Source organism: Salvia splendens, chromosome 19 (genome assembly GCF_004379255.2).
Source record: "Salvia splendens isolate huo1 chromosome 19, SspV2, whole genome shotgun sequence".
Classification (NCBI taxonomy): Eukaryota; Viridiplantae; Streptophyta; class Magnoliopsida; order Lamiales; family Lamiaceae; genus Salvia; species Salvia splendens.
In genome coordinates, this window is record NC_056050.1 from 28,045,816 (window position 1) to 28,181,194 (window position 135,379).

Genomic DNA, 135,379 nt, shown 5'->3' on the forward strand with positions numbered 1-135,379 from the left:
TTCATGTCGAACTTTTTAATTCCGTACATTGTTTAATTCCGGAAAGTGTTTAATTTGTTAATTTGTTAATTTTGTTTGTTGTGGGAATTCCGTCGGGAATTCCGCAGGGAATTCCACCACTGTGCAGCGAGAATTCCGTATGACGTGGCAGAGCAGTGAGGAGTCCTTATAACGTAGCATGAGGTGTTTTTAGGAATTATGCGAGAAATTATGCCGGGACATCCGCACCACTGCGGATGCCCTTACTAAACATATAACATGCCAACCCCTCGACGCAAGACAGTTTTTTTCCCCCAAAAATGAATCCTTGATGATTTTGAATACACAACGCATTCCTTCCACCGGAAATTCACTTCTCAACCGAAGCAGGAATTTGCAAAGATGATCAGAGCAACCACTGAATCAGTGAAGAAATCTTTAAAATACAGTTTTAGTTGTGCCTAGTTTCGAAAGGAACTCATCACACAGTACACACGCAGTGTGAAGAGAAGATGGGAGTGAAGAATCTGTGGGATATCTTGGAAACTTGCAAGAAAACTCTCCCCCTTCATCATCTCCAGTAAGTTTCAATTTTCAACTCCAAGATTAAAAAAAAATCCTACTTTATTTATGCTGATGAACTGGATTTGTTGTTGGGTAGGAACAAGAGGGTGTGTGTGGATTTGTCGTGTTGGATGGTTCAGCTTCAAAATGTGAACAGATCCCACTGTCCATTGAAAGACAAGCTCTATTTGAAGAGTCTCTTCCACCGCCTCAGAGCCCTCCTTGCTTTGAATTGCAGCCTTATCTTCGTCACTGGTACTATGTCTCTACTTCTCCTTTCCAATTAGACCACTCTTCAATCAAGTGTACAATTAGTCCAATGCTGGGTTTCATTTCTAATGTGAAAATGTGTCTTGGGGAAGGGATGGAGAAGGATAAGGATTTGTAGAAGAAGAGCTCAACTTGTCATAGACTTCTAATGTATGATATGTATCCATTTTGTTTCAATCTGAAATAAGGAGGAGAAAGCAGGGACTTGTATGCTTATGGGATTTGGGCATGTGGATTTTTTGGGTTTTTTCTATTTTTGTTCTAAAATAGAACTTAGATTCCTCGTTTGTTCTAGCGTTTTTTTTTTTCCGGATTTGGGAGAGACGCATGACCCTCATGCGTCTCTTTTTAATGAGACGCATGATCGTCATGCGTCTTTCATAGAGACGCATGAGGGTCATGCGTCTCTATTTTTTTTTCGTTTTTTTTTAACGACGCATGAAGGTCATGCGTCTTAGGTATAGACGCATCTCTCTCATGCGTCTGTTGTTTTTTAAAATATAATAGACGACGCATGAGCGTCATGCGTCTTAGGTAGAGACGTCATGCGTCTGTTGTCTTCCTCTCTTTCTCTCGCGTATTCTGCCTATGCTGCCGTGGGAACTGATTTAAGCAAGTTAGAGACGCATGAGCCTCATGCGTCTCTACCTAAGACGCATGACGCTCATGCGTCGTCTATTATATTTTAAAAAACAACAGACGCATGAGAGAGATGCGTCTATACCTAAGACGCATGACCTTCATGCGTCGTTAAAAAAAATGAAAAAAAATAGAGACGCATGACCCTCATGCGTCTCTATGAAAGACGCATGACGATCATGCGTCTCATTAAAAAGAGACGCATGAGGGTCATGCGTCTCTCCCAAATCCGGAACAAAAAAAAACGCTAGAACAAACGAGGAATCTAAGTTCTATTTTAGAACAAAAATAGAAAAAACCCGGATTTTTTTAAAAAGTATGTTCACACTGTTCATTGACTAACACAGGCATTGTGCTTGTTGTCTAGACGGCTCAATTCCCTGTATCAAATTATCTACATATAGGCGCCGCTTGAATACTGGAAATGAGGCAAGACTTCAACATGGCTAAACTCAATGTACCTTTGTGGAGCATCACAGTTTCATTCTTTTACCTCCGTACTAAACTTGTTTCTCTATGGTGCAGGCAATGCCAATTGCACATGCTAAGCATACTAGTCAAAATGTATCATCTTTGAAAAGAAATATGGGATCTGAATTTTCTTGCATGATCAAAGAAGCCAAGTTGCTGGGCATTGCCCTTGGGATTCAATGCCTAGATGGGTAAACTGTGTGGCCATATTAAAATGTTATTCTAAATCTGATGCTTTGCAGATTTTAATTGACATTACCTAACCTGTTTAACCCATTTTGCTTAAAACATACACAGGATTGAGGAGGCTGAAGCTCAATGCGCTTTGCTGAACGCAGAATCATTATGTGTATGTGAATACCCCTATTCACTCCTGATAATTTAACTCGGAAATTTCGCACACTAACCTTTCTTGTTCCACGTACAGTTTTATGTACTGCAATTAATTTGTTATCACCATTTAATGTCTGCTAGAACTCTCATTTCTGTTGGTTGAATTATGAATTCAGGATGGATGTTTTACATCAGATTCTGATGCTTTTCTGTTTGGTGCAAGAACAGTTTATAGAGACATTTGTTTGGGTGAGTTATAGTACAAATTTTTTGCTTTCCAGTAATCATTTACTGATAGTACAAATTATTTTCTCCCCTCTGAAATTTAGGAGAAGGTGGTTATGTTACTTGCTATGAAATGGACGATATCGAGAGAGAACTTGGGTTTGGAAGGGATTCCTTGGTAAGTATCTCTCTGACGTTTATATAATCGACATCATTTACGAGTTAGTCACTAGCCATTCTGTTTTTATCATATGGTTTCACAGTGGACAGAAAATTACGCAGATGACCATACATTCTTGCTCTGTACATAACTACATATTGCTTTCATGTTTTGTGAGTAGTTTGGACATAAATAATTTGGTGTGTGAATTGGCAGTATGGATCAAATCTTGTTTACATATTTTTTATCTTCAGATTACTCTTGCTATTCTTCTGGGGAGCGATTACACCCAAGGAATTCGTGGGGTTGGGCCAGTAAGATGAATATTTTCTTCGTTTCACTTGTGTTATCTGGTTAAAAATATTTTCTGATCTGCATACAAACAGGATGTAATTTTTTTTTAAAACTTGAATGTAGGAGCATGCTTGTCAGCTTGTGAGAGCTGCTGGTGATTCGTCTGTTCTTCAGCGGCTTGCATCAGAGGGCTTGTCATTTGCAAAGAAGCCAAAAAACTCGAAAAAGAAGGGCAAAATTACTGAGGGAGAAAATAAAGAGAATTATGATGATAACAAGAGGGATTTTAATGGTGAGCTTGCAATGGCTTCTCTATTATCATTTCCTTCCATTAAAAGATCCTTTCTTTCGTATCAACCTTTTTTTCTATCTTGATGCTGCAATTTATACAGGTTTTGGTCACACAATTTGGAGATGATATATGATCATAACCGAAAGTAGATTGGTGGTTGCTTTGCAGCCTGCTAAGGAAGGATATGTGCAACTTTCTGTTTTAACTTAAGTTTGCTCGTTTATAGGGAACGAATCTGATTTTCCAATGGACAATCAGTTTTTGCAAGTGATAAATGCATACATGAAGCCCAAGTGTCATTCAGCAGACTCAGATGCAGTGAACAGGTATAGGGGTTCCTCCCCAGAATTTGTTATATTCCACCGTTTTTTCTTAACAGTCGAAAACTTCTACATTTCTTTTGTTTAATAGGGTTCTTGCTCTCTATCAAGTCAACAACAACCAGCTGCATCAGATTTGTGCTCAATATTTCGACTGGACGCTTGAAAAGACAGGTTATATTTTGTCAACCCTATGTCCCATCACGATATCCCTCTTAGTGTGTGTATATCCACGATGTCACGCGCACAAGGGATTTAAGACGTCGGCAACCTTTATTAGAAGCTCAAAGATACATGCTGCTGGTTAAGAATGTGCACTGATGCATCCACTGGTTATGCTTTGATGCTTCCTTAACCTCTTGGTGGCGAAATGCATCTAAAAAAATGTATATTGGTGTCAAATATTGGACTAAAAAATAAAAATAATGAAATGTGAGAAAAAGATCATCGGAAACTCTACTTTGTGTTTCTGAAGTTTGTATTTTTCTTGGGTTAGATGAGTACATCCTTCCGAAGATTGCTGAAAGAAACTTGAGGCGATTTGCTAACCTTCGAGTCACTTCTTCCAAATTAGACCTCCATCCGCCAATCAACGAGGTAAGTAGCACCAGTCTCTTCTTTCGACTTCACAAGGCTGTATATTCAATGAGTGTTTCTTGTGAGTGCAGATGCCAGTGAAATGTCCTATATCTAGGATTATCAAGCAAAGAAAAATCCAGGGAAGGGACTATTTTGAGGTTTCGTGGGAAGACATGGATGGAGTCGAAGCATCAGTTGTACCTGCTGATCTTGTGCAGAGGTATGACATTTCAAGAACCTGATGTTATCAAGTTATAACATGCATATATCCTCGAGTAGCTCGATGACACGGCTCGTGTTCTTGCAGTGCTTGCCCTGAAAAGATCATGGAGTTCCGGGAGCTAAAAGCTCAGAAACAGAAGCCCAGTCGTAAACCAAGACAGAAACAGAAACGAGACACAAAGGAACTCGACAGAAAGCTCCAACAACTGGTGGACGAGATTGAGAAGGAGAGCACCACCTCGAACGCCATTGGAGAGACGAAAATAGATGCTCCCACATCAAGACAGAAGACGGTCGACATCGAGGAAATCGATGGAAAGCTTCAGGAACTGACCATCGACACAGAAAAGGAGAGCAGTGGTAGCGGCTCGACTAATCCAAGAGGAGGAATGCTTCAGCAACAGAGGATGATGCACTTTGGTACCAGCATTGGTGGTTGCTCTGTTGCTGCAGAAGTTATTGATCTTATAAGTCCGCTGCCGCCACGACAATGTCCAGTGTCGAAGCCCCGAGAGTGTGTTGAGGTGATTGAGTTGAGTGATACGGAGAATGATGCCACACCTCAACATGCAAGAAAAATGGTTAGAGATCAAGTCTCTACAGCATATGATGACTACCTTTATAAAAAATCTGATAACTGTGCTTCCAAAAGTAGCGTGATTTGCTTTGATTAATGAAATGGTTGGATGCAAATTTTATAGCATTAAGCCCTCTAGAGGCTCTCCATGAAACTCCTCTTTTGGATGTTCATCTTCCTCTCTTTTGCATTTTCCCAGAGATCAAAATGAAAAGAAAAAAATAGAACACAACAAAATGAAGAAGATGGAGTGCAAAAAAGAAAAAAGAAACAATGTGTAATTCTTTATTTTTACGATTTATTTTGCTACTAAATTTAGTTCCAAAAAGATTTAATATTACAAAATAAAGAGCAATTTTATGTATACAATTCGAAAATCAATATAAAAAGGGTTAAATTTTTAATTTATTTCTTCAAATTTCATGCAATACATTATTGTACTGTATGATGCTGATATTCATAGCACAAAATGATCACAATGAAATGCTAAATACTACTATCATTACTATATACCTAAAATGTGATTTTCTGTATCGGCAATCTTAAAAAATTAACTAAATTAAGTACTTATGTTAAGCGTGAAAGGGATTATAATTTATCACTAATACCAAACTCATGCACTTCTAAATTGGTTATCAAAATGAAAGTCGCCTTACTCAACTACAAAAAATAAATTAATAAAACGTAAAATAATTAGTTTTGGGACAAATAATCTAATTAAATACACCCACGAGGATTATGTATCAAACACACCGACTCATTAGGTATGTTAAAATCGCACTTACAGTCTGTCTGTCAAATCAAAATGTATAGATTGTATTTAGGGCCACGATTTCAAAACCATATATTGTCCCAATTAAAGTTTAGAATTGATGTAATAACATAGATTATCTTAATTCTACCTAACCTAGAAGAAATATCAACACCTAATATGAACACGAGAAAAATGTAAAATTTTATTGCTATTCGTGAACTAGTTTGAGAATTTTGAGTTGATTAATCAATTCCACATTAGATTAATGTTGTCAACCATAATGTGAAAAAATTACATAGGATCTGCCAAAGTCTTAAGTAACAGAAAAAAACAAATAGAAGTTCAACAATGTGCATGCAAATATTGTTACTTTAATGCTTCTTCTTTAACTTTACAACCCATACTCTCCAAATCCATTAAAATTTTAAAATCCTTTGCCTTTAAATACAAGACAACAAACATCTCTTCTTCATCAAATTTAACGGCACATATACCTATAGCTTGTTCGAAAAATGGGCTGTAAGAAGCCGACACAGAAGCACAAGAAGGGGCTTTGGTCACCAGATGAAGACCTCAAGCTCAAAAAACACATAATGAAACATGGCCATGCCTGCTGGAGCTCCATTCCTATCAATGCAGGTATGTATGTTCACACATTATTTAAACAAATACTGTATATATCAACATGCAAAATAGAAGTATACAAATTTCATATGCAACACCATCCAACATTGGAGCATGTGTTTTGGGCAGGTCTAGAAAGCAATGGAAAGAGCTGCAGATTGAGGTGGATTAACTATCTAAGGCCGGGATTGAAGCGAGGGGCGTTTAGCTTCCAAGAGGAGGAGAAGATCCTGGCCCTTCATCAAGTTTTAGGAAACAAGTAACTTCTTATAACATGCTCTTTATATATATGTATGTATAAATAAATAAAAAAACTAAGGTTTTCAACTGTTTGTACTTAGAAAATGCTACTCTATTTGGATAAAATGATACTGGTTGATTTTTCTGTGTTTATATCTTTATAAACAATCTCACAAAACATATAATTAACAAAATTTAACATGTATACTGTCACTGACAGATATGTACTGAATTTGACATTAGATTATTGTATGTATCAGATGGTCTCAGATAGCATATTACCTACCTGGAAGAACTGATAATGAGATAAAAAACTACTGGCATTCTTACCTTAAGAAAAGAGTGTCAAAACTGGAATCAACCTCTTCTTCTATTTCGAAGTCGGGTCCAAATGATTGTAGCTTCCGGTCTCTAGAAAACATGGAAGGATCATCAACGGACCACCAACAAGGAGCCTAGAAATGTATCTTACCAAAAGTCCTTTTTGCTGAATGGCTGTCTCTTGACCAGTTCAATGGCTCTTCTTCCAGCATTGCACAGGTCGACTGTGGAAGCTCGAATTCTGAAGATTCTTTGGCTCGCGGCCAGCAGCTCAGCGGAGAGATGCTTGGTGAGTTCCACAGTAATCCAAACTTTGTTTGTGTTGATGATATGCTCCAATCACCATTTGGCTTCGAGGATCAGATCTCGGAGAGTGGTCTGGTGGATTATTTCCAGGGAGTTTTTTACTTTTGTTGTGATGAATTGTATATGTGATGTACTATGTTAATAACTTGTAGACACAAGATACATCTAGCTAGTGGTCATAATTAATGGTTATTGTGTAGTTTGTTTGATCACACTCTCTCCACTTCAACATTGTAGAGGGAAATCTATCTTCAGTTCTTGTTTTAGTTCAAACTTTCTCAATCCAACAAAAGGGGATTTCAATGTACATATAATCACCTGTATAATAAATACAATGGTGGCATGGCTATGAGATAGAGCTTTCATCAAATTCACCATGTTGTTTGAATCCATAGATCAACAAAGAACACATCACAACGACGAAACCATCTGTTTGAAGTTTATAAAACCAGTAGTATCTTCAATGCAATCACTACTCCTATTGGGATCCATTTGAATCTGCAATAAATCATAGTTCTAGTTCCAAACATAAGCAGACCCTCCCATTTGTTATGCAAAATACCTCTCTTTTTTTTTCATGTAAAGCTTCCATATCTGTTTCTATTACATGTGCTGTAAAAGCTCTCCGAAATCACATCTGTGTTTTGGGAAGCATCTTTGATAAGTTGGCTTGTGAGTATCAACATATTTCCTTCTAACATTTGCAATCACACCATCTGCATTTCAAACTAGACATACTCAATCCATCATCTTGAAAATTTTCCCATCTAAATTAAGCTTCCAGAGCATTATTTCCAATTTACTAAAAATCCATTGCAGATTACATAATTTAACAAGGTCTCATTACACTGGTAATCAAGCCCAAATCCTCAAACTTCACAAACTCCCTATGCAAATCTTGTACTCAACAATGTAACTGAAAAAACAGAAAATGGATAAATAACATGGTAAATTAACCACAACATCCCATAATCAAAAAATTAATACTTGAGGCAATAATGATCCAAGAAAATGGTGATCTTGGAAGGTGGGAATGCTCTTCTAGAAGCTTCCTGGAGCAAGAACTCAGCTTGTTGCTTTTAAGCAGAGATGACATGTCATCATCATAATTCTCTTCATTCACAAATCTTGGACATTGGGCTAAAGGCAGGCCCATCACTTACCCTTCCAAACATACAAAAAAAAGAACAAATTTCACTACTTTTACTATGAAAATGAAAAGGGGTTTAGCTAATTTCTATTTTCTGGCTGTGCTGTTCTGTTGGATACATGGAAAGGGAAAGAATTGGGAATGTGAAATTTGTAATAAAATGGAAATGTTGTTTAGGACAAAGAAGGGAACCAAAAAGCAAAAGGATTTGTGGGGTCCAACGTCAAATTTTCTTTTCTTTAACCTGTAATTATATATGTATGGTTTCCACGTTTGGAAATTCATTAAGGTTGGTGTTTTCAAAATGGAATTAGTCACTAATTTGTTGTGGTTATGTTGTTTTTATAGTGAGTTTAGTGTTTTCATGCTATATAGCCCCAAGCTTATGGAATCACGTGATTCATGTCATGTCATGTCATGCGTTTCATGACCAAAAATACAAAATCATATAAACTTCTTTGATCTGTCATTCTGTATTATACAAATGATGGTTAATAATTATACATATAATCCGTAAATCACAGACTAAAGAAAATGATATATGACCTAATGTTGGGAAGATTTTTTTTATATACGGCAATTTTCTTTGCCTCTTTTTTTTTAAAAAAATATTCACTGTATTACAACTATATTGCATCTTAGTATAATTTATTAATATCAGTATAAAAAGCTACACATAAGTCTTTGTATAATAAATTAAGAAAGACAGTAAAAAAAATTTCGATAGGAAAGATGAGAAAACAGATTCGTACGGTGCTCCGACAGTAGTATGCTGTATGTAGTACTAATAAAATTGATAATATTTTTATTTAATATTGAAAAACGAAGGAGGTTAGTATCTTACAAAATTCACAATCTTTTGTCATTATATATTGGGAAATAACATGAGAAGAGAAGATGGCATGAAATCAGCTAAAACAAGGCATAAAAAAGAACACTTCGCCCATCAGTTACACGCTTTCTCCACTGCTTCCTTTCTCCCTCTTGATTTCTGGTAAGCACCATCTCTCTCTCTCTCTCATGCAACTCATATTTCATTGTTTTTTTGCCGTGGAATTAATTGGGTGCAAATTCTTGAAGTTTTGTTTGGTGCTAGTCAAAAAAAAGATGGCACCTTTATGACTCTAAAATGAAGTTATGTCAGAGAGAAGTGAATAGCTCAGCTGGGAGAGTACAAACATTTAATAAATGGGGATGATGCAGAGATGAGAACAAATGAAAAAAATGGGGAAAGTGATGCTTTGATTTTATGCTTCTTTTCACTTGTCAATGTAATCCCCATGCATTTAATGGCCTCAGATTCTCTTGCTTGTTGCTCCCTTCTTCTTATCTCCTCTCTCTCTCTCTCTCTCTCTCTCTCTCTCTTGAATTTTGAAGGGTGCCATTTTTATGTTTTTTGAGAGCAGTGAAAATTGGTTGAAAATGGGGATGAAGAGAGAGAAAGAGGAGGTGAAGAAGAAGAGGAAGAAGGGAAGAAGGCCATGTTGTGAGAGAGAGGGAGTGACCAAAGGAGCTTGGAGTCCTGAGGAGGACAAGATTCTTGTTGAGTTTATCTCACAGAATGGACATGGCACTTGGAGAAATCTCCCTCAGCTTGCAGGTTTCTTCTTCTTCTTCTTTTTTTACCAATTTTGCCATTTTAGGTTTTCTGATGCAATAGTTTACTGTATGGTAGTAGCTGAGTTTGTGTTGAAGAGATGGAAAATAATTGTTCTGTCTGTTTCTAGAAGATTTTCACTTTGTTAAGAAAAGGCCCAAGAATTGATTTTGTTTTGTGTGTGTGAATGTTCCTAGTTTGTGATTGAGGGTTTTAGGAGTTGGAGATGGAAGATGAACCATTTTCTGCAAATGTTGCCTATGATTCTTTCTGATCCTTGATAATGATGAACCATTTTAGTGTGTTTGATGCAGTAGATTTACTGAGGCACTCACTATGATGGTCTTTTGCTTGTGTGGTAACTTTTTTAAGGTCTCCTTCGCTGTGGAAAGAGCTGTCGTCTTCGCTGGACCAACTATCTTCGACCTGACATCAAACGTGGTCCCTTCAGCCCGGAGGAAGAGACTATGATTATTCAACTCCATGGAGCGCTTGGTAACAAGTAATTCCATCACCTCTGTCACTTGTCCACCTCTAAATAGATATTGTAGTGATGAATTCATTGTACTCCTGTCTTTGTCTTCCATTTTTGCTAATTACCTGGCAATTCGTGGTTAAAAAACATTGGTAGGGCCCCTGCTGTTTCTTAAAATTTGATGTTTCTGTTTGGGTAGATGGGCTGCTATAGCCTCTCATCTCGCAGGAAGAACAGACAACGATGTCAAGAACTTCTGGAACTCACATTTGAGGAAGCGCTTCGACAGCATGGCCCTCGACCGGCCATCTTCATCTTCAAAGTATGTTGACACAAAATCTGGTTCCCCTCACATGGTTAAGTGGGAAGGTGTGAGGATAAATGCCGACTCCCGCCTCTCTATCCCGTTCAACAACAGCAAAGGTGACTACTTCCTACACCTCTGGAACACTGAAGTCGGAGAGTCATTCAGAAACGTGCACGAGACTGGAGATGGGTGTGGTGGAGCTGCTGCATCTCGCAGTTCAACATCACAGTCATCATCATCCTTGACCAAAGTTGAGTTGACCAGTGTTTTAGAACTCTGTAAGACCCCCAGCCCGGTGGAGATGAAAGTCGAGCTTAGGGATATCAAGAAGGAAACGGAGGAGGACATTGCTGTGTTTTCAGACACATCTAAGCCATATGAGCTTGAAGATCCATCTGATTCAATGCTGAAGCTGCTGCTGGATTTTCCTATTGGAGGTAACGACATGGCATTTCTCGACTCTGATGTCTCTACATAAACCCAGGATTAGCCCTAGGCTGCTCTCATCAACATATATATATATCTCACAAAGTGAACCAACTTCATTTTCAGCTTAGAGCTGCTTAGTGTATTGTAGGTTGGGTTCTGAGAGCCTTTTGATAATGAAACGTAGCTTCTTCGTCTTGATTTTATAATTTATACTACATCGGAACTGCTTTTTTCCATGATCGTCTACTGTCGAATCTCTAGCTTTTTATACATGAAAGAATGCATGTGTTTTGGTTTCTACAGCAGTTTCTAGGAAAAAATTCATGTGAAATTTTCTTATAAACTTCATTTCTAGTTTATATAAACAAATAAATCACTATTCAAGCATAAGATAATCAACAAGAGACAATCATATTCTACATCAGAATACCACACAATGAACCTGGCAACCAATAAATAGAAATCCCATAACAAAACAATGTACAAATCAACTTGAGCTTCAAACCCCTTTTCACCTTCAGAAACATCCAAGTAATTTCTTTGGACCAGTGCCCGTGGCGCGATATTTTGCTGACGTCTCCTCTGCTTTGAGAAGTTCCTCTCCACGCTTCGCCTCAATCATCGCTCGTTTCTCCTCTGCTTGCTTGTGGAGTACAGCAATCTTGTTCTTCATTTTCTCAATATACCCGGCCTTCTCTTTCTCCAGTTGCTCCTATTAGCCACAAATGTATTAACATGAGCAGCTCACATGCAGCAGCAAAGCCTAATTCAGAAAGGAAATGAATTTGGGCATAAAAGCTTCATCTGTTTTATGCATCTATTGAGTTCAGATAGGGACCATTTCAAAACCAACGCATCAAGTAAGACCGAAGCTGTAAATTTCGACTGAATTATTGGGCAACGACATAAATATGACGTTCAAGTCAGCCAACTTCCCATGTGTATGTGTCTACACACAGAGCAGAAGTGAAGACAAAAAGAATCTTTACCTCTATCTTCTTCAGCTCAGCTTCGAGAGTTGCTTTCTTGCTATTCTCCCAAGCCACGACAGACGACATTTTCTTCTGTGCCCTGTAAAATAGGCAACCAAGCAAGAGTTACATCACTTTTCCCCTCTTAAAATCAAGTGAAAAATCATCTCAAATTCTATCATATAGTATTGAGGAGCATGCTTACTTGTTCTCAGCTTTTGATTTCTCACTTTCCTCCCATGCTTTGATCAACGACAATCTCTTCTCCGTAGCTACTCGGGCTAGCTCAGCATCTACATAGACACCAGAGGAGTTGAGTAAAAAAATTCTCATTCTTTATCTTATAGGCCATAGATGATCTTATTTCCAGTCAGATAATTATAGCTCAAGAGCACAGTCATCTTGATACCTCTGTTTATGGAGCCCTTCTCGGATTTTTTTTCTTCGGCAGCAGCTTCGGGTTCTTTTGAAATATACATATAAAGTTCCACATGTTAGGTGGGGGAAAAATTACTCAAAAAACAAGGAAGCCATGGAACTGCAGAAAGTCTTGGAGAAACAACTGACTAGCAGTTTGATTTTAGGTGAATTTTTGCTTTTCTATAAAAACTAAAATCCCACCTTTTTTTGAAGTTTGAAACAAAGAAAAGGAAATAAATAAACAAGCTTTGGACAGAAAACTGGTAATAGTTTAAAGAATTATTCAGCGAGAGAAGGCAAAAGGCTCCTGCTTTTTTCTCCTTTATTGAATACAACTAAGAAACAGAATCAGTTCTCTAATCCAATCTCAAAACAGCAAACAAAATGATTCCAAATACAAACTTTTGCAGAAACAATCCAATAAGAATATAAGATATTCATCACCTAACAATTCCAAGAAACTAAAAAATTGAGAAATCTCATTTTTGTTTTGGAAAAAAGGTAAAATAAAACAAGGATAACAAATTTGCTTCACGTGAATAGATATCTAAATTCAGAAACCAAACATCAGCTACACATAAATGAACAAACACACACAAAGAGATGCTAATATATGATGAAAGTGAAAGCAATCAAGAAAGTGAATTACTTTCAACTATGACTAGAGCTTTGGAGTCGTCTGGTTTGTCCTGCGCCGGAGGTAGTGGCGGCGGCACCACAGCTTTCTCCTCAGCCACGTCTTTTGGCGGCTCGGCCGCCGGAGGCGGGGACTCGGCACAAGGCTTGGACTCGACTGCTTTTACTTCCTCCACCGCCATCACTCGAGAGAATTCAGATATGTTCTTGCTTTTCAAGGAAAGTTAAGTGAAAACGAATATTACAAGGTTATATAGAGCTAAATAACATCAAAACACACAAGGAAGGAGAGAGAGAAGTTGATTGGAAGGTAATATTAAACAAGAAAGGAGGGAAGTGGCCTTCTATGAGTTGGCACCATACAGATCATTCCCACATATTATGATTGGTAATAACAGAGAGCTAAGGTTTTAGATATTTTCCATGCCATCAAAGTTGTATATATATATTAGTGTGTATACTCTGTAATCTCATCAATAAATTGTGTTTTTATTTATTTGATAGTAGTATGCTTTTAATCACATCAGGATTTTCTTGTATTACTTCTTTGTTGGACTTTGGATCATACAAGTTACATGTTAATTAAAGAATGATTTTTTCTTCTCCACTTTATCTTCAAAGAGATGAACAATTATTTTTATACACCCTAAACAACAATAATATTAATACAAAAAATATTAAAATGTTGATGCAGATTCCCAAATTCTCAGTCTTTCTATAGATAGATCAAAACCTCAAGCTTCTTTGTGTAATCAACATTACTTCAACTTATAGTGATAATCGTTCCAAATACATAGTCATCCAGTCCACTAGCCTGTATGGCTAGTCAAATTAAGGTGACATTTGAACACTTGACACAAATAGCAAAAACATACAACCACTTCAAATAGCTGAGTAACTGTACTCATCTTCTGTAGGTGACTGGCAGAGGGTGGTTAAGATGACGAAGGTGCCATACAACACAGTGACTATGGCTGTGAAGTTCACAAGGAACGCCTCTGACCCGTATTTGTCAAGCCCAGAATTCTCAAGGAATGTCAGCTTCTCAAGGTACCCCAAGGCTGCTGTGGCAATAGCTAAGATGTACACAAAGATACCAAAGAGCACGTGCCATGGAAGCGACTCACTTCTGATAGTTGGTGTTCCTCCAGGGAAGAAGAAGACAACGAAGCCATAAACCCACTGCACATTGTGGAAAATAGCATCACAGCATATCATGAACCATAACAAGTTCCCCAAGTGTTCACTTTCAAAGAAAGCAGCTTGAAATTAAAGAAAGTGTTTGAAGCAATAGAAAGAAAAGCATATGGATTCAAATGAGTAATTACCTGAATACCATAGAGAACGATAACACCAATCCCGAGCCAAGAGTGTAAACTATATAAATTGGCAATATTGCTTTCATTGTGAAACTTGAAGGCTGTGTATATCCCAATGATGCCGAGTATGAGAGCAATAGCATGCAATACGAGATGTATGAGTTTCTTCTCAGGCTTCTTTAGTGGGAGGCTTTTGTAACTTACAATGGCTGCACTTAGGAAGAGATGGCGAATGTCAAAGGAAGTGATGTTTCAGTTCAATCAAGCAAGTTATAGCTAGCAAAAATCGGTTACCTTCTCCTCCAATTATTATGAACCCAATGAACATAAGAACAGGATGAAGCTGGAGCCACAACAGAAAACAAAATATGAGAATCACAAAAGATCATAGATATATGTGTTTGGCTTCATCAAAAAGATTATTCCTCATTCATGCTAGTTCATTACATCCAATAAACCTCGATGACGGTTGTTATTGTCACTAGACAGAGGATTAACCATAAATTGAAATGGAAAAACCAAGGCTACACTAGACAGATATACTTGCATATCAGAAAATCACAGAGAGACAACTCAGGCAAGAAAGTAAGCTCAAGGTAAAAGTTAGTCAAAGGCTATTAAATTAGGAACTTGGCTTATAATGGAGGCATTTGCCACTTCTTCCTTAGTACTTAACCCTTCCAAACAATAACAAACAATAGCAATATATATCACTGCAAGAAGCATTTCAACTTCCATATCAGTATATCACCCCAAAATCTAGTGGATTATGCATCATCAGGCCCAATGAATTAATCCATCATCCACAACAACTAAGCATTGAGATAAACAAGAATCCAACTACCTCCACTCCAGTATTATCACATCACATAAATTACAAATACCAACAATAAATCAGTAGCACTACACAAAATCTTAGAAGAACACTAAAAATCAACTTTTACCCGCACCCCACTGGAGAAAATGACTGCCAAATTGATAATAATACTATCTAGCATATGTGGGCATACAGCTAATAGACAAGTCAAACACAAACCACAAACAAGTTTTCCTAAAGATAGTAGAAAAGGGAGGAAGTGAATGAGGGGATTTACATTAAAAATAAGGTTCTTGTTGGAAGAGTCCCATGCCAAACCTCCCCTGAAGCTAATACACCAAATCAACACCAAAATCGCGCCAACCACAGCCAAAAAATGCACAGCAAAAGAAGTGTGCAAAGCCTTCAATGCTAACGCCATCTCTCACTCACTATTTCAGTAAAGTCTCAACGAAATTAGCAAAAAGTCTCGATCTTTATGGTAATACTAATCCCTTAGCTGGCGAGTTCTTGATTTATGTCATCTCATCATGATCGTTCAGAGCCGTCGGATGAAGATGTAGACACGCGTAAAAGGCGGTGATAGGTCTATATCTGTACACGTGTTTCAGGCGCCATTGGTTTTCGTGTTCAAACGTGCGCCCCTCTCTCTTTGGTAGCTGAAGAATGTGGATTCAATTTTGGTTGGTGACAAATTCTTAATTATGGACTATTAATTTATGTCGCGTGGATTATATAAAAAGTATACTAGTAGTAATAGTTTGTGGAATTAATTATATTCGGATAATTTAGTTCTGACTTTCCGCCTGTATAGCAAAGGGGCACCAACTTTTTTATATATTAAGTTCAACAATTACATAAAATTAAGTCTAATGTGCTGTTTTTATTTACCTTTCAAAGTTAATTGAAAATCGAAATGAATGCATACCCCCCTTATTCATATAATAGTATAGGATTCTTATGATCTACTTACTTTACCTTTTTTCTCTCCCGATGCTACATAGCCCCAGAATAAATAAAAGTATATGGAAAAATTAAATATTGACAACAACACCTTTATTATATGAGTGGTTCCCTCTTTATGTATAATTAGTACATAGTATATTCAAAATGATAGGTAATTGATAATTTATGAGTTGCTCCGTATGGAGTTATGGACACGAAACAATATTTTAAGTCATTTCTTGATGTTCTGTCATTTGTGCTATAGCACTAGCATATTTTTCTTTCAAGTATGATTTGATAGTTTAATACTCACAAATTCGTTACATTAAGGTTTGTAGCCTACAAATAAAGATAGAGGTAGTATTTTTATTCATCTTTTAAAGTCAAGAGAAAAGCGAAATGTGTACATAACAAAATGGAGTAATATACTAGGATTCTTATGAGTTGCTTTCCCTTTTTCCTTCCAATGCTACATACCCAAAATAAATACTACTACTATATGGTAAAATTAAATATTGAAAGCAACAACTTTATTATATATGTGGTTCCCAAAAACTTTAGATCTTTGTGTATTAATATTAATAATATATATTCTGAATGATAGGTAATTGATAATTTATATGTAAAGACGAATTGTATTGATATTTGAGTTACTCCATACGGACACGAAACAATTTTTAAGTCATTTTGTTAAAATATCGAAGAAAATTCGTAGTATTAAATAGCTTATCCATGACGTCACCTCTTATATATCGGCCCCATTTATCGGGCCGTCATGGGCCCAACTTATCCATCCACAGCCCGATTTCGAAGCTTGTGCCCATCAAGCCATTAATTTGTTATTTAATTTTAGGGAGAATTACAGATAGTGGCAAAAGGATAAAATGAAGACCATTAATAGTTAACGAACAAGTTAAGTTGTTATTTACTTTTTTCTTTCATTTTATTAAAAATAGAGTAAGGAACAATTAAAAAAATAATGCGAAAGAGTAGAGTGTGGCAGCACATGTATTCACTCGGAAGGGATTACCTCATACATTTGCATACTACATTTTATAAGTACACTATTAAATAGTTGACAAGTGAATCCTATTTAATGCTTAAAAAAATTGTTTTTAAAAATTATTTCCTTCACTTTCTTGCTAACATATTTAATCAAAATAATTTTATTAACTCTTGTTATTAAAATAATATTATAGGTCAAATTTTATTTTTTAAAATAATTTATATAAAAGAGTATACGTTTACGTATTCTAAAAAATATAAAAATGTCAAAATTTCCCTTTTTATTTTTTATTTTATTTTATTATAATGATTTACTTTTTAAAAAGATTTATATAAAAAGAACGTCTCTCTTATATAAAATAAATTAAAGCTCGACCAAATTTTATGTTTTATATAGCTATTATCTTAATATAAATAATACAAATATATATTCTATAAAAATAATTGTAAAATTTTATTAAGTTAAAAAAGTTGACATAATTAGTTGACTATATTTTTAAAAATCCAGTCCCATTATACTAGAATTAATCAATTATGTCAAACTTTTTTTAATTAATTAAAATTTTACAATTATTTTTATGAAGTACTATATTTTGTATATTATTTAGTATTTCGACAATAGCTATATAAAATAGTATAAAATTTGGTCAAATTCTAGTTAATTATATTTTTATATAAAATGGACATCTTTTACAGATATTAAAAATTATATAATCTCAATAAAATTAGAAAATAAATAATAATAAATAATTTTTTATATTTTTTGAAATACATAAAAATTTAATCTTTTTATATAAATATTGTGAAGTAAATACAGTTTGACTTATTAAATATTTTTAACAACAGTTAAGTAACTTCTTTGATTAAATATAATAAGCAAAAGTGCATGAAATAATAAAGATTAAATATGATAGTAAGAAAGTGAAGGAAATAAATTTTAGTAATAACTTTTTTACCATAAAATGGGATACACTTGTCAAATATTTAGTAGTGTATTATAAAATGTAGTATGCAAATGTATGAGGTGATCCCTTCTAGTATTCACGTGTGAGTCCAATGTCACACCCCAACTCCTTTAACATAAACTTTTACAATTATAAAATACTACTGAAAAATATTAGTGGTTTATACAGTCACAATTCAGTGTACATGAGCCTTACCTTTAATTTTGCATCACAGATATCAAACGTATTCTTTAACCAATACATGTAACTAGGAGTAATAAATATCAAACATATTCATATCCATATGCATATGTCCAGTTTATTATCCTATGACAAAGCCTGGTATCTGTCCAAGATTTCCAATATGCTAATATGATTTGACCCGAATGTCCCACTGTGATTGACCCGAAGGTCCCAATATCATTTGACTCGTAGGTCCCAGTATCATTCACCCGAAGATCTCAATATGTCCATTGTGATTTTAGATCCAAGGTAAGATCGTCACAGATCCTCTTTAATCCAATGATTCGAATGATTCCAATACTATACATCAAACATATTCATTGCACCAATTACATATCCATATATTCCATCAATTAACTCCAATACTATGATAAACATATCCATTGCATAAATCACATATCCACATCATATTACACCATCAATATTAACACGTAACCATTTAAAGCAATTTGTGCGTCCTATGGTAGAGGGAGCTTGTAAGCCATGGTCCTGATTGTGTTCAAGATCTGATAAGGACCAAAATCTTACAAGGGCTCGGGCTGTAAATTAGAACAAAACAAGTGTTCAACTCCATCAATGACTGAATATACGGAACTTATCTTAATGTCATCTTGGCCAACCTTCTCCTGCAACATGCCGATTTTCGCCAACTGTTCTGGACATCCATCAATACAGAAGCACCTATCAATTGAAATTACTCCAAATAAGAGATTTTCACCTCCACGACCATTGCAGTTCTTGTCAACTATGATCCATGTATCAGCAAACTTTGTAGCTGAATATGCAATCCCCTTCCATGCAGTTCCAGGAGCTTGCCAAGGTCTTGAAGCAAAGGTGTCTACAGATGTATCAATAATTGATAAAACCTTGGTGAAGGAAGGATTCTGCAATGGATTCCTCTAGAGCTTCATTCAGCCACTTACCATGCTCAATATCTGGTTCTGCTTCTACCATAGACACTTTTGTGTTATCTCCATGGAAGAATCTAAATCTTCATCCACTGTCTCTCTAGGCCGCACATCACTCTCATAAAATCCAGGTAATACACCGGTCAATGTGAACTCTTGGAGCTTTGAAGGGGCGTATGCATTGGCTAGGGTAGTTGGTTTAAACATCCGGACCGGTGTCCGCAAATCATCTACTAAGCCAGACAAGAACAAACGTTGTGCTTGATCTTCTTCTGTTCCAGCCCTAGGATATAACTCGGCAAAAGCGTTAATATAAGTTCTGTTAGAAATGGGCCACTCACCCCCTTAAAAGGCATTATAAGGAGAGAGGGTTACCACTCATTTATAGAAGAGTCTGGACACCATTTTGTCGACACGAAGGGGTTTTAAAAAGTTTGAAGAGTTGATACCTGTTTGAGATTCATTAGATTGGCAAGTGAATACTCTTCTTCTACTTCTGTGATCCACAGCTGGATTCCACGTCCACCGTTCCGCAGTTTTCCCCTGATTCAGCAAGCTAATACGTTGAAGTAACTGAACCATTTTTTTCAAATCGAGCCTCCGATTGTTGTCGCTTGCCCCGTACTTCTGGTCTAGATCGTGGAATTCAATTCCTGCCTCCCCTCCCATTCAAATGGTTGTATCTTCTCCGCCGTCACCAAGGATTAGAGACTCTTGATCCAATTTATAGAGATTGAAAATCTCAAAGAAAACTCACGCTAAAAACAAAGAATACTCATTCTATGAACACAAAACTCAAACATGACTCAAGGATAAACTAAGCTCTCACCGGACAGGTTTCATTCAAATTCAGCTCAGATAGCATACAAAGAGTGACGACATTGATATTTATTCTAACTAATTTGTGGATAACTGTCTTCACAGCTCATCTAATTCGTAGTCAGTTATAACTTCCCTTAACTAATTCCTTATTTTATTTATCTTCTTAGGCTCTGATTTGTTGCTTTATTCTTCCTTCTTTCTTCCTTAGAGGGCACTGGTAGCCAGCTGTTGATATGCTAACAGAATTTAGTTCATTCTTTAAATTCTTTTGATACTACATTTACAGAACATCTGTCGTACTTATACTCCTGCTCTCATAATGAAAGAAAATATTGTGATCCCAATTCCTAACACTGATAGCAAGTATACTCAAGTCATCATCTAGCTGCAACATCACCAGAATCAACATTACAGTCAACAAACCCTTTAGTTTTTTATAAAATCTACAGAGACCATACTTGATGCTATGGGTTTCTTTGCGTTGGTTGGTAATCATTATCCCTCCAAATGAGCTTACTTTGCCCAGCACTTCCATATGTCGAGAAAGATAGTGTCTGCAGTTAATCAAACTAATTAAGATGCAAAAGAAAATAATCCAAACTAGTACAAAGGATTTCATTAGTATACCCGTCTTGCTTTCTTATCAGCTGGAGTTGACGAAGGACCTGAAGCAGAAGCCTTCTTAGTCTTCAATGAGTTTACTCCTTGTGAAAATCTCTTCAGTCTCTTCTCTTGAACTATTTTGTGTTGGGTACCACCCCCTTCATACTTGTAGAATTCAAGAATTGAGGGACTTCTTCTTTTAGTAACTTTGGATATGTTCCCAGAGGAACCCAGATATGGAGAGGGTAAGTCATATGAAACAGATTGCTTATGCATTCTACTCTTTTCCCTTACTCTGTTAAGGAATTCAATAGTCCAGGGCGATCCTTGAGGCTGAGTGGAGTGAAGAGCATTTGAGAATGGTGTGCTATCAAAACTTCCCTTTTCTTGAAAATACTTGTAGGGATTTTGTGAATTTCTTTCTATCATATCCTTTTCCAGCTCTTTTTGTTTCATAGAAGTATTGTTTCTGTTAATGATATTATTTGGTCTGATTTCATCCCTCAAGGTATGTCTCCTATTATTTTTGGAAAGCCAAGCACCAGAGCCAGACTGCAACTCAGTAGGATTAGTAAATTTGGGAAGATTGATTGCGCTGGAAGGCCGTTTTTTCATTCCAGAGTTTCTTGCAGAATATTCATTCTCATTGTCATGCAGAGTAGGTGAAAAGCTACTGGTGGTTGCAATAAAGAAATCTTTTCCAAATGCTGCACTATCCTCTAAATTGATAACTTCACCAGTAGAATCACCCTGCCGAATCCCATTTAGCTTCACACTTCGTCTGCTCAAGTCATTGTTTATTGTGGTGGTTGATCTCCAACTTGGAGAGCAATCTATTTCAATTGGAGGCACCCAGGCATTCTCACTCTCATCGGATATTTTAAGACCTTTTGGCAACGGAAAGTCATAAAGGCTTGACTTATCAACAGACTCCATCATGCCAGCAGCAGAAGACCTCATCACATCAAGATCAATATCCTGACTATGAAACAGTGATTCATCATTGTAAGATAAACTGAACTCCTCCGCTTTAGATATCTCAGCCCTTCTTGACAGCCAGGAATCACCCGATACTGATACTTTAGGGAGATCAAGTTCAAAATCAGGAAGTGATTTTCCTAGATCCACAGCAAACATGTCATTTAAAGGCTGTTCAGCATTTAGGTTGTGTGTGTATTTAGGTTTCTTCCTCTCAGATGCACTTTTAACTCGAGCATTTCCTGAGTCTGGATGTGATAGTGAGGAGGAACAATCAGTCATTCCTGATTTAGAATCTTCCCGCTCTCCGTATTTGCTTGCTACACTGAGCAAAGCTATGCTTTCATCAGGAATATGATATTTCTGAAGAGCGCCCATTTTGGACCCATTTGACAGTTCGAAAAGGTTCCCAAGTCGAATATCTGAGGACAATATCGCATGAGCTGAGAGAGGATTAATAGAAGGAAAAGCAGTAAGAAAAGATTCTGCCAGGCTTTCTGAGTCGGGCATTTTCGGATAGAGACCCATTCTCAACTTTGCCGCAGCATTGATGCAGGACAATAAAATTTCTTCAGTCATCTTATGTGAATACGAGCAAAAGAGCTGTATATCAATTCCTAAGCTTGCAGCTGCTGCATAGAGTTCGTCTGATGATTCCATAATGCTTCCAAGAAAACTGCTTTCTCCTTCAAATATCTGCAATGATTTAAATGAAGCACCCAGTCATGGACATACTAAAGCACTGAGAGTCTTGGTGAAGGTTTGGCCAGACCTAATCAGGAAACAGTGCAGTAAGGCAAATGCTGATTCCAGAACGCTGCATTTTTACCTTCTGTTCCAACAATCATATAATATTTCATCCTAAAACATTTTAAGTCCAAAATCATAGCAATGATGGATTTAAGACGGTAATGACAAATGCTTTTTTGGGGTTTGTCAAACAGAGTAAGCAAACTTCAAATGATTATAATAAGATGAATGAGCAACATTCTTTACTGATGATGAATGTAGAATAATGAAGTTGATCTGTTGATGTTTATAATTTTTCGCATGTGTATTTTATCAATATGACTGAGTTTGAACTCCATAAAGCATGCTATAAGAAAGTGATTCCCGCCTAATACATGATATTCACCTTTTACACCACATACTCACCGCCAAAGGAGGTATATAAATGACTGAAGAATCAGAATAAAAAAAAGAAAAGGCACCAACAAATATCTTTAATAATCTTAAAACTTTCAGTTGTAATTACCAGGATGCAGCAACCGAAAGCAAAACTCAAGGATGTCAAAATACTCGCTGCAACACTTTCAATGCATAAGGGTAAGCTTGAAAAGGCCTCGTCTGGCGCTGAAGCTTTCTTTCCAATATTTTTGCAGTCATACCACGTGAGACAAACTCCAGAACTTACAATTACGTCAACTGGAAGACCTATATCGCGTTCTACAACTTGTGCTCCTTCTTGTTCAATTTCAAGAATCCTCTGGTATGTGGTTCTCCTGGAAATTACCATTTCTTCATTGAAATTTCTGGTGTTCACTATTATAACTGCGTTGGGGCCAAAAGGCATGCAAGAAAGACTTTGGTTTGATTCTGAACCCACTGACATGGATCGAACAGGTATCATATTGCTGACTTCAGCATCATTTACAGCTTCCATGGGTTCATTTCCATAGGTTTTCTTGACAGGTACAGCATTTAATAGCTCTTCCAACTTCAGTTTGCACCCCTCCGGAGCTGATGCCAAACCCAAGCCTCTTTCCTGGTATGGTGTTCCAAAAAAAACAACAGTAAAACAACAAAAAGAACAAAGTCTTTATAGTGAGTGAATTATTTAACGATCAAATGATGACCACTGAAATCATGATAGTAATGCCAAACACCCACTAAAATAATGTTATTTGAAACAAAACATCAGTAGAAAATCTCATTCATTCAAATCATTGCAAATTTGTAACATGAGTTGTACTTCAGCTATTTGAATAGTTCAAACTTACAGATGCACAAAATGAAAACCTTGAAAAGGCTGTGCAATTAGGACAAAACCAACTATATGACATAATATAATTAAATTTCATAAAAAAATTTAAAACTCAACAAGATGATGGATTTTATCACTAGATTTTAAGAATTCACCAAGTGAGTCAGTAAATAAGTTCCTGGGATTTTTTCCAATCCCAAATAATCAATTATAGTCATATATTATTAGACAAACTTACCTCATGTTCCTCTACATTCAAGCTCTGATGTACAAAAGTGGTAGAACTAGCAGCGGCAGACTCACCACTAAACATACACCCTTGACTCAAAGTTTTGGTAACTGGCTTATCTGCAGGTATATTTTCTTTTCCTAGAACATAGTTACGGGGGTTGAGGAAAAATTCAAGATCACTTGTCATTGATTCACCAAACAATTGAACCTTCTCAACACCAATTTTCAAAAAGATATTATCTTTTTTTCTTTTTCCATCGCCTCGATTCTTCAAGCTACTTAACTCTACTTTACCAGAGGAATGAGGTATAGAGACATCAGAACAAGATAAGTCTAAAACTTTTGTGTCCTTTTCTGGGTTTGGTTTACTAGAATGGCCTTCTGATAGAATAAAATTCAAGATCACTATTCCACTATCATTTGAGCACATATCAATGTCAATACTGTAAGTGTCTATCTCCCACAACAATTTCCAACATGAAGAATATTTCTCTGATTCACAACCGCTTTCTCCAAGAAAATCCCAATCTAGATATAGATCATCAGATGCCGATGAACACTGCCAATCAGACTGGGCCAATAAATTCTCAATCAGTGTTCGTAGTGAACTAGAATTTTCATGATCTGAAATAATAGGCACCGGCAGAGATTTAAAAGTGCCATCCAGAAGAGTAAGCTCATGGCAAACAACCAATTGGCTAAAACTTGTAAAGTTCATGGCTTCTCCAAACATGTGTTCACATGTTTCACATTCAATCTCCTTTGCTGAATCTGAAAGCACCTCACAGAAACTATACAGATCCAAATCAATAAACATAAACTCATCAAATGGAGTTGGCTCCACTGACCAAATTGAAAAGCCACAGAGCATTGGGTACTGCTGGTTATGTGACAGTTCAATAATTCTTATGCAGTCCACTTCTGATGACAAATTTGTTCCTTCAAGGCAATTTAGTTTTTCAGAATGATGGAACATATAGTTTATCAAGTCAGACTCCATAGAACCCAAAAGCTCTTTGTTATTATCTTCTTGCATCGCCTGCCTCTTTTCAATATTTTCAAAACCCAAAACTTCTTCTATCATAAGTATTCTTCCAATAACACCCAGGCTTTCCATATCCACTTCAAATTCAGGAAATTTAATGTTATAAGAATGATGTTTTCCATGAACAGAATCAGCATCTTCCAGCATATCAGCCTTTTGCTCTGTTAAGTTTTCTATACTTATGTCATCAACTATATAAAGTAACTGTTGAATCTCAGCCAGGTCATGCAGTACAAACTCAGAATTTAGCAGGTCCTGCAAATTTCAGTTTAGAGCTTAACAAATATATTCTTCATAGAAAACATAAATTGGAACATACTAGGAACCGGCTATTTAAAACATAACAGGAAATGATTTTATCTTCTACCGATGCATGTTAAACAGTCAGAAGATTGATCTAGACTGCATAGCACTATCTAACAATACAAATTGTATGAACAAAGAAAATCAAACTAGAAGGATAACAGTGATACTTCAAAGACCATGACAATCATTGAAGACTAGATGAATCTATGCATGTCACTATCTTTATTATCTATGGTATCATTTCAGTAGGCCCTTCCAAGACAAACATAATGATTTGAGAAGATAATCTTTAATTACCGCCAAGAGCTTGTCAAGTAGCATAACATGTTTAATCAAGTTGAGCAAAGTCTGGAAGCTAAAAAAGAAAGACGCATTCATTCTTAATTCTTAAAAACTTATGTGGGTAATATTATAAAGATGGCAAGATAAGCTAAGGCACTAACCTCTGTATATTCAGCATCTGGAACCTCAGAGAAAATATCCATGTGCTCGATTTGGGAATGGGCAGAACTTTCCTGCCAATACAGGAAGAATAATAGAGAGATCTCACTGAGGTTTAATATCAATGATGCACAGAACGGATACAGCAGACACAGAACTAACAGGTTTAAACCCTGACAAGCAATACACACGCACACATACTCATGCATGCAAGCATCCACTTAATAAAACATTTCTGGAGATATAGGAAACAATTGCAATCGGAAAGGCATTTTTCAGGTTGTCAATACGCCTGTTGATTTGATTTTCGAACGTTCATTCTGCTGATAAAGCTTGTATATATTCACAAAGAAAAACAAGAAGACATGCTCAAGAAATGAAATTTTTTGAACTATCAGGTTTAAACCCTGACAAGCAATACACACGCACACATACTCATGCATGCAAGCATCCACTTAATAAAATATTTCTGGAGATATAGGAAACAATTGCAATCGGAAAGGCATTTTTCAGGTTGTCAATACGCCTGTTGATTTGATTTTCGAATGTTCATTCTGCTGATAAAGCTTGTATATATTCACAAAGAAAAACGAGAAGACATGCGCAAGAAATGAAATTTTTTGGGCATAGATGTTTGCGCCAACACATCATGGTTCAGAACATTTTTTATATATTCCACATGTTTAAGGACAGTAAAGCTTGACCATAGGTAACATCATCAAACATGTGTTGCAGCCATGGCACTGCTATGTCCTGTGTCGATATATAATATGGGACCAACGGTACAAAGTGATTCAGAATCAAATGCATTGCTCATAAATGAATAACAGAAAGTTAATGAATATCTTCAGATACAGAAAGAAGCCTTACAGATGGAAGCAAGGCCATATCCATCTCTGGAATTTCAAATCGCACAATAGGTTCCTCTCTGCCTTTATTACCAAGAATTGATCCATCATTGTCCTGAATTACAACGAGGTAAAACCAAATTAGTATCACAATATACAACCTGTCTAGTTATTTCTCACCATGATTAATATTTATTCTCCTCTGGAGTTAGTTAGAACAAGTTTTGACAGTAATTTTTTTTTTCGGATTTACACTTTTATAGAGATGATTACTCAAAGGAGAAAGGAAAAATATGTTTATATATATGTATATATATATATATGAACTGAATCACAGTCAAATTCTTAAGGGACAGAATATAGCAATGTCCACATCTAAGTATGGGCCATACGAATGAAGATGACCAACTCATCTAAGGGGAATATCTGATAACATTGCAGAGAAATATAAATGTGGTGAGTCTCAGGCTGAACAGAAGAAGAGAATCACACAAATGATAGAAACTAAGGGTGAAGGCAAACAATTTTAAGAGAGTCAAACTGGTGTTGCAGCCAGAGATTGGACAGATACACTTGGAATGAAATTTAATAATCAAAAGAGCCAATTGTCTAGAGAACATGACTCCAGGTCGTAACAATCACTACCGACAAATGATAGAAACGAACAGAAGAAGAGAATCACACAAATGATAGAAACGAACAGAAGAAGAGAATCACACAAATGATAGAAACGAAGGGTGAAGGCAAGCAATTTTAAGAGAGTCAAACTGGTGTTGCAGCCAGTGATTGGACAGATACACTTGGAACGAAATTTAATAATCAAAAAAGCCAATTTTCTAGTGAACATGACTCCAGGTCGTAACAATCACTACCGACAATAAAACGGGAAAAATGTTTTCATAATTCATTTCCCTTGTTCGATGGTGATTATATGATAAACAGTTCAGTCAATATAAGTTTCACATCAAATTACTGTAAAAAAATTGTTGAAGAAGTGTATAATTTCACCAGAACTAAAGCTGGACTCGCAACAACATAAGATTTAAAACAAATAGCTCGCGTAAATCTACAGAGAGAGGTAAACTTCGTCAATCACTTCTAGCTTGGCATTGCACCTCAAATCACCATCGTTTTCACATATAGCTAAGCATAAGCATAAACGATCACACAAAAAACTAAATACAGGAAGAGCAAAACTAACGTCAGCTATCAAAAGATATAATTAACCTCATATCTTTCAGTGTTGCTATCAATTTGAGGTTGCTGAATATCTGCATCGCAGATGAAGTGAGGGACAACGTCAGCCAAGAATATTAAGAGAGCGTCGTCGATCGGCAGCTTATCGATTTCGCGAGATACTCCAAAAAAGGGGATTTCATCGAAAGAGTGTGCAGAATTTGCAGAAAACGAGGAACATTTTGGAGGAGTAAGATGCGGAAGAGGCAGGTGGTAGAAGTCTGGGGTTTCGACCGGATCAGTGACGGCCATCACAGCTGCGGCGAGGAAGCGAGTGCGCATCGTGTGAGTAATGAATAAGGGAGCTGAAATATTCGACAGTTTTAACGCTAGAATTAAGTGTTTTGGCGGTAATATGGGAAATGAAATGTTATTCGCGGATTCTGTCCAGTCAGCATACCCTACGGTTATGTACAGTGCAACTTTTGGGAATAAAATCGTTTTATATTTCTGTATCGGATTCCTAAGTCAATGAGTGCAACTTTGGGCTAAGAATATGTATTTATGGATTTTGCTCGGATTGCTTTAATTTAGTGACACGATATAATACAATCAGATGACGATCAATTTGTTAGACAAAATAATACTTACCAGCAAACGAACAAAAAATAAGAATAAACACGTATTTATAAGCAATAGTGGAAACCGGACGTGTTCTTAAAACAATGAGAAAAAAGAAATTGTGATCCACTATTGGTGAACGGACGGAGTACAATACATATTTTTCTTTGAAACATTCAATGGATACAATTTTCATATGTTCAAATAGTTTAGTGAGTTTGGAAATCAACCTCATTCACAACTTGCTTCAGTTTCTGCTGCTAGATTTGACACATGTGAAAATAGCATAAAGAGATGAAATGATTGATCAAGAAAACAATCAGATACAGATATAAAGTGAATAGCATACAACATAAATGGATACTAGAATGACAAGTTCAAAACACAAGCATAAATATTACAGTACAGACAATAATTATAAGTTCCTCATGAACTGAATAGAATAGAATCATAAACAGTACTATCAAACAATACATATCACAGAACCTCTCCTGCCAATCGAGCAGAAGAGAGACGTTATCAAACCGACAGCTCTGTTTTAGAGACCAAAATACCATCAGTGTCCACATACATCCACTCTCCATCACAGATTCTGGTCCCAGCAATGTTTACAGGAACGTGCTTTTCTCCGACCCCTTTCTTATTAGCTTTCATAGGGTGTGAGGCCAGAGCTCTCACCCCGATGTCACAACCATTAATTTCATCTACATCCCTTATGCAACCATTGACTATTATACCAGCCCATCCATTATTCTGAGCTTGTACAACTGGGTTACCACCCAGTATCGCGCATCTCAAACTACCACCTCCATCAACAACAAGAACCCTTCCATTGCCCTTCTCCTCAAGAAACTCTCGTACCAAAACATTATCTTCAAACACTTTGAGGGTAACAACTGGGCCGGAGAAGACTTGCCTCCTACCATAAATCTGGAAAACTGGATGGAGTGCCCGGAGCTCACCACTCACTATAAGCTGTGGGTTTGTATCACACACTTCAGCTGTTGTGACCAAGGCCATCCTAGATTAGTAACCTTCAGAAAAGGACACACCACTGTAAATGATTATACAATTGTCTACCAACATTGATTCGAAGCGAAGAGCACAAGTAATCCATTCAGTAAAGCCAAAATAAGTAGTTGAGATACTCATTAAAACAGCAAATTAAATCATTCCATATCATGAATAGATCTTCAAAAAATGTAGAAAACAAAGTATATTGTTTCGTGTTAGTTCATACTGTAATGTTAGCAAATACGCGACTCAATCTTGCTATCACAACAAGATCGATTCCGGAACAAGAAGAACAAACACTCGATATGAAAATGAATAAAGCTAAGATCAACTCTCGGAGAATTAATGGAAATCTTGTATTCAATTTCTTGTGGAAGATTACAAACTGATGGATGAAAAATCTTTCTCTCACACTCGCTTGCACAGCTCGGTTATTCACTCTATATAACACTAATCTAACAACCAAAACAAATCCAACGGCTGTCATTTAAGCTAACTAACTAATCGCATCCGACGGCTCACGTTTGTCTATGCATCAGTTAATAACAACGGCCAACACCGAACTCGACTAAGTTCGGCTAATACCGAACTCGACTAAGTTCGGCCAAAACCGAGCACCAGCAAGCTCGGCTAATCACCGAGCACGATTAAGCTCGGCTGATCACCGAGCACGATTAAGCTCGGCTAACACCGAGCTGCAATCAATCACCTAACAGTATGTCAGTCCCTGCCGCGCACGATTAAGCTCGGCTAACACCGAGCTTGACTGATTGTGCAGTTTTGCCCCAATCCTCATAACAAATCTCCACCTTGGGACACAACTGGACAATCCACAGGGCATATCCATCTTCCACAATCACTCCAGCTGAATCAGATTCACCAAATCCATGCAATACTTCAACTTAAGTCCGGGTAACACCTTTGTCAGCATATCAGCAGCATTGTGCTCAGTAGCTACTTTCTCAATCTTTACTGAGCCCTTTTCAACTTCATCCCTCACAAAATGAAGCTTAACATCCACATGCTTGCTCCTCTCATGGAATGTCTGATGTTTTGATAGACATATGGCACTATTTGAATCACATAATACAGTCACAGCTTCTTGATCGACTCCAAAATCCGAGCAGATTCCTTTCAGCCACATGCTCTCCTTTACAGCCTCAGCCATGGAAATATATTCTGCCTCAGTTGTTGAGAGTGCCACCACAGATTGCAAACTCGATTTCCAACTTACAGCAGCTCCATACATGCAGAAAACATAGCCGGATTGGGACTTCCTTGTGTCAATGCTAGTTGCAAAATCAGAATCACAATATCCCAATAGAGGCTGTGTATCAAAATTCTTACTTCCATCAAACAGTATGCCATAATCCCGAGTGCCACTGAGATACCTTAATATCCATTTTAAAGCTTGCCAATGCTGTATACCCGGATCAGCCATGTACCTGCTCACAACACTTATTGCCTGGCTGATATCTGGCCTTGTACACACCATGGTGTACATGATACTCCCCACTATGTTTGCATATGGGACCTTATCCATTTCTCTTCTCTGTTCATCATCTTTAGGGCTTTGATTGCTGCTGAGCTTGAACTGTGAACTCAGGGGCATGCTCACTGGTTTGCTATGATCCATCTGGAATTTCTTGATCACACTACTGATATAATCCCTTTGAGTCAGCCATATCTGCTTGTGATCTCTATCTCTGATAATTTCCATCCCAAGAATCTTCTTGGCATCACCAAGATCTTTCATATCGAATTCAGATTTCAGATCAGCCTTCACTAACTCCACCTCTTCCTTATGCTCTGCAGAGATCAGCATATCATCTACATATAACAGTAGATATGCTACAGCAACTCCACCTCTTCTCTTGATGAACACACAGTGATCATACAAAGATTTTTCAAACCCAATCTTCTGCATGAACACATTGAACCTCAGGTACCACTGCCTTGAGCTTTGTTTTAGACCATAGAGACTTCTCTTTAGCAAACACACTTTCTTTTCATCTCCTGGCTTCACAAAACCAGGTGGTTGCTCCATGTATATTTTTTCTTCAAGTTCACCATGGAGAAAAGCAGTTTTAACATCAAGTTGTTGCAATTCCCAATCTCTTTGAGCAACTATAGCAAGTAATAGCCTGATGGAGCTGTGTTTGACAACAGGTGAGAAAATTTCATTGTAATCCACACCCTCCCTCTGTGTGAACCCCTTAGCCACCAACCTTGCTTTGAACCTGATATGGTTGTTGTTGAAGGCCTCAACCTTCTTTTTGTAAATCCATTTGCACCCTACTGTTTTCTGATCAGTAGGCCTCAGTACCAAGATCCATGTGTGGTTTTTATACAAGCTATCAATCTCCTCTTGCATAGCTAATAACCACTGATCCTTTTCAGGGCTTCTGATTGCTTCTTTATAAGATGAAGGTTCATGGTAATCCATCTGTTCAGCCACTGCCAGTGCATAGTGCATCATGTCATAATCATTAAATCTAGAAGGGAGCTTAATATTCCTCTTTGCTCTGTTTCTAGCAATCACTCTCTCTGGTGTTCTGATTTCAGCTTGCATTTCAGAAGCTCCACCACCACTGTCATCAGATGTAGCATTTAGATCAGTCTGAGTTACATCTGTAGTTACTCTCTGGTTCTCCACCTCAAAATGAACTTTCTGATTATCCTTGTTGAGGAAAGGCATTTCAGATTCTTTGAAGATCACATCTCTGCTAACCACCACTTTCTTGTTTCCTTCCTCACAGCACCACAGCCTGTACCCACTGACTCCCATCTGATACCCAATCATTACACACCTGAGAGCTCTAGGTTCCAATTTACCTTGCTTTATGTGAGCATAAGCTCTACACCCAAATGGCCTCAGTTTTGAATAATCCCCATAAGATCCATACCATTTGCTGTCTGGGGTCTGATTTTCAATGGCAGCTGAAGGACATTTATTGATCAAAACAACAGCAGTAGAGGCTGCTTCACCCCAAAATGGTTTAGACATTCCAGACGCTATTAACATGCACCTCACCCTTTCAAGAATGGTTCTATTGATCCTCTCAGCAACCCCATTTTGTTGTGGGTTGTGAGGGACTGTTCTGTGCCTCTTTATCCCCTTATCTTTACAGAATCGATCAAATTCATGGGACAGGAACTCAAGCCCGTTGTCAGTCCTAAGACACCTCAATGGCTTTCCTTTCTCCAACTCAACACCTACACACCATTCTTGAAACCTCTGGAATGTTTCTGACTTGTCTTTCATTATTACTATCCAAACCTTCCTTGAAAAATCATCAACAAAGGATAAGAAATACCTGCCTCCTCCAAGGCTATTCACTGGTGCAGGTCCCCATATGTCACTGTGAACATATTGGAGAGGCTCTTTCGATGTGTGCTTGCCCACTCCATATGGCAGTTTTTTGCTCTTACCAAGTATGCACTCCTCACAAGATTCAATGTGTCTTTGTACATCAGACTCAGACATCTGAATTATGCCTTGTTTCACCAATTGCATCATCCCAGCAATTCCTACATGCCCGAGCCTTGTATGCCAATTGATGGTTTGTTGAGTTGAATTTGCAGAACCATCAATAGGCTCAGCTTGTAGATAATAGAGTACATTACTTCTGATAGCTCTCATAATCGTCTGGCCATCCTTTGTAACAAGCATTTCTCCACCATAAAGGGTCAATCTATAACCTATCTTCTCAAGAAGTCCCAATGAGATCAAATTTCTCTTGATGGATGAGATGTACCTTACATCAGTAAGCTTTCGCAGTGATCCATCTTCCATCCTCAAGCATATGTTCTCAACACCCCTTACATCACACACATGATCATCTCCTAGCAACACCGAGCCTTCAGATTCCTTTAAATCTTGGAACCAGTCAAGGTTGGAGGACATATGGAAACTGCAACCTGAATCCATGATCCACAGCCTTGATAATGGACTATCCTCCACCACATTGAGAGCTCTTGCCTCTTCAATTTCCTCAGTGATAGCTGCTGTACCATCTGCTTTGTGATTTTCAGCTTGTCTTTTCTTCCAAGCAAAGCAATTTTGCTTGATGTGTCCTGGTTTCTTACACCAAAAACAACTTCTTGACTCCTTCTGATCACCTTCCTTCGCACCCCGTGGTCTCCATTTATCAGATGAGGGTTTCTTGAATTTGAATTGTTTCTTTGATGCAGTCTTCACATTAAGGCTTTCAGCAGCTTGATCGATTTGCTTGCTGACAAATTTCTGCATTCCCTTCAGCTTTAATGCAGAATATACCTCCTCTAAAGTCACCTTCGAATCCCTTCCAAGAAGTATTGAGTCTTTGAATTGCTCAAAACTCTGAGGCAGAGCATTCAATAACATCAAAGCTTTATCCTCATCTTTCATGGCATCATCCACACTCTCAAGATCGTCTATGCACTTGCGAAAATCTTCTAATTGATCTGCTAAGTTCTTGGAGTCAGAAAACTTGAAATTGAATAACCTTTGTTTGAGATGCAATCTATTTGAGATCGACTTCTCCATATAGATTTTCTCTAACTTCTCCCAAACTCCTGCGGCATCATCTTCCTTTTGAACCTCCCTCAAGACTCTATCGCTGAGGCACAAGACAATCGAGCTATACGCCTTGTATTCCAGTTCTTGAGATTTCGCCGCATCCATTCCTTGAATCTCCTTCTCATCCGCCTTGGATTTGACATAATCCCAGACTCCTTGCTGCATAAGAACAGCTTTCATTTTCAATCTCCACAGGCCGAAATCATTTTCGCCGGTGAACCGCTCAACGTCGAACTTCGTGGTAGACATTGTTGAATGCGTCGTCCTTCTTCGTTTTCCCACAGACGGCGCCAATTTGTAATGTTAGCAAATACGCGACTCAATCTTGCTATCACAACAAGATCGATTCCGGAACAAGAAGAACAAACACTCGATATGAAAATGAATAAAGCTAAGATCAACTCTCGGAGAATTAATGGAAATCTTGTATTCAATTTCTTGTGGAAGATTACAAACTGATGGATGAAAAATCTTTCTCTCACACTCGCTTGCACAGCTCGGTTATTCACTCTATATAACACTAATCTAACAACCAAAACAAATCCAACGGCTGTCATTTAAGCTAACTAACTAATCGCATCCGACGGCTCACGTTTGTCTATGCATCAGTTAATAACAACGGCCAACACCGAACTCGACTAAGTTCGGCTAATACCGAACTCGACTAAGTTCGGCCAAAACCGAGCACCAGCAAGCTCGGCTAATCACCGAGCACGATTAAGCTCGGCTGATCACCGAGCACGATTAAGCTCGGCTAACACCGAGCTGCAATCAATCACCTAACAGTATGTCAGTCCCTGCCGCGCACGATTAAGCTCGGCTAACACCGAGCTTGACTGATTGTGCAGTTTTGCCCCAATCCTCATAACACATACATACGACTGGACTACTTTTTGCACTAATATAGAGCAACCTGCAATTCTGAAAAATAAGTAACCTATTTTCCCGGCTTGAAGTATCAATATGTAGTGATATTATGTTACGATCCTCATATATCTTAGGATTCCCCAAATATTTAGTTATCTTTTTATTCCCCATATCTTTTGATTTATAGTATATTTTCATATCTTGTTTTCTTGTTCCCTAAGCTAGTATTCTAGTATTATAAATAGGGCTAGGTTGTTATCTTTTTATTGATTGAATGAAGAAATAATATTCCCACATTACTTGTGCAATACTCCTTATCAAACCTTGAAGACTGCCGACGGAGGAAGTTCTCCGCGCTAGCCACGAATTAAGCCGCCGACCCCAACGTTCGGGGCGCCGGATTGGTGTGTTGCGAGTGTAATCGCAGGATTTCTTTGTTAAGAGAATTGTGCTCTTAACAACTGGTGCTTTCATTGAGAGCTCAACCATGGCCGATCAGCCCCGACGCTTCACGGCGAGTGGCTACCTCGGTGACGGATGGCAGCGGATACGACGAGACGACCCGGAGTCAAGCAGCGCGCTGCGCAATGGATCGGGGGCGCTCGTACCTACTTTGTCAGCGCTCGACAAAATTATGGCAAGATTTGATCAATTGGAATTTAAATTGGATGCGAGGGATAGAAGGGTTGATAGGTTGAAGGCCACACGCCTTCCCAAACCGGATCAACCCTATTTTTCGGACGACGGGGACGTCGATGGGTATCGTTCCCAGGGAAATGTCTGGCCGACCGACGAGGACGGCCCCCCAGTTTTCAATCACGGCAGGCGTGTCCGTTGTGGGGATGTCCGCCGGCGTAGGGGCACGGGTCGTGATTTAAACAGGCGAGAGGCAGGGCTCGCACAGCCTGGCTCTGGCACGATTCCATATCGCGCGCACACTGCTTCGTGGCCTCGCACGAGCTGGGATAGACCAGCAGCTCGCGTCACAACGGAGTTTGATAGGGGTTTTCGGGGGTACCGACAGCCTACATCGTGGGACCCCCCCATCAACCGCCCCTCCGGTTGGGATCCTCCCGGTAACCGACCAATACCGAGCTTCCAGCCCTACGACCCACCACGGTCATGGCAGCCCTCTTGTGGGGAACCACCGCCTCACCGTGCATCGCAAGGATACTCGGATTATGATCAGCCACCACAGTGTCTGCCTAGTCGTTGGGATACACCCAGGCGACAAACCGATCACTTCCGGCAGCAGCGCAGCCCACGCCCGAGCACACAACCTTGGCGCCCTGAAATCATGGGGTTTGAAGAAAAGATGGTGGATGAAGAATTTTGCTATGAAATCGAATTGATTCCCGGCTGCCATTCTTCAAGCCTGGATCAAGAATCAGTTGCTCATCAGGAAAAAAATGATTCCTCGAACTGGATGGGTAGTTTTCTTGAAGAGGCTGATGATTCAAAATCATCTCTAGTAGATGATAATAATCATGATAAGGCTACTTTTGATGATGATGAGTTCACAAAGATGGAATGCCATTCTGTGAAGATGAGTGATGATTCGGACTTGCTTTGGGATGTGGTGGGAGTGACTGATTCATCTTCATCATGTGTTGATAATTGTTCACAGCATAAGTGTTTGGACTCTGATGATGATTATGAAGATGATAGAGTAGATGGTGATGAGAGGCGTTCCTACAACCTCACTGCTGCAGAGTTCCAGCTGGTAAGAGTCCTTGTGCAGCGATTCATGGAGGACAAGCAGTTTGGGGGGCGTAGGAATGATGCCGGCGTCAGGAGCCGGTGCATGATCCGGAGCCTCCTCCAAGTCCCAGCCATCGAGGATGATTTTGTGAAGACGAAGGCGAGAGAGGAAAGGGACGGCGTAGAAATGTTGGTGGGAGTCATAAGTGAAATGATGGTGATCATGTTCCTAATCGCATTTGATCCAGGAGGTGACGTTTCAATGCTTTTGCTATCGTCGACTGTGCCCGTGGTTCCATGGTTCCCACCTTGAGGACAAGGTGGATTTTAACCGTGGGGGAGTTGTTACGATCCTCATATATCTTAGGATTCCCCAAATATTTAGTTATCTTTTTATTCCCCATATCTTTTGATTCATAGTATATTTTCATATCTTGTTTTCTTGTTCCCTAAGCTAGTATTCTAGTATTATAAATATGGCTAGGTTGTTATCTTTTTATTGATTGAATGAAGAAATAATATTCCCACATTACTTGTGCAATACTCCTTATCAAACCTTGAAGACTGCCGACGGAGGAAGTTCTCCGCGCCAGCCACGAATTGAGCCGCCGACCCCAACGTTCGGGGCGCCGGATTGGTGTGTTGCGAGTGTAATCGCAGGATTTCTTTGTTAAGAGAATTGTGCTCTTAACATATTATCATGTGGAAAACCAAATTCAAAGGTACAATCAATCAAGCCGAACATATGATTTATGTCAAGAGTGTCAAAGGTGCATTCTCAGACTACATACAGACCCAGTATATAATGAATAACTAGGGAAAAGCAAACAAAATACATCTAGATATGACACTATAAGCATGAAATGTTTTCAATTAACTTGATGGAATTGAAATCCATAAAACACATCCTCGTGTCTATCTCACCAAACTCTAGAGCCCAAAATTGTCTTCTGCATGGATCTGAATTTGCTTGTATATATCTAGCAAATAGATGAATTATAGTAACTAACAAATGAATCAATTAGATAACAGACATGGATCTACTATCACATTTCAGCTATCATTTCTGCCTTTAGATTAAGACAAAATTTTTTTATATTAACACATATATAGACAGAAAATCATCGACGAAATGAAGCTAATCGAGCTCGCACATCGTCAGTTGCATAACGGAATCCTCAATCAACAACCATATCTATTTAGATCACAAGTCAAATTACAGAAACTATGAGATAACTAAACAAACAGATATACGCAATAACAGTGAAGCAGATAAATTGTTGAAATCAAATAGTCAGTTCAAGCAAAGCATTCAGAGCAATATTTTAGATCGGAGAGTATTACGATGAAGTCAGTTGGAGCTAATGAGCAACTGCTTGAAGTCAAACAATGAATCGAGCTAACTCTTTTGTGAAATTCAAACTTCTCTGTCGAACTTGATTGGTTCTGTAGCTCTAGCTTGTTGTGATTGGATCAAATAGACGGAGTGGTTTGGCAGAAGGGATTGGACTTGGATATTTCTTGGGTCATAAAAGTAAAGGTCCGATAAAGTGACAACCCATGTTATCAAATGCTAAAAATTGTACTTATATATGTTTGGAAATTCAGTTTATTTACCTTTCACTCCCTCTATCCCAGCCTAGCCTAGCCTAATTGAGACGAATCTAGTTTAGCACAAAAATTTAGATAGTGATATTTATTTGATTAAATTATTAATAGTAAAATAAGAATGCAAATAAAGTAGAAAGATAATAAAATAGAAAAGAGAAAGAAAAAATAAAGTATGAGAGAAAATAACTTAAGAGATAAGAGGATAAAGTAAGAGAGATAAGTGAGTTAATTATTAACAAATGAAAAAAAAAGTCTCATTTAGATCATGATGTACCAAAAGGAAAATGTTTCATTAAGTTGGACTATTTTGTAAAGTAATTTAGGCCGTGTTTGTTTGACGGGAAAGTAAAGTTGTTAAGGAAAATGATTTCCTGGATTATGACATTTTTGTTTATTGCACTTTTATCCTGTGAAATGTCAATAAAAGCATATAATAGCAAGAGTTGATCTGGTTTTTTGGAACATCATCACATTATTGACTAGAAGAACTTATCTTGATTGTTGGAGTTGGGCAAATTATTTGAGTCCGAAATAAATAAAAGAAGTCGATTAACTCATGTACGCTGAACTGTCCTAATTCCTAAATGAGTCGAATAGTATTCCAAAATTGAGCCCTAAACTAAACGGATTGACAGTTGACACGACTTGCCTTCCTAGTTGCAATTTTTCAGATGAAATTCTCCTAGAAGAAAAGCGTGTTCAAACAACAAAAAGCGTGAGATAAATCCTTCTCCATAAATTTAATTAATAGCGTAGCCATGTATGTTATAGGACTGTCTTAGAGTCACGTGAAGCAGGATGTGTTTGTTTTTGTTATACGTCAATATTGTCAAGTTTCGAAGCGACTTTCTAATTTGATTTAGGGGATGTAAGTACGGTTCTTATCCATGATGGCTATTAACTAATTGTATTTTAAAGTGTAAGGTATAGATGTTTGCATAAATTATGAAATACATGTAGCCATAACCTTTTGAGTTTTTCCCATAGGAACCTTCTTGATCACGATGTGTTCTACTGCTTCCTAAGTTTGTAAATGTGGATCCCATTGCATAACTTGAATTAATGCCCACAGATTCTGAAACTCGTTGAGTATTTTGCTCAAGGTGTTTGGGATATATCATGAGCTGAGCTGTCTGTTTTGGTGATGCAGGAGGAACGAAATATGCCAATTGTTTTATATGTAACGAAACCGGGCACTTGATCAAAGACTGCCCAAAGAAAACACATGGAATTTATCCCAAGGTAAAACCATTATGACAAAATAGAATTTGTGTTCATGCAAGTCTCATACAAATATACAGTGATGCATTGTGTTGGAACTGCATTTATTGATTGATTGGTCTTCAATGGAAACTAGTTTATTTGTTTTCCACTTTACATTAACACAATCAGATTTCATATATTAAGTACATAGTTGATCAATGTTTTGTCAATCAACCTGGTTATATGGCTAAATACCTAATCGAAAGTACATTTGTGTAGTAAACTTCTTCTTCTTGTAGATAAACACAACAATCAAGTTCTGCAGTTGCGATGATCTTTTCAGCTTGATTCTTTCCTTCGCATTTTATTCGTTGTTTTTTTATATTGTCTACTCTAAACACATGGACAACTGTAAGTTATGAAAGTGGAAGTGGATGAGTTCTTTAAATATCATGATACACACCTCCCTCTGTGCTTAGGGAAGTTCGTTCGCATCTATGTCGAGGGTTATTGTAGATATAAAACACTAATACATACTATATAGTACGCACATGCTTGGTTGCTCAGTTGATGCCAGACAAAACCATCGTATAATATATTGCGTGAAACTTGTAGGGTGGGAGCTGTAAAATTTGCGGAGGATCTGGCAAGAGATTGTCCTAGTAAACGCATCAGTAGTATCCACGATGCAGCTGGTACGCCTGGTCAATCATGTAAGTGGTGTCCACGTCTTTATTATGACCTCCTTCTTTACTAATAATACATATATTTGAAATTCAAAAGAATCACTTCTGAATATAATACCATCAATTCTGTGCAAGAATATTATCAACTGTTAATTCTTTTTTTTGATAATGTTGAGATCAGATCTCTGTTTTATCTTGAACTGCCAATTTAAGTACCTTGCTTATGCATACACAAAATGAAGCTTATGTGTTTGACTTCTTTCCTAACAAAGTTATTGTACCCTTTGTATGGATACACAAATGAAGCTTATGTAAGGCCTAACCGGGTAACCAAGTTCTCGGGCGATGACCTTGAGGATGACTTCGTTTCTATGGTTCCGCTAGCTGGGAAAGACGAAGATGTGAAGACGACGAAAATGCAGGGAACCAAAGTTGTTAATTTTGTTGGTTGATAAATTTGGATACAAGTATGGACGAATTGTTTGTAAGTTCTCTGAAATCTGAACTATGTAACCAACCCCCTTTTCATAATTTACAACAGATGATTATATCACACATTTTTTTTATTTAAAGAGATGCAATATCGTTCATTCATTTTCAAAATCGCAGCTCTATCCCTATATTCAAGGTCCAAGTTACTAAAGAATAACTAAATATGCTATTTACATCATGATTCTGTGTGTGAGATTATATTATAATCCATTTACCGTATTAGGTAGCTAGCATCACAATATAAACTTTAACCTGTTCTTTTTATAAATACAAAGTTAGCACCTATAAAAAAAAGAACATATGATTATTAATTATCACTATTGTAAATATAAAAATAACGTGAAATTTAGTTGGTTCATACATAAAAATAGGAGTGTTTTGATACAGACAATGGTTGGCCATTCATTTTGTCTTCTTCACCGGTTTTATCTCTCTTATAAAACACCTAACTTCCCATTTTCCTCTCCATTTCCTTTTCACTTTTTGTTTGTGTTTTTCATCGATTTTGCAGACAAAATGGTACCTTTTTCTTTTTCGTACTAGCTATGTTTCTTCGTTGTGCATGCCTTATTTTCTATTAGTTTTTCTTCATGTATCTATTAATTCAATGAGAATGTACCAAACTTGGCTTTTAATTTGAAATGGCATGGGGTAGGTGTATGGATGCAGGCAAAGAGCTAGGGTGGGCTTAAGCCCCTCTGCCATTTTTCCCTGTATAAAAATATATGGGAATTATAAAAATTATCTTGAGCCGGAATTGATACTTAGAAAATTATAAAAGCCCCATTAACATTTTATCGGCTTCCACCATGGATGGATGCAGGCGAATTCGGCATCTGGGATGGCAATCGATGACGAGTGCAAGCTCAAGTTCTTGGAGCTAAAGGCAAAAAGGAACTATCGATTCATCACATTCAAGATCGAGGATTATCAAGTGATGGTCGACAAACTGGGCGGCCCTGATGAATCCTACGACGTCTTCATGTCCTCCCTCCCCCCCGACCAGTGCCGTTATGCTGTTTTCGATTTCGACTTCACGACCGATGAGAACTGCCAGAAGAGCAAGATCTTCTTCATTGCATGGTACACATGTTATAAAATATAGGGAGTAACTTGTTTTATAAAATCTAAAATGAGTAAAAGAGAATCACTAATGGAGTAATGGTTCATTGTTTACTTATTTCATTTAATTTAATTTACGTTTAGGTCGCCCGACACTAAAACAGTGAGAATGCACCCATTATAAAAGGGTCTTGTTTTTATAAATTTTGATATGCCCATTATATTTAATCTAAATTTGCTAAAAGAGAATTCCCCGTTTACGTACCTATTCATTTCATTTTACTAAGCATGCAAAATTACTGTGTCATGTTTTAGGTCTCTGGACATACCTATTATGAAAGAGTTGTTTTAATCTAAAACGCTTAATGAGGATAGATAATGATTCATTATTTACCCATTTGATTTTATTTAACTTGACATGCAATTTACTTGTGATAATTTAGGTCGCCCGACGTTGCGACGGTGAGAATGAAGATGGTGTATGCAAGCTCAAAGGATCGGTTCAAGAGAGAGTTGGACGGGATTCAGTATGAGCTCCAAGCAACGGACGCTAGCGAGATGAGTTTCGATATAATAAAGGCGCGTGCCAACTAAAACGCCATTTTCACTGATCCTTCACATGCATGCAGTGTGTCTTGTTATTTCATTTACTTGTGTAATTCTTTAGCTAATTTTAGCTGTAATAATGTGCATGATTTTTGTATTGAATCATAGACGTAACATAAATAAGGGTCACGTTGTTACCCCTTGTTATAGCAACTATAGTATTAGGGTAAAATAAATTGTTGATGGAATTGTTATCGTATGGTATACGCCATCAGTTTTTTGTATCTATTTGTAAAGAAAATTGGTTTGAATTTTCATGAAATCGTTATTTCTAATCTAATGAAAATAGTTACTATTTCAAATGGATATCATTCTAAGCAAATGAATGGAATGAAGTTATGGTACCAATCATATTTGTTTTGTAGTTGGAATGTGACAGAATGAGATAGAAGGTTTGAGAGATTGGTTGGTGACTTGGTGCTTTGGATGCTTGATAATTAAGGCAAGAAATTGGGGTCCTTTGCTTCTACCAAATCATCATCATCTTAGAGTGCAAACCAAGTATTATAAAATGCTACCTTATAAATGCTTCACCTCACCTTTAACTTGCCAATTATTTTTATATTTAGTGGTTCCCTTTTCACTTTTTATAGTACAATTTGGAGGTAACAACATAAATTAAGATGATTGTATCTAGGATATAGACAAAGTTTATAATTGTCATAAAGGCCAATAATAGTTAATAGGGTTAGTTATATGAGATATCATAAGATCTTTTTGATAAGCTTATTAGCAATAATCACATACTCAGTAGTAAATTGCGTTGATGCTAAGTTTGATGAATTAGACTAGATTGAATCTCATTAATGTTGTTCGGTTGGATACATATGTTCTTATACTAATTTTTTCTCTTTTGAATGTTGTTCGATTAAATAAATATCGCACAACACTTGAATATAAAATTAAAATAATGTGAATTAGTCTTGACTTATGAGTGCTGGTCTTTCATATATTACAATTATTCTCAATTAGCTCTAAACAAATAAAGTTCGAGCAATCATATTAATCTTGATCATCCCAACACCAATGATATGGAGTAGTATTAAATCTATAGATATAGCAATCGAACAAATAAACTCAACACCAATAAGGAAAATAAAATGAAAAACTTTTTTCAAAAATTCAAGTCCGAGTGCAATGTCCCTCTCCTCCGCTGTATAAAATCTCCATTACTTCACTCTCACTCACGCGAAAACCCTAAAAATCCTCTCCCCACACACACAGACACACACAGATTTCACTCTCTGCATCCCAACGCACAACGCCACAATGCGTGAGATCCTCCACATTCAGGGCGGGCAATGTGGAAACCAGATCGGGGCAAAATTCTGGGAGGTTGTGTGCGCGGAGCACGGCATTGATTCCACCGGAAGGTACAGCGGTGACAACGATCTGCAGCTCGAGCGCGTCAATGTCTACTACAACGAAGCCAGCTGCGGTCGCTTCGTTCCGCGCGCCGTGCTAATGGATTTGGAACCCGGCACTATGGACAGCGTCAGATCTGGACCGTACGGCCAGATTTTCCGTCCGGATAATTTTGTTTTCGGCCAGTCCGGGGCGGGGAACAACTGGGCGAAAGGTCACTACACTGAGGGAGCTGAGCTCATTGATTCGGTGCTCGATGTTGTGAGGAAGGAGGCGGAGAACTGTGACTGTTTGCAAGGTATTTCTATTTTATTACTCCTATTATTTTTTAGTAAATTTTTGTGAGTTTTGGAATCGTGTTGCTGCAATATTTATCTGAAAATCAAATAGATCTAGATAATATAGCACGATTAATGATGGTTTGTGGTGTTAGATTGAGTTTACTGAGCTTCAACTAATATTTGTGGTTATTTTCAGCATATTATTAGTAGATCTGAGGATAGTGCTTATATTGCGGCTGCTTCTCATTTCAATATATATATTATATTCATGTCATGATACGTATGTTTTCTCCCTAATGATTTGCGCAGAATGAGATAATTGGGCTTTCTAAGTTTCATTTTGCAAGTGGGGATATATGACTATGTTGCTGCCAGTGTTGTGGTGTGATGATTGGACGTTGTTTGGTTCATGATTGATCACTTGAAAAGCTATCAATAAGTGTGTGATACTTTTAATTTTCTGTAGTTTAGAATATCGAAATGGATACAACAGAGCACTTTGAAATCTCACTATTCCTAATTTCACATCCTTTGGATAGTTGTTTCATCTGCAACCAAATAACTCTTACTGAATGAAAAGGATGCTTTATATCAGTTGATACTGATTCTTAGTAACATGTTTTTGTTCCATGTTTCAGGTTTTCAGGTTTGCCACTCTCTGGGAGGTGGAACCGGGTCTGGAATGGGAACCCTTCTGATTTCTAAAATCAGGGAGGAGTATCCCGACAGGATGATGCTTACTTTCTCTGTCTTCCCCTCTCCAAAGGTCTCAGACACTGTTGTGGAGCCTTATAATGCTACCCTTTCTGTTCACCAGCTCGTTGAGAATGCTGATGAGTGTATGGTGTTGGACAACGAAGCACTCTACGACATTTGCTTCAGAACTCTTAAGCTCACCACCCCAAGCTGTAAGCACCTCAGTTTTACACTTGGGTTCATAATACACTACTGCTTGAGATTACTCATTTTAGGTGTTTTTTGCATATAGCTCTCCAGCCATTTTTTGGTCGTACTTTTCCACAAACATCTTCTAGCTAGATATCTATTGCATCTAAGAAGTTGGTTCAAAGAATATTCATTGTTTTGGGAATGGATAAGAAACTAATGTTTGATTTTGAAGTTTCTTGTGGCTTTAGAGGGAATCTTCTTTCTATATCCATAGCCAAAGTTCTGAAACATTATGTTTTCTTGTCACCAGTTGGAGATCTCAACCATCTGATTTCTGCGACCATGAGTGGTGTAACTTGCTGCCTACGGTTTCCTGGTCAGCTCAATTCCGATCTGCGCAAGCTTGCTGTCAATCTCATCCCGTTCCCTCGCCTTCATTTCTTCATGGTTGGCTTCGCCCCGCTCACATCTCGTGGGTCACAGCAATACAGAGCCCTTACTGTGCCAGAACTCACTCAGCAAATGTGGGACGCAAAGAACATGATGTGTGCTGCTGATCCTCGCCATGGCCGCTATCTGACTGCTTCAGCCATGTTCCGTGGCAAGATGAGCACAAAGGAGGTCGATGAGCAAATGATCAATGTCCAGAACAAGAACTCTTCATACTTTGTCGAATGGATCCCCAACAACGTCAAGTCTACTGTGTGTGACATTCCACCAACGGGCCTGAAGATGGCCTCGACATTCATAGGCAACTCCACTTCGATCCAGGAGATGTTCAGACGGGTGAGTGAGCAGTTCACAGCCATGTTCAGGAGAAAGGCTTTCTTGCATTGGTACACGGGAGAGGGGATGGATGAGATGGAGTTCACTGAGGCGGAGAGCAACATGAACGACTTAGTCTCCGAGTACCAACAGTATCAAGATGCAACAGCTGAGGAAGAAGGCTATGAGTATGAAGACGAAGAGGATGAATACCAGGATGAAGCCTAAGTTTTACTACATTCATATCTTTGCATCGATTGTTTAGCTATGTTTGATAGTTTGATGTTTGCTGCTAAATGGTTTTTCGAGATTGTGTGGTGTCTTTCATGCCAGCTTGTGACGTTAATGAATTTGCATTGCTTGTAAATCCGAAACTGCTACGTATATTCTATTTGAATGTCTATAGAATACATAACGTTCATAACTGAACAAACTAAAGAATACACAACTCATTATGATACACATCCAAAGTGACATGAAAATTTGCATATCATGGAACTTGTAGGAAATACTCATGGAGTAGTATTCTGTTGGTATTATTTAGAGCTACCAAATCTTGGGCTTGCCAACTTAGGCTCCGAATTTGGGCACCTTTGCAGTGGATATCTGTGCAAGGAAATGCTCAGAAACAATCCGCCTCTGGATTTTCCCAGATGCAGTCTTCGGGAGCGAATCAGTGATGAAAACCTTCTTCGGAACCTTGAATGCCGCCAGATTCTTCTTGCAGAACTTGATAACCTCGTCTTCATCAAGGTTCGACCCGTCCCTTGGAATAACTGCACAGTTAATCTGAACACAACCAATAAGTCACCACCACTAAGCATATAGAAAATAAATCAAACTCCTTTTAAAGATAAAAGGCTAAAAAGTTGATTCAATTTAAAATTTGTGGCATCACACAACACCTAAAAAGGGACAGAGAGCAACAAGTTGGTAAATAGATGTAAGAAAGTGATTAGTGATTGGTTAAACTTGCATGAGATGATGCAAGAAGTGCATTTTAAGGGATATGACGCAGCAAAAATAACATAAAAACAAAAAAGGTGAAAATGGCAAAATATACAAGTCGGTTAAAAATAACAACGGGGTTCAAGTGGGTTGGTTATATGTCACAGCTACAGTGCACATGACAAAAATATACAGTCATTGAGTTAGACATCCTATTAAGTGTGCGTCCACAAATTTAAGTTCCAATAAGCACGAGACAGATTATGTTTAATGACAACAGAAACAATCAAAGATGTGAGTGAAATGACTCCTTTACCTCTTCACCATATTTATCATCTGGGACACCAAAAGCAACACCTTGAGCAATGTCAGGATGGGACAATAGGACTGCGTCTACTTCAATTGGTGAAATCTTTTCCCCTGCGTAAAACATCGTCTTCATCATCAACAATTCAAAATTTTCAAGCAAAAGTTCGCAATATCAAGAAGTCATAGATATGAACATCTGACTTATTAGCCAATATTTCAACAAGATTGGTCTGATATGAGAGAACTGCAAGCTATCAAAAACAAGAAAAAAAATGAAAGAGAAAGGAATCATTTTCAGCAAATTTTTGGGACCGATCATTACACAAACTAACTGGGAAACAATGGACCCAATCATAAAAAAGATCAGTAACTGCATACCATACTTGGTATCAGATCATAGGCAGCTGTCCTGTCAATTATTTCTCTAACGTGGAATACAGGGACAACTCAAGTGCAACATGTAAAACCTTTCACACAATTAGCAAAATAAATGAAATAAAATCAAAGAAGATTACCTCCGCGGTTGATCATTTCCTTGATTCTACCAACAAGATGCAGATATCCATCGGAATCCAAGTACCCCAAATCTCCAGTATGAAACCAACCGAACAAAAAAGCCGATTTGTTGGCCTCAGCATTATTCTTGTAACCTTTGGTCACATTAGGCCCCCTTATGCATACCTCTCCAATAGCATTAGGCTCTTGCATAGCACCATTCTGGTCCAAAATCGCCATCTCCTGCCCCACGGGCTTCCCCACAGACCCCGGCTTGTGCGGCCCCTCCTCAGGCAACGGATTCGACGTCATCAGATGCGTTGCTTCCGTCATTGCGTACGCCTCCAGCACCGGCGCACCAAAGGCCTCTTCCAGCCGATCCAGTATCACGGGCGCCAGCGAGGCGCTGCAGCTCCGGATGAACCGGAGCTTCGGGTAAGACGGCTCGGGCTTGCTGAGGTGACAGTCAAGCACGATCTGATGGATCGTTGGCACGGCGGTGTACCACGTCGCGCTGTAGCTCTTCATATCTGACCAGAAGGTCGACGCCGAGAACCGACCCGCGGCAGGCAGAGCCACCGCGGCGCCGGCTCCTAGCGAGCTCAGTAAGCCGGCTAGCAAGCCGTGGACGTGGAACAGGGGCAGGACGATCACGGTGGCATCCGATTCGGTTAATTTGTAGACTGATTTGATGTTTTGGACGGAGGAATAGAGATTGTGCTGAGTCAGAGGCACGCCTTTGGGTCGACTCGTGGTGCCGGACGTGTGGAGGAAGAGTCCAACGTCGGAAGGATCGTTGATGAGTTTAGCGATCGAGCCGGTGTCCACGTCGGACTGAGCTGGAGATAGGATGATTTCCGAGTCGCCGCCTGGCAGAGCGGCGGAGAGATGAGGAATATCGAGCTTCGCAGCAGCCGCCTGCGCCGGCTCGTTGCCTTCTTCCGACGTGAGCAGGAGCTTCGATTCTGAGTCCGATAAGTAGAAATCGAACTCGTCAAATGTGTAGGCGGCGTTCAGCGGCGCCGCTGTTGCTCGGGCTCGTATCACGGCCAGAAACATTATAACAAACTGCAACCAAAACAGGGCAGATTTTCAATAAGCCGTTAATCGCGACTTTTTCCTTCTTAATTTACTTTTATAATTTATTCGATGAAAAACACAACAAGCAAGAGATCGTCAAAAGCAAGAAAAATTAGCATTAATTATCTCGAACAACAGAAAACTCGAATCAAGTTGAATTCGAGTTTTGACATATACAGATCCAAAATGAACTACAAATCAACAATCGATAATTCATCGCAAAAATGAAGGAATTGTACCTCAACAACGTTAGGAAAAGTGAGCGCGATGACATCGCCGGGATTGACGCCGGCGGCGAGGAGCTGTGCGGCGGCGTGATCGACGAGCCGATTGAGGCGTGCATGGGTGAGATCTAACTTTCCGGATACGCTGATGGCGCGGCGAGAAGGAAATTTTCCGGCGACGTGGTTCAGCAAGGCGGTGAGAGTGGACATAGCCATTGGAAAACCTGTATAAAACAGAAATGAATGAAAAGAAATATGGATGATGATTTAAGAGGAAGGATTTGGAATAATACTTGAGGAAAATGAAAATGAAGAATTTGTGTAAGGGTGGTGGATATATAAAGAGAGAAGGTGATGGGGGCGGAGGGAGGCAGGATTTTGGAGGCGGAATGAACTAGGGAAGATAATGGGTTACTCCATATGCCACGTGGAATTTTGGAACTTTAATCATGCTCAATTGTTTCTTTGTCACATACTAATACTAATACTAATACTAATTCTAGTTTTTCATATGTAAACGTTTGCAATAAAAATAAAACTATATAAATAAAATGATTGAATGTGCATTTTCATTAAAGAATGCAAATATACTTATCAATGTCCGCGTTCCTCGCATACAAATTGTACCTTTATAAGATGCTTAATTATAACGTGTTACAATAATAATTTGATGATTCTTTACCAAAATTATATAGATTACAATAAATAATAATTTCACGATTCTTTACCCAAATTATATAGTGGGTGAATTGTGGAGGAAGATATTCATATAGTACTACTATGGAGTTTGGATTGGGTTTTATTTTGGGCCGCAAGACTAAAACAATATGTTTATATAGGTATACTTTATATGCAGGCTTTTACATTTGGGCTTCTTGACTAGATTTAATTAAATTAATTTTGAACTTTGATTGTATTTTTGAATTAATTATTTGTGAGAATTCATTATGAGTAAAAAATTAATATCTGCAGAAAAAAAATGAGAAAAGAGAATACTTTTGTAATTGTAAATGGCTAAACACACCACCTACGTGGTAATATGTTTAGAGTTTCATTCAATTTTTAGGAGCCAACGTTGCTAATTTAACAAAATACGAGTAGTATAAAATATTTGAAAATGTATTCATCACTATGATATGTATGTTTATTTGGGAAGAAATTTAGTAGTCCGTGGGAGGCAATGCTGGGGAGCCAAAGAAGGTAGCAGAGTTGTCATCTATGGGCGATTCAGCATATCCCGAGCTTTTTATCTCCGCCATTTCTCGGCGCGCATTCGCTCCTCGCGCCTCACAGAATTTGGGCAGATACACCCCTACCATTATCAAATCGTAAATACTAGTAGTAATTAATAGTAAGTAGGAGTAATTAAGAAAGGACTGAAGATATATATACCTTCTCCGGCGGCGAGATTGAAGTAGAGATCAACTATGTTGGGGCAGTTGTCGTAGCAGCGGTTGGAGCAGAGCTGCTTAGCGAATCGCGCTTCCAGTAGTGAATCGGAGGAGATTCCGAGCTCCGATCTGTCGAGGCCGCACGCTTCGATGCACTCGTCGCTCTCGATCCAGTTCTTCACCTTGTCGGCGTCGATATCCGACGCCGTGCACGCGTACTCCTCCGCCCCGCTCCGCCGCACCTGCTTCTCAAGGACGCACCGCTTCCCTGTCGACGACACCGCGTACGCGCACGACTCCTTCTCCAAATTCTCGCACTCAATGTTTCCTACGTAAGCTTAAACCTCTATCAATGCTACCTTTTATTTATTTATTATTATTATGAAAAAAACATCTATCAATTAGTATCTTAATTGTATGTGTCATAAACTTTTTAAATTTAATTTATTAAATACAAAATTTGCTAGTAATTTTCTTTGAGACTGAATTACTTCAAAATACATTAATCTTAATACCTTTGCTCATATATATAATAAATGCATTATTGAATAATGATTCAGCATGAAAATCAGTTATTGTCGTTCATTTAGTTAAACTAAGAGTCTTCTATCAAAACTCATCCTTTTAATCTAGATAGATTTAATTATACAATGGAAAAAAAAAGACATTGTTTCTGTGGGGCAAGTAATTACTGTTTTTGTATCACGCATGTTGGTGAAATAAATAAAAGACGATTTACCATTCATAAAAAAATGTGTTTTGTGCAATTAACTAAGATGAAAAGAGGAGAAGATCAACAATTAAGAGCATTTGTGAGTGAAGTTGAACATAATGAATTAAAAGCATATGGTTGGTTACTAACCAAAAGCGGCTTGGACGAGAAGAGCTAGTGCGAGGAGAAGAGCAACAGATGCATTTTGTGAAGCCATGGAAATGTGATTGAAGGAAGCTTTATGCCTTCAAATTTGGGGATTTAATTAGTGAAATACAAGTTTTGGCGTGGAGATTTTAAAGGCAAGAAATGGTGTATATTTATAGGTAGTGAATTATGGAATTTATGAAGATGTGAAAAGTCTTGTTAAGTCTTAAGTGTAAATGTTTGAAAGTTACGAAAATCAACTCTCACTTGAAAGTTGGAAACACATGACTCTTTCTCTCTTGATTTTCGTTGATTTTCCACCATTAATTTTGGCGTGGTTTTGGGGTAGGAAAAAACATATTATTACTGTATTATTTTTTTACATTATTTGTTTCTATATAGTACTACTGTATTAACTAACTTTCTATATCTTCTAAATTTGTTTTCGCCGCCTTCCACAATTCTTGCTAGTGTCGTGGGTTAATTCCTCTTCATGCCAAATTTATTTGGCTTGTCTCACTATAGTCTATGCTAGGGTATTGATTTTTTATTTTTAGTTGAATTTGTTGAGAAATTGAGTTGCTTACGATGGTAGTATAAGATTCTAAACTCGTCCATTATCTCAAACCCCTCTAAGAAGTTGAAAAGATTTAGGAATGTGCAAAAATCTTCTAACATTTCACATTTATCTTGTGGCTTTGTATTCTGCCTAATTTATAGACGTACTATATTAGTATTACTTTATTGTTATTGATCTTGTGGTTTTGCACATATATATATATATATATTCTCTCACATTGAATTTGCTACACATTTATGTAGAAGTTACCTGGCGTCAGTTGATTCGGTTGATTAATATATACTCCATTAATTATGCCGGGTTTATTGGGGTAGGAAAAAATTATGAATGAATATTTTGTTTTCCATTCCATTTATTGGTTCTTTGACCTAACTTGTTGAATACTTTTTTCTTCAAAATTATTTTTTTCGGACTTCACAATTCTTACAAGTGTCGTGGATTATTAATTCTCCTTCCCTCCAATTCCAAATCTATTTTGGCTTGTTTCATTATTGCTATGTTACGGTGATTTTCTTTTATATTCTAATATGTATAAGATTGAAATAGGTTACTATGCTCTACGTTTTAATTAATTATAACATTCAAATAAACGTTTTAATTAATTATAACATTCAAATAAAATAAGTAAATGCACGGAAAATTAACTATATATAAATACAATCCGTCTATATATAAAATGTAAATTAAATAGTTTATATCTAAAATGCAAAACTCAACAATAAAAAATGCAATTTGTCTATAAATAAAATGCAATCTACCGAAATCATTTTCTATAAATAAAATAGAATCTGCCGAAATTCATCTACAGCTTCTATAAATATATATTGCATTTTAGTGTTTACAATATGACATATTTTGTGTCACTTGACAGCACGAGATTGGATGTAGTGTAACTTTAAAATTAGTTATTTTTTAAACACATCCCTATATATATACACATGATGATGTAATAAACATGAGAGCTATTTAAAAGAAACTACAGCAAAATTTGGAGAAGAAGAGAAAGTAATCTCTTGGTCAATAACAAGTGGTAGTAGGGCTGCTATTGCTATTGCAACTTGGAGAGTTTGAATTATGGAGTATAAAATAGTGTATATAGGTAATTATAGAATATTATTCCTATGTTTGAGTTTTAGCCATTTCCATTGATGTAGTCAGTTGACTCAATTATTCAGATACTTTTTTTTATCGTATGTATTATAAAGAATAAATATATTATGATATGTCTAAACTTATGGATAGCATTAGATAAAATAAGTTAGAACGTTATAGAAAATGCAAAACAGAAAGAACGAATTCAAAGGTATGCATGCACGTGAATTACGTTGACCAAATAAAAAAATTTCGAATCTTAGATCCATTAATTTTGAATTTAATTACAAATAATGCAAAATAACTTGTTTTAGAGACACATGAATCATGAATTCATGATGCACCCATACCATTTAATAAGCGATACATCAAAACCCAGAAACTATCAACTAATTAACACTCCTTATACAAATTTCTAAATGTTGTTTTTCTTTTCCCTTTTAGGGAGCCATATGACTTATGATAATACAAGTAGTTCTTGCATTAAGATAGTAGGCTAAAGAATTCCGTCAGCCAAGGTCCGTTCGCGGAAGCCTTTTCTGTCGAGCAACAGGGTTTAGGGTTTGCGACAATAAAAATAACTTGCGGTAAAAGAAAGGCACAGAAAATAGGTAAATTTTGATTTATTGAATAATGTGTTGGAATCGTGCTTGATCAAACGACTTTGACTAATAATAAATGTTACAAGACATTTAATTTTGTGAAATTAAATGCAATAGCGTCGATCTACGTTCCGAGTAGATGACCGTAGTATATTCATTTTCTCAAATCCGATTCCCGGTGAGTGAGAAATAATATATTAAAGTTGGTCACAATAAAGCTAGAAATGAGCTATGAGAAAAACTAAGGGATTAATTAACTGAGTGTTAATTATCCCACATCGGGGATGATAAACTTCTTTGATGAAGTATTTAATAAGATGAATTATTATGTGTAATAATTATCGTGGAACAAGATGGGTGACAGAGCCCACACGCGCGCCGCCGCTCGCCCGCGAGCCGTGCACCGGGCGCCTTGTGCCTTGGTCATTGCAAACTCATATCATTTGCATAGCTCTCTCTCTCTGTCTGCTATTTCAGGGACGAAGCCGTTTTATCTTTGGGGACGACACGCCAAACCGAGAGCACTACCGGGGAGACAAAGCCGTTTTATCTTTGGGGACGACACCGAGAGCACTACCGGGGCGTATCTCGGACGACACCGAGAGCACTACCGGGGCGTATCTCGTCTTGCCGAAAGAGGACTCTTCGACTCGGCTTCTTCTTTGTAATTTCAATTAAGTTTATTTCCGTTTAATTTCTCCATTCTTTATTGGGTTGTATTACGCCCGGTTAGTGTATCTTTGTATCACAGTCATTTTTCAACCAACATAATTATTTCAATGCACAAAATCCCTATTTATAATATCTAAGGGCCCAGGTTTGGTTCGAATCGATCATTCTTGAAAGAACTAACAAGTAAATCCAAAACCGAGCTTATAAATTGCTCGACTCAAATTGTTTAAATATAAAAATAGTTCAGCAAAAAATAAATAATAAAAATATCTAAAATAAGGACTATTAACGGGAAACATTATCTTGAAATCGCGCGGGTGTCTTTGCCTGCCTTTTTGGACGTGCTGGTTTCTTCCCCTCGACTCCGACTCCCGTTTCCTCCACACTCTCATCGTCCGCTGCCGTTCTGACTTCACTCAGCTCCACTCCGACTACCTCAGGCACCTCTGGTATGTCGACGGCCAGTTATGGTTGTGCACTCGTATCATATCATTTATCAAGAAATCGGACATCATCATAAATAATTGTTATTCTAAAATAATAGTACTCTACACACCATTGATTACATTAGTATATTTGTATGCCATTTTTAGCACGAGATTTACCTTTACTTTCTTTGAAAGAGGATCCGAATAACATCGTATAGCTGGGACTATGATTAGTGAGCAAAGTCCAAGATCACACTGTTACGGACGTTCTCCGTAACGAGGCCGGATGGCTAACTTCTCGGAGAGATAAGGTGATCAAACCTTCGACGTGCTCGAAGGAAAGCTCACGAATTGCTGATTTTCGGACGTTCTCCGATGAACAACAATTTGGAAACGAAATATGATATTCTTGTTACTCAAGACAAGTTGTGGAAAATAATATATTCATTGAATGATTAAAACGATAACAACCTAGCCCTATTTATAATACTAGAATACTAGCTTAGGAAACAAGAAACAAATATAAGAAAAGATATGCAAATCCCTAATATATCTAAACTAATAAATAATGGTAGAATACTCGTATCAACTCCCCCACGGTTAAAATCCACCTTGTCCTCAAGGTGGGAACCACGAACCAAAGACGAGAGTTGAAAGCACAAGCTTGGCGAGGCGTCTCCTCCTGAATCAAACGCATACCGAATAGTTGGACGTGTCACTTCACCTTCTCCATAAAAAATCATCAAGGTAGGATCAAAACAGTCGTCAAAATTCAGCGCTAAAACGTGAAGCTTGTTAACACGTCCACGAACTCCCAAACACGCCGTGTAATTTCGCGGCGGGACCATCCGTGCATCGATGGCAAGCAATGTCGGTCGCTGAAATATTCTTGCAACATCACTATCACGCAACTCTCCCTTTTCACCCAAACAATTCCCAACAACATCTTGGGATGTCACTCGAGCAACGACAACCTTCTTCACTTCCTCAATGGAATCAACCTCCTCTACATCGTCTAATAATGCCTCTTCCTCCGTCTCTTTACTCATATCGGGGCTGCACGGTGGGTCAATTTCATCAAAAGATGGAACTTGTTGGTCTTCGAGTCTGCCATCTCTACCTTCCCTAGATCCCCAATTCTCACTAGGCAAGCCACGATCCATGAGTTTCTTTGCTACTGCCTCTAATATGGAGTTCTCTGAATCACAAAGCTCTGCATCTAATATGGAGTCCTCTGAATCACACAGCTCCCCGTCGCCGTCTCGTGTTGGCGAATGCGTGTGAGTAATGACCTCTCCATAGTCGAAGGGTTGATAGTGTTCGGGCAGTGGATAACGAGTTTGGTGGAGGTGGTACTGCCGGCGTCTATCCGGCTGATACGGAGGCGGCGGTGGGTACCTATCCGACTGGTGGTGTTGTGGCCGCCGGTACGTAGGCTGGGTGTAACGTCGATGCTGCTTGTCCCAATCAGCGCCACCACGATCAGGAAGACCGTAAGGTGGTTCCGGATCAGGCCGTTGTGGCGGTCGAAGCTTCCCTAGTCGCCGGTCGTTCGTGTTCATACGCGACTCCAATATGTCCACCCGTCGATCCATACTGTCGAGGCGTGCATTTAATTTGGCAAACCCTAATGTGATTGGGTCGACCGAAGCCTTCCCCGATTGGTCGGGACGACGCGGCTGGCCTATATGCAGCGCCGGCGTCGCTTCCCTCGTCGGCCGTTCCGACGTAGATGGGCCATGGTATGTTGACGGCATGAGTACGGGATGAAAGCACCAGTTGTTACGGACGTTCTCCGTAACGAGGCCGGATGGCTAACTTCTCGGAGAGATAAGGTGATCAAACCTTCGACGTGCTCGAAGGAAAGCTCACGAATTGCTGATTTTCGGACGTTCTCCGATAAACAACAATTTGGAAACGAAATATGATATTCTTGTTACTCAAGACAAGTTGTGGAAAATAATATATTCATTGAATGATTAAAACGATAACAACCTAGCCCTATTTATAATACTAGAATACTAGCTTAGGAAACAAGAAACAAATATAAGAAAAGATATGCAAATCCCTAATATATCTAAACTAATAAATAATGGTAGAATACTCGTATCACACACTTTGATATTGTCCATTTCAAAGTCAGTTAGTTAGTTTCTAAATAAATGGTATTGTATCAATCTATTGTTTACTATGTAGAAAATTATATTATTATGCCTTGTGAATTTAAATATTAGCTTTTAGAATATTTTTACATTCTTAAGTTGACTTTTAGGAAAAGATTCATCTAATTTCACATCCTTTAAGTTCACTTTTAAGAAAATATTGAACTAATTTCACACGTAGTATAACTTAGAATTGTTAATTGGACTGGAACGTTCCAAGTCAGGCCCACCGGTACGTGAATTGGGCTGGGTGTCTTTATATTTTCTTGGAAAATATTTACAAATAAGTTTGGTAATAAAAATAAGCTCCAAAAGAAAATGACAAAAAGTTCATATCATTAAACTCACCTAAATATGATAATACTATATTTTTATATTACAATAGTCATAATTATACTCCTTTCGTCCCATCTCAAGTGATTAACTACTTTTCGGCACTTGTTTGGGGAAAATGATAATAAATAGTTAAAATGGAGAGTAAGTAAAGTAAGTAAGAGAATAATGTTGATACATCTCTCTTCTATATTATTCTCTCTCTTACAGTATTGTCATAGTGATCAACTTACTTGTGGGCAGATGATGGAGTACGGACTAAACAAGCCCAACAGCAGTGACGGCCCATCAGCCCAAAGCCCAAGGAAGAGTATGAGTTCGGCATTACCAAAGAGTTCGGCCTCAGCCTACAGCTCGGTAAAAGCCAACCAAAGCAGTTCGGTCTCAGTATTCGACCGAACATCAAGCTCTGCTCTCAGGTCGGCATCAAGCTCTACTCTCAGATCGGCAACCAAAGCAGTTCGGTCTCAGTATTCGACCGAACATCAAGCTCTGCTCTCAGGTCGGCATCAAGCTCTACTCTCAGATCGGCAACCAAAGCAGTTCGGTCTCAGTATTCGACCGAACAAGGAGTTAGTGGACCCATACAGGATTTCCACAACTTCCAACACACCCACTACCACGTGGTGTCAGCTCAGGCCACGATCGTAGGCCATGACCTACGCTACATGCAGGACCTCCATGACCTCCACGACATCCACAACCATCATTAGTGGTGATGCAAGCCACGATCTTAGTTCAATGTATAAATAGAACTTAGATCAGATAGAAAAAGGTTAAGCTCTCTAGAGATAAAACATCATATAGCAAGTCTGTGTTGTAAGCTGTAATCCCAGATCAAGCAATACAATCTTGCCCTCCCTTCTTCCCGTGGACGTAGATTTACTTCAGTAAATCGAACCACGTAAATCTCTGTGTCGTGATCTGTATTCTCTACCAGCATTTACTAACATCAGAAATTCGCGGATCCATCACTGGCGCCGTCTGTGGGAAACAGAGAACCAAATTTGTGATAAAGCGAATTTTTGACCCTTTTTCCACCCCAAAAAAATGCATACCAGATCACACACTACCCGTAATACCGTTCGTGAAAACCATGAGGAAGCTAGTCCAGCCCGCAGGTCCGGAAAACAGCCTCGGGAGACATCTACTTCCAGTTTTCACGATGAAGGAACAAGCCGCTCAAAAGGTCCACACACCGAGTCTTCCCAGCAGCCTGATTTGAGTGAGGCTGTCAAGCTGTTCTTGGCTGAGAAGCAGGATGAGTTCTTAGCCTTCCTGCAAAAGAGCCAACCGCCGAAGACGAAAACGGTGGGTTCTCCTTCCTCATCCAGACATGAAAGTCACTACCGCAGTAGTGCCGTGTCTTCCAGGAAGAAGAATCCTCAACCCCGACATGTTCCTGTTCCTCCTCGGTACCGGAATCACAGGAGATCTCCATCTCCTCCATACCGAAGAGATGTCGGGTTCGCCATGTACGGAGCATTGAAGACTCCGTTCTCGGACGATATCACCCGAACTCCCCTTCCACAGAACTACCGAACTCCGTCGATGATTTTCGACGGGTTGGTGGATCCTCATGACTTCCTGGGACGCTATCAGTATAATATGGCGAACCAAGGTCTCAATGAGGTCCATATGTGCAAGCTGTTCCCCGAGCTGCTTATCGGGAACGCAAGAAGGTGGTTCGATAGCCTCCCCCAAGGCAGCATTAGATCTTACCGAGATCTAATGGAGGCTTTCCACAGGAGGTTCTTTCAGAAAGCGGAAGCCCGAATCACTTCGGCTCAGCTGCTTTCTATACGTCAAGGTCGCGACGAAAAGATCAGCGACTTTATGACGAGGTTCCACAAGGAATGTCTACAAGTAGATTATCTCAACGATCTACTTGTCATTTCGGCGTTCCAAAATGGAATCCTGCCCGGAGCTCTCTACAGAAAGCTCGTGGAATGCAGTCCGCAAACAGCTCAAGAGATGTGGGACATTGCGGACAAGTTTTCTCGTGCCGATGAGGCAGACCGTCGAAAACGGTCTTTAGACAGCTCATCTAGAGAAGACAAAAAGAAGCCCGATCATAGCGATCAGAGGCTTCCTCGCCGAACACCTTCCCCACCAAAGGAGGGATAGCGGTCATCCGAGGTGATCGAAAAAGAGCAAGTGTGTTCGCAGATTGCGCTTAAAAGTGCCGAGCAATCAGTTCGGCACCATCAAGTATAGCAATCACAGCAGCCGGAGTCAGAGGCAGGCGAAATGACCGAAGTCACACCGGACTCGATGGTGTACGGCACTGAAGCCGTGATTCCGGTTGAGATCGGCGTACCCAGTCCCCGAACTCAATTTCTCAGCAGAACTGAATGAGGACGGACTGAGAGCCGAGCTAGATCTTACCGAAGAAAGAAGAGAATTGGCATGCATAAAAGCAGCCAAGTACAAGGAGCAAGTAGCCCGGTATTACAACCAAAGGGTGAAGAAGCTGCAATTTCAAGTGGGAGATCTCGTCTTGAGAAACAACGAAGTAAGCCGAGCAGAAAAGCTGGGTGAACTCGAACCCACATGGGAAGGTCCATATCGGGTGTCAGAAGTCCTCGGCAAAGGGTCTTACAAATTGACTCACGTGTCAGGAGCACAAGTACCCCGAACATGGTACGTTTCCAACCTCAAAAAGTTCCATTTGTAAGAGACAGTCCGGTCAGTCAGTCTTGAGTCCTGTTCGGTCAATGTGCTTTCTTTGGTTTGCTTGGTCTTTGTTTGTCTCTGTGCGTTTTGTCTGTGTGTTTTGTCTGTCTCTGTGCGTGTCGTCTCTTACAAATGTTACTGAGGTATCTTGTTCTTCGAAGGCTGATCCCCTTCTTAGAACATATACAAGCCAACGATTGTGAGTCAAAGCTTCTAAAGAGGATACAAGACCACAATTCAGCTTAACAAGCGGTCCGTCTGAAACGAACTGCAACAAGCCAACGACTGTGAGTCCAAGCTTCCAAGGAGGATACAAGACCACAATTCAGCTTAACAAGCACTTCGTCTGAAACGAACTGCAATAAGCCAACGATTGTGAGTCCAAGCTTCTCAGGAAGATACAAGACCACAATTCGGCTTAAGAAATAAGCACTTCGTCTGAAACGAACTGCAATAAGGGAAAGTCCGATCCACGCGATAAACCTCGCCGAATTAGGACGACCAAGTTCGGTCAAAGAAGTTTACCTCATAAGACCGGGGACGACCATGTCTAGTCAAAGAGGTTTACTGCATAAGACCACTTCGGTTAACTGGGAAAGTCCGATCCACGCGATAAAACTCGCCGAATTAGGACAAGGGAAAGTTCGATCCCGGCAACAAAAATCGCCAAATTAGAACACAAACCAAAGACGAGTCCGGTCAAAGATGTTTATTTCATCAGACCAAAGACGAGTCCGGTCAAAGATGTTTATCTCATCAGACCAAAGACGAGTCCGGTCAAAGATGTTTATTTCATCAGACCAAAGACGAGTCCGGTCAAAGATGTTTATTTCATCAGACCAAAGACGAGTCCGGTCAAAGATGTTTATTTCATCAGACCAAAGACGAGTCCGGTCAAAGATGTTTATCTCATCAGACCAAAGACGAGTCCGGTCAAAGATGTTTATTTCATCAGACCAAAGACGAGTCCGGTCAAAGATGTTTATTTCATCAGACCAAAGACGAGTCCGGTCAAAGATGTTTATTTCATCAGACCAAAGACGAGTCTGGTCAAAGAAGTTTACTTCATAAGACCGAGGACAAGTACGATGAAATTTTTTCGCTAAGCTGTAAATATACAGTGTTAGAAGCGAAAACAAAATTTCATTTTTCAAATCTTGTTCGGCATACAACTCCGCTACCCTACAAAATGGCGTTACGCTATTACAAAGGACTATTCTACTGTCCAGGGTTGCTGAAGTTAAGCCACCTATCTGCAAAATCCTCTGGAAGCCGAGTTCGGTTGTTCCGAGCAGATGAAGAATAAGCAGGTCGACGAGATGCTATCCTCGACCCAACACCTCTTCCGCGAGCCACAGAAGCTCTAACCCCTCGGCGATGAAGAGTCTCTGCAATAAGCATCTGCTGATCTTGCTCGCTCATAGTCACAACTCCTCGGCGAATTTCAGTCCGTCCCTGTCTTGACGATTCCGGTTGCTCCTGAGCCCGTTCTCGTCTTGACGTTTCCGGCTGTTCCGGAGTTCGTTGTTGACTTGGAGTAGGATTTTGAACAAGGGAACCAGAGGCTTGATCTGGAGTGCGAGCATCTGTTGGCGGGAAATGCCTAAGGAATCTCCCGATTGAGGGACGCCGGGAAAGAATGATGTCGTACCGAGAAGCCCAGCGCCGTAATGATTTCACAACTTGTTGGCAAGCCGAGCTCTCCAGCGCATTGTTCCTCCGGAGTACATGATATTCCTCCCACAGTTCGTCAACTCGACTCTGAACATCTGATATGGTCACTCCCCCGCGCACACGGATGTAATCCTCGTACGCAGTCCTCTCAGCAATGGTCGTATTCAGCTCGGCCTCCAGATCCTTCTTATCGGACTCTAAGTCCTTATTATCGGCCTCCAGCTTCACTAAACGAGCCAGAAGCTCGTCATTCTTCGTCTGATCGGCTATAGCTCTTTTCTCAGCTTCGTCTAAAGCCGAAGAGTACAGCCGTTTCCAGTGAAGTATCTCCATCTCCTTGAGTACAAAGCAGCTATATTAGTTCGGCAGCTGTACCGAGCAGATAGTAAAATACAACAGGAATAAAGGCGAGTACGAAAAGCTATACGAAGACAAGTGTAGAGAATTTTTCATTCACAAGGAAAATTTTTTACACTAGGAGGGCTTCAAGGCCATTTTACAAGGAAGAAACTAGACTAAGAGAAGGGAGACGAAATCATACTCCGCAAGCTTCGTCTCCGGCTCCTTGGTCTGGTTCAGCTTCTTTCTCCTGAGCTACATCAGCCTCGGCCTCGCATCCTGCCGGCCTCGCCTCCGCCTCCTGATCGGCTTCCTTCTCCGGATGCCCGGCCCGCTCGACTTCGGCCTCCCGCTCCAGCGGCTCGGCCTCACCCTCTCCGTTGTAAGTCGAAGCGGGTGAAACGGGTCCCACGGAGGAAAAGATAGCCTCCAGGTTCTCGTCCCGATCAGCTCGACAACTCCGGACTCGGTCTGCAGAAAGCAGGACCGAGGATGAAGCGAGCTCCTCAAGGAGCGGCAGATTCTGAAGCCGAGCTGCTATCTCTCGGCTGTACAGAGGCAGCACGACGTCGGCCCCCTGCTCGCCCTTATCGGTAATTAGCCTTACCAGACTACCGACAAAGGCCGAGAACTGGCCGCTCAAAAAGAGTTTCTCCGTGTAAACACGGAGAGCCTCCCCCTGGGCAGCCACGGCGGCAGCCTCCTTCTGAGCCTCCCGGTGCTTCGTCTGCTCTTGCAGGATGATGAGCTGGTTTTTGGCTGACCGGGCTTCATCCTGAGCCGAGATCCTAGCAGCTCGGGCCCTCTCAAATTTGGCCTCAGCCTGTTCGGCCAGACTACGAGCAAGATGCAACTTCTTCTGCATCTCCTCGTAGTCGTGGGATGCTTTGGAGAGCTCCACGGAGACGAGCTTGGCTCTCTGAAGATGAACAAGGAAAAAACTCAACAGAATGGCCATCAAAAAATGTGGAAAAGAAGCCAAGTCAGAAAGCTTACCTCCACAAAATTCGTCGGCCATTGAAAAGGCTCAGGGACGTGTTCCGGGATGCCTGCAACCACCTCGGAGATGACCAGGTCTTTCCCCGGCACTCTTGGGGACTCATGAAATTTCCCCTTCCCTTTAGCCGAACACAGCTCCGGCTCTTTCGGATCCGAAGAAGAGGTTTTTTGCCTCTTCGGATTCTTCTCGGCTTCAGACGCCGAGCGAGGGGCTCTCTGCCTCTCCGGCTCCACAAGCTCGGAGGACTTTCGGATAGCCTTATTCAGCATGTACACTGCCAAAAAGCAAGAAAGCAAGGTTAGTTTTCGCCGCTAAAGCAGTAAAGCATAAAAAAGAAATCCTCACCCTCAGTTTCTTCGTCCGAAGACAAGATATTGAACACGAGGTCGCCCTTGACGAGCTCAGTTTCCGAGTATTGTTTCCTAATCATAGGAATCTTATTGAGCTCGCCCTCGAGCTCGGCCAACGGTTCTAACCGAGGATGGGGAATCACGGACTTCGGCCCTCTCCAAGGAAAGCCCGGAGCCGAAGTCCTATTATAAAAAAAGAAACGGTTTTGCCATTTCGGCCACTTGGTTTTGCAGAATGCCCTAAAAGGCTGTAAGGGGATCAAGTAAAACCAAGATCCCTTCCTTTTAAACTGGAAAAAATTAAGGATTGCCCGCAGAGACAAATCCTTATCTAGCCTACGGAGTTCGGCAGCAAAAGCCGACAAGTGCCTCCAAGAATTCGGAGTCACCTGACCTAAAGGGAGTTGAAAAAAATCAAGAAGCTCTACAAAAGGTGGGGGAAGAGGGAAACGAAGCCCGCATTCTAAGCAGGCTTCGTAAACGGTGGCATAACCCTCCGGCGGGTCGTTAGCCCTATGATCATCGTCGGGAACCACCGCCTTCCCCCCGGGAAGAAGATATTTTTTGTGTAGAGATATCACGGTGTCCTTACTCAAGACGCTGTGAAAGTATTCTACAGTCTTCTCCCCGGACTCTTTCCGGCTAGAGGACCCCTTGCCCCCTTTCCTACCGCTACCTAACTCAGAAGAAGAAGAAGAAGACATGGTTCTTACTCTTTGCAAAATCTGAAGAAATTCTGAAGAAATTCTTGAAAGCGGAAGGAAATTTTTTTCGCAAAAAAGAGAGAGTGCAGAAGAAGCAGTCGCAAAAGTGCTTCAATGATGAAGAAAGGAGGTATTTATCAGATTCGGCGAAGGTTTCAAAATCGTCGCACCGTTTCGAATCCCACCTTTTCAGGATTCAACGGCCGGATTTTACTGTCGCATTTAATGCAGTCACGCGCAAGGCACGTCCCCTGACGTCAGCCTCCCCCGTACCTTTATCCAGAATGCCGAAGTGACTCGCTTCGCCGAAGTGATTCACTTCGCTTTTCGGGGGGGGTAGTGATGGAGTACGGACTAAACAAGCCCAACAGCAGTGACGGCCCATCAGCCCAAAGCCCAAGGAAGAGTATGAGTTCGGCATTACCAAAGAGTTCGGCCTCAGCCTACAGCTCGGTAAAAGCCAACCAAAGCAGTTCGGTCTCAGTATTCGACCGAACATCAAGCTCTGCTCTCAGGTCGGCATCAAGCTCTACTCTCAGATCGGCAACCAAAGCAGTTCGGTCTCAGTATTCGACCGAACATCAAGCTCTGCTCTCAGGTCGGCATCAAGCTCTACTCTCAGATCGGCAACCAAAGCAGTTCGGTCTCAGTATTCGACCGAACAAGGAGTTAGTGGACCCATACAGGATTTCCACAACTTCCAACACACCCACTACCACGTGGTGTCAGCTCAGGCCACGATCGTAGGCCATGACCTACGCTACATGCAGGACCTCCATGACCTCCACGACATCCACAACCATCATTAGTGGTGATGCAAGCCACGATCTTAGTTCAATGTATAAATAGAACTTAGATCAGATAGAAAAAGGTTAAGCTCTCTAGAGATAAAACATCATATAGCAAGTCTGTGTTGTAAGCTGTAATCCCAGATCAAGCAATACAATCTTGCCCTCCCTTCTTCCCGTGGACGTAGATTTACTTCAGTAAATCGAACCACGTAAATCTCTGTGTCGTGATCTGTATTCTCTACCAGCATTTACTAACATCAGAAATTCGCGGATCCATCAGCAGAATTCAAAAAGTTAAGGTACTCGTGGACAATAGAATTTTGCATCACAAAAAAATAATGGATCATTAAGATAACAAAAAATGAATACACCCATAAATATATTTTTGCATCATGTACTTTTAGTTTAGAACAACAACTATAAAAAATTCCATGTGATGTACAATATCTTGCAGTGTTGGCTCCATTGCCGGAGTCTTTAGTTCTTGATTATCATTATAGTTCCCTTCATTGTTGCAAGGTGTGGTGGCTATCTCATCTGACTTCTTAATAGACAATGGAGTTGGTTCACATAGAGATTTCAGGTTGTTACATATTTCTCTAATTCTTTCACTGAGGGGTGGGGATCCATCACCTTTTGTGTACAAATATTTTGTTTCATTGCATGTGGTAGTTGATTTTTTGGCGTAAAACAACAAAAGAAGTGAAGTGTTATTGCGTAAATATTGCGAACATATACTGTATCATATCAATAAATTAAATTATCTGATTCAGACGGTGTATAAACTTTTAAATCTGATATGTTGTAAAGAGTTTCTTCAGGCTCAGATACCTTACTATCCTGAGAAAATGCATTTTGAAAGCTAAGTAAAAAAAGTTAAGCACAAGTAGTATCTACTATTTCATTTCTATACTCTTTTACATTAATTTGGATACCGTTTTCATCAAGAATTCGGGTAAAGTTGGTGACTTTTAAGACAGTTATCCCATTAGAGAACTTATTTTCGATTCAATAGACATATATGAATAATAATATTATTATTTGTTTAGTTTAATTATTTTATGATAAGTAGGTGAGAGACAGAGGTGAATTTAATACATAATAAATTTTTACTACTCCCCGGTCACTTATTAATTGTCCATTTTAGTTCTGGCACGAGTTTTACGAAATCTAAAGGAAAGTGGGTTGAAAAAGTTAGTGGAATATGAGTCTCACATAGTCACATTTGTATATTAGTTTTATAATAAAATGTGAATGAGATGGGTTATTGGGATGTTAGACCCACTTATCTGTATGGTAAAAAAGTGTAAGTGGATAATTAATGAATGACGGACGAAAATGGTAAAAGTGGACAATTAATAGGGACAGACAGAGTAATAAAAAACACTACAAAAAATGCGCTATTTACCGACGGAATTATTGACGGACACGACTCCCTAGGTGATTACCGATGGAATACCAAGGGAATTAGCGGTCGGTAATTTTCTCCCCTTTTTTTAATAGCACTTTTATTTTACGCGGAATATATACTGCAATTTTGACATTCTGCACATGCATATGCTAATAATCTCAATGGTTAACTATACAAATCATCTCAAAATAGGCAGGTACCTCTCTTGCAAGTTCTTCCATCTTAGTATCTCATGAATTCCATTAATTAAAGATATATGGAGGTAAAGAGATAGTTGGATGGTATATTGGAACAGAATGTAAAATTGTTTTGCATAGTCTGAGATTTCCTAATATGTGGCAATGGACATAGATGCTTTCTTCTACTTGCACTTTTATGAATCCAAGATCTATAAGGTTGCCTAGGATGGGATATCTGCAGTGAGACTGTTACATGTGATGGAGTTTTGGAATGTACCTCTTAGACTAAAGTTTCTTTGTTGATGGCTGGTCTTGATATTGGCCATTGTGTTATACTTATAGGACCAAATATTTTGCCATCATATGAGTCAATGCTGTAAAATGCTGAGAAATTGATCTACAAAGTGCTCCATGTCCTGTGTTGCATCTTTGGATTAGTTAGTCAAATTGGAGTATTATTCAGAAGCAAATCTAATGTTTTAATGTAGTGTATTCAGAAGCAAAATTCGATCAATAGTAGATAAAAAACAATTCAAGAAGTAATTTCTCTAGCATTTATGTTTTAATGCTTAACTCGTAGTACTACATGTTATCAATCTAAATCTATGTCGTTTTATTATTTTGGTTTCCTATTAGCTATTAGATGGTGACATGAATTCCTAATAATAAGTTGATATTAGTATATCAATATCTATATTATGTACTTTCTTTCCCAAAAAAACAAAATAGAAAAGAAAATAGTTTCATCCACTTAAAAGGTGTTGCTTTATATACTTGCATGAAAATCATGAGTATATTACTATCAAAATTCAAGATGACACTTTCTTATCGTATTTGGAGCCGCAATTCCGCCCTTGTGACAATGTTTATCTAAAGATTTGGGAATTAATTGGCTGAGTAAATAAATTGACATGTCTGCATATCCATATGATTCATTGTTTGTATACACTATACAAGTTCAATTGATCTTTTTCCTTGTGTATAATTTGTTTGGCGGTGCTTTGTTTCGTTTAACACAAAATGATAACATGTTACATTTTCCCTTTGATATAACGGCTCTCCTAATAGCCAAAATTAAAATATTGACATAACCATGCTTATCTACTTCGGATCATATCCACATGAACATTAAAATCTTTTTAAGATACTACTCCTATTACATAAAAGCACCACATTTTTTATTTTGAAAACGAAGAAAGATATATATACATGGATCTGAGGTTGTAATCATGGAGATTCAAATATTAGAAAATATCATAGAGATGTGGTTTTGTTAATCAATCAATCATATATCGACCTCCAACTTTATGATAGTTTCGTCTCCATCTCAACTCTCCAATTTAGAAAGGTACATATAAAATAATGCTTCCACAACCCAATAAGCATCAGGCGATGTCGGCGACGACCTTCTTTCTTCATGGAGTTGCGACTCCACAAGTTTCATATACTGGATTCATTATTACATACAGCGACTATGGTCACTAAATTATCATTTCATGATTAGAAATTATGGTATGATGGCATTTCAATTCAGAAATACCCTATCCTTTTTTAAAAAAAAAGCCTAGGTAACGAGTAAGCCATTGTATTAACAAAAGGCTAGCCTACTCAAACTGCACTTGCACTGGGTAGAAGATTTAACAGCACTACATGTGATAATTGATTTCCTAGATTTAGTTTCAGTTATTAAAAGTGATATACTACTAGATATATGATAAGATTCTATAGTGCTACTGACGTGAAAGATATTGTTAACTAAGAAGCACTTTATAGGCCAATGAAAAACATTTATTTTCTGCAACTTGTACACTATTTCAAATTTATTACACATGTTTTCATGACTTCTACAGTTTTCTTTTCCTTGTGCGTTACATTATCCATTAAGATATGCACTAGTAATATAATCTAATTGTTTTTGTAACCTCATCAGTTATGACAGGCGGACGCATAAATCTGAAATTGTAAGAAAATTTAATTTCATTGAGTGATTTTTGCACAAACAGTTAATATATGGAATGAAAATTTCTCAAAGTAAGGAAGAGACGAGCAGAGTCTACATAGAATGACAATTCAAATAGTGTAAAAAATACACTAAAAGATATGAAAATTTGACAAAAGACAAAAAAACATCTAACAATATGCAAATAGCAACAACATATATCGTCTTTTTAATCGAGGTATCGATCTTGCATCACACACCGGACAATCGAAGACAATTAGCTATGGATATAATATGTTAGTCTAAATGGCCTCTAGAGCACACCGGCCATGGGCCAAGGCTATAAATTATATGCATGTGCATACATTTTATGATCTTAGTTGAACCTAAGTATGAATAAGGGACTTTTTTTATTAAAAAAAATATGGATGTTTAAAAATATTAATGTCTTTGACCTTCCCGATTTGGAAGGCATCCAAAACTAGACGGTATTATATGTAGTGAATTTATTACTATACGATAATCTGTGAGCTAATTATTTAATTTTGTTTGACTAACGCGTATAAGTTTAAAAGAAAGTTAGTTGTTTTTCACTTTTTTCCTTTTAAAAATTTTAGTATTATTATAGCTTCCCCCCTGCGGTGAAGACCAATCATTGTCGTTGTAATAGAAAATACATTATATAAGGGCATCCGCAATGGGGCGGATGATGGGCCGCCCGATGTATTATAAGGGCATCCGCAATGGGGCGGACGATAGGCCGCCCGATGCCTCGGGCGTGCCATCGTCCGCCACTGTGGGTGTGCGGACGATGCCCGATGCATCGTCCGTGCTCTATAGATCGTCCGCGGATGATACGCGGAAGATAGGGCATCGTCCGCCCACTGTGGGCGACGCGGACGATGCAACGCGTTTTCATTTTTTTTTTGAATTTTTGTCTATTTAAACCTCGTCTCTCATTCTATTTTTCATACGAACATTTCTCTCATCTCTCACTTTCCATACGAATATGTCAATCATCTCTCACAAACAAAAATGAACCACGACGACGACTGGAGTACCTCGGAGGACGTTAGTCGGACCTTGACTCGAGCCTTATTCGATGCCTCCGTTGTTGAGAATGCGTATTTTTTAAATTCGTATTGTAATGTAATTAATTTTAAATGAAATGAAGGTTTTTTTCAATTTTTGTAGTTATTTAAATATTTAAATAAAGAAAATGCTTAGGCGGCTTATATGGCGCTCCACTGCAGGTGGAAGGGTAGCAGGATAAAATGATGATGTGGCGGTGCATAGGGCGCCCAATTGCTAATATCCTAACTTGTTGCATAATTAAAAGAGTTAGTCGGTGCTTTATACTCCTATATACTACTCCCTCCGTCCCGAGCTACTCGCTCATTTCCTTTTCGGCACGGAGATTAAGGAATGAGTGTATAGGAAAGTCAAAAATGACGGCTGTAGGTGAAAATTTTTACTAAAAATGGAAAGAGTGCAAGTAACTTGGGACGCCCAAAAAGGAAATACGTGCGAGTAGTGCGGGACGGAGGGAGTATTATTTAGATTTTTAATGCGTCCATGCATTGGGCGTGTGAATACAATGATGATCCGTATCTATATTTCAAAATCTAACCTCCCTAGTTATAATTGGGTTGCATGTGTTTTGTTATTACTATTATTTAGGAGTTGAGGTAATAAGAAACATCAAATTAATTATTAATGTCATTTTCGCTAAAAGAAAAAAATGTAACAATAATTGAAAATTGTAACTGTATTAGCTTTTTCACTATTATGTCACATTATATTAAGACTAAATTCATATTTTAGTCCCTTACATTTGCCCTGAAATTCTTTTTGATCACATACATAAGTTTTTGACTTTTTGGTCCTAAACATATTGTTTTGATACCTTTTGGTCTCAATCATATTGTTTTGGTCCAAAATAACTATTTTTTTGTTAAAATTAAGAATCAAAATGTTTGACCAATTTAATAACTTAACTATAATCTATGACTAAAGTCCAATTTTGGTCCCCTGCATTTTGCATAAAATTCTTCTAGGTCCCATATATTAAGTTTGTGACCATGTTTGGGACCACAAGGTACCAAAACAATATGTTAGGGATCAAAAGGTCACAAATTTAATGTATAAGACCAAAAAGAATTTTAGAGCAAAAGTAAATGATCAAAATTATACTTTATTCTTATATTAATAGCCACAAACAAATGTTTCTTGACCACACAGGGAAAAATAAAATTAAAATACTTTTTTAGTTGTGGTCCGTACGTAGAATATAAATGTCATTATAATATAATGAATACGTACAAAATACACATTTCAACATAAAATGGGTATTTAATTTTCAACAATTGCTTCTAATATTATTTATACTTTTGACATTTATAAGCAAATAATTACACGTAGTTACCTACCTAAATCGGAATATACCCAGTCCATAAACTACAAACCTTTAAGGTCATGTTTGGTTGGTAGGAAAGTAAAGTTGGCAAGGAAAATGATTTCTGGGAAAATGAATCCCGGGAATATGATTTCTAATAACTTTACTTTCCCGTGTTTGGAAAATATCAAGATTTGAAAGTATATATTTGATTTAAACACTAAACTAAAAATATAATTATCATTTTTTATTTATAAAAAATAATAATATATATTATTTAATAAATTATTAATTACAAATGATAATAATTATATTATTTTATTTATTATTACGATGGATAGTTCAAATATGGATTATACATCATAATATATAATAATATAATAATAAATAAGATTATTATTATTATCATTATATTTACTTAATTTTTAATTGAATAAATTTTATAATTTAAAATTTCACTACAATTTTATTGTTCATTACTAATTTATAAATTCATAATTATTATATTATTATATAATTATAATTCTATTTAATTATTTAATAAATTATTATTATTATTATGATAATAAAAATAAAAATAAATATTAATAATATAGTTATAATTATGATAATTTGAATTATAGTTATTTATTATCCTGAAATTAAGTATGGTTTATACTTTTAAATTATTTTTAAAACATTGTAATAAATAATAACAACGATGATGATGATGATGATATAATAATAATAATAATAATAATAATAATAATAATAATAATAATAATAATAATAATAATAATAATAATAAACTGTACTGTATTGTATTAAATATGTAAGAATCCTAAAACTGGGAAAAAGAATACCTAAGAAAAGTTAGGATTCAGAATCCTGGAAAGTTGCACTAACTTTCCTTGTTTCAGGATTTTGATTACTTTCCTAGTTTGATTAAAAATGGAAACAAACACATGAATTTAAAATTTAAGGAATCAGATTATTTTCCCAGACAGAATCCTGTCAATCAAACATGGCCTAAAGGTAGTCAAGATCAGTAGTTTAAGAACATAGATACTTATTGTCATAAAAAAATATTAATATCATCATTACTAAGTATATTATTTACATCTTTATTACATGTTGAAATTTAATCAATAAAAGGGTAGAATGTTTGTCTATCTCTAAAAATTGAACAAAAAACACGACAAATCAATTGTTCAAAAGCTTGATGCTGGACTTATCAATTTGTTAAATTTGCCCATATTGATATCATTAATCAACTTTTTTAATCTTACTGCCTCAGCATGCATATTTTCTTAGTATTTGACTTTTCCCACATTAATCTTCTTTTAGATCTTCCCTTTTGATTTTAAATAAGATTATATTTATTTATAATGAATTCTCCTGGATTGTAATGTTTGACCCTTTTGATCATTGACTGCAAATAAAAAAAATTGGTGGCCGGAGCACCTTATATGAGAAGAGAAGTCTCACTCTTGGTTTGAATCAGAAATGTTGATTATTTTTTTATTCATAACGTTTTTTTATAATTGTCGGAAAAGTGGAATGAAACAAAAAGGACTCTTTTAGTTTTGCCACGTCGAACGTGAGGATCATGCCATGCTTTGAAAGTTAGGCACACGTGTCAACTCAGCTATTATTAGTTAGTAGGAGTATATTTTGTGATACACAACTTATTCAGTTTTTTTATACGCACTTCATATTTTTTTCAAAAATATTGTCCGAATCTTGATCTCATGGTTATATTAATGTAAGTTTATTTATAAGTTGTGTGAATTTTGGGGCAACTTATTATTTTCGTTAATTTTCAACATTTTAAAAGGTATTTTAGTTTGTTTGTGCATGTCATTCATTTGATAGTACTTATTTATGTAGGATATTTAAATTGAAATACTTGAATTGTCATGGGACCAAATTTGAGAGTAAAAACTTAATAATAACCCTAAGATAAAAACAATTTCTTAAAACATCATTCGGTGGGGGATCTAAGGCATTTTACTGTTGACTTGATTCAAAATTAGACTTTGATCATATTGTTAAATTAAAGTAAAGGACTTGTTCCATCAATAACACATGGCATACGACTTACAAGAAAAAGAGTATACTTTGTATTGGTTTATATGGAGTATATATTTATGTATCACATGCACATAAATTAATTAATTACACATATTACACTAGCAATATGTAATTAAAATCTATATTAAAGTTATAGTAGTATATATATATACTAGTAGTATATCAAAGTTTCATATATATTGACATGTAAATCCATATTAGAATCATGTAAATATGATTAAGTGGCATAAAGCGTAGATCGATTTGGGTGCGTGGGGCAAACCACTTTATTAGGAGCCGCCTAGAAATTTATGTACTCGGTTTGAGGATTTTGATTTTGAACTAAACTTTGACATATTCTTACAGCAAACATGTACTCGGTACCCCTAATAAACACTGAATTGTTTTCAACGCAGAGGCATTAAAAATGTTCAAACATCAAACTTGGTAACTGACTAGTCAATGATTTGACATTCTGGTTTCACGGCTATAAATACCCCTCTTCATTCCCATAACATATTCATCAACACAAACTCAAAATCTCACACACACAAGAGAGAGAGAGATATGGAAGCATCACTGCAGCTAGTAATGAATAGTATGAGTTTGGGCATCTTGTGTGCCTCTATTGTGTTTATATTGGTGGGAAAACTAGTGTTTTCTTGCTGGATTATCCCTTTTTTGGGTTACAGGAAGCTCAAAAGAAATGGATTTTCTGGGCCAAAACCTAGCTTTCCTTTCGGAAACTTGAATGACATAAAACTATTGTCATCGTTTTCGTCTTCATCACCACTGAGTATATCGAACAATATCCATTCCACCGCATTTCCCTACTTCGCTGTATGGCAGAAGCTATACGGTAGGTTCTCAATTACTCCATATTACTAGTATATATTATTATTAGCATATTTAATATTTCTGTTTGTGTTGGTAAATTAAGATGATAGAGTATTCTTTCTTAATGCATGCATGCACGTATATGTGAGTATAAATGAATGAAGTTGTTGGGTGTTTTTTTTATTGTAGGGAAAGTTATGGTGTACTGGTTGGGAACGGAGGCGTTTCTGTACATCGCCGACCCACAATTTGTCAAGGAAATGAGTGCAGACATAAAAGGGAAAGGTTGGGGGAAACCTAATGTCTTCAAACAGGACAGAGAGCCCATGTTCGGAAGCGGCCTCGTCATGGTCGAAGGCGACGACTGGGTTCGACACCGCCACGTCATCACCCCCGCATTCTCTCCTGCTAACTTGAAGGTATATTTTATACTATATGTTCGACAGTTTTTAATGCAAAACTAGACCTAACACTAGCATTTTTGTTGATATCTATATATATATATATAGGCTATGGGAGGCTTAATGATCGAGTCAGCGACCGACATGCTAGACCGGTGGGGCAGCCTGGTCAGCTCGGGCCAACCGGAGATCGACGTGGAGAGGGAGATAATCCGGACGGCCGGAGAGATCATCGCCAAGACGAGCTTCGGCATAAGCTACGGGAACGGGAGGAAGGTTCTAGAGAAGTTGAGAGATGTGCAAATCACTCTCTTCAAAACCAACCGCTACGTGGGGGTTCCCTTCGGGAAGTACTTGAACCTTAAGGAAACCCTAGAAGCCAAGGCGCTCGGGGAGGAGATTGACGCTCTCCTCCACGAGATCATCGCGGAGCGCAGGACCAAGATACGGGGCGGCGAGGCCAAGGACCTCCTCGGTATGCTCATGGCGGATGACAAGAATAAGAGGGCGCTCACCACCAAGGAGCTGGTGGATGAGTGCAAGACTTTTTTCTTTGGCGGCCACGAGACCACCGCGTTGTCTCTCACATGGACGCTCCTCCTCCTCGCCATCCACCCCACCTGGCAGGAGGAGTTGAGGGAGGAGATCAAACTAGTCGTCGGAGATGGGGAGCTTAGAGATGTCGCGATGCTTGCTGGCCTAAAAAAGGTGACATTTTCTTACCAATTTTTAACTTGAGTTCAACATGTTCGTAAGCAAAATGGAGTACTATCATTTAAGTAGGATAACAAAAGATAAAATAGTGTGATTTTTCTATCCGTTCATAAGCAACAGTCTGATTTTTGTATTTTGGGATGGGTCAAGGTGTTGGGAGATTTAGAGTCAAATTGTGGGGTTGAGAAATGAACAGTATGTATTTTGTTTTCTCATTTATAAAACCATCAAATGAAATCCAAGTAGTTGACGACAATAATTCTCCTACGCGTTGGGAGATATAGTTACCAAAATAGTGGTGCCACGTGGCTTGTGATGATTGTTAGTAAGCCTCAGGTGAAAACGACAGCCACCGAATTCCACTTAATTTCATGTCCACGCTTCCACACCGACCAATCATCCAATCTATTTACCTACTAGTATCATAAAACTAGACTTCATGTATATTATTCTCATTAGAATACAATTGCATTCTTATTTCTGATTTGATTAATTTGGCAGATGGGATGGGTAATGAATGAGGTTTTACGATTATACCCTCCGGCTCCAAACGTGCAAAGACAAGCAAGGCAGGACATCCGAGTGGGGAAGGTGGTGATTCCGAATGGGACCAACATGTGGATCGATGTGGTGTCGATGCACCATGATGAGAAGCTTTGGGGGAAGGACGTGCATGAGTTCAAGCCGGAGAGGTTCGAGGACAACATATATGGAGGGTGCAATCACAAGATGGGGTTTTTGCCATTTGGATTTGGAGGAAGGATGTGTGTTGGGAGGAATTTGACAGCCATGGAATACAAAATCATGCTAACTCTAATTCTCACTAGGTTTTCATTTTCACTCTCCCCAAATTATTGCCATGAGCCATCTCACATGCTATCTCTTAGACCTAAGCATGGCATGCCACTCATCTTCAAGCCTCTATAGATACTTTTGCTTCTATACATTCTTCTTTCTTTATTAATTTAGTTTCACTTTATTATTTGGGTATTTGCTTGCTCCTACTCAAGTGTTACACAAGTTAAAACTTGTGGGAATGTGTTTTTAGCATTAAGGATAAATGTAACTTGTTGTAATATTTTCCTCTAGCCTTGTAATATTTCCTTTAGTATGTTATAACTTGTAACTAATCTCTAGAGAATAAAATTTAGTTGTCATTGTTTTCCCGAATTTATTTGCTATAAAGGAATAGTTATGTTTTCTTGGAATATGTTATAATGATTAAATACGTTGTTTTTGGGTTAATAAGCAACTCGAAATGTCTCTATTATTTACACAAGTGATATAATATGCGTCATATATAACAAACGATGTTTCCTTGTTCTAGTAATTTTTTTAAGGAATGGTCATCTATATATTTAAGATTAAAAGATACAATAATTGCAAACAAATTTTTGGACTTGTGATAAAACAAAAATTGCAAACATTGTTGCTTGACTCAAATATTTACTCAGTAATTGAATTAAGTATGGACCACTTTGCAATACATATTCACAAAGCCCAACAATTTTACTATCCAATTAAATCGTCTCCGCCTAAGCTCCGTTCCATTTTCTTCAGCTCCTCCGCTGCAGCCGCCGTAAACCTGTGCTCGCCGTCTTCTTCTCAGTTCAGCTTGGAAACATCAAGGAGTCTTAATTCTATTGTTACCAGGTCAATTTTTCTTCATTGAGATCTTGTATATCGTCTCCAGCATTTCTGCAAGTTTGTTCATTTTTTTTCTGAATTGGGATTTAATGATCTCAAAATTGGAATAATAAGATATTTTGGATTGAAATTTGATGTGAAATTGTTTGATTTGTTTCATTGACTAATGTGATGTGATGTACCGGATCTATTCCATTTGTAAAAGAAAGTGATGGGCAGAAATGAATGGGTGATAAAAAAATGTAGTAGATGTTAATTTTTAGGATAAAATGGTTTTTTTGGAGCCCAAAACATGCCATTTCTTGGGTTATATATATGTGTGTAGATATAGATATGGATAATTAGCGTTGATTATCTGATTTCTTAATTGCTGAGGATCAGAGTGACTCATTACAACAATTTTTTTTGCAGATTGTGGTTTTGAGATAGTTTGAAAGAAAGATGCCTCTTTATGACTGCATGCTTTTGTTAAAACCCACTGTACCAAAGGAAGCTCTCTTCGATTTAATTGCAAGGGTGGGAAAGCATGTTTACAGAAGAAACGGAGTAGTCACTGATTTGAAATCCTTTGGAAATGTCCAATTAGGTTATGGAATTAGAAAACTCGATGGAAGATATTATCAGGTATCCTGCTCACCTTTGGCATGGTTTCATGAAAAAAGGGGGTGAAATCTATTGAAATTTGATTCTGTTCAGACTAGAGTTACGATAGGGAAGTGCTGACAATTCAACCAAATCCGGTGTGTCCGGTTTGATGTGTTTCATTTCATCGTCTAGAACTTGTCATTGGTGAACTGAATTGAAAAAATTCACAAATTTGTAAAACACATTGATCATATGTCTGATTTGGTTCAATTCTTTGACTAACTTGTGCAAAATCTGCCTAAGATGATATGCTAAGTTGTTTACATGTTGACTGATTTGATTATCAACATTAGCCTCCTGCTTTTCCCTACTTTACATGACATTGTCGAATCACCATGCTTGTTTGAAATTCACAAATAACATCTTGCTCAAGCCTGGGTTATACGAGATTTGTCAAGACCGATCCTTCTTTAGTTGCTCTTACTTTGTATCCTATCATATCATAGATCTTTTATTATGTAGGAAAAAGGGTCTATGCCTGTAGACATTAAGAGCTTAGGCAATGATGAATTTCTTCAGCATCTGAGCTTTTAATTGTTGGCTTTCGATGCTCCTTTAAAACATCTATGCATATGCTTAAGCTGGTTATTCCCACCACTGGTTTTCCTGATCTTACTTTTTTTCCATTTGTCTCGCTCATCCTTTTTTTCCAAGTAAAGACTCCCTCTAAACATTTTACAGTAGCTAAATTGTAGTACTGCATATATATGTTAGATCAAATTTGTCAGTGAAATACTCCTTGTTGAGAAAGAAGACAACTATCCGGAAATATTTAATTGGTATATCGTGCAGGGCCAACTACTGCAGATGACTATGATGACACCGCCTAGCATGAACTCGGAGCTGTATTACCTGAACAAGGAAGACCGGTTGCTCCGTTGGCTTCTGATAAAACACCGTGACTTTAAATTCAGAGGAAGCTCTATGGGTGAAGTTGATATCGCAAGTGAGCTCAGAGATGTCAAGAGTGTCTTGATTGATGGCAATATGATTGAAGAGGAGGAAGACGATGATGATGATGACGACGATGAGCAATCTGAATCAGGAGATAGCATGAGTTAGAGATGGTTGGTCCTTGTTCCACCTTATCTTTTTGGTGTAGTACATGATATAATGAAATATGCAATCGTTTTGTATTTTAATGAATTGCTAATTTATAAGTAGATGCGGACAGTGAACGTTAGGCATTTGCTACTATTTTGGCTTGGACTAGTTCGGCCTAAATTATTGTATGTCCATAATCTCATATGTATTGTTAGTAATACTAGATGTCTAGTAAGAAATCTAACAAGACATTGGCATATGACCAAACACCTTTGTATTAGCTTACTGGGTGTGCCCGAGTCGCCTTATTCAGATAGTTTAGTGCCTGGATAATTATACAATTCATATAAAATGTTTTCCCTTATTTCATATCAATGCAAAATGTTTCAAGTTTGCTGGATAATACAAAAGTTTCATCTGTTACAATTAAATACATTCAGTCATATGTTTACGGACTTTTTGTAGTACTATTATTTATGTAAACATCAAATTTTTTATACCAATATAAAAAAGGATAAAAATTTTGTATGAGTCGAGTATTTACCCAGTTTAGTGCCTTGGGTGCCCAAGTTCCATTGCATCCGGTATCTTCTCCCTCTCAAACTCAGTACTGTAGGTTAGTTGGCATGTTTCCCTTATATATGTCTGAATTTTGTGTTCGCGTTTTAATTTATAGTAATTAGTTAGTTTGCCTCTTGAATACTAAGTGGAGTCTGCTCCACATAAAAATGAAATAAAACAAAAAGGAAAGATTAATGGACCATACGAGGGTTGGTCGATACGGTAATACCATACCAAATCGTTCTACTATACCGAAAGTTCAATATGAGCAAAAATCATATCTTTACTTTACCAAAATTTCGGTATGACCAATTTAAGTACTGATAGTCCGATATCGTACCGTATTTTTGTTTTACCGAATTCGGTATACCGAAAATATTATAAATATAATTAATTTTTATATGTAAATATATTATACATTCTCGTTGGCATAAATCATTTTTATGGTATATATTATTGTCAGTATATACACGGTCGTAATTATACTCCATCCGTCTATAAAAATAGTCTCATTTCAAAAAAATGAAAAAAATTCTCTTTAATACTTTTCTCACCTTTTCCCCCCTCTCTCTAATACTTATCCATTTTTTCTCTTTTATCTCTTTTTACTTTACCCATTTTTTCTCCATCTCTTTTACTAATTTCTTATTAAAAAACGTGTCTTTCATAAATGAGATTATTTTTTGTGGACCGAGGGAGTATATCGCAATTATATACCGAAATTTATGATATACTATAGAAATTTTGATACGTTGTTGTATATGAAAAGCTATATTGTTAGGAGTATTATACTATACAAAAATTTTATAGTCAATAGAAAATTAGGTAATTTCAGTTAGGGATACTGACATCTAATATTATGGATCTTTCAAAAAGTTGGATTTTCCCACGAACTTTAAAATTTGCAAATAATATCACGAACTTTACCCTGAGTTTATTATTTCCCACCAATGAAAAAATTCCGGATATATTAATAGACTGAAGACTAATTTTGGAGGGTGTGCTTTAAGAAAAACTATCTTCAAAGATTAAAAAACTTGAACCTCTCGAAGTTGTTGTCGAGAAATTACAAAAAAAAATCGTAAAATAAAATTATTTGCCATAATTTTTTTATTGATGGAAAATAATAAACTCAAAGTAAAGTTCGTGATATTATTTGTCAATTACAAAGTTCATGGAAAAAATCTAACTTTTAAAAAGTTATATGGTATTAGGTGTCAGTATCCTTTCGGTCTAATAAGATAAGTTCTAGTATATAATTTTTCCCAACCCCCAGCTTTATACGGGAAGCGAATCTATCTATACACAACAAGAAAACCCCAAACACATACACACACTGAAGGAGAAACCACACGCACTGACGCTCAGCGCATGTTCTCACTGAACACCAATCAAACCAAGGGCTTCTTCTTGGATCGGGACGGCATGGCGTTGCCGAACATCGGCCTATTTTCGTCTCCGGCGGAAGACCCCAATAAGAAAATCAGAAAACCGTACACCATTACCAAGTCACGTGAGAGCTGGACCGAACCTGAGCACGACAAGTTCCTTGAAGCGCTCCAGCTGTAAGTTTTCAGCAGTTAGGGTTTTTAAAAGCAGTATTGGAATGTGGCTCGGAATTTGTACTTTTTGGTTCGATTGAATCGTTCTGTTTAGGGCTAGATGAATCATACTATTAAGTGGAAGGTTCTCTGATTATTCATTTCGGGAACTGTTGTTAATTTGTTTGGGGTACACTGTTTCGTATTTGGATTTTGTTAAGTATTTAAGTTTTCTTTGCGCGTAAACTATCTAGATCACTGAGGCTGATGACATCTGCTTCCTCGTTATTTCGTGCTTATGCAGTTTTTTCCTTATTACGTTATGTAGCTATCTTAGAAGATTTGGTTCTTTGGACCAGTTGTTTATAGTGTTCTGAATAATGAATTGGTTGGAAAAATGTTTGCAAATTCGAAGAGTTCAATGAAGGAAATTTGATCTTTTTTTATGAACTATGTGATTTAATTTATTTATTGGGGGAGGGCTTAAGTGTTATTCAGCTGATTCACAAATTTTCTCACTTCCTGGCTCATTGTACTTTACAAATATTATGTTCTGCTATCTTTGTGTAGCTTTGATCGTGATTGGAAGAAGATTGAAGCATTTATCGGATCGAAAACAGTCATTCAGGTAACTTCCCATGCTTCCATCTAGTCATGTCAGTGGCAAGTAGCATCACCTTTAATGCTTTAGTACTCTGCACACCTACACATACAAACATGTTATAAAGATGCTCTCCCATTTCCGTCCTGCATTAATCTGATGTGCTTAGATACTTTACCTTTTGGCAGAATGGGTTCCTGTGTTAAGTAAGTAATGGTATACTTGTCATAATTCAGGATTCCTATGTGCTTTTTTGCTTCATTTTTAGCATAGTGCTGCAGTTAGGATGAATTTGAAATAGGTATGCCGAATCCAGGTGTGCATTTCTTGCTAGTTGGAATGTTAAGTGTTCTACTAAGATTGTGTCACCGTTGCTGATGAAATGGATTCATTTTCAGTTTAATGCAATATTTCCACTTCCATATCCTTTTTTGATGTTTTGCATTCTCTTACTTCACAAGCTCATGTATCTACTGAATTTTCTCTCTGTACTTATTTTGCATGTAAACACCAAGATACTTGCTGCTGTACATGTGAATAAAGTAGTTGTATCTCTAGGTTGTGTTGTGTCTTGATAGTCCTCTGACTTGCATGTGGATGAAGAATGCAATATTGTATTATTCTTACTGATGTGAAATTGCATTAGCTCTACTTCTCTATTATGAGGTGAAGTTATTATGTCGGTTACAGTAGCTTGAGACATATTGTAACTTTGTAGATACGTAGCCACGCACAAAAGTATTTTCTTAAAGTTCAAAAGAGTGGAACCAATGAACATCTTCCTCCACCTCGGCCAAAAAGAAAAGCTGCTCATCCATATCCACAGAAAGCTTCAAAAATTGGTATGCACTATTTTCTGTTGAATCATGCTCAAAATTGCAAACTTCAAAGTAACCTAACATTTTTATTTTATTTTATTTTATTTTATTCTGAAGTTCCAGTTCTTTCACAAGAGAGACCATCATTCCAAGACTCTGCTGCTGTTCCTGATAATGGATTTGCGAGGAGGCCTGTTCCTTCTGCAATAATAAGAAATGAATCTGCTGCATCTATACCTGGCTGGACAGAGAAACCTTTGCAGAAAACCAATTTTTTGCATGCAGCTGGAGGTTAACATCTTCTCGTCCCTGTCAATAGAATATTTTTATGTTGCTCGAGAAGTTATTTCAATTTGTTTTTGCTGATGTTGATTTCCTGTTATGTTGCAGTTGATGCCAGATATGCCGGACAGACAATGTCCTATATTTGTGGTAGCAATGACAGCACAACAAAGACAAGGCCCACAGGTGACATAACTGCTGATCAAGTTTTTTATGCTTGTGGGGCCCTCCAACTAATACTAATGATGGTTACAATTCAAAAGAGATGAGAATGCATTACCTGTATTCTTTTTTCCTCTATTTCTTATCTATTGTGTAAAGTCGTAAAAAACTTTTTAACATCTATTCAAGTAATTACAATATATTATAGTGACGATAGGATGGTCAACCATATTTATGTAATCTATGCTTCCCGAGTTCCTGACTAATCAAAAGTTGATGAAGTTTGAATGCCTCGCACTCTATATGCTGTGATTTTGCCTGTGATTGTGGTCATCTCATATGAATTTATATAGCACTATAATACCTCCTGTTTTTTGTTCATCACTTTACCTAATCTGCACATGCAGGCTTATGGTGATGTTTGAATTGGTTTACTTCCTTATCTGCTTCTGTTTTAGACATGTTATGTATTACATGCTTCACTCTGCCCGCCTGCTATCTCACAGGACTACTTTAACCTTTACCTTGTTCAAGCTATACTGTAATATTTAATCTGCACTGGTATCTTGCTTATTGCTGTCTTACTGCCTCAAAAATTTCAATAACCTCTATATTTCTTTTGAGTGCAGTTCTCCCTGATTTTGGTCAAGTGTACAGTTTCATAGGCAGTGTCTTCGACCCTAATGTTACTGGCCATTTACAGAAATTGAAGAAGATGGACCCAATTGATATTGAGACAGTATGCTTTCTGAACTTGTCTGTGTTGATCCTCTTGTTGCTGCAAGATTCCTCAAAAAGATTTAGGGTTATTAATCTATATAAAAATTAAATGGATTAGATTACCTAATCAAAACCATGACTTGGTTTAGTCAGTGGAACAAAATCAGATGGATTTGAAGGCTTGTAGTAGTGTGCCATACCGACAAGTATGTGATTTGGTAGTTGTAGTTTACCTCATGCATATGAAGGTAGTTATGTACATTCCTTCGGAGCTGTCCCCGCTACATTCGATCCTGTCTTCCTTGAATGCTTTGTGCTCTGTTGAAAGCATGCAATGGTTATCTCCTCTATGTTCTCCACCTGCCACAGCTCAATTGATTTTCTGATATAGAGTATCGAGTTATTGTTGGTTTTAATCTTAACTAAGTTTTGGTCGACCATAAAGGTCACCTCATTCTCTCTTGAACACCCCTGGTAGCTGTGTTGCACCTAAAATCATTAAATAGAATATTGAAATTGAAGTTGAAGTTGAAGTTGAGTTTGGGGGATTCTCTGTTGGTAATTTGAATCTGTAAGCAACTAAGCACAATTGTAACTATGCTAGTTGTGGCACCTTCCAGTCTCTCCATGCATCTCAGTGGCAAATGCAGTGTTACTTTTAGTTTGATCATAGACATCCACTTTTCTTCTCTGAATTGACGTTTAAATATCTAAATGTAAGCTCTTTGTGTCTGATGATCTCTAGCTTTGTCTCTTAAACAGGTGCTATTGTTGATGAGAAATCTCTCGATCAATTTGGCTAGTCGTGATTTGGAGGATCATGTAAGCACTAATTACCTCGGGCATTAAAGTATTTATTCAGGGGATAGTTTTTGGTTTGTCTATGCTTGCCTGTGCATCCCCTGCCTATTATTTGCTCAATTGTAGTAAGTTTTTACTAATATACTACTGTTTGCAGAGAAGGGTGCTTTCATCATATGAGATTGACCGTGAGAGGGATGATGCCTTTGATGTAACTGATTCTATCCTTTGTTGCGAATCTGAGGGTGCAGGTTAACTTTGTGTCATGTTGGTGCCTTGGTACTCTCTCTCTCTCTCTCTCTCAATCGTCCTAGGATTAGTTATATCATCAATGAGATCGTGTTATTTGATGAATGTCTGAAGTTGAATTGGATGCCTACTTTGTTAATGGCAGGCTCTGGGCAAACTTTTGATGTGTTTCGAGAGTTGCCAATTCCTATAATTGTAAGTATGGTTCTTGTTAAATCTTCTTCTGTCTAAGCAGTTAGTGGGGCCTTGTACATACTGGCAAATGAAATAAAATGAGGGGTATTTGCGGCGATGTAAATTGTGAACATGGTTGTCTGTAAATGCAAAATTTTGATCCCATTTAGATGATGTAAATTTTTTGCTTCTCGATTGTTTTACAAAAGTAGATGACGCAGTCGAATATTGTTGAATAAAGCTGCAGTAGTATTTTCCTTGATGTAAAAGCGCTATTAATTATTAGTGCCATGTTAAGCTTTGTCCAGAGCCAGAAGTGGGCTGGACCCAAATTTTGTACTCCACTATAACTTACTCCTATATCTGTTCGCTAAACTCTCTTTATGTAACCTTATTGGTTACTGTTTCTGCATCCTTTAATTGTTTTTTAATCATATTAGGCATTATACTTTCCGAGGGTTAGATTAAAAAAGATAATACCTAATGGTTTTTTCCATCCGTCCCATAAAAATAGTCTTTTTTTTGCCATTTTGAGCCGTTCGACAAAGATAGTCATCTTCTATTTTTGGCAAGTTTTTCTTTCTTCTGAGGAGGGTCTTATTCTTCACTAATAATACTCCAGTAACTTTTTTTTTCTATATCTCTCTTACTTTATCAATTTTGCGTTAAAACTCGTGTCATCTCAAAAGTCTATTTTTATAGATAGATGGAGTATTTTCTTTCTATCCTCTCAACCAGCCAACAGGGTCAAGAAGTGAATATAGAGAAGTTAGATTAATACATATATGAAGACATCAACAATTAATAATTACTCTTTCCGTTCCAGCCTTAATGCTACATATTATTTTCTTGATGTCCCAATCTAAATGAAACATTTCATTTTTTTTGTTAACAAATAACTTTATTATCTCTCCAATTTTATCCTCTTATCTCTCACTACTTTATTATTTATTCCATTACAATATTTTAATTCTCACTTTTCTCTTTTCTATTTTATTATTTATTAACTTTTAATTCACTAAACATATTGCATAGATTCTTGGGTGCCAAAAAAACAAACACCTCTTTGGCTAGTACAGTAATACTGTAAATTGTGATTACACCATCCACAACTCATAATTACATAGTACTCCGTTTAACTAATATTTTCTTAATATTAAAATTAAATAATTTAGCTAGAAATTAACATATTGAAAATTTAAATTTAATAATCTGCTATAATTAAAGTTTTATTAATATTAAATAATTTTTAAAGAGAAAAAACATGGCTGTCTGCAAAGAGTGCGGCCCATCCATTTGGCCCGTTTTTAACTAGTGGGCCACCGTTATTGTTGGGCCGATTAGTTAGATCTCCGTACAAACCCTAGTTCACTTTCTTTTAGCTACCTTCTTCCATCAGCTGCTTCTACGATTAGCTGCTGCATCTTCTTCAGTCTGCCTTCGGTACAACCCTGTGCAGCCATGGTACAACTCCACATTATCCATCAATTTCTTGGTTTTGTCGTTGAAATGTTTTGCTCATCCATTTCTATTGTGGTTCCCTCTAATCATATTTTACTTATGCTAAATTTTATTTTTATCTCAGATCATCTCAGAGAAGAACCGGAGAGAGATCTCGAAATATCTGTTTCAAGGTAACATTAAGTTTTTTGTTTTTGTCTGTGTTATATTAATATTCTCATATACCAGTAATTTGGTGTTTTTTATGCGCGGGAAAAATGCAGAGGGTGTGTGCTATGCGAAGAAGGATTTCAATTTGGCGAAACACCCAGAAATCGATGTCCCGAATCTTGAGGTGATTAAGCTTATGCAGAGCTTCAAGTCAAAGGAATACGTCCGTGAGACCTTCGCTTGGATGCATTACTATTGGTACCTCACCAATGATGGGATTGAGTTCCTCCGCTCATACCTCAATCTGCCGTCGGAAATTGTGCCCGCCACGCTGAAGAAGTCATCTAAGCCCCTTGGCCGCCCCTTGGGTGGGCTAGGTGGCGATCGCCCTCGGTCAGTGGATGCCATTAACATACACAAATCATGTTGCTAGTTTTCAATTCTTCTTTCTAAGCATCGCATGGTTTTGTTTACTTGTGGAAGAAAACTTTGCTACTTCTGCTGCAGTACAATACAATATTCATGAGTGATGTGTTGTCTTCATTTGTAATGGAGTCAATGTGTCTGTAGTATATTAGGATGTACTGTAATATGTTGTGAAGATATGTGTATGAAGCCCTCCAATATGTGATGTTTAAAAATTGGTCTGTTAGTGTTTCCACCTCCACAATTTGTTATGGAAGCATGTTTACAAAGTTTTTCTGTGCATCTTTCATCTCAAATGTATGTTGTTTTTTTCACAGTGGACCTCCTAGAGATGGTGACAGACCACGATTTGGTGATCGAGATGGCTACCGTGGTGGACCAAGAGGCCCAACAGGTGAATTTGGTGGTGAGAAAGGTGGAGCTCCGGCTGATTATCAGCCAAATTTCAGGGTAATGTCAATTTCCTTGTGCTATTTGGTCACCACTCTTACTCTCATAGATTTGATTTGCACTTATGCTTTATTACTTATCCTTGCAATCTCTCAGAATTTCCTAATAATCTCACAAGGCGAATTTTATTAGTGGGGTTGATATACAGTTTGTTGCCTACATTGTGGATTAAGATTGATAGATGATAGTTCATCACTTTAGGTGTTGCTTGTTTGTTCAATTTCTTATATTCCTGCTTAACTCTATGTATTCCTTTATCTGTTTCATTTACTACTCAAAGTTATCAACCAATTTTAGATGATGAAAAGTAAACCTAGATATTGTAAAGAGTTGTGTTGTTTAATATTCCCAAGTCTGATGGAACATCAAAACAAGTCAATATCTTTCCACTCTAGTTCTGTTTGTAGAGTTTGTGGTTTACATAGGTTGAGTTTTTATCTTTTATGTTGCCATTGCACTTGAACTTCCTGCATTATGAATCATGTCTGACTTGGTGATTGTCTTCTCTAAATGATAGAATGAGCCAATATCTCCTTCATCCCTCATTCATTGTTTACTTGAAATGAACTATAGGAGTTGGGCATAGTATTATTAACGGAGTTTATTTGATTTGTGAATGCAGGGCAGTGGTGCACGTCCTGGTTTTGGCAGAGGATCTGGTGGTTTCGGTGGAGCACCTTCAAGTTAACATTGTGGTTTCCCAGTTTCTTCATAGTTTTTAGGAATGAGATTGTATGGAACCTAAGTTGTATGCCCCGTTTTAATGCTGTGTCGCCCTACAATTTTGTTTACGTTGAACCAAAAGTTATGCCGGGCTATAAAATATTCTCCTTTACTAATTTTTGTTAGTTAGTGTGATAGTATTTCATTGAACATAAACTCTCTTTGTCATCAAATTAAAATCCTTTTAATCTTTAGTCGGTATGAAATTTAAATCATCAATCAGAAGAGCAAAACTTGGACAAACCAATTCACAAATGATTTACGTACACGATTCTCTGTGACTGTCAGCTTTCTTTTTATTTAATTATTTTTAATGTAGGACCACGAACAATAAATGGAGGACTAATACATAATCAAGATCCATTTGTAAAGTTGAGGGCAAAAGCCGGAGACATCGAGTCAAACCCGTTGACGAAGCCGGCGCCGATGACTTCATTTCTCTGACTTAATTTCTCCTGTTATGACAAGGTATAAATCTTCGGGGAAGAAATCGGTAAAGCGCCGTCCAGCAATTCCCAATCCTCGGTCGTTCTCGTTTGCCAATTACAAGATGGCCGCTTTACTTATTTCAGCTGCTGCTTTTGCGTATGCTCTGATTTTTCTCTCCATTTCATCCAACTCTCTCGGTTTGGAGCAGAGTATTGATCTGATTTACGACGTTCAAGTTGTGAATGAGTTTCCTCACGATCCCGATGCCTTCACTCAGGTATTTGGATTGGATTTTCTTCTGTTTTTTTATCAACCCTCAACCTAAGATTCTACCTCTTACTGCATATTCATCCTCCTTGCTCTCTACGGCTGCCCTTTTATTGGTTTGAATAATTTTGCATCCACACTTTTAGTGACAATTATAGCTCTATTTGCAATAACAGTTTTGGTGTTTAGGGGCTTTTGTATGCAGGAAATGATGCCCTTTTTGAATCTACGGGACTCTATGGACATGTGAGTGTGTTCTTCCTCTGTGTTTCCATACTCTACTTCTCATAAATTTAATATGCAAATGCAAGTCATTGTAGCATGTTTGGTACCTAGAACGAGTAGTAGAATAATTATCTTGGAATAGTATAATTGATGTTTTTTTTGGTGGATACAGAAATTAACTTTAAAATGGGAATATACTACTTGAACATCCAACTGCATGTTATTATGGGTGTATATCTGAAGGGATCATATCTATGCCTGAAAGAATAATGGGATCATATATGCATTTTCTCTGAGCTATGTCTCGTAGATGCAGAGCTTCTCCTAACTTCACATGTTTTCTTGAATGGCAGTCGTCGGTTCGGAAAGTTGCTATTCGGACAGGGAAGGTAAGAAAGTATAATGGTTAACTACTTATCCATATTATGTTGCTTTTCTTTGGTTTTGCTTGGAATAACTGTGCTATTGTTTCCTCTATAGTTTTCTTTTGTTTCATCTAAAAGTTTTTTAAATGTTTACCAATTTTTGATACTATTGATTACTCCTATTTTTGTTGGAGAAGATATTTTTTTATGGAATTTCCAAGCATTAAGAAACATTTGAATTATTTACATCATATATGGATAACTAATGTTTTCTCTTTCTGTTTACAGGTTGAGGTTATGCATAAAATGGACAACTCTTACTTTGGGGAGGGTTTGACTCTTCTTGGTGACAGGTTTGTGTGGAAAATATGTGTTGGTTAAGTTTTTTAATCATGATTTTGTTCATCGGATGAAAATCTTAAATAGAATGACTTTTATATGAAGTCATCGGAGAAGCTTGTTCTGAATGTAATACTCCTGTTTAATAAAGTAAAACTGCACTTACCTTTTGAAGTATTTTCTTTACCTGTCTTATGTACTGTATGGTGATCAAAACCATGTAAAGCTGAATGTTGCTTTATTTTGATAGTTTTGTTATTGTGAATTCTGTTGTATTAATATCATGTACCTTTGTAGGTTGTTTCAAGTCAATTGGTTGACGAAAACTGGTTTCATATATGACAGAAATAACTTGAGCAAAGTTTGTGCCTCCACTTTTTAACTCCTTTCTATGTCATTTCCCTTTTCTATTCCTGGGTCTCTTGATTTGGATAGATACTTCAATAATCGTTGTTCATTGCTGGTTTCGATCTTTGAATATTGTCATCTACTGCAGGTTAAGATATTTAATAATCAAATGAAAGATGGGTGGGGATTGGCAACTGATGGACAAGTTCTATTTGGAAGTGATGGAACATCAACCTTGTATCAGATTGACCCTCGGACGATGAAAGGTTTGCATCTTCTGGGTTGTTACGGCATTAACTGCCAGCTTTCTCTTCCTATACTCCTTCGCCTACACTCCATTCTTGACAGGATAAATGATCCTTTTAATTGCTGCTACTTGCTAGTTCTGCACTACCTCGTTAATTCAATCACAGGGGGACTTAAAATTTTACCGTGTGTTGATCTTTTATATGCCACAATCAATTATCTATGTTTCCTTTCAAGTCTTCTCCCCGTGAATTCAGTTCGTGTTTCGTATGGCAGCTTTGTTTGTAACATAATTTAGTTGGTCTGGGTGATGCAGTTGTTAGAAATCACACTGTCAAGTATAAAGGAGATGAAGTACATAACCTGAATGAATTAGAGTACGTGGCTGGTGAAGTATGGGCCAATGTTTGGCAGGTATGTTAATGAGACTCCGATTCTATCATCTGAGTCTTTCCTATCTTTTCCTCTTACCTCAACGTTGATTATATCCATATTTATTTCGACTAGACTGACTGCATTGCAAGAATCTCGGGCAAAGACGGTCTTGTCTTGGGATGGATATACCTTCCGAAATTGAGGTTTGGTCTTCTCTCCAGTGTCCATGTTTTAGTACTCCTACATCTTTTCTTTCCCCAATAATCAACCAAGTGTTGCAAATTGTCCGGATCTATTGCAGGAAATGGCTCATAGCATCTGGAAACTCGGTAGGTTATTTTTTCCTTCCTAATCAATAAAGATATCATTTTGAAAATTGATCCATTTTTTTCAGCGGATTGATGTATTGAATGGCATCGCCTGGGATCAGGCGCAAAACCGGATTTTCAGTGAGTCCTCCGATCATTTTTATGCGAAGCATTGCTCGAGATCAAAACAAATCTAAAATGGTAGTATTTCTGTTTGACAGTAACTGGGAAGTTATGGCCGAAGCTTATATGAGATAAAGCTGCAACGGTTGAAGAAGCCATTCAAAGGCGACATCAAGAAGCTCTGCATGCCGCCCGCTGTCCATTTTTAGAGGATTCCAACACAATCAAATCATCTTCACACAGCTCTGTATAAATTCATCTTACCAAAGTGGCCGTCGATTCCATGTACATTATTTATTACAAGTGCAACTTCCGGTGTATGTACTACTACTTATCTTACACAGAATTTTCATGTTCTCGGATAATAAGAAATTTAAATACTTCCACCATTTCTAAAAAATAGAAACATTTTAAATGACAAAGATTTTAATGCAAAATTAGTAAAGTAGGAGAGATATATATGTTATAGGATGGGGAAGTAAATAATTTGATAGGAACACTTGACAAATAAAATAAACTTAGCTCCCAACAATTGAGCTACTACCACCCTTAACAATTCCTGGATCATCACTAAAGATTTTGGTAACAATTATGTTAAAATTAAAATTTTCTATATAGATAGATGTACAATCAACTATTTTGATTTCCTTTGTAAGATTGAAAAAGCATGAGTTGTGGATCACTTCCTTGAACCGGCACGTGGTAGCTTCTCTTTGCTGTTCCAAAACTACCTTCCTTCTCCTACTCATCCCCGTCTCATCTCACCGGCATTCTCATGTGATCAGTTATTTTATCTCATTTCTCTCTCAACGCGCCACTGATTGCAGAGGTCCAAACACACTTCTCTTCATTTCTTTATTTTTATCTATTTTATTTTTTCAATTTTTATTTCTGATTTTTGTCCGGAGGCCGCCTTCATTCTCCTTGATTCCACCAGGTCTGCTTCTAATATCTTTTTAGCTGGTTCTGAATGATTTATTATGCAATTCATAGGTGTAGGGTTGAATTTCGGGCATTGAGGCTGAGTGGATCGTATGTCAAATTGAAAGAGTTTTTGCTTATTGAATTATGGAATTGAATTAGGGTTTATTATTGGTAATATCCAAAAATAGAAGTATCCAGTCCAATGAGCGGCATAAATGTTCCCTTTTAGATTTTGGGATATGTTTATGTTCGGATTGCATAGAATGTAGACACAATATGTGAATCAATTCCTTAATTAATACTCGAGTTACCTATTTGATTAAGGTTAGGTAGTTATTCTAGCTCAGCTGGGCGATAGTTGTTTTATAATGTTTTATCTGTGTAAAGAAAGATTTTTTACGTGCTATTTTGGTATCTAGAAGACTTTGAATAAGAAATGGCGTGTAAACTTTTCATGACGCAGTCCCAAAACGGTTATTTTGTAATAACTCCAAGTACGGCTTATCTACATTTCAGTATGACTTCACCATGCAATATGCATTTGTTTTTCCTTTATCTAGTCAATCTGTATGTCGACTTAATTGTATTGGACGCGGTATACTTAAAATTCTTATATTTCTGGAATTGCTGTGTCATAATCTCTCCAGTGGCTTATGGTAGATTAAAGTATGCTTTTGTCATGTTACTTCTTGCCTCATGTTGTTTTGTGTCACTAGTCAATATTGTCCTTGGCATTTTTTTTCTTGATTAATTCCAAGGCATTTATGTAGGTATGTGTCTCAATTGGTAGTTATTTGTGTGTTACAGTAAGTTACTGTTTAGCATTTCCCATTTGTAATTACGTAGCCCATATATTTAAGTTGCTGTTTTTCCTTGAATTCTGCATTTCTTCTTGTTAGCTGTTGTGTATATGCAGAGGTTATTCTTGTTTATTGCAGGGGGAAGGCCATGTGAATTTTTTGAGACGGAAAAGAACTGTTACCTCTCGTATTAATTGAGTTACTCTTCTAACTGTTCTGTTAGTGGGTGGCAAAGGGTTGTGAAAGGTTGAGAGCAATGATGAAGACAGGATTAATGAATGCTTACCAGTTTTCACTTCTTTTATCTCCTGTTATTTCTTTTTGGGAATGTAGTGTGCGCAAGATGAGGTATTCATTCAGACCTGAGTGGGTGTAGGTGTAGGTGTAAGTTCTATAGATTTACTGCTTTATTGTTTCCAAGTTTTAAATTTTAGTTCACTAAAGCACTCAATAACGTATTTCGAAAAGAAATGAAACAAATATTGCTTAGGTAATGTATATGCCATAGGGGAGTATACTAGGGAAAACAAAGAGGATATTCTGGAAAGAAATTAGGTTGTTAGGAAAGTGTAGCAATAGGGTTTGAGTTGAGTGTGATTGGATATCATGGAAGGTTGCTAAAGTCACTGCTGGTGTAAGGAAAGGCAAGAAGAAGCAGGTGAAAGACAAAATTGATCGAATTAAACAGGCTGAGAAGAAAAGGAGACGCTTGGAGAAGGCATTGGCTACTTCTGCCGCGATCCGTTCTGAGCTAGAAAAAAAGAAACAGAAAAAGAAAGACGAACAATAAAGACTTGACGAAGGTGCTGCCATAGCAGAGGCGGTTGCTCTGCATGTTCTACTTGGCGAAGACTCGGACGATTCAAGTGAACTAATGTTGGAGAAGGATGAGGGGCTGGCCTCGTGGGATCATGCTAACAACATGGACATCATTGTTGGGGGACACTCTTTGGTTCCTTACCAAGATCTCCCCATGTGTTCCCTTGACAATATTGGATTGGTTTCTGATGCTCACAGATATGGGCACATGTGGAGTCACTGGTGTAACTCTAACCCGATGGTCACATCTGATCATCGCTTTGGAAGAGATGTCTACCCTCAATATTTGTCTGAACAAGGATGGGGCTCTGTGGGTTTATCTGCTGGTCATCTTGCTGCTCAGGCTGTTTCGTCACTTAAAATAGCTGACGATGCGCACATTGATGCTTATATGTTCAACCGGATGCTGAGAGGATGAAGAAGTAACAAAAATCTGAGGGAATTGATCAAGTTGTTGTGACTTGTGCGAGCACTAGGTTCTGTTTTGAATAATTTTATGCATATGCATGTGGAGTGAGCTTCTTTTGTATCATCAAAGTTTCACACTTAGGCTTCTTATTTTAGTGTTTCTCAATTACTTTTTAAGTACAGTACTAGTTACTAACTTACCCATCCAATTGTTCACTATGGTTTCCCTAGCAAATGAATACACTGTCATTAGCTTCTGATACGAATTAATCTGGTATTTGTTCGTGACAATAGCTCTCTTGATATTCATTCCTCATCTGTGTAGTAAAATTGTACAGTACATGCTAAGAACTCTGTTCGACAATCTATTACTAATTTTCAAATGTTACATAAACATATTACAACAACTCGCAAGATCAAGAGTCCAAAATGTCTTGGTATTAAGTTGCGACAGGCAATTCTTAGTGCATGTTACATTGGCCTCAAAAATAGTAGCTACTAACATTCAAACCAAGGAAAAGTATGCCTACAGCACCAGTGCAACTTGTTACTTTATCCGGTGATCTAGCGACCTTCATTGGTTAAGAGCTGGGAGAAAACACGGCTCGTTGAAATGTCCGAACCACCATCACAATCCCGATCCCCATCAATGTCTGCACGCCTCAATGGAACAAACACATGTGCTTCACCATCACCATCTGTTGCTCGTTGCTCTTCTTCCCTTGGCCTCTCGTTAGTCTGTAGCTGATACGCGTACTCCAGATTCCACAGCACGTCTCCCATAGTTGGCCTATCCACACCATATTCAGCCAGACACTTCTCAGCCGTTTCACCAAATTTCTTGAGGGAGTTCGGCTTGATCTGACCCATGAGATTAGGATCTATGATCTCATTGATCATCCCCTTCTTGTGCCTCTCCATTGCCCATTCAGCTAAGTTTACTTGCTCACGGTTTAGTAATGGATCCACTGCAGGTCGAGCACAAAGAACCTCAAAGAGCACAACCCCGAATGAGTAGACGTCTGATTTATCAGTGAGCTGCTGTCTCCTGAAATATTCAGGATCTAAGTAGCCGAAGCTACCTTTGACGCCAGTGCTTACATGAGTCTCGTCTAGGCACGGCCCCGACTTTGAAAGGCCAAAATCAGCAACCTTGGCAACACAGTTTTCATCGAGCAGAATGTTTGTCGATTTGATGTCACGGTGAATGATCCCTTGGGCTGAGCCGGTGTGAAGGTAATGAAGCCCTCTGGCCGCCCCGATGCATATCTCAAGCCGCTGCTTCCAAGATAAAGGTGGCAAGTCGCTACCATAGAGATGGTTTCTCAACGGCCCCTTCTCCATGTACTCGTAAACAAGTATCATCTCGGATTGTTCCTCACAGTAGCCTACTAGTGAGACAAGATGGTGGTGGCGAATCTTGGATAGTACAGTAATTTCAGTTTGAAACTCAGGGAGCCCCTGCCTCGAGCCAGGCACGCCTCGCTTCACAGCCACTTTTATGTCGACTTTTAGCACCCCTTTATAGACCATGCCAAAACCACCCGAGCCAACTATCAAATTCTTGTCAAAATTATCGGTAGCAAGCTGTAGATCGGCAAATGGGATCTTCAGACCATAGTAGCCGTACGGGCCTGGAGAGGCCAGGGCTGTGCCTTGAGATATTGTGGCGTGGGAGCTGCTACCACCAAATATACGAAGAGAAGCCCAGACTGTTGTGCTCTCCGCATGCCTTGTCTTGGGCTTGGGCTTCCTGATCTTGCATCTCAATATGGCTACAACCGTTACAACAGCCAAACTCAGCACGAGAACTCCACCAACGACACAGCCCAACACGATCCACTTGCCACCATTCTTAGACTTTGGGGGCGAAGGAGACACATAATTGACCATTCTCATGATCTCCACCCCGTTGAGAATGGCGTTCTTCTTCATGGTATTGCTCAAATCTGAGGGGCCAACACTGATCCGAACAACACCAGAACCCCTCATATTCTTCACAACGAAGTCAATGTAGTAAGGAGATGCAAGCCTATGAAATGCAAGCACAGACAGATCCACATCCTTGTATGCAGTAACGCCATTAATATATATGTTGAAGTACAACATGCTGAGGGAAACGCTCACGATATCACAGAAATGCAGACGAACCAAATGCATAGCGCCCTCTGAGCTCACTGGGAAATCCCATGTTATGTTGAAATGATTCACCAAACTCCCATTATATACATTCATCTGTTGTGCAGTCATGTACACGTTGTCGGGGGCGACCTCCCTAGTCACCCCGCCCTGCTGGTAGTTAGGAGGATCACTAGTCCTAGCAACCTTAGCAGCAGATTTAATCACCAGAAAATCCTCATCAGGAATCCAAGTCCTCCAAAGTGTATCATTAAAAGGTGTTAACAACAAACCTCCAACATTAACTCTATGAACAGTGTCCAAAACTTGGTTTGAGATATTCTGCTTAAACTCACTAATCTCTTGAGGGCTAATCAATGCTATCTCAACAGAATCAATGAAGAAATCTTTGGGTGCTGAGAAAACCTCAATTGCACTTACAAATGCAAAATCTGAATCATCATCAGGTGTGAACACAATCTCAAGCTCATCTCTATCTACCATGACAAAGAACTCTTTCACAACAGTAACATTAGCACTAAAAGTGGTTAAAAGCGAAATCCCATTGGCAGAAACACCAAATTTCCCATTTTTGAGATTATAATTCCGAGAGGTAAAAGGAGAGAAATGCAGACGCACCAAATGAGTCCCAAGTTTCTTGATATTGAAAGTGTAGCTCGAAGCAGAAGTGAAAACTCGAGCTGTGCTGTAAATAACATCTGAATTTGGATTCTTGAGAGAAGATGATTTACCTTCCAACAGAAAAGATGAACCTTTGTCTGAAGAATCCCCAATAAAGTGTCTGTTGTAAACGATCTCTGAGCTAGAATCGGATCCACAGCTGATGAGAAAGTTATCTTCAGGAGTGAAAGCAGTGGAAGTAGTTAAAAATAGAACAAGTAGAAATAATTGTCCAGCCATAAGAGCTTGAGGAAATTGTTGTGAATAAAATCCAGAAATTCTTGGGAAAATAAAATGAAAAGGATAGAATTCAACAAGGAAAGGACTTGGACTCTGTGAGAAATGGATGCCAGAAATGGACACTTGAAAAGGTCGAGGCTGAGAATCTTGTGGGTTTTGTACTAATTCAAGATTTTGATATTTTTAATCCAAAAGAAGCAACTCTTTTTTTTTTTTTTTTTTGAAAGATTTGGAAAACTATTTCACGCACACTATATAAGCAGTAAAAACATGGGTGAAAATGCTTCATCCTTCAGCTAAAGTTTGACTAGGGAAGCTTGGCATGTGCAGATTTAATGTGGCATTAAATTTTTGACAAATTCTTCATAAGTTTAGCACCTTTTTGATGTAGTGACAAAACTGCCAGCTTTATCAGCACCAGTAGTTAACTAAGTTTTGTGAAAAAAAATAGTACTACTAATAGTACTCAGCAGAGCTGCCAGCACTTATAACTGTTCTGTTTATTCTTTATCAAGTGTGAAGGTGCAAGAAACTATATTTACTTATTCCTCATTTAATAAATGCTCATAATACTATCAAACGAGATGGAGTAATAAAGAACTAACATATATACATCTAATCTATTCGTCTAGAATGTGTGATAGTTGGTTGTCACCAACTAATTTATGAGTGCAATTTCAATAGATCTCACAATCTTGAATTGGCTCTTTTTTGTAAAATTGTTTGACTTCTTGCTTCTTATCAATTTATTTCTATAATATTATATTTTAATATGGCGTAAAAAAAACTACCTGAGTTAGTGGTGGGTCTCTCTAAAAAAGGTGCAATATGTGTCAATTCTTTTGTGGTCGTCATTCATCAAATTAGAAAAAGAGTTGAGACATGGTACATGATGTCAACTTGACGATTAATTGTTGTAATAATGACAACAAAATTGTGGAAGGAAATATAAATAAGTTATAAGATCGACTTTTTGTGAATGGAGGAAGATTTGGATGGTGATGATGGAATCTTGGAAAGTTTAGTTATAGAGCCATATGTTTTGGTACACTGAATTTAATCGTACTATATATGCCCAGAGATTACAGAAATGTAATGTATTAGCAATAAATTTTGTGTTCCAACAGGATGTTCTGATAAATGTGCATCAGATAGTTTTCAAAATCAAATTTAATACTCCATCTTCCATCACATGAACTAAACCTTGTTTCTGCATTGTTGTAAAAACATAAGATACACAAAAGAACCATCAGGGTTTGCCAAATTTCTTCAGACCCGCGGCCATTGCAGAACATCCACTAAAGAACCTGCGCCAACGTCTAAATCAGGAAAAGCTTCTTGTTTTTGTTGCACATACAAGCATGACCAATCTCTTGATTTATTAAAACATACAGTAGATCATCAATGTAACCAAAATTAGTTAGAAAGAGTGAAAGATGAATCCAGACATAAAAGATAAGTATGATAATGATGAATATTACCCGAGGGCTGAATAGCGCGCATGCTCTAGCTGAGACTATGAGTCCAAGTAGCCACTTTGCTTCTTTCACTGCTGAAGTCAAGGACATATATTAGCTTCAGTTGTTGATAAAGCAACCACATTTTGCAGACTTGACTTCCAACATATGGCTGATCCAAACAAAGTAAAAATGTAACCAGTAAGGATCTTGGCAATGCAAGAAGAATCCTTGGAATGGATATAATCAGAGATAAAAGCAAGAAGAAGCTATGGCTATTCCAGACTGATTATATTCACAAAACCCTGAAGAAATTCGGAGTTGATAACATGAGGAGTATTGCAACTCCAATGGCTATGCATTTTAAGCTGTCAGCAGATCAGAGAGTCAAAACTGATGAAGAAAGGAAGGAAATGGAGTTAGTGTCTTACTCCAATATTGTAGACAACTTGATGTACTTAATGATATGTACAAGACCTGACATAGCTCATGCTATAAGCACGACAAGCAGATATATGGCAGATTTTGGCAGACAACACTGGAGTGGTCTTAAATGAACACTCAGATATCTTGTAGGTGCAGATAAGCTGAGCATATTGTTTACTGATGTAGATGGAGCTGAGGAGGAGCCATTGGTAGGCTATTGTGACTCAGACTACTTGAGCTGCTGTTTCACTTTCCTTATCTCCTCCATGTCAGGACCTGATATCAGCATATCATCTACATATAAAAGTAGATAGATGGGTGCCTTGTCTTTCTGCTTCTTCACAAATACACAGCTATCATATAGTGATCTAGAAAAGCCCAGATTTGACAAACTCTCACCAAACTCCAAGTACCATTGCCTGCTGGATTGTTTAAGACCATAAATGCTTTTCTTGAGCATACACACCTTATGCTCAGAACCAGGGACCTCAAAACCTTGTGGCTGGGCCATGTAAATGGTTTCCTCAAGGTCTCCATTCAGAAAAGTTGTCTTGACATCCATTTGCTCCAGCTCCCAACCCCTCTTAGCTGCCACTGCTAGTAGCACTCGAATGGAGTTGTGCTTTACAACTGGAGAATAGACTTCATTAAAATCTATCCCCTCTTCTTGGTTGAAGCCCTTTGCAACAAGTCTTGCTTTAAACCCGACTTTCTGAGCATCTGCAGATTCTATTTTCTTCTTGAATACCCATTTGCATCCAATAATCTTTCTGAATTCTGCCTTCTCAACCAAGATCCAGGTTTTGTTACTTATCAGAGAGTCAACTTCCTCTTTCATAGCTTGAATCCATTGATTTCTCTCTGGTCCATTCATTGCCTCAGTATAGGAGCCAGGTTCAGTAGCTTCCAGTTGTTCAGCTACACGTAGAGCATAATAGAGCATCTCATAGTCATCAAATCTTGTTAATGTCCTCACATTGGCTCTTCTTGGTCTGTCCCTAGCCAATTGATATTCTTGTTGACTGCCTGGTTGTTGCTGATCTGTAGGCTCATTCTCATGATTCCCTTGAAATCCTCCACCTGCTTCATCAACTTCTACTCCTGCAACATCAGATGAAACATCTTGTATTTTAATCAGTGGGGAATTATCATTATTTCTCTCAGTTGCTGCTCCATCTGCTTTTTCATGATTCTTGCTGGTCAGAAATGGCATGTTGTCCTCAAGAAAGACAACATCTCTACTGATCACCACCTTTTGGTTTCCAGGCTCTATGCACCAAAGCCTATACCCCTTTACTCCTCTCTGATAGCCTATCATAACACACTGCAAAGCTCTGGCATTCAATTTCCCTTGCTTTAAGTGTGCAAATGCCTTGCATCCAAAAGGCTTCAATATGGAGTAATTAGGCTCTGAACCATACCATTTCTCATCTGGTATTGAACCCCCTATGGCTGACGAAGGACACTTGTTGATCAGGTAAGCTGCTGTGCTCACAGCTTCTGCCCAGAACTGCTTCTCAATACCAGAAGATGACAGTAGACACCTCACCCTTTCCAGCAGTGTGCGGTTCATCCTCTCTGCAATACCATTCTGCTGTGGATTTGCAGAAACGGTTCTATGCCTCCTAATCCCTTTATCCCTGCAGAATGTATCAAATTCCTTTGACAAATACTCCAAGCCATTGTCAGTTCTGAGCACTTTAGGAACTCTGCCTTTTTCAGTCTCCATCTCCCTGCACCAGTTCTTAAATGTGTGGAAAGCCTCTGATTTTTCTTTCAAGATATAGACCCATACTTTTCTTGAGAAATCATCTATGATAGACATGTAGTACTTTCCTCCACCAAGACTCTTGATTGGTGATGGACCCCATAAATCTGAATGAATGTAATCAAGAGGGGAAGATGAAGAGTGATTACCTGTTGGAAATGAAACTTTCTTTGCTTTTCCTAGCAAGCAATCCTCACATCTCTCCATTTTCTCTTGGCTGCTAACTCCAATCAGCTTCTTCTGGATCAAGGCCCTTAGAGTGCCTTCAGCTGGATGTCCCAGCTTGAGATGCCACTGCCTTATATCTGATCTTGTAGTGACATTAGTTTCACCAATGATTGCAGTAGCCTGTAAATAATACAAGCTTCCACCTCTCTGAGCCACCATCTTGACCAGCTGCCCCTTGTAAACCTTCATTACTCCATTCTCAGAGATAAATGAATAACCCTTTCTTTCAGGAGTACCAAGAGACACAAGATTTCTCTTTACTTCTGGGATATATCTCACTTCAGAGAGAATCTTAACTGATCCATCATTCAGCCTCAGTTTTATACTCCCAATGCCTCTGATAATGCAAGAATTATTATTGCCCAGCAGAACTGATCCATGACATTGCACCAGATCATGAAACCAGTCAAGGTGGGGGCAGATGTGGAAGGAACACCCAGAGTCCATGATCCATGAACCTCTTTCAATTCTGTCCATCACATTCATGACTTCAGCAGCATCTTCTCCATCACTGCTGATCACATTTGTGTGAGACTTGTTTTCTGAGGCTAGTTTCTTTTTCCAGCCAAAACAATCCTTCTTTAAATGCCCTGGTTTCTTGCACCAGTGGCAAGATCTAGTTTCTTTCATCCCAGAGCAATCAGGCTTGGTCTTCACAGCCCTCTTCTTGAATTTTTTTTGTTCCACTTCTTGATGTTGAGTGACTCGGGCTGAGACTCAGAATTTCTTGAACTGCCTCTCTGCAATTCTTTAGCCATGAGTGCAGAATATACCTCATTATAGGTGATAGCTTTGTCTCTTCCATAGAGAATAGCATCTCTCAACTGATCATAGGAGCTAGGCAAGGCATTGAGAACCAAGATAGCCTTATCTTCATCATTGGTCTTGACATCAACAGCTTCAAGATCATCAACTCTTTTACAGAAATCCTCCAACTGCTCCACAATCGACCTATCCTCTGAAAAACTATATGAATAGAATCTTCTTTTCATATACAAGCGGTTGGCCAAAGAATTGGCCAAGTAAACATCATCAAGCCTCTTCAAAATGCCAGATGCAGTGGTCTCACCTTGAACTTCGTGCAGCACTTTGTCTCCCAGACATAAAATGACCGCACTATGAGCTTTCAACTGCATCTCATCGAATTTTGCTTGAGCTTTCTCATCTAGTGCAGGAGCCTTTCCCTTTCCATCTGATTCAGTCGAAGTCAGAACTGCAGCCAGGCCTTGCTGCACCAGAACCGCCCTCATCTTCATTTTCCATAAGCCATAACCGTTCTTTCCTGAAAACTTCTCTGCCTCGAGCCTTGCTGCCATTGTTGCAGTTACTTTGATCAATCAATCGCCTTTCCCACAGACGGCGCCAATTGTTGTAGAACTAAGCGAAATGATCGAACAAGAACAAGCTACCTTTGAGGGAAGAAGATGGAAGACGATTTGAGAGAATTGTATGGGAATCCTTTTATTAAACTCAAGAAGTAACTATAAGCATATCTCTACAAAGATCTCTCTAATCTATTTATACACATCAAGAATCAAGTGAGTGAACAAGAGCTTCACTACTTAATCGGTTACAACTGCTATGAACTAAACATCAAACGGCTAGTAACTGTTGATTTAGCACGTAATTGATAACCGCCTTTAACGACTACTTTCCTTCCTCCTTGATCAAGCTGTCTCTTCTTTCTCCTTTTCTCCTTGATCAAGCTATCTCTCTTTGTTCCTTGATCAAGCTGCAGCTCCACCGTAGCTTATGCCTTGATCAGCCAATAACAAAAAATAATAAATAATGTGGAGTAATATAGTTTGGACAATGAACGTTGGAATATGTTGAGATCTTTGACTCATAATAATGTGGGGAATTTTCCAAAGTTGATCATTTCAGTCATATTATCGCTCCAAGTGTATAGGTAAAGAATACGAAATGGCTGCACAATATGTCCCATCGCCAACCATCACTTGTGTCAGGAACAGTAAAAGTTGTAGTATGCAGGCCGCCACTGTCAGAAGGTTCCCTGAAATGACCGGAATGCCCTTTTAGGGCTTAAGGGCTACATAGTCAGAAAAAACACGATATGTGATTATGTTTAAGGTTATGGTTGTCTGTCGATATTTTTTTTGCTAGAGATCTGCAGTGAAATAAATGGAAACGTTATGGACTTTTGATATAGTTCACTCTTTTGCAAATTAACTAGAGTACTTATATAATTAATGAGAGAATTTGTCGATTTTTTTCTGATGACTGATTTTAATTTGCGAAAAAAACAATACTAGTATTTCGTACATTCTAATTGAAAATTAACCAACTCTGATTAGAATGGATGCAAGTTTTGCATTTGGTATAATAAGATGCAGTGAATGGATGTTACGGCCTCGACGGAATCACAAGTGACGGCGAGTACTATAGGGGGGGACATGGTTGCAATGCCTCCGCCTCCGTCGTCGGCAGCAACAGAAGGCGAGGTCGAAGCTGCTCCGGTTGGGGAATTGGAGAAAAGTACAGAGGAGGATACGAGGAGGAAGTTGAGGCCGCGGAAAGACATCAAGCAGCCGGAACGCTACCGCACACCAGCTGCTCGATAGAAGACCGGAAGGAATGACGGAAGGCAGGCTGTTAGTTTAGTTATTTTTGGCCTTATTTTATTCTGTTTTAATTACGTTATTTTTCTTTCCTTTTTTGAACAATTAATGAGTCGAGCGTATTATAAGCTCCGTCGGGTTTTCTTTGTTGGTTCTTTCCCGACGTATAGGATTAGGTCGAACCAACCCTAGGGTTTAGATTATTATAAATAGGGCCTTCATTATTCTTTCGATCAATTAATGAAGAATTATTTTGCCCACAAACTTGTGCAACACTCTCTCGAAATCTAAAAGCTGCCGACGGAGAACGTTCCTCCGCGCCAGTTCGTGAATCAGCCGCCGACCCCAACGTTCGGGGCGCCGGATTTGTTGTGTCGCGTAAGACGAAGGCAGGGAAATCTTCGTTAAGAGAATTGTGCTCTTAACAACTGGTGCTTCATCTCGAACTCATGGATTCTGTTGACGACGTTCCGCGCTCCCCGCCGTTTCTGACAGGGGGGAACGCCCAAGAATTGGTAAGCGGGTCGGTACGTCGGCCGCCAGTGGGGAACCGCCGTGACAACGGTGGTCCGCCCAGACCACCACCGAGAGGGGAAACATCGGCCGCCGCTCAGCAGAGGCCGACCATGGGGACGATCGACCCGTTCACCCAGGGATTTGATCGAATTATGGAACGCTTTGACCAATTAGAAGTAAGGGTAAATAGCTTGGAGTCTCCGCACGCACGCGAGATCGATCCCCCAGACGATGATTATGATTCGGAGGATCGCGAGTACGCGGACTACAGAGAATTGGAGGAGGCCCAACGTGGCCCGAACCCTCGCCACCGCCTGCTAGGGTTTCGCGACCGGAGGGGTGCGAGGGGAGGCAGACGTGGGAGTATCTCACGTCGTGAGGATCAGAGGCGGGGTGACTGGTGGCAACACGAGGGGCCTGGTGATAATCGAATGGTGCCATATCAACCCCGCCGCCTGTCCAACTGGGACCCGCCAGCGGCACGCCAACAGGGGTGGCGAGACCCTCGACGCCGCGCGTCGTGCTGGGACCCGCCAGTACCTCGAGACCGAGGCCACTATCAACAGGGTCCCGAATCTCATCACGGGGTCAAAATGCGCGCCCCGCATTTCGACGAGTCCGACGCTACAAACTGGATATCCAGGGTCGAGTATTATTTCGATCACATCATGATGCCGGATGAGGATCGTCTCCACTACGTAGTAATGCTCTTCGACCCCCCTGCGGCGGAGTGGATCTTTAACTACAGAAACAACAACCGATATGTCACATGGACTGAGTTTCTGGAAGATGTTCGACATCGGTTCGATCCGCAGAGTTTCCGGAATTACATTGGGCCATTGGCCAAATTAGTGCAGACGGGATCGGTCGCAGAGTATCACGACACGTTCGAGAAGTATTTGAACCGGGTGGAAGGGGTCCCGGATTACATTTTAATTCCCGTTTTCATAGAGGGGCTTAAGATGCCGATTCAGGAAAAAGTCGAGCTGCAACAGCCGCAGTCGTTGGCCGAAGCCATGGCTCTGGCCCTGCGCTTAGCCGCGAACCAAGACCAGCGATACCAGCAGACCGCTTCGCAGAAAAGGCAGTGGCCTGCGAGGGATACGCGCCAGCCAGCCATGCTGCCCCCCGCATCGGGCGGCAGTTCGTCCCAGGCACCGAAATCAGGCCAGCAACCCCCGGAGCAGCAGCGGCCTCGTTTTACCCCGATTCGCGTGTCTAATGCCGAGAAATCGGAGCGCTCGCGCAAGGGGTTGTGCTGGCATTGCCCGGAGAAGTATACACCGGGGCACGTATGCGCTACCAGATTGCTCTGTTACGTGGGCGACGAGGACTGGGAAGGGTCTGGACAGGAGCTCGAGGACCAACCCCAGGACGAGGAGTTGATTACTGAGGATATCTCCCACCTTCACTCTCTAACGGGTGGGAATCGGTCGGTCCCTTTCCAAGTCGAAGGGGATTTAGGAGTCACAAGGGTGCGAATTCTAATTGACACCGGGAGTACACACAATTTCGTCCACTCCCGTTTCGCCGAGAACCTGAAACTACAGCTATCTAGTATTCGCCCTTTCCGTGTCTACGTGGGAAATGGGTCATCACTTATATGTTCGCACATTGCGCGGGGGACGAAGCTATCGATACAGGGGACGGCATTTTTGACGGATTTACACATCCTCGATGTCCATGGTTGGGATGTCATTCTCGGGATGGATTGGCTGGAATCGTTGGGTCGGATCTCTGCGGATTTTGTAGGAAAAACACTGGAGTTCAAACGAGACAATAAAACGGTGATATTACAGGGAAGTAGACCGGGACCGCAACAGATCTCCTTACATTGCTTAGCCCTATTGACGGCATCGTCCTCGACCCACGAATTCTATGAAATCGTCGCCTTGGCCCCCGATGACGCCGCGTCGACCACAGACTTTCCCCCGGATGTCCCGGAGGAGTGCCGGCTTGTCCTTGAAGCGCATAAGGCCGTGTTTGACGTCCCTGGCGGCATGCCCCCGCCCCGGCCGTTCGACCACAGGATACACTTGCTGCCGGGCACGAAACCGGTCAATGTTAGACCATATCGCTACCCGTACTTCCAGAAGAATGAAATTGAGCGGCAGGTGAAGGATATGTTATCTCAGGGGATTATACAACGAAGCCAGAGTCCCTTCTCTTCCCCGGTACTACTAATTCGAAAAAAAGATGGGACCTTTCGTTTTTGTATCGATTACCGCGCGTTGAATTTAGCGACGGTCTCCAATCAGTTCCCCATTCCTACCGCAGACGAACTGTTTGATGAATTGGGCAAGGCTAAGTTTTTCACTAAACTCGACTTACGGTCGGGTTATCACCAGATCAGAATGCATGATGCAGACATCTTTAAAACGGCTTTCCGAACGCATGACGGACATTTTGAGTTCTTGGTGATGCCTTTCGGCCTCACAAATGCCCCGTCTACCTTCCAAGCCGCGATGAACAGTATCTTCCAGCCTCTTCTGCGACGTTTCGTCATTGTGTTTTTTGATGACATCTTGGTTTATAGCCCCACGTTGGCGTCGCACTGCGAACATTTGACAGAGGTACTATCGCTCCTGAAAGCTCATCAATTCTATGTCAAATTGTCGAAATGTTCATTCTGCTGCACGACTGTTGAGTATTTGGGACACTTAATTGCAGACGGAACATTGAAGGCGGACCCCCGGAAAATTGAGGCCATGACCGCTTGGCCGTCTCCACGGAATGTCAGACAACTCCGTGGGTTCTTGGGCATAACGGGGTACTATAGACGCTTTGTCGCGAATTATGCCGTGATCGCGGCCCCGCTAACGGATCTTCTAAAAAAAAGAGGCTTTCGAATGGACCCAGGCAGCCACCGACGCCTTCGAGGCTCTAAAAGGGGCGATGACATCGACGCCAGTGTTACGTCTACCGGATTTCACCAAGACCTTCTACGTCGAAACGGATGCCTCGGACCTGGGGATCGGGGCGGTATTAATACAGGGCGGCCATCCCATTGCTTACTTCAGCCGCAAGTTGGGTCCCCGTCGTCGTGTCGCCTCGACTTACCATAAGGAGCTATATGCCATTGTGGAGGCTGTGCAGAAATGGCGTCAGTATTTGTTGGGACGGGAATTTGTAATTCGTAGCGATCAGAAGAGTTTGAAAGAGTTGCTACAACAGGTGGTCCAAACACCCGATCAACAATTATATGTCCGGAAGTTAATGGGCTACAATTTCCGCATAGAATATAAGAAGGGAGCGCTAAATCGGGCGGCCGATGCGTTGTCAAGGAGAGAAGAGCCGGATCCGGTGAGTGAGACGCAGGGCGCGGAGGAGGCCCCTGCGGAGAATGCAGAGGACCAGGCGTCCGATACAGCGTGCCTCACCGCCGTCGCGCACCCGACGCCAAAGCTGCTAGACGCCTTACGGCGTGAAACAGCGTCTCTGCCCGAATTGCGGGAGCTCGCGACGCGGATTCATTCGGCGGAGGCACCCCCTCAATTCGCCTTCGCCGACGGCTTAATTTATTTCAACAGACGGATTTTAGTTAGCCAAGCATCGAAATTGAGGAGATTGTTGATGGAAGAACACCATAGTACCCCGATGGCGGGTCATCCGGGTCATGAGCGTACCTTCCGCTTGTTGGCGGCGGGATTCTTTTGGCCTAAAATGCGAAAGGAGGTGCGGAAATTCGTGGACGCATGCGCAGTTTGCCAGGCCACCAAATACTCGACTCAAAGGCCAGCCGGGCTCCTGCAACCATTGCTGGTCCCCTCCCAAGTGTGGGACGATGTTTCCATGGACTTTGTCACGGGACTGCCCCAATCGCGAGGGTACACCACGATCATGGTGGTGGTCGATAGACTCTCCAAGTACGCCCACTTCGCGGCGCTACCCACTCGATTCGACGCCTTACGGGTGGCCCATTTATTCGTTAACACTGTGGTTCGTCACCACGGATTCCCGAAGACGTTGGTTTCGGACCGGGATTCGGTCTTTCTTAACGCCGTGTGGGAGGAAATCCTTCGGCTAAGCGGGACCAAATTGAATTTCACTACGGCTTATCACCCGCAATCGGATGGCCAGACCGAGATTCGCAACAAAGGGTTGGAACAGTACCTAAGAGCGTTCACATCGGACAGACCATCGACGTGGTCCAATTTCCTACCTTGGGCCGAGTTGGCGCTCAATTGTTTCCACCACGCAGGCCTCGGCACCTCACCATTTCGGGCATTATATGGTCGGGAGCCGCCGTTGTTGGTCGCTTCCGTGCCATCGGCTAAGACACCTCCGTGCGTCGCAGAACTAATCAAGGAGCGGGGAGAGCTGCTTGTCCAGCTCCGAAATAATTTGTCCCGCGCCCAGCAGCGGATGACCGCGATGGCCAATCGGCACCGTCGCCACGTGGAATTTGACGTGGGCGATTTTGTATGGCTGAAGTTGCAGCCTTATCGGCAGCACTCCGTGGCAAAGCCCATCTCGGCGAAGTTGGCGAAACGTTTCTACGGGCCCTTTGAAGTGGTGAAGAGAATAGGACCCGTTGCATACAAGCTACGGTTGCCGGAGGGCAGTCGTATACATGACGTGTTCCACGTTAGCCTGTTGCGAGCTTTCGTTAAAGACGACCCCGTCGTTCCCTTACCGGAGACGTTCGTCGGGAATAGGCCCGTGGCCCACCCAGTAGCTATTCTGGACTCCAAGACGTTGTGGCACAAGGGGGATGCGGTGGAGCATGTGCTAGTGCGGTGGTCAGACGGGACGGAATCACCGTCATGGGAGCCGTTCGAGGAACTGGTGAAGCGTTACCCAACCCTCTCCCTTGAGGACAAGGAAGTTTCTAAGGCAGGGGGAGTTGTTACGGCCTCGACGGAATCACAAGTGACGGCGAGTACTATAGGGGGGGACATGGTTGCAATGCCTCCGCCTCCGTCGTCGGCAGCAACAGAAGGCGAGGTCGAAGCTGCTCCGGTTGGGGAATTGGAGAAAAGTACAGAGGAGGATACGAGGAGGAAGTTGAGGCCGCGGAAAGACATCAAGCAGCCGGAACGCTACCGCACACCAGCTGCTCGATAGAAGACCGGAAGGAATGACGGAAGGCAGGCTGTTAGTTTAGTTATTTTTGGCCTTATTTTATTCTGTTTTAATTACGTTATTTTTCTTTCCTTTTTTGAACAATTAATGAGTCGAGCGTATTATAAGCTCCGTCGGGTTTTCTTTGTTGGTTCTTTCCCGACGTATAGGATTAGGTCGAACCAACCCTAGGGTTTAGATTATTATAAATAGGGCCTTCATTATTCTTTCGATCAATTAATGAAGAATTATTTTGCCCACAAACTTGTGCAACACTCTCTCGAAATCTAAAAGCTGCCGACGGAGAACGTTCCTCCGCGCCAGTTCGTGAATCAGCCGCCGACCCCAACGTTCGGGGCGCCGGATTTGTTGTGTCGCGTAAGACGAAGGCAGGGAAATCTTCGTTAAGAGAATTGTGCTCTTAACAATGGACTAATTAAATTGCCAAATTAATAATACTCGTGGGTGTACAGCGTTTTGCTGTTGGGAGATGTGTGACCTGTGTTTTGACTTTTGAGTGTGAGCTGATATCCAAATTAGAATATAATACTCCATCTGTCCCATTAGAAATAAAACGTTTTTCTTTTTGGTTTGTCCCATTAAAAATGAAATGTTTCTAAAAATGGAAACAATACTCTCTCTCCTTTTTCTTCTCTCTTACTTTACTCTCTCTTTATTAACTCACAAAACAACACTACATAAAATCTCGTATCGAAAAGTAAATGTTGCATATTTAATGGGAGGGAGGGAGTATTAGACAAGATGCGGACGACCAGCTGCAGCCTGCAGAGACTGGGGTAGTAACTATTTTGGATTTGGATCACCTACGGTGCACAGCAGTGCTGTGCACCTCACATGACAATAAAAAAATAATTTTTTTTTTATTATTAAAAAATTCTCATGTGAGGTGCACAGCAGGTGATCCAAATCCAACTATTTTGCGCTGGCCAATCATTTAATCAATTTCGTACTGTATATCTTTTCTTTGCAGATTCTCGATTTGTGGGACAGTATAATTTAAAAAATAGAGGGTTAAATTCATCTATCATCCTCTCAATTTCCCTAAATAAGAGAAAAGATACAATTACAAAATACTATAGGTTTTCCTCCTCCTACATTTTTCCCTAATGAAATGGCAACACACTTTGATTTCTTTAGGGCAGAGACATGATTCACTATATATAGAGTAGAGCCCTCCCAGAAAAAAAGAAAAGAAAAGAAAAGAGAGCTCTGCATCAGAGATTTTTCATTAGCCATCTACCAAGTTGAAACATTCCAGCCGAGCTACAGTACCTGGAATTAACCATTAAAACTTGTACTTAATAAGTAATTCCAAAGATAGGAACACTATTGTAAGAAGTGAGACATGAAAAGTAAAAGGTACATTACATACCAGAGTATGATCATATGAATATGGTCCTTCCTCATATGAGCATAATGGGCCAGCATATGTGCATCATTGTAAAGAGTGGTGTTGGCTAAATGAGCACTTTTATCTTGAATTTGTTCAACATAGAGGGTTGCCTCTGGATGAAGCCCCACGGCACCAGCAAGCGTGCCAAGCCGCTCTCTGCCCCTTATAACTCCAACAAATTCAATAGGCTGAGGCCGCGAGATGGCTGAGAATAATAGCCACTTCAATATATTACTAGTATTATTGTTCACAACTCCAATGGATGAAAGCTTCTCCTGCATATTCAGTTACTATTATTCACAATGAAAATGATACTTGGCACATCACATATCAATATTTACAACCTTTTGGGGAAAATCTCTAACAATCTCATGGGATTGAAGCTTCTCAATTTTGGTATAATCTGCCCATTCCCGTGGGACACGCCCTCTGTTCACTAGTACACCTGAACTTACACTGGCACTGCAGCTATATTATGTTTAAATCTCAAGAAACGAAATGTAGATGATGACTGAATTATTTTAATAAGTACCTGTACCTGTACCTGTTTTGAGGGAGAAAAACAAAGGGAGTTAGGAGGCTATATTCATATGCAAAAGGATCAGAATCTGTATATGTCTCTTCCACAACTAAAATCGACTTCTTCTCATCAAAAAATCCTTTCATCTTCATTTTTCTAAACTCCACATTCTTCTTCAAACTCAAACACTCATCATTAATCTCAATCGCTTCCATTTTTAGTCTGCTCTCCACCAACTCCGGCTATATGTGGAGTAATTAATTGGTGAATGAATTCATCACTTATCTAATTGACATATATCACATGAATTGGTACCTTTTCTGGTAGGCTGAAGAGTAGCTCGGTGCCTTTGAAAAGTAAAAAACTAGGGACCCAAAAAATCTTTATCTTGCTCCACCAGCTTGACTTCTTCTTCCCTCTGCAAATCCAAATTATCGTATTTATTTGGCATCAACAAAATAAGGATCAAATATAAGACTGATGTGAAGAGCATATCAAACTGTTCTAACTCTCTTCCTCTCACATGGTCTGTGTTATGTTGTTTTCTGGGCTAATACTGACCTGATCTCCGAGGTATGTATATAGACAATTAAACGCGCATTTGTAGAGTTTATTCGACACAAAAGCAATGGATCCGGCAGTGACTTTTCAGAGTTTGCAGATGCTGAAGTGGAATAGAACAGGAATTTCAAATGTGGCTGGAGAAGTAGCCCTTCTCTGTGGAACAGTCATGTGGATTGCAAGCATCTCTCATGTCAGGCGAAAACTGTTTGAACTGTTCTTCTACACACATCATTTATACATTGTTTTTTTAGTCTTCTTCGTTTTACATGTGGGATTCGTGTATTCTTGCATCATGCTCCCTGGATTGTACCTGTTCTTGGTCGACCGGTTTCTGAGATTCTTGCAATCCCAACAGAAGATTCATGTCATCTCTGCTCGTGTTCTACCTTGCCGGGCTATGGAACTGAACTTTGCTAAAGATCCAAGTAAGAGCTATGTATAGACTGTTCAACACTTGATCATTAGATAGATACACCAACACTGATTATTTTTTTTAATATTTATGTGGTTTGAGGGCTAAATTATACTCCATCAAGCGTTATGTTCATCAATGTGAAGAGCATATCAAAACTACAATGGCATCCATTCACCATATTGGAATGCTTTGTTTTGCATTCAACTTGAAGTATTCCATGATTTACATCCATCTATATAGGAAGGAGACTATACAAATAAGGTAAAGATTCACCCTAATTCTAATTACCTTATTACATGGTAAATTACTAATCACAATCAATTTCATATCTCCTTGATTATTTGCTTGTGATTTGATTCCCCCTTGATTTCTTTCCAACACACTATAACCTCAAACAAGAATATTGATCCCAACCAGCTCAGCATTGTCATAAAATGTGAAGGAAGCTGGTCTCAGAAGCTCTACTCGAAGCTTTCATCCCCGTCTCAATTGGGAGATCTACAAGTATCCGTGGAAGGACCCTACGCACCTCCATACACTTCATTTCTAAGGTTTGAAGAAGAAAGATGCAGCTCTTTTACTTTTAAGATTGATTCTGGATTGAATATTGTGCTTTTGTAGGCATGAGATGCTAGTGTTGGTGAGTGGAGGAAGTGGCATAACACCTTTCATATCCATCATTCTCATTTTCCTCTCAAACGCACATGAAAAGACCCCTCGAGTTCTCCTTGTGGCTGTGTTCAAGAAGTCTGCAGATGTCGGTATGCTGAATCTACTCCTGCCGTTGTCTGGAACTCCCTGTGATGTTGTATGCCTTCAGCTGCACATTCAAGCTTATGTCACTAGGATACGAGTCCCTCCACAGACAGCCAGAAACTCCCGATAAACATTTGGTCCGAACCAAGTGTTTCAGGGGCAACACCAGTTACTGGAGTCTTCGGCTCAAGCAGCTGGTTGTGGCTCGGAGCTATTATCTCAGCATCCTTTGTTGTTTTTCTTATTATTATTAGCCTTGTAAACCTAGTGTCCATGGATGTAGTTTACTCTCAAGCTGTAAGATCTTTGATCAGCACTCTGTTTTTGTGTGTGGCTGTCGTCGCAACTGAAAATTGGTATTTATTCCTTATACCTTAGAGCATCCCCATCCATGCTCTTAAGAGCATGGAAGTGGCGAACCACTTTTATTCATTTTTTACTTCCTGTTCTTCCCCAACAGCACAACACCCACATCCATGCTCTTCCGTAAGGACATGCTCAATGGTCCCAACATTCTATTATTCAATTTAAATAAAAACATTTCCACAATATTAAAATACATTAAAAATACCCGGAATACTATTACAAATTACAAAAAATTTAAAAAGTACATAATTAAAATCCTAAAAATTAAAAATTACATAATTAAAATCCTAAAAATTAAAAATTACATAATTAAAATTCTATAAAATAAAAATTACATAATTAAAATCCTACAAATTAAAAATTGCATAATTAAAAATACCCCAGTGGAAGACTAGTCCTCTGGCCCTATCCCCAATATTTTTCGGAGACCCCGTATCATTGTCAAATGTGAATCAAGTTGCTCGGGTGTCATCTGAGACCTATCGGTCAAATTGAGTTGAGCTAAAAGGGTCCACAACGAATTGGTGGGGGGTTGAGGTGGCACAAAGGGAGCGGGGGCGGATGGAGTCTCGGCGCGACGGCGGTTGGCCGTCGCCTTCTTCCTTCCTTGCTGCCGGCATTGGGAACTGCTCGTGCCGGCGTCAGGGCTACCCAAATTAGCTCCGACAAGTTGGCTAGCCACCTCATTGGAGTCGTTGTCGGATAGAGATAACGACCTCGACCGTTTGCTGGAGGAGGATGATAAGCCTCCCCTATACTTCGGATTTCTACGCACCTGCTGCCAAGTACCGAGGTGCTTGAATGGTTTGTAATGCATGGAATGGTAGGTCGACATGGTGGCCGTGATGATGTCGGCATCGCTCATGCCGCTCCCCGCCGACCGATGTTCCTGGAGGTAATACCCCTGGAACTTTTGGATTTCTTCTTGGCTCTAAAGATGGCATTACGCACCATACTCTCGTTGTGCTCGATGGTTCCCTCCGGTCGGTTGGCATTGTACCGGCGAGAGACGCGCCACCAAAATCTCTCCCCGGTTTGGTTCGTGTCGGTTTCCGGATCTTCGGATATTTCGAAATAGGCTGTGAACATCTTCTCCATCTCCGGCGGAGTGTAGGCGGTGCGAACGTGAACGTCACCGCCACGACTATGAGTAGGAACACTACGAAGACGGGGAGGAGGAGCGCTGGGGTTGTCCTCCTGAGTTTGGGAGCCGCCGATCCCTCCCGATCCTTGTTCGGGTGTCCACCCGTATCACCCATCGATGGCATCTTGCTCGTCCACCGGATAAGGCCGAGAATTGATGAGAGAATTTAGATGAGAGAATTTAGATGATAATTGCATAGTGTGGTGTGAAATTTTTGTGTGGAAATGAGGGTATTTATATATGAAAAATGTGAATTTTGAGGGAAAAATGTGAATTTTGAGGGAAAAATTGAAAATAAAGTAAAAGTGGGGAGAAAGCGGATATAATTTATTGGGAAGTGGGAAAATATTTTTTTTTATTTAAAAATGATTTTTTAAATTAAAATAAGAAAATAGAAAAAGCAACGGCATTGTTGTAGGCCAATAGGAGGTTGCCACATCGACCTGCTCAGCGGCACGGACGTTCTCTTATTATCGAGCAGCGTCGCGCCGTCGGTGCGAGCACAGCGGCAAACACGAGTGTGTCGCGACATCGACACGGACGTCGTCCGCCCCATCGAGCAATGATGGGGATGCTCTTAACCAACACCAAAGAAACAGAAGGGAATATACCAAAGGTAACATCCGCATTTTCCTTTCACAAAATTTATTCCTAAGCATTTGTATTATTTTGGTTTACATCAAGATACACTAATTGGACACCACACCCTCAACAAAAAGTCAAAATCACCACAGAGTTCCACACCACATCTGTCGTCTTCTTCAATTTTTCTTCCTTCCTTTCACTTTTCTCTTTTTCTTTTTCTACAATTATCAGCCAGCCCATCACTCTTTTTTCTATTTAATTTTAGTAGCTTTAAGACATTCTTAGTACTTCCTCCATCCCTTATAATTTATCATCATTTGACTTGATAAGGGAAAGTGAGTTGAAAAAGTTAGTAGAAGGTGAGTCCTACTTTAATGGAGTATATTAGTTTTATAATAAAATGTGAGTGAGAATGAGTTAGTGAAATGTGGGGTCCAATACCAAAAATAATACTCTCTCCGTCCCACAATAGGAGTCATCTTTAGTGTGGGCACGAAATTTAAAACATGTAAACAATAGTGGTTGGAAAAGTTAGTGGGATATGTAGTCCATTTTTTAATATTAATTTTATAATAAAATGTGAGTGAAGTGGGTTAGTCAGGTAGTGGAAAAATGTAGAACCTACTTACTATTTATGATAAAAGTGAAATGTGACTCTTATTGTCATACGGATCGAAATGACAAAATGTAACTCTTATTATAAGACGGAGATAATAAAAGTGAAAGATGATAAATTTTTAAGGACGGACAAAAAGAAAAATAAGTAAACTGACAAATTTTCAGAAACGCAAAAAATATATTACACATATGCCCAAAGACGTAGTTGCAAACATTTAAATATATGGAGTACTAATGACACGGAGTATCATCCAATTTATACGTGGGCCTGTTCACTTTTCTAGTTATAGGCATAAATGAGTTTATTTATGTTCATAAACTGTTGTTCAGATTCATTGACATATTTATGGACGGCCCGATAAATAACACAGGCCCGCACTGTTGAGGGCATATATGTGCGATTTTCAAAACTTCCAAAGGAGGTAGTAATTGAAGCAACATAGGAAAATGTGTCAAGAAATGAAGGCCAAATGACGTCTTAATCCCTGAAATTTCATCAATTGTTCCAATCTGTTCATGTGTTGCCAATACCGAGAATTAAGAAATGTTTTAGGGCCATTTTTGTCAGTTTACATGACAAACAGAAAAAATAAATTAATTTTAAAAAGACACCAACTCAAAACAGAGCCCAAGTCTTGCTCACCGAACATGACAGAAAAGTTGTAATTAAGTGGGCCCATCACATGCAATTCTGATCTTGTTTCATTTCTTAAGAACCAATATCAAACATACTGAACAGGCCATAAGTGTTTGACCACAATTATATATTTCTACAATATTGCTGAAAAGAGTACTACTGGTACTAATACAACCTGGAAAATAAATACCCAGGCCAGGGGTATTAATTAAAAATGGCCCATGATTTTGAAATAAAAATGAACCAGCCCATCCCATTACGACTGATAAGTACGTGACCCAATGGATATTTTAGGCCCAATCAATGCAAGTATTTTGCGTAATTCTGTATACATGGCCCCAACTAAATGATGAAAATTTTGACACGCAAAACTAAGAGCATCTCCAGTGGGCGGACATCCCACTAGGACATCCACTAGGACATCCCAAAAACACCTCCTGCCACGTCACTAGGACTTCCCATCCCACTGCCACGTCACTAGGACATCCCCTCCTATGTCCGCCCTTCCCACTAGGACATCCCGCAATAAAAAAAAATCATATATTCACAAATAAAACAATTTACATTTACGGAAATAAAATTTGACCGAGCATACGAACGGGAAAAATTAACAACTTCATCGGACAATAGGTTATGACATTGTTTCAATCATAGGCCTATAAGGTTATATGCCCTACAGTGTTAAAAAACACAGCAGGGAGTGCTGTGGTTAAAACGCAGCCTATACACATGAAACGCAACAAAATTTTAGAGAGAGAGATTGCAATTTCGGTTATTATTAAAAACACCCACTTTCTTTCTCTGATTATTTCTTTTACCCTATTTCTTTGATTAATTAATTTCTGATGGGGCCAAGTCAATTTTACATTCATATTAAAAGCATTACACATATTAATATTAATACCATTAACTTCATTCGTGTAATTATTAACTGATTTTCAAGTGGATCATATTCATTTTTCACAATTTATTAAAAGCAGCGTGCAATTTTTTTATTTTTCAATATTTCTTTAATTTAAATAAACATACATAAACATCAAATTTATAAATTATAGTAGTAACACTCGATCATATAATAAATTATTTCTAAATTTTATGAATTGTATTATCTCCATTCCTCAAAGTTTGTCCTAATTTGACCCGGCGCGGGTTTTAAGAAATTGTTTAACTTCGTATTAAATGAATGTGTTTAATGGAATAAGGGTTCCACATTGAAGAGATTGATAGTGTATTTAATGTCTATTTTTAGTAAGATTTTAAGCGGGATAAACTTTGTGGGACAGAAGAAAATGGTAAAATATGACAAACTTTGAGTAACGAAAGGAGTATCATTTATTCTATTTATATTTTTCAAACAACTTTTATTCAGAAATATTCAAAGTCTAGAAAATGTACAAATAATTTATTATATCTGATATATATATATAGATGTACCAATAATGAACATAAATAATGAATTAAGTTGTTAGATTAATTAATTAATATCAGTAATTAAATTAATTTAACGCTATGTTTGTGTGTTGATGCACCAATAACAAAACTTACAGCTAGTGTTTGTACGTAGGATTTAATAAATAATCTATTCATGTTTATAAAATAGACTAATAGAGTATAAAATAAAAAGCCGTGCATAATATAAGCATCAATGTAAACATGACCTGGCTCATCAGAAATTAATTAATCAAAGACACAGGGTAAAAGAAATAACCGGAGGAAGAGTAGTGAGTGTTTTTAATAATAACCAAAATTGCAATCTCTCTCTAAGAGCATCAGCAGTGGCGGACGTCACCGCGGAATTCCCACTGGCGTGCGGGAATTCCGTGGCAGACGTCCGCCATTGTGCGTGGCATGCACGGATACAGAATTCAGTCGAGGAATTCGCCGTTCCGCAGCGTTCCGCGGAATTCCGCGGTGAATTCCGTGCGGACGTCCGCCATTGCGTTGACTCCCACGGACTTCCGCACGGAATTCCCGTTTATTGAATTAAATGTTTTTTTTAATTTCTATAAATACATCCAGAACGATATTATTGAAAAAGTATGGCAGCGGATGGGTCGTCGATGATGTAGTTTTAAATTATTGAAATGTATTTTTTTTAATTTGGTGAAATGTACTTTTCTTTTTTTAATGGAATTTTTTTCCCTATTTGTGTCGAAATTTTAATTCCGTTAATTGTTTAATTCCGGAAATTGTTTAATTTGTGATTTTTTTATTGTGGGAATTCCATCGGGAATTCCGCGGGGAATTCCGCCACTGTCCAGTGGGAAGTCCGTATGACGTGGAAGTGCAGTGAGAAGTCCGTATGACGTGGCAGGAGGTGTTTTTGGGAATTCCGTGGGAAATTCCACCGGGAGCTCCGAGCCACTGCTGATGCTCTAAAATTTTTCTGTGTTTCATGTGTAGATATGCTGCGTTTTAACAACAACACTCCATACTGTGTAGTGTTTCTTAACACAACAGGGGATCCTCTCTCATAAATATATTTATGAGAAGATCATTTGAAGGTTGAGAGATATACTAATATACTCCACCAGTTTAAAAACTCTAATAACTCACACTTTCAAAGTGTTCATTAAATTTATTTGAGATCACGCTTATATTCCCAAATATGCCTAAGTTGTAAACATCCTAAGCTTAGAATGTATAAAATGAACCTTATAGTAGTAAGTTTTGTTTTGACTAAAGTCTCAATTTGGTCCTTAATATATTGCGTTTTTTTTATTTTGGTTCAAAACATTATTTTTTGAATTATTCGGTCTCTCACATGTGAAATCGGATCACATTTCGTCAGAAATGGACGGTTCCGTTAAAATGTAACAGTCAACGAAATTTAAATCAATTTTGACCGGAATAAGAGTTATAATTATGTTTTATTAAGGGCTAATATCTAATTAACCTAAAACTTAAAAATTTAAAATATAAAATAATTTAAAATATAAAACATGAAAATAAAAAATAAAATCAAAATGAAAGGTGAAATGCCGACGCAGCGTTCATAGCTCCGCCGCCGCGACGACGGGGAGGGGATGGCGGAGGCCAGTGCCTGGGAGCAAGCCGACGGCGATTGGGGGAGTGACGGCTGCGGCCACCGCAGTGAAGCGTGTTTGAGAGGAGGAGGAAGGCGTTGTACAAAAATACGGTCAGATTCTTTGTGAACGTTCGTACTTACAGTCTCTCTAGCTGTCTTTGTCACGACCCAATTCTCGTTAAGGATAACAAGATTGGGTAATTCGCGACTAATGGGGGATTAAAGAAGCGGGGATAGAAAAGGGATAGAATCTGAAGAACTTGCCGAAGGCCAAAGGTGATATTACCAAAATAACAGTCAAGTATCTGATACAATCTCAGAATAGAATAATTTGACATGTCAACTGAATCAGAGTTCAATGATGAGACATTACTATTCTCATTCAACAAAACACAGCGGAATAGGTCCCTATTGAACGACTTCGTGTATGAAGACACGAATCTTCGAGAAGTCCACACGATTATTTAATAGCATCGACTCCGATCAAATCTTCTCCATCTTGACGTTCAACCTGCACATTTATAAATACATGCAGGGCTGAGTACAGGAGTACTCAGTGGACACGTGCCGAAAACAAAACATACAATTATAAGTTGTCATCCATCAACAATATCACACGGGGGTTTTCTTAAAAGGCCCGAGCATACTAAATTCTTTTGTGATCTTAAAAGTCCGACTTCAGTCTAAGTTCTCGATGTATTCCTCCATGTATGAGAATCCAGTGTGCCGTGAAGGTGGCCGCCTTCAACAAGCACCCTCGCCGGCCAACCTCTCTCTAGGATGGCTCACAGCGCTCGCGCACGTAACTCCGAATAGGATTTGCGGTCCTATTGGAAACCGGATTCGTTACCAAATTTTTGGCAACGCCAAACTCCCGGCATATAGCCCTCACAGACAGGTCTCGAAAACAAACATTTTATGGCATGACAACAACTTTAAAATAAATCACATCTCCATTTTTGAGAAAAATGGTATTTCATAACTTCAAAATATTTGCTTTATATCTATACTATAGTGCTGGATATTAAAAGAAAGCCCACCTGGTATGCTTATCTCCAATTAAAATCTTCGTTTGGCCTCACTTGCCCTTGAAATAATTCTCCTTTAGAAATAAATAGCGTAACACGCTAATTAGTACTTGAGCTATTTTTATGTGAAAAGAATGCATGCACCCTATAGGATAGCATCTATCTCTTAGTCTCGGCCTATATGATTTTTCCTTAAATCCTAACTCGGCTATATCATGCGGCCGCATTTAATTATTCGCTTTACTTATCTTGGAGAAATTCTATTATCTCAAAAAAAATATGGATTCTTAAAATCTCTCCTTAAATTCCTTCTTCTTCAGATTTTTCTTAAGGCCGCCCATGGCGTAGCGGGGCGACGCCGGTCGGCCCTTCGCGTCTCCAACTTCAACATTCTTCCATATTCGGAAACTTAGTAATTTAATCGGGAATTAATTAATTAAGCTCCAACTCAACCCTTAATTAAATTCCGTTCCACATAAAATTAAATTCCAAGTTCACTAATTTCCTCCATTTAAATTCCAGGCCCAAATCCTCTTAATTAACTTGAAATCGGCTCAATCTCGAATTAATTTAGTGGCCCAACTTTGAATTTAATTTTTGGCCCAACAACAAGTGAGCCTACCTCTCTCTCTCTTAACTCTCGGCTCTAATCTCTCTCTCTCTCTCTCTCTCTCTCTCTCTTCCTTCAAGAATCAAAAATCCCCAAATCCCATTTCTTCATCCCTTATTTCAACCGAAAATTCCCCTTCTATCTCCCTCATATCGTCGCCACTCCGGCGAGAATTAGTCGCCGTCGTTCACGCCTTCCTCCGGCGTCTTCCCTCTCTTCACGGCGGGTTACCGACTCGGGTGAGGCGTCGCCTCTACCCTCTCTCGCTCCGACGAGATGCCACCCCGACGGACGCCGGGCTCCGCCGAACTCTCCGTTCCAGCGGCGATGCCTCACCGGGGCAGTAGCTATCGTTCCTCCGCCGAGCGCCATGCCGAGCCCAGACGGTCCAGCTGCCCAGCAGCTCCTCCGTCGCCATCCCCGTCAGCTCTCCGGGGCTCTGTCGTCTAAGCTAAGTCCCTTCCCCCCTTTCCCTGTTCGTTTTCTTATTAACGGGTTACGACAGTATTTGGTGATTAGGGACTTTGTCTAGTTGTGATCCAAATTGAATTTTTGCTCCTTGGTTGCTACTGTGAGTTAAGCAGTAGTTATGTGATATTGGGATTATTGTTGCATGAACTCGATTGATCTACTGGGTTACGATGTCTAATCGTTGGTGATATCTCTATGTTTTCTATGTTCTTGATACTCGAGTGGTTGCTCTATATGATGCGAAGAGGGGTCGTTGAGGGGATTACCTTGATCGATGAACTCTTTCGGCCTGCCCTTCTCACTGCTGCTGCTCCGCGCCGCCGCTCCTCACTCCGCTGCACTCCCTTGCCTTGCGAGAACTTGGCAGAATATGTGTGTGGAGTGGGGAGAAGGTGACGGTATTTATAAGCCCTTCCTTTGGCTTCTTGTGGCAGCTCATGGGGCATTGGGCTCCTATTTTCGATGTCAAGCTCAGCCCCCTTTTGAGCTTACTGATTAAGGGAATCTTACCTATTTGATGCAAGTCTTGGGCTGCCCTTTTGACTGTTTTCTTAGCTTTGGTGATGGCAGATGGTTGTCTTCTTTGAGTTGCATAGTGAGCATGCCTCACCGTGTATATTTGTTGGCTTTCTCCTCTTGATGAAACCTTGGGAAGGAGCTGTTCTTAGCTCTAATTTGCAGCCTAATGGCTGACCTATATAGCTCTACTATTCATCATCTCTAATTGAGCTTGTGCCTCTTTTCCCTTTATTTGTGAGTCTATTTTCTAACCCCTTTCTTGGGTGTATTCCTTGCAGGTAAGTGGCTGCCTTCTTGGAGCTTGGTGGAGGGATTTTCGAGAGAGATGGAGGGGAGGAAGAGAAGAATCTACTACCTCACACACTTACTTTATTGTTAGCTTTAGCAATTGGTTAGACATTAGGCTTTGTGTAGCTCTTGACTAAGCTCTAGTTTAGTCACTAGGTGATGTTGGCCTTCCACAAGTTGTAGTGTAGGATTAGTTGTTATTTTGTCTTCAAAGTGCAGAAAACGAGGCATGTAATATTTGCATTTGATTTCCTCTATCATTTCCAATATCATTTATTTCAATCTTGCTATTGAAATAAGAATCTTTGTTGCACTTAAATTTTTCCTTCTCAACAAAATACTTAATTCGATTCAACGTCGGAGATTACAATCGAATCACACGTCCACACGTTTGCTAAATGATAATTACTCGAGCTAATAAATCCGACTTAATCAAAAATAAAAGGATTAAAATCCGGGCCGTCACAGTCTTGGACTGTTCTGCCCCAAGATTTTTCCAAGCGTGTTTTTAGTGTTTGTTTTTCGGTTTTTCCATTTTCCTACTGTATTTGGGTGCTGTATTTAAAGGCCTTCGCTCCCATTCTCTTCATTCTTGATAAGCAAAGCAACGACGCTCGTCCTTTTTCCGGTAACTTTTTCTGCCTCTTCGAAGCTTTAGTAAATTGGTTTATGCGATTCATCTCGGAAAGTGTAGCCTTGATCCGTTTTTAATGGCTGTGTTTGCGTATGAAAATGAAATGATTATAAGAAATGGGGAATGATTGCTTTTGATTCATTTAAACTTCAATTTGATTGTTTTTCTCTCCTTTTCATTTTGTAGGGATTTGTGTTTGAGCTGAGCGCAACTGAAACTTGGGGATTGACGGATTCTGCCCTTTTTCCTGATTCGAATCAACGAGATTTTTTTTGCTGAAAAAAGTTCCTTTTTTTTGGTTTATCTTTTTATGGAAAAGGGATTGATTTGATTCTTCCTTTTTCCCTCTCGATTCCTCGTTTGATTTCAATTGAATTATGGTATTGAAAGTAGCTCCAGCAGCTTCATTGCGGTGGCTGCAGCCGTCACTCCCCCAATCGCCGTCGTCTTGCTCCCAGACACTTGCCTCCTCCATCCCCTCCTCGTCGTCGCGGCGGCGGAGCTATGGACGCTGCGTCGATTGGCATTTCACCTTTCATTTTTATTTTATTTTTTATTTTCATGCTTTATATTTTAAATTATTTTATATTTTAAATTTTAAAGTTTTAGGTTAATTAGATATTAGCCCTTAATAAAACATAATTATAACTCTTAATATGGTCAAAATTGATTTAAATTTCGTTGACTGTTACATTTTAACGGAACCGTCCATTTCGGACTAAATATGATCAGATTTCAAATGTGAGGGACCGAACAATTCAAAAGATAATGTTTTAGACCAAAAAAAAAAACGCAATATGTTAAGGACCAAATTGGGACTTTAGTCTATTGTTTTTCATGGTAACAATTGCTCATTTAATTGGAAACCTCTTTCAACTTATCTGTTGATTATCCATAAAATATAAGTTAAGAGACAAAAAATGAAACACTACAGTATAAAAAATCGTTAAGTACATTTTTTAAAACAATTAAGGACGTTATTTTGTGTTTCCAAATATACCACAATGCTTCAAAAAAACGCCTTTATTGTTGAGGTCCCAACTAAAATTAGAGGACACAAATGAAAGCGTCCTAAAAAACAAAAAAATTAAGTTAATTTGTCATAACTTAAGAATTTTTTTGGCGTCCTACATTGTTGTTATTTTTTAAAAATTTTCAACACATAATTGTTTCTCAATTTTTGTTTTTAAATTTTTCAACACATATAATTGTTTATCAATTTTTGTGTCCTCACTAAATATTTTGTAGTGAAAGCAAGTAAGCCACAAAATGGTGTCATAACATTGTTAACCTTACTCGATCGCTGTCATTATGAGAAATGATGTTAGTATCTATTGTTGCTAGATGTATTGTATATTGCCTGTAGACTGTAGCTATAGCCTATAGGTACCAAATTCATTTTTTCTAGGTACCAAATTCATTCTTCATTCTCTAACATTTATCTGTTTTCAATTGCCCTAACTCTACTATATTGGAATAAATTTTTGCAATAATATGAGCCAAGAGAATAGAGACCCCAAGTGGATCATCATAATCATGTGCATATGTTAGGTAATGGACCCGCATAAAGAATTTTCATAAATAAGTTATCACAATAGTCTTCTTTTAGTTAGCTTGTTATTGTCATACTATCATGACACTACTAATTTAGAATATTTTGAAATAATTTGGAATATAACGTAATATATGCAAGTAAGATATTATGTCATTTATGTGTTTATATTCACCTTTCAGATATGATTCTTATATATGCAAAACTTAATCTTAGTGTTAACACGTGGAATCAATATGGAGTTCATTACTAAATGGCATAAAAGTTATTATTAGTAAGTTTGAATTCATTTTAGAAAGAATGAAACGATCTAAAATGAACTCTGTATTTTTTAAATCTGGATTTTCTTAAATAAACTTCGTGTTATCTAAAAATAACCGTTGTGCGGCTCGGCGCTAGAAATTAGTTAGACATTGATCACAATCTATGTTATTATGTGTTTACATTCACCTTTTAAGAAGCATCCTTCATTTGTTTGTGAATGGTGTACTGAGGACTATTGGCAGTACGCTATACATTTTTCTCGAAGACTCTAACGCATATCACAGTTTTAGTCTTTTACATGAATAAAGCATGTACTAATTTAGATTTGGATCTATATATATACTGGTACTCCCCCCGTTTCTCTATAGTTGAGTCGTTTTTTCATTTTGGAAGTTTCCTCATAGTTGAGTCATTTCCCTATATAGTAACTTTTTTCTCTTTCTTACTTTACTCTTTCTTACTTTATTTTCTCTACTTTATTCTCTTTATTTTTTTCCCTCTCCTACTTTTTATTTATTTATTTAACACATTCAACATCTCTTTCTTAAACTCCGTGCTGAAAAGTTTTACCTCAACTATGAAGAAACGGAGGGAGTACTAACCAAGAAGTGCATACGTAATCTTGTACCTCAAATATAAATTATACTCCAGTAATTAATACTACTATTAAATATTTTGTACTACATGAATGCGAGTGGAGTTAGTTACAGATGCAATAGCTAATGGGCATGGATGGTTGTTTCCACCAAATTACATATAAATGGGAACACAAAACTACTATTTGCATAAAATTTAAAGTTTTAGATAGAAGGTTCGGTAAGATGTTCGGCGACTTGTGTTCAAATCGAATAAAAACCAAATATTTTACACAACCAATTACTTTTTTTTTATGGTGTACTGTATATCTTTTTGGTTTTTAATTTATTTGCAGCTGCCTACCAATTCATTTCAATACTGGGTATTTAAAAATTCAATACTCGAACAACAAATCGCATTCCAAGACTAAAGTTATGGAATATGGACCCAGCGCATTAATACAAAGTCCAAATTTGAAAATATAGCTGTACTAAGGTTTTGGACTTTGTGGGGGAAATTTAGTTATAATTTAATTCTATTTCAAAATGACTATTTGTAACTGTACATATTACTTTGTCGAAAAAAAACGTTGACATTTACAACTAGAGTTAAATTGACAATCTTGTTTGAAGTTTTTAATGGAAAACATAATTTCAAAGAAACTCATGTCATACACACATATAATATCAACAATATGAAGTCAACTGAGACTATTATGATTAAAAGTCAATAATAATGTCAAACTAGGCGTATATATACGTAAACATGAAACTGGAGCCCCAAAAATTACAAATCACCTGAACAAAACGTTAAAGCAACAATTAAGTAACCATTAAGTAATCGTAATAGAGTAGGAGTATAAGTATATGATTAGAAAATGGGAAATTAACGCCATGCAGAAGCGACGGTGAGTTTTCGTCCCATCCAACCGAAGGAGATGCCACCGGATTCCTCGTTGATGACGAATCCCGCGTTGCCACGTGTCCATGAGTTGAGGTTGGAGCGGAGCACCTCCACGGTGTGTTGACTCATAGGTCGCTGTTGAAAGCCGGCCATACTAATTCGGGCCCGCCACTTGCCGAACACCTCACACCTTTCGACGCGATCCCTACCGTCGCACGCAACCGAGTTGCTAATTTTCCTGCCCAATCCCTCCTCGATCAGGACTCGGACCGAGTTGTCGAGAGAGTCAAGTAACGCCGCGTAGAAGTCGTACGTGTCGCGCACGCGAGCCGTCAGTGGAGCGGTGTTCGTGTTCAGCTCCTGCTCCACCACCGTCATGACCTTGGGCGAGAGCCCCTTCACTCGGCGGAGGAGCTCGTCTCTATGATTCTCCGTCGTCACGCTCTCGTCCGGTAGCCTGTACAGCTTGAACGCTAAGTTCACTGCTAATGACTCGTCGGATTGGATTTCCAGTTTCTGACGGTTCAAATCGGCGATATTCAGATTACGGACACAGAAATTGAACGGAACACCGATTTTATTAGCCAATGCCTGCAAGTTGTCGCCGACGGCCTTCAGCTTCTCATCTCCGGCGGTGGGGAAATCGGAGAGGGCGGTGATCTTCAAGGATTTGTTGCTGCCGAGCGAGTGAAGCAAATGCCCGTACTCTCCGCCATGTCCAACGTCGAAATCCAATACGTGGATTTTGTTGTATCCGTCCTCCGCGGCCGCCTCGAGGATCGCCAGGTTCGCCGCCATGATTCCGAGCTTGAAACACGGCGAGAACCCGTACAATGATTTCGTCGACGCCGCTTGTTCAGTAGTAAACAGCTCCGACGCAGGAGGTGGAGGATTCTCAGACGGATTTAAGCGCGATTTCAACGCCGTTACCATGTGAGCCGCGATGCCGCTCGCGTTCGCCAGACGCGTGAGGATCTCGGCCGCGACTTCCGGTTTTCCCTCGGAGATCGAGGCGGCGGCGTCGATCGATGCTTGCTTGGGGCAGGGCAGCGGCGGTGATGCAGAGGTGGAACAGCAGGACGAGGAGGAGGAAGTAGGAGAAGAAGAGACCAGCTTCTGAGATGTACCTATCAAACTCTGGATCGTATCCGACAATTCGCTGTTAGTAATAGCAGAGACAGTGTCGCCGTCGTCTTCATCATCGAGCAGCTGCTTCTCCAGCTCCTGCAGCCGGTGGTTCATCGTATTCTTTTCCGAATCCAAACCTGGATCCACGGGCAAGCGAATTCCTACGTTTTTGTTGGAGAGATTCAGTTGGTACCGCGAAGAGAAATTCACCGGAGATGGATTTTGGTAACTAGGACGCGGCTTGACGTTCCGGAGGAAAACTCCCAGATTCTGCTGCTGCTGTTGGTGGTGAAATTCGTCGACAGACCTCTTCCCGTTGATCTCCGTCAGCCAGATCTGCGCCGCCGCTTCGGGAAGAATCCGAGGCACAGTTGAGCGGAGGGAAAACTGCTGTTGCGCGGAGATATTGGAGCTATAACTATTATTCATATTGGACGGAAGCAGCGTCGCTCTTCTGCCTGCAGTGAAGGAGTCAGGCATGCCACCAGAGAAGCCGGATGACATTTTCCGGCTGAACTGATTGGATGAAAGAAACAGAGAGATGGGGTTGGACTTTTTTTCTAGAGAGAAGGGGGGGGGGTGTGGAGACGTGTTTTTTCGGTGTTAAGCTATTGAATGGTGTGATTATGAGAGAGATAAACGGGGTGTTTAGTAAAGAGATTAAATAGAAATGCATTAACGCATTGTTTGGTTGGTCAATTAAGTTAAGTGGCCCTTGATGAATGCTAGTTTACACGGTTACACTCATATACAGCTAACCTCGGATATTTTGGTTTAGCGTTACCGATCAAACTTTTAGTACTCTTTCAAAATTTTAACCGACACAAAACATTAAAATTGTTTCTTAATAAAGCCAAGATACACGTGTCACGGAAATTTGATGATAATTCTATTTAGTCAAGTTATTTATTATAAGAAATTTCCAATAAATTGCTTATAAGTTTATGGATTTAATTTTTTAAGAGCATCTTCAAGGAAAGAATGTGTATAGAAAAACTCCAAAGAAAAAATAGTATAAAGAAAGGTAAATTTTTTTCTAAAATAAAAAATAGTACAAGAAGCATTTCAAAATATAAATGTATAAACCTTCTCAAATACCTTTTCTATTGCCGAATAATTTTTCATGAAAAGATGGTAAATATGATAGTTATAAGATTTTTTAATGGAGAGGTAAGGATTCTTCTTTAAAATAGAAAAATGTTTAATACCTTCTCAAAATTCTTCCCTTAGAAAATAGTTTTTCATGAAAAGAAGGTAAATATGATAGTTATAAGACTTTACCTCACCATTTACATCTCCCATTGGAGATGCTCCAAGGAGGGAAGGTATATAAAAAATGTATATGATTTATTTACCTTCTCAAAGTATCTTTGAAGCAATAACTGACGGATCTTGGAGGGTTATTCAGCTAAGGCTTGGAGCTAGAGCAATGAGGCTCGGTGGAATAGGAGTTGGCTCGAAGCTGGTTATGTAAAACTAGCCGTTAGAAAAAACTAGCCATTGGTGGTGGTTATAACTAACTTTTCTTTAGTTAGTGTATTAGTCGAATTCTTGTATAGAGGATATATGTAGCCACTGTTAGGAATTATTGTATTCATCTAATGAGCGCAGCGGAAATTGCAGACAAGAATAACAGATCTAGATTCATAATCATATTGCACGTTGAGCACGTAATACAACAACGAAACTAAATCTTACTTGTTGTTGTGTTTTCTTCTACGATTGTGTCCTGCAAGTTGAATCCACTACTATCGAGGTCCACGTGTATTCTGATCCGATGCAGGAACAATTCCTCAGTACAATCGTTCTATAGAGAAAGCTAGGAAATCTCTTGTGAACGTAGCGCCGTTTTTCTCTCTTAGAGAATTAGGTTTTCTGTATCTTGTGTTCTCTACAATAGAACATATATATAGTATAATAATTGTAACATTGGACCAAGCCCAATAGAATTATTTTCTATTAATCTAATCTAGCCCATTAATCTTTCAATCTCCCACTTGGACTAGCATTAGATATAATACACAGTTCTAACATTATACCCTTGAGCGGATCAAAATACACATATAGTGTGACCCTTTAGGCCCTCATTATCGTCGACGATCTAATCGAAGTCTGCACAAAACTCCTAGACTGCGTTGGCAGCGTAGCTCGATATATGAAGGACGTTTACGTGAATTCGGTAAACAAGCCTTTACACAAAGTTTATAGTAATATCCTTTCATTCACGAACCACCCGATTGAGCCTAAGATTTATCATGTGTCATCCAAATAGCTCAGTCACTTTATCTCATCTTTATTAAATGACTCATTCGATCATATTCAATTACTTTAATTGAATATATCTTTGCATTGGCCAATGACTTAATGGTCAAGTAATATAGAGAATTTGAGTGTTCTCTCGAAATTCTAATCGAGGAATGAATCTCATTCTTGGCTCAACTACCATTTCCATTTATCTTATGATGTACCCAGCACAAGTCCGTGTCTCAATCCTCCTTTGGGAGGCAAAGCATTGGACAAGATCAAAGCACACCACTCAACAAACAAAATGTGTAATGACCTCAGATCCAAGGACTATTACATACTTCATGTACTAATAAACTGTAGACACTTAACAAAACAGTTTAATAGTAGGGTATACCAATACTCTCCAAAGTATACCATGTGTCCATCACGAGTATCTAATATCTCATAGTTGTGAGAACGACTACATTCTCAAAGAATGTGATGCAAACCACATGCTAACCTATAACATATCATCAATATCTCATTCTTGATGATCATTAGTTAGGGCAATTTTAGAATTATACTATATCATTAATGTCTCACACCATTAATGACAGTCATAATTCAAGGGAACAAATATTTAGAATAAAATCAAACATTTAAAACAATTATTCCAATAAGTGCACAAAACCCATAGAAAATGAAATTTTCATATAATGTGATCAAGTAATATTGTCTCAACACAAAATGTTTCTAAGACATATAAAACTGTAACTCCCACTGATTCAAAGCCATCTACCAAGATGCTTAACACCTAAGCTATCAAAGTGTTTGTTGTGTTTTGCTATACATAACGGTTTGGTGAAAGGATCAGCCAAATCATCATCAGTGGGTACTCTTTCTAATTTTATGTCACCTCTTTAAATTATTTCTCTAATCAGATGATATCTTCTGGGAACATGTTTGTTCCTGCTCGTAGCTCTGGGTTCTTTTGCTTGCGCAACAGCACCAATGTTGTTACAATACAAATGTATTGCACTATTGGCACTCGGAATGACACCCAGTTCTTTAACGAACTCTAACAAAGCAACAACTTCTTTGGCAGCTTCAGATGCAACAATATACTCGGCTTCGGTGGTGGAATCGGCAGTTGTACATTGTTTGGAACTATTCCAACTCACTGCTCCACCATTGAGGACAAAAACATATCCAGACTAAGACTTATAGTCGTCATGGTATGTTTGGAAACTAGCATCAGTGTACCCAGTGACTGATAACTCTGGTTGTCCATCATAGACTAAGAAATATTCTTTAGTCCTTCTAAGGTACTTAAGAATAGTCTTAACTGTTTTCCAATGTTCCTCACCGGGATTTTGCTGAAATCTGCATGTCATGCTAAGCGCATAGGCCACATCTGGCCTAGTAGAGATCATGGCATACATAATAGATCCTATAGCTGAAGCATACGGGATCCTTTTCATGTTGTCTCTTTCTTTGTCATTAGAAGGACAATCCTTATTTGACAATACAATGTCATGTCCCATAAGAAGAAAACCTTTCTTAGAATTCTCCATTGAGAAGCGCCTTAGCAACTTGTCTATGTAAGTGGTTGTGATAATCCTAACATCCTATTTGGTCTATCTCGATAGATCTTAATTCCAAGGATATAGGAAGCATCACCTAGATCCTTCATCATAAAGGAACTAGACAACCACTCTTTCACGGATTGCATCATGGAACGATCGCTTCCCATAATCAAGATGTCATCAACATATATGATGAGGAAGACAACGTTTCCATTCTCGCGTTTACTATAAACACATGGGTCATCTTTGCTTCTGACAAAACCAAACGATTTGATTGTTCTGTCAAAACAAATATTCCAACTCCTCGAAGCTTGCTTAAGTCCATAGATGGACTTCTTTAGCTTGCACACTGCATTCGGCCTTTCTTTCGATACAAAACCTTCTGGCTGTGTCATATAGACATCGCCTTCTAATTCTCCATTGAGAAATGCGATTTTGACATCCATTTGCCAAATATCAAAGTTTTAGTATGCAGCTATTGCAAGTAATATCCTAATGGACTTGATCTTAGCAACTGACGAAAAGGTTTCATCATAGTCAATGCCTTCGCGCTGACTATAACCCTTTGCTACTAACGTAGCCTTGTAGGTTTGTACTATGCCATCTGCATCTCTCTTCTTTTTGAAGATCCATTTGCAACCTATGGGGTAAACCTCATCTGGCAAGTCAACTAGTTCCCAGACTAAGTTGAAGTACATTGAGTCCATTTCAGATATCAAGGCTTCAAGCCACTTCTCTCGATCGGTGTCTAACACGGCCTCGGTATAGGTCTTAAGCTCATCATCATCTAAATCAACTTCATCATCTTGGTTCTCAACCATTAGATTCAGTCTCTCAGGTGCACGACGAATCCTTCTAGGCCTATTGAGTTGGTTTTGCTCTGGTTCAGGCTGTTCATTCTGTATGTGAGAAGGTTCAGGAATATCACTATGATCTTCTTGAGGTAGAGGTGATGCAACTATTGTATCATCTTGTCTTTGATGCATCTCATTGTTTTGAGGTGGTCCTTCGAGAGTCTCTCTAAGGTCCTCTCTAAGAGTAATTTTCCCTCCCAATAGATCATCAAAAACTCCCACTGAGTTATTGTCTAATCTAGTGAATAATATCTCATCCTCATTGTTAACTTGTGGTTCTTGAATTTCTTCAAGATCTACTATATTTGGACCTTGTTCCTTGCAGACATAACTGTCTTCAAGGAACGTCACATTCCTTGATCTTATCACCTAGTGATTTTCAGGACAGTAGAAATCGTACCATTTAGTTTCTTTAGGATATCCCACAAAATAACATTTCTCACTTTTAGTTTCCAATTTATCAGTCATCATTTTCTTAACAAAAGCTGGACAACCCCAGGTCCGGATATGGTTAAGACTTGCTTTCTTGCCACACCATAACTCATATGGTGTTTTCTCGACTGATTTAGAATGAACCCTATTTAGAATGTAAATAGCCGTTAGTAAAACATGACCCAGAGAAATAAAGGAAGACTAGCTAAACTCATCGTGGATCGAACCATATCTAATAATGTTCGGTTTCTCCTTTCAGATACTCCATTCATTTGTGGTGTACAAGGAGGTGTCCAGTCTGACTGAATTCCATGTGATTTCAAGTAATCAAGAAATTCTCGGCTCAAGTATTCCCCTCCTCGATCTGATCGAAGAGTTTTGATACTTTTCCCAAGTTGTTTCTCAACTTCACACTTAAACTCTTTAAATTTCTAAAAGGCCTCAAACTTGTGTTTCATAAGATACACATATCCATACCTTGTCAAATCATCAGTGAAAGTAATGAAGTACGAATAACCACCTTTTGCTTGAGTTGGAAACGGTCCGCACACATCTGTGTGGATCAACTCTAGCACATCATTAGCACACACTCCTTTCCCAGAAAGTGGCTTATTAGTCCCTTTGAGACAGAATTCACAAGCACCATATGATTCAAAATCAAATGAATTTAGATAGTCTAACTTTCTCAATCTGGCTATCATTTTCTCATTGACCAAGTCTGCAATGCCAAAGATAAGTAGCATTATTTGTATTACATAGCTTAAGTCTTTTATTTTGCACATTGAGAATATTCCGTTTGCATTCAAGCATATATAACCCATTCTGTAAAGAGGCATTTCCATAAAACAATCCATCATTAGAAAACGAGCATCTGCTGTTTGCAAAATGGAAGGAAAAACCTTCGATGTCCAACATTGAAATGGAAATAATATTCTTTGAAATAACTGGAACAAAATAACAATTATGTAAATCTAGTATATGTCCTGAGGGAAGATCTAATCTATAAGTTCCCACGCGTTCGGCAGCAACTTTTGCTCCATTTCCAACACGTAGTTCTACTTCCCCAGGCCTCACTTTCCTGCTGTCAATTAAACCTTGCACATTATTACAAATGTGTGAACCACAAGCGGTATCCAATACCCAGGATTGTGAGTTATTCATAGACATATTTATCTCAATGACAAACATAGCTGAGCTCCCACTCATTGCACCTTGTACCTTGAGTTTTGGGCAGTCTCTCTGCTACTCCGTGAAATTTGACCTAGTCAGTTTGTTTGTTTCCATCATACACTCATAAGATAAGTTTGACATATTATCTGAACAGAAAATAAAACGAAATGCAAATTAGAAAAGTATGCAAAGATCACATTCGTATCACTAATCAAACAAGGGTTTATTGTATTGATTAGCTCCCACTAATTTTGACATATATTATGCCCCCAAACATAAAATACGAATTTATATCAAATATAAATTTTAGTGGTCCAAGATCCAAGTCTATATTATTGCAGCCCCTACTTTGGCTGATCACTACAATAATATCACAAGGTAGGCCTCCAAGCCAATTGCAACAACTATTTTGCAATTCTTGGTTTATTAATCCAATTAATATGCATCCATAAACTATTAAGGTCGCTTTGGCGTCACTAAACAATTTAAGCAAGTCAACCTCATCACACGATGCTAACCATGCATCTATGAATGAGCCTAGGCCTTGTAGATTTAGAGTAAACACTTTGGCGTAAAACTCGTGGTCGAAAAGGCTAGGAACATCAAACAATTATGATGGACGATGCGTTTGTTTCAAAACAAGACTTATATTTTATGGGGAAAAGTGTGATACTAGTTCTGTGAATATAATATCTGATATTAAATTTCAAACAATTACTGGGCGACGCCTACCCAAACATAGTATAACACGGACTACACATACTGGGCGCCGCCTACCCAGACATAATATAACACGGACTACACATACTGGGTGCCGCCTACCCAGACATAGTATAACACGGTCTCTAACTACTATAGTTAAATAAAACAAGCATAAATCAAATAACATGCTTATCACATAGGATATCAAATAATGCTCAACGAATAAAATCAAATTTTATTCTCTAATTAAATGTGGATTTAATTATATTAATTCTAAATTAATATAATTATACATATTTAATATTAATTCCAAATTAGTATTATGTTGTGGAGTATATTTTATCATTTCCAGATGATAACTATGTCCCAATTTGTTAATCTAATTAACGAAATTAATCCAATCTATATTATTTCTAAATTAATAAATTTGTAAATCAAGTAATAATTCCAGATCATCATCAAGAACATATATTATTTATTATTCCAAAAAAAATAATATTAGCAAATTCTAGCTCATTAATCCATTAATCCAATTAATAAATTCATCATCTAATCTATATCAATTCCAAACTAATATAAACAGATATTTAATATTAATTCTAAAACAATATTAATAATATATTTAATATTAATCACAATGATTAACCTTTAAGATTGAATTAATCAAACAATCAATTAATCCTCAAAATAAATCCAATCATTGCCGTGCAGAGGAAACCCATCTCATGCCTTTTCGTCGGAAACACCACGAAGAAGAGCGAGCACACCGCCCCCTCCGTCACCGGCAGCGTCGTCAGCGTCTCCATCGCCTCCACCACCGGCGGCGCCACCCCAAATGCGTGACGCTGAACTTCTCAACCGCTCCAAAAACCTTCTCCAAATCCAATCTCCTCCCTCGCCGGCTCTCCGCCGCCGCCACCACGAGGCTCCCGCCCAGCGCCACCTCCCTAAGGCACATCGTGAATCCGTACACGTGGAAGAACGGCACCACGCACACCGTGGCCGGAGGCGACGGCCGAGCCGGACGAGTCGCGCGCCGGCGATCACCGCGATTAGGTTACGATGCGTCAATTCGACCCCCTTCACCCTCCTAGTGGTGCCGGAGGAGTAGAGAATCGCCGCCGTATCGTCGGGGAACACCTCCGGTGGGTCGAATTTCGCTGCGGAGGGGAGAAATAGGGTTTCTGAAAGTTTGTATTGGAATCTTGTTGCAGTTTCAAAGATACGAAACTTGCCCAAAAGTTTCGTAATTTTATTTATCATTTGTTGAAATCCAATTTCAGTGTTGTCGAAACAATTAAACCAATTACAGAAGGTTTGATTTTTGAAATCATCCACATATAACCAAATTACAAAACATATTATGAATCAAGCCCCGGGCTCTGATACCACTGTTAGGAATTCTTGTATTCATCTAATGAGCGCAGCGGAAATTGCAGACAAGAATAACAGATCTAGATTCATAATCATATTGCCAGTTGAGCACGTAATACACAATGGAACTAAATCTTACTTGTTGTTGTGGTTTCTTCTACGATTGTGTCCTGCAAGTTGAATCCACTACTATCGAGGTCCACGTGTATTCTGATCCGATGCAGGAACAATTCCTAGGTACAATCATTCTATAGAGAAAGCTAGGAAATCTCTTGTGAACGTAGCGCCGCTTTTCTCTCTTAGAGAATTAGGTTTTCTGTATCTTGTGTTCTCTACAATAGAACATATATATAGTATAATAATTGTAACATTGGACCAAGCCCAATAGAATTATTTTCTATTAATCTAATCTAGCCCATTAATCTTTCAGCCACAATCTCCAGCAAGAAGCACCATTCATTCTCAAGAAATAAAATTTTACTTTCCGTCAATCCCTAGACTCTTTTTGTTCTAGAGAGCTCGGAAACTTTCCCAGCAGCGCGCTGGCCCATCCCAAGGCCGCTAGGCCTGTTCGCGTGCAACAATCTCTGTTCAAAACCTTTTTTCTGGAGTTTCTTAAGTTCGATCAGAGCGTGATATATACCATTCTCTTCGTATTCGAAAGAGTTTCGCGATGGTACCTTGAACATCCCAATCAGAGCTATGTGCAGAAAGTTATGACCATTCTACGAATGTCGCGCAATGCTGTCAAGTGATGAATTTAGGCGGAAATTCAAGGAAGGAAAGAAACTATCACCTTGTGGAGTCAAATCTTTTCCTTCACCTGTGGAGCACGAAATTTCCAACTTGGAGGACACTTTTTACCAAGTTTAAACTTTTTTTAAGCCTATATATACCCCATAACCTAATTCATAATATTCACCCATTCATAGCCACCAAAATTGGAGAGCCCCCAAGGCTCCTCCTCTACTCTTCAACCATAATTCTTCCATCCATCATTCCATCCATCATTCCATCCACCATTCTTGGATATTGGAGCAAGGCAAGAGATGACTAAAGATTGCACAACAATTCATCCTTGGGTTTTATTTGCTTTTTCCTTATGTTTTGGGCAAGGATATATTGAGGAACACGAAAGAGAAAAAGCTTTGGCTATTTTAGACTGATTACATCAAGAAAATCATGAAGAAGTTCAGTGTGGAAAATATGAAGCCAACTAGAACTCCATTGGCTCAACATTTCAAGATATCCATTGATCAAGAGCCAAAGTTAGACAAGGAAATCAGGGAGATGGGTTTGATTTAAACAAAATTGAAAGCATTATGTACATGATGATTTGCTCAGGTTTGACTTAGTCTATTTCATTGGCGCTACAAG

General features: G+C 38.9%; 18 protein-coding genes, 1 long non-coding RNA gene and 3 pseudogenes across 25 annotated transcripts; 12 read left to right on the forward strand and 10 right to left on the reverse strand.

The window, feature by feature from the left end:
- Positions 1 to 274: 274 nt before the first annotated feature.
- On the forward strand, positions 275 to 5,098 carry LOC121780233 (single-strand DNA endonuclease 1-like). The gene is made up of 14 exons (XM_042177770.1): positions 275 to 559; positions 641 to 798; positions 1,820 to 1,881; positions 1,978 to 2,114; positions 2,221 to 2,272; positions 2,433 to 2,505; positions 2,586 to 2,659; positions 2,896 to 2,955; positions 3,059 to 3,227; positions 3,454 to 3,553; positions 3,639 to 3,721; positions 4,044 to 4,144; positions 4,216 to 4,346; positions 4,434 to 5,098. Exons 1-14 carry the CDS (start codon positions 492 to 494, stop codon positions 5,020 to 5,022), a joined length of 1,857 nt encoding a protein of 618 aa, XP_042033704.1. The 5' UTR covers positions 275 to 491; the 3' UTR covers positions 5,023 to 5,098.
- A 1,093-nt stretch (positions 5,099 to 6,191) lies between these two features.
- LOC121780234 lies at positions 6,192 to 7,299 on the forward strand (annotated as a pseudogene).
- Positions 7,300 to 9,187: 1,888 nt separating this feature from the next.
- On the forward strand, positions 9,188 to 11,364 carry LOC121779451 (transcription factor MYB17-like). Of its 3 annotated transcripts, none has more exons than XM_042176775.1 (4): positions 9,188 to 9,314; positions 9,727 to 9,920; positions 10,290 to 10,419; positions 10,592 to 11,364. In XM_042176775.1, the coding sequence occupies exons 1-4, from the start codon at positions 9,205 to 9,207 to the stop codon at positions 11,175 to 11,177; spliced, it is 1,020 nt and encodes a 339-aa protein (XP_042032709.1). In that variant the 5' UTR covers positions 9,188 to 9,204; the 3' UTR covers positions 11,178 to 11,364. The 3 variants fall into 3 exon arrangements, with proteins under 3 accessions (XP_042032709.1, XP_042032711.1, XP_042032710.1); XM_042176777.1 differs by having other exon boundaries at positions 9,230 to 9,314; positions 9,722 to 9,920; XM_042176776.1 differs by lacking the exon at positions 9,188 to 9,314 and adding an exon at positions 9,401 to 9,591.
- Positions 11,365 to 11,434: 70 nt separating this feature from the next.
- Positions 11,435 to 13,749, reverse strand: LOC121779453 (remorin-like). 2 transcript variants are annotated; one of them, XM_042176780.1, is made up of 5 exons: positions 13,169 to 13,749; positions 12,509 to 12,562; positions 12,305 to 12,392; positions 12,118 to 12,199; positions 11,435 to 11,840 (listed from the first exon to the last, which is right to left on the reverse strand). In XM_042176780.1, exons 1-5 carry the CDS (start codon positions 13,335 to 13,337, stop codon positions 11,646 to 11,648), a joined length of 588 nt encoding a protein of 195 aa, XP_042032714.1. In that variant the 5' UTR covers positions 13,338 to 13,749; the 3' UTR covers positions 11,435 to 11,645. The 2 variants fall into 2 exon arrangements, with proteins under 2 accessions (XP_042032714.1, XP_042032715.1); XM_042176781.1 differs by lacking the exon at positions 12,509 to 12,562.
- A 149-nt stretch (positions 13,750 to 13,898) lies between these two features.
- LOC121779452 (transmembrane ascorbate ferrireductase 1-like) lies at positions 13,899 to 15,909 on the reverse strand. The gene is made up of 4 exons (XM_042176778.1): positions 15,569 to 15,909; positions 14,769 to 14,817; positions 14,484 to 14,683; positions 13,899 to 14,337 (listed from the first exon to the last, which is right to left on the reverse strand). The coding sequence occupies exons 1-4, from the start codon at positions 15,710 to 15,712 to the stop codon at positions 14,038 to 14,040; spliced, it is 693 nt and encodes a 230-aa protein (XP_042032712.1). The 5' UTR covers positions 15,713 to 15,909; the 3' UTR covers positions 13,899 to 14,037.
- Positions 15,910 to 20,386: 4,477 nt separating this feature from the next.
- LOC121778818 (protein SHORTAGE IN CHIASMATA 1-like) lies at positions 20,387 to 28,127 on the reverse strand. The gene is made up of 7 exons (XM_042176223.1): positions 27,822 to 28,127; positions 26,617 to 26,709; positions 25,749 to 25,820; positions 23,962 to 25,254; positions 22,995 to 23,504; positions 20,786 to 22,435; positions 20,387 to 20,712 (listed from the first exon to the last, which is right to left on the reverse strand). The coding sequence occupies exons 1-7, from the start codon at positions 28,110 to 28,112 to the stop codon at positions 20,623 to 20,625; spliced, it is 3,999 nt and encodes a 1,332-aa protein (XP_042032157.1). The 5' UTR covers positions 28,113 to 28,127; the 3' UTR covers positions 20,387 to 20,622.
- Positions 28,128 to 28,673: 546 nt separating this feature from the next.
- On the reverse strand, positions 28,674 to 38,079 carry LOC121779967 (putative 4-hydroxy-4-methyl-2-oxoglutarate aldolase 2). Of its 2 annotated transcripts, none has more exons than XM_042177458.1 (2): positions 37,879 to 38,079; positions 28,674 to 29,425 (listed from the first exon to the last, which is right to left on the reverse strand). In XM_042177458.1, the coding sequence occupies exon 2, from the start codon at positions 29,409 to 29,411 to the stop codon at positions 28,911 to 28,913; it is 501 nt and encodes a 166-aa protein (XP_042033392.1). In that variant the 5' UTR covers positions 29,412 to 29,425; positions 37,879 to 38,079; the 3' UTR covers positions 28,674 to 28,910. The 2 variants fall into 2 exon arrangements, with proteins under 2 accessions (XP_042033392.1, XP_042033393.1); XM_042177459.1 differs by having other exon boundaries at positions 28,674 to 29,445.
- A 2,932-nt stretch (positions 38,080 to 41,011) lies between these two features.
- LOC121778666 (actin-depolymerizing factor 7-like) lies at positions 41,012 to 42,468 on the forward strand. Of its 2 annotated transcripts, XM_042176057.1 has the most exons (3): positions 41,012 to 41,045; positions 41,350 to 41,609; positions 42,032 to 42,468. In XM_042176057.1, exons 1-3 carry the CDS (start codon positions 41,043 to 41,045, stop codon positions 42,180 to 42,182), a joined length of 414 nt encoding a protein of 137 aa, XP_042031991.1. In that variant the 5' UTR covers positions 41,012 to 41,042; the 3' UTR covers positions 42,183 to 42,468. The 2 variants fall into 2 exon arrangements, with proteins under 2 accessions (XP_042031991.1, XP_042031990.1); XM_042176056.1 differs by lacking the exon at positions 41,012 to 41,045 and having other exon boundaries at positions 41,344 to 41,609.
- An 832-nt stretch (positions 42,469 to 43,300) lies between these two features.
- Positions 43,301 to 45,860, forward strand: LOC121778278 (tubulin beta-1 chain). Its single transcript, XM_042175596.1, has 3 exons — positions 43,301 to 43,857; positions 44,479 to 44,748; positions 45,039 to 45,860. The coding sequence occupies exons 1-3, from the start codon at positions 43,464 to 43,466 to the stop codon at positions 45,719 to 45,721; spliced, it is 1,347 nt and encodes a 448-aa protein (XP_042031530.1). The 5' UTR covers positions 43,301 to 43,463; the 3' UTR covers positions 45,722 to 45,860.
- On the reverse strand, positions 45,857 to 49,103 carry LOC121778277 (probable CoA ligase CCL9). The gene is made up of 5 exons (XM_042175595.1): positions 48,843 to 49,103; positions 48,565 to 48,773; positions 47,266 to 48,313; positions 46,758 to 46,861; positions 45,857 to 46,282 (listed from the first exon to the last, which is right to left on the reverse strand). The coding sequence occupies exons 2-5, from the start codon at positions 48,763 to 48,765 to the stop codon at positions 46,064 to 46,066; spliced, it is 1,572 nt and encodes a 523-aa protein (XP_042031529.1). The 5' UTR covers positions 48,766 to 48,773; positions 48,843 to 49,103; the 3' UTR covers positions 45,857 to 46,063.
- A 442-nt stretch (positions 49,104 to 49,545) lies between these two features.
- Positions 49,546 to 50,940, reverse strand: LOC121778280. Its single transcript, XM_042175597.1, has 3 exons — positions 50,803 to 50,940; positions 49,942 to 50,268; positions 49,546 to 49,861 (listed from the first exon to the last, which is right to left on the reverse strand). The coding sequence occupies exons 1-3, from the start codon at positions 50,867 to 50,869 to the stop codon at positions 49,710 to 49,712; spliced, it is 546 nt and encodes a 181-aa protein (XP_042031531.1). The 5' UTR covers positions 50,870 to 50,940; the 3' UTR covers positions 49,546 to 49,709.
- Positions 50,941 to 72,719: 21,779 nt separating this feature from the next.
- On the forward strand, positions 72,720 to 75,094 carry LOC121778733 (cytokinin hydroxylase-like). The gene is made up of 4 exons (XM_042176139.1): positions 72,720 to 73,037; positions 73,205 to 73,434; positions 73,525 to 74,124; positions 74,632 to 75,094. Exons 1-4 carry the CDS (start codon positions 72,746 to 72,748, stop codon positions 75,055 to 75,057), a joined length of 1,548 nt encoding a protein of 515 aa, XP_042032073.1. The 5' UTR covers positions 72,720 to 72,745; the 3' UTR covers positions 75,058 to 75,094.
- A 530-nt stretch (positions 75,095 to 75,624) lies between these two features.
- Positions 75,625 to 77,751, forward strand: LOC121778257. The gene is made up of 3 exons (XM_042175576.1): positions 75,625 to 75,783; positions 76,189 to 76,401; positions 77,215 to 77,751. The coding sequence occupies exons 2-3, from the start codon at positions 76,219 to 76,221 to the stop codon at positions 77,482 to 77,484; spliced, it is 453 nt and encodes a 150-aa protein (XP_042031510.1). The 5' UTR covers positions 75,625 to 75,783; positions 76,189 to 76,218; the 3' UTR covers positions 77,485 to 77,751.
- Positions 77,752 to 79,293: 1,542 nt separating this feature from the next.
- LOC121778742 (protein REVEILLE 6-like) lies at positions 79,294 to 83,540 on the forward strand. Of its 2 annotated transcripts, none has more exons than XM_042176145.1 (9): positions 79,294 to 79,592; positions 80,139 to 80,196; positions 80,888 to 81,011; positions 81,111 to 81,278; positions 81,378 to 81,455; positions 82,061 to 82,170; positions 82,914 to 82,973; positions 83,110 to 83,231; positions 83,347 to 83,540. In XM_042176145.1, the coding sequence occupies exons 1-8, from the start codon at positions 79,399 to 79,401 to the stop codon at positions 83,206 to 83,208; spliced, it is 891 nt and encodes a 296-aa protein (XP_042032079.1). In that variant the 5' UTR covers positions 79,294 to 79,398; the 3' UTR covers positions 83,209 to 83,231; positions 83,347 to 83,540. The 2 variants fall into 2 exon arrangements, with proteins under 2 accessions (XP_042032079.1, XP_042032078.1); XM_042176144.1 differs by having other exon boundaries at positions 79,297 to 79,592; positions 81,105 to 81,278.
- Positions 83,541 to 84,712: 1,172 nt separating this feature from the next.
- LOC121779745 (40S ribosomal protein S10-1-like) lies at positions 84,713 to 86,701 on the forward strand. The gene is made up of 5 exons (XM_042177137.1): positions 84,713 to 84,839; positions 84,961 to 85,009; positions 85,100 to 85,379; positions 85,730 to 85,862; positions 86,485 to 86,701. Exons 1-5 carry the CDS (start codon positions 84,837 to 84,839, stop codon positions 86,548 to 86,550), a joined length of 531 nt encoding a protein of 176 aa, XP_042033071.1. The 5' UTR covers positions 84,713 to 84,836; the 3' UTR covers positions 86,551 to 86,701.
- Positions 86,702 to 86,846: 145 nt separating this feature from the next.
- On the forward strand, positions 86,847 to 92,846 carry LOC121779744 (annotated as a pseudogene).
- A 57-nt stretch (positions 92,847 to 92,903) lies between these two features.
- Positions 92,904 to 95,871, reverse strand: LOC121779743 (probable receptor-like protein kinase At5g24010). The gene has a single exon (XM_042177136.1). The coding sequence runs from the start codon at positions 95,598 to 95,600 to the stop codon at positions 93,126 to 93,128; it is 2,475 nt and encodes an 824-aa protein (XP_042033070.1). The 5' UTR covers positions 95,601 to 95,871; the 3' UTR covers positions 92,904 to 93,125.
- Positions 95,872 to 96,640: 769 nt separating this feature from the next.
- On the reverse strand, positions 96,641 to 97,217 carry LOC121779861. Its single transcript, XR_006045943.1, has 2 exons — positions 97,082 to 97,217; positions 96,641 to 96,907 (listed from the first exon to the last, which is right to left on the reverse strand). It is a non-coding gene; the product is annotated as an uncharacterized LOC121779861 (long non-coding RNA).
- A 5,290-nt stretch (positions 97,218 to 102,507) lies between these two features.
- Positions 102,508 to 107,641, forward strand: LOC121779292. The gene is made up of 2 exons (XM_042176599.1): positions 102,508 to 105,309; positions 105,434 to 107,641. Exons 1-2 carry the CDS (start codon positions 102,508 to 102,510, stop codon positions 107,639 to 107,641), a joined length of 5,010 nt encoding a protein of 1,669 aa, XP_042032533.1.
- A 1,089-nt stretch (positions 107,642 to 108,730) lies between these two features.
- Positions 108,731 to 120,908, reverse strand: LOC121779860 (surfeit locus protein 1-like). The gene is made up of 6 exons (XM_042177318.1): positions 118,726 to 120,908; positions 109,888 to 109,990; positions 109,597 to 109,814; positions 109,397 to 109,514; positions 109,032 to 109,327; positions 108,731 to 108,931 (listed from the first exon to the last, which is right to left on the reverse strand). The coding sequence occupies exons 3-6, from the start codon at positions 109,785 to 109,787 to the stop codon at positions 108,874 to 108,876; spliced, it is 663 nt and encodes a 220-aa protein (XP_042033252.1). The 5' UTR covers positions 109,788 to 109,814; positions 109,888 to 109,990; positions 118,726 to 120,908; the 3' UTR covers positions 108,731 to 108,873.
- On the forward strand, positions 109,819 to 111,689 carry LOC121779293 (annotated as a pseudogene).
- Positions 120,909 to 124,346: 3,438 nt separating the features above from the next.
- On the reverse strand, positions 124,347 to 126,297 carry LOC121779868 (scarecrow-like protein 8). The gene has a single exon (XM_042177323.1). The coding sequence runs from the start codon at positions 126,160 to 126,162 to the stop codon at positions 124,513 to 124,515; it is 1,650 nt and encodes a 549-aa protein (XP_042033257.1). The 5' UTR covers positions 126,163 to 126,297; the 3' UTR covers positions 124,347 to 124,512.
- Positions 126,298 to 135,379: the final 9,082 nt, after the last annotated feature.

Excerpts from the sequence above, each read along its gene's own strand:
- LOC121780233 (XM_042177770.1), top strand. The coding sequence starts at position 492 with ATGGGAGTGAAGAATCTGTGGGATATCTTGGAAACTTGCAAGAAAACT. Across the intron at positions 799-1,819 it reads CAGCCTTATCTTCGTCACTG|ACGGCTCAATTCCCTGTATC; the intron begins GTACTATGTCTC and ends CTTGTTGTCTAG. Across the intron at positions 3,722-4,043 it reads CTGGACGCTTGAAAAGACAG|ATGAGTACATCCTTCCGAAG; the intron begins GTTATATTTTGT and ends TTCTTGGGTTAG.
- LOC121779451 (XM_042176775.1), top strand. The coding sequence starts at position 9,205 with ATGAGAAGAGAAGATGGCATGAAATCAGCTAAAACAAGGCATAAAAAA. Across the intron at positions 9,921-10,289 it reads AAATCTCCCTCAGCTTGCAG|GTCTCCTTCGCTGTGGAAAG; the intron begins GTTTCTTCTTCT and ends AACTTTTTTAAG. Across the intron at positions 10,420-10,591 it reads CATGGAGCGCTTGGTAACAA|ATGGGCTGCTATAGCCTCTC; the intron begins GTAATTCCATCA and ends CTGTTTGGGTAG.
- LOC121779453 (XM_042176780.1), bottom strand. The coding sequence starts at position 13,337 with ATGGCGGTGGAGGAAGTAAAAGCAGTCGAGTCCAAGCCTTGTGCCGAG. Across the intron at positions 12,393-12,508 it reads GAAGGGCTCCATAAACAGAG|ATGCTGAGCTAGCCCGAGTA; the intron begins GTATCAAGATGA and ends GTGTCTATGTAG. Across the intron at positions 12,200-12,304 it reads AAATCAAAAGCTGAGAACAA|GGCACAGAAGAAAATGTCGT; the intron begins GTAAGCATGCTC and ends CCTATTTTACAG.
- LOC121779452 (XM_042176778.1), bottom strand. The coding sequence starts at position 15,712 with ATGGCGTTAGCATTGAAGGCTTTGCACACTTCTTTTGCTGTGCATTTT. Across the intron at positions 14,818-15,568 it reads ACAAGAACCTTATTTTTAAT|CTTCATCCTGTTCTTATGTT; the intron begins GTAAATCCCCTC and ends TTGTGGCTCCAG. Across the intron at positions 14,684-14,768 it reads CATAATAATTGGAGGAGAAG|CCATTGTAAGTTACAAAAGC; the intron begins GTAACCGATTTT and ends TCCTAAGTGCAG.
- LOC121778818 (XM_042176223.1), bottom strand. The coding sequence starts at position 28,112 with ATGCGCACTCGCTTCCTCGCCGCAGCTGTGATGGCCGTCACTGATCCG. Across the intron at positions 26,710-27,821 it reads GCAACACTGAAAGATATGAG|GACAATGATGGATCAATTCT; the intron begins GTTAATTATATC and ends GTTGTAATTCAG. Across the intron at positions 20,713-20,785 it reads CTGATAAGAAAGCAAGACGG|ACACTATCTTTCTCGACATA; the intron begins GTATACTAATGA and ends GATTAACTGCAG.
- LOC121779967 (XM_042177458.1), bottom strand. The coding sequence starts at position 29,411 with ATGGCCTTGGTCACAACAGCTGAAGTGTGTGATACAAACCCACAGCTT.
- LOC121778666 (XM_042176056.1), top strand. The coding sequence starts at position 41,344 with ATGCAGGCGAATTCGGCATCTGGGATGGCAATCGATGACGAGTGCAAG. Across the intron at positions 41,610-42,031 it reads AAGATCTTCTTCATTGCATG|GTCGCCCGACGTTGCGACGG; the intron begins GTACACATGTTA and ends GTGATAATTTAG.
- LOC121778278 (XM_042175596.1), top strand. The coding sequence starts at position 43,464 with ATGCGTGAGATCCTCCACATTCAGGGCGGGCAATGTGGAAACCAGATC. Across the intron at positions 43,858-44,478 it reads GAACTGTGACTGTTTGCAAG|GTTTTCAGGTTTGCCACTCT; the intron begins GTATTTCTATTT and ends TCCATGTTTCAG. Across the intron at positions 44,749-45,038 it reads TAAGCTCACCACCCCAAGCT|TTGGAGATCTCAACCATCTG; the intron begins GTAAGCACCTCA and ends TCTTGTCACCAG.
- LOC121778277 (XM_042175595.1), bottom strand. The coding sequence starts at position 48,765 with ATGGCTATGTCCACTCTCACCGCCTTGCTGAACCACGTCGCCGGAAAA. Across the intron at positions 48,314-48,564 it reads CTTTTCCTAACGTTGTTGAG|TTTGTTATAATGTTTCTGGC; the intron begins GTACAATTCCTT and ends TTTTGGTTGCAG. Across the intron at positions 46,283-46,757 it reads ATGATAAATATGGTGAAGAG|ATTAACTGTGCAGTTATTCC; the intron begins GTAAAGGAGTCA and ends GGTTGTGTTCAG.
- LOC121778280 (XM_042175597.1), bottom strand. The coding sequence starts at position 50,869 with ATGGCTTCACAAAATGCATCTGTTGCTCTTCTCCTCGCACTAGCTCTT. Across the intron at positions 50,269-50,802 it reads TCTCGTCCAAGCCGCTTTTG|GAAACATTGAGTGCGAGAAT; the intron begins GTTAGTAACCAA and ends AAGCTTACGTAG. Across the intron at positions 49,862-49,941 it reads CAATCTCGCCGCCGGAGAAG|GGGTGTATCTGCCCAAATTC; the intron begins GTATATATATCT and ends TGATAATGGTAG.
- LOC121778733 (XM_042176139.1), top strand. The coding sequence starts at position 72,746 with ATGGAAGCATCACTGCAGCTAGTAATGAATAGTATGAGTTTGGGCATC. Across the intron at positions 73,435-73,524 it reads TCTCTCCTGCTAACTTGAAG|GCTATGGGAGGCTTAATGAT; the intron begins GTATATTTTATA and ends ATATATATATAG. Across the intron at positions 74,125-74,631 it reads TGCTTGCTGGCCTAAAAAAG|ATGGGATGGGTAATGAATGA; the intron begins GTGACATTTTCT and ends TTAATTTGGCAG.
- LOC121778257 (XM_042175576.1), top strand. The coding sequence starts at position 76,219 with ATGCCTCTTTATGACTGCATGCTTTTGTTAAAACCCACTGTACCAAAG. Across the intron at positions 76,402-77,214 it reads TCGATGGAAGATATTATCAG|GGCCAACTACTGCAGATGAC; the intron begins GTATCCTGCTCA and ends TATATCGTGCAG.
- LOC121778742 (XM_042176144.1), top strand. The coding sequence starts at position 79,399 with ATGTTCTCACTGAACACCAATCAAACCAAGGGCTTCTTCTTGGATCGG. Across the intron at positions 81,279-81,377 it reads TTTTTTGCATGCAGCTGGAG|TTGATGCCAGATATGCCGGA; the intron begins GTTAACATCTTC and ends GTTATGTTGCAG. Across the intron at positions 82,974-83,109 it reads GTCGTGATTTGGAGGATCAT|AGAAGGGTGCTTTCATCATA; the intron begins GTAAGCACTAAT and ends TACTGTTTGCAG.
- LOC121779745 (XM_042177137.1), top strand. Across the intron at positions 85,380-85,729 it reads CTAGGTGGCGATCGCCCTCG|TGGACCTCCTAGAGATGGTG; the intron begins GTCAGTGGATGC and ends TTTTTTTCACAG. Across the intron at positions 85,863-86,484 it reads ATTATCAGCCAAATTTCAGG|GGCAGTGGTGCACGTCCTGG; the intron begins GTAATGTCAATT and ends TTGTGAATGCAG.
- LOC121779743 (XM_042177136.1), bottom strand. The coding sequence starts at position 95,600 with ATGGCTGGACAATTATTTCTACTTGTTCTATTTTTAACTACTTCCACT.
- LOC121779292 (XM_042176599.1), top strand. The coding sequence starts at position 102,508 with ATGGATTCTGTTGACGACGTTCCGCGCTCCCCGCCGTTTCTGACAGGG. Across the intron at positions 105,310-105,433 it reads CTTGGCCGTCTCCACGGAAT|GCAGCCACCGACGCCTTCGA; the intron begins GTCAGACAACTC and ends GAATGGACCCAG.
- LOC121779860 (XM_042177318.1), bottom strand. The coding sequence starts at position 109,787 with ATGGAAGCGATTGAGATTAATGATGAGTGTTTGAGTTTGAAGAAGAAT. Across the intron at positions 109,328-109,396 it reads TTAGAGATTTTCCCCAAAAG|GAGAAGCTTTCATCCATTGG; the intron begins GTTGTAAATATT and ends CTGAATATGCAG. Across the intron at positions 108,932-109,031 it reads ATTCATATGATCATACTCTG|GTACTGTAGCTCGGCTGGAA; the intron begins GTATGTAATGTA and ends GGTTAATTCCAG.
- LOC121779868 (XM_042177323.1), bottom strand. The coding sequence starts at position 126,162 with ATGTCATCCGGCTTCTCTGGTGGCATGCCTGACTCCTTCACTGCAGGC.